At 33.9% G+C, this 144179-nt stretch overlaps 4 protein-coding genes across 8 annotated transcripts; 3 read left to right on the top strand and 1 right to left on the bottom strand.

The window, feature by feature from the left end:
* Positions 1–7472: 7472 nt before the first annotated feature.
* Positions 7473–20738, top strand: LOC136781555 (uncharacterized). Of its 3 annotated transcripts, none has more exons than XM_066740452.1 (11): positions 7473–9133; positions 9219–9342; positions 11078–11258; positions 12190–12276; positions 13241–13354; positions 13424–13762; positions 13826–13906; positions 15136–17235; positions 17303–17368; positions 17455–17630; positions 18411–20738. In XM_066740452.1, the coding sequence occupies exons 2-11, from the start codon at positions 9256–9258 to the stop codon at positions 18447–18449; spliced, it is 3270 nt and encodes a 1089-aa protein (XP_066596549.1). In that variant the 5' UTR covers positions 7473–9133; positions 9219–9255; the 3' UTR covers positions 18450–20738. The 3 variants fall into 3 exon arrangements, with proteins under 3 accessions (XP_066596549.1, XP_066596550.1, XP_066596548.1); XM_066740453.1 differs by lacking the exon at positions 18411–20738 and adding an exon at positions 17941–18385 and having other exon boundaries at positions 13499–13762; XM_066740451.1 differs by lacking the exon at positions 18411–20738 and adding an exon at positions 17941–18385.
* A 20643-nt stretch (positions 20739–41381) lies between these two features.
* On the bottom strand, positions 41382–103249 carry LOC136781549 (band 4.1-like protein 5). Of its 3 annotated transcripts, none has more exons than XM_066740447.1 (7): positions 102758–103247; positions 102516–102663; positions 101870–102046; positions 101060–101755; positions 100338–100777; positions 67424–67834; positions 41382–41632 (listed from the first exon to the last, which is right to left on the bottom strand). In XM_066740447.1, exons 1-7 carry the CDS (start codon positions 102917–102919, stop codon positions 41501–41503), a joined length of 2166 nt encoding a protein of 721 aa, XP_066596544.1. In that variant the 5' UTR covers positions 102920–103247; the 3' UTR covers positions 41382–41500. The 3 variants fall into 3 exon arrangements, with proteins under 3 accessions (XP_066596544.1, XP_066596546.1, XP_066596545.1); XM_066740449.1 differs by having other exon boundaries at positions 100689–100777; XM_066740448.1 differs by lacking the exon at positions 41382–41632 and adding an exon at positions 65348–65955 and having other exon boundaries at positions 102758–103249.
* LOC136781641 (uncharacterized) lies at positions 53363–54986 on the top strand. Its single transcript, XM_066740537.1, has 6 exons — positions 53363–53636; positions 53721–53996; positions 54132–54206; positions 54284–54528; positions 54605–54773; positions 54841–54986. Exons 1-6 carry the CDS (start codon positions 53411–53413, stop codon positions 54984–54986), a joined length of 1137 nt encoding a protein of 378 aa, XP_066596634.1. The 5' UTR covers positions 53363–53410.
* A 30914-nt stretch (positions 103250–134163) lies between the features above and the next one.
* Positions 134164–139370, top strand: LOC136781578 (uncharacterized). The gene is made up of 14 exons (XM_066740469.1): positions 134164–134299; positions 134513–134587; positions 134850–134963; positions 135093–135218; positions 135364–135486; positions 135934–136044; positions 136190–136264; positions 136404–136499; positions 136601–136709; positions 136796–136905; positions 136986–137975; positions 138081–138914; positions 138984–139142; positions 139303–139370. Exons 1-14 carry the CDS (start codon positions 134164–134166, stop codon positions 139368–139370), a joined length of 3126 nt encoding a protein of 1041 aa, XP_066596566.1.
* The last annotated feature ends 4809 nt before the right edge of the window (positions 139371–144179 follow it).

Here is a 144179-nt window from a genome sequence, read left to right as displayed (position 1 = left end):
AATCGATAAACCTTAGTTGTATATTATATTTACGGATGAATTTAGTGAATGAAATATACTTCTCCTTATGTACAGGTAACAAGTGTACTGAACCTTCATACAAGTTAGCGATTGTACCGAAAATAAAATGTGCGTCATAACCTGATAAATTATGAAAAATTACAGGTATTACATGCGAATCGTTAAAGTTTAAATTACAATTATTATGAGCAGGTCCCCTATATTTACCAGTTAAATGATCATGATCGCGAACACGTATTTGATCTGGAAGAAACGGCTTTTTACATATATGACAGTTGGGCTCAGTATAATGCCTTGAATTTTCACTAATACTTAGCGTTCTCATAGGCACTACAGTCTTTAGTTTTTCGCTCGCTATGCTAGCAATTTTATCGAGTTCTCGCACAAACCATTCTATACACTCGAGTCCACGATATGATTTGTAAGTTGAGAGCGATGAATCACGAACGCTTTTAAAATAATAACCTATACTAAAAGGTATGTGTTTTTGATAAATACCAATTTCGTCATCCGTTTGCTCAACTTTTTCAAGCAAGCATTCAATGTCAGCGTATATGACAAATGGCACCCTCTCACTGTTCTTCATGTTATTGAAGGAAACCCAACGGTCCTTGTCAGGTAGCACAATTCTGATGTTTTTATTGAGTTGCGCACAATCACGTTCATGCGATTTTAGTTTCTCATCATTGTGGAAATAGTGTAAGCAACTATAGGAGGGAAAAAGTAATATTAGAATATAGAAGCAGTAATTATATATATATATATATATATATAGTAAAACATACCGATCACAAATAAGATGAGAGCGTTTTCCTCTAGTAAGCTGTCCATTTAGCAGTCTGGAAAGGTTCCTGATACATATAAAATGTGCTGCTCCTTGATGCTCGAGAAGAAGAAGATTAGCGTGTCTGGTCCTCTTGCATTTTGTTAATTGTAGAGGTGCTATGATTGTATTCTCATTCGTCTCAGTCTCTTCCACCATAGTAAAAATATTAATAGAGACATCATTATCTTCCTCAAATTTCGGAATCTGTTTTAATGTAGTCGGAAACGTTATACTTCTAACATCGAAAACATTTGTAAAATGAGGATATGAAGATTTTCGTTGTGGATGAGTATTCGGTTTTGCCGGATAGAGTGCAGCTGTTACAGCCCATGCAAAACATGTATTATCATCACTGTGTATGTTTATCACAGCCTGTTTATTCTTAATAGATTCTGGAAGCTCGATGGCACAACCTATATGCAGCGGGTTATAATAATTTATATTTATAATTAAATTCAGAATTTTTTCCAACGCCCATCCGCTATCACGCTCTTGAAACTCACTCAATTCTTTTAGAATTTTCTCTATTATATTTGTATTGTACCATTCACTAAAACTATCAGTTTTGTATAAAACTGCATTGCGGGTTGAGATATGTTTAATATCACTTATCTCTTTACAAATAAATTGTCCGTTAAAGATGCAATTTATCTTAACTGCGTTCACGTTATTAAACACTTTTTCTGTGTAGGTCTGTACTAAGTCTTTTGCACCTGTTAGAAAATCACGTGGTTCTATATAATTATAATTTACAACCATTCCGCTACATATTCGAGATTTAAATGAAGACTCGAGATCTTTCCAAATAAGCTTTCTCACTCCAATTGATTTCTTATTTTTTGCCGCATGCAGAAGTAGACGCTGGATAGTTGTTATTTCAGTCAGATTTTTGTGTACTGTATCGGGAGCTGCAGATCTATTAGCATCTCTTAAACTTCGAATATAATCACGACACTTGCGTACCCACTCATGATAATTATGCTGATTTCCTAAATCAGGATTCTTGAGAGCATGATTCAAACAATAACTCTTATCCTTAGCTGCTCTAAGTAGAAGACACTGTATTTGTGCAATTTCTGCAAAATTTTTCTGCAGCGTGCCTATAGGTGCGTTGCGATTAGAGATTCTGAGTTTATGAATATATTCACGACACTCGCGTACCCACTCGCGATATTCTTCTTGCGTTTTCAAAACTCTATTTCGTAGAGACATCTTTTGTTCTTTTCTTCGAGAGGACTAATCAGGAACTGAGGAAAAGTGGGTGGGAAACTGAGCTCTCTTTAGATAAAGGATCTCTGAAACACTTCAGGGGGTAAGAGAACATTGAGGACAGGTAACGACATGTTAGAAAATAGATGCAAGCGTTTTTCAGTTATACATATATTCCAGATTTTTGCTCATACATATATTTCATATAATAGACATTTTTTAAGGCACATACACCTTCATGATTCAAACATGCTGGAAGATGTGAATTATGCAAGCTATCTTCTAAATCAAAATCCCCCCACATAAAATTATCTACATTAGTTATTTCTAAATTACAAATATCTCTTAACCAATTTGTATTTTCAATTCCTTTCACAAAAATCTCATCCTCATCATCATAAATATACTTCCTTATAATATCTTTATATTTATAGTAGGGTGAGTAGCCATCCGCCCAATTTAAACCGTGATAATTTAGAAAGAACCAGCTAAAAAGAAACATTATATTAAACAAAAATAATATATATTTTTTCTTTTTCATATACTTACTCTGTCCGCTTTCGCTCCTCTTCACTTAGCCACGAATATGAATAGGGCGGTGAAAATAAAATATGGAACACTTTTTGTTCTTGTATAACAGCAAATTCTTTGATTATAAATGACTTATCCGTCAAACGGAATCCTTGAAAATCAACGAACGATGGTGCCATTATACCTACGTTTTTTATACTAAAATAATTCTATTTAAATATGAATGTTTCATAAAAATTTCTCCCTCTCTTCCAGCTAATTGTTCTTCACCCCTCCTACTATCCTCACCATAGGTCAAAACTATCTCCCACTATACGTAGCATAGGTCATAAATATTTTCTTGAGGACCAATGACGTTTCCGTTCTTCCAAGAGTGGCAGGTCAGTCATTTCCCCACCGTAGGACAAAAGTTTTGTCAACCCTTAAAGCATCTTAGAATTACCGCCCACTACATGTAGCATAGGGCAGAAAATATTCTCTCTTAGAGCCAATGACGTTTCCGTTTTTCTAAGAGTAATATAGGCATCTTCCTACCGTAGATTAAAAAAATTGTTGACACCTCCCTAACAGTGCTTAAAAGCTCGAAGAAATCGTAGGACAGGCATCAGTATTGCTTGAACGTTTGATTCGTACGACAAATAACATTCCATTTTAAAAATGTCTTCACTGTTTCATATTACACATATAATCGATTTTGACGGGTTTATGATAAACAGAAAGTTTGTGCATAAAGAAGTGGCAATCAAAAACTTAACTACGGGAAATACGAATTACGGTGCATTTCGTGTTCATGAGCCGTATAAAAGTTTATCGACTAAGGACCAAAAAAGCGTAAATTTCGTCTTCAAAAATATTCACGGGATAAAATATTGCAACACAGGATATGAACATTATAATCAAGAAGATATTTACAAATTTGTGAATAGCATAAAATTGGATTGTGAATACCCCCTAGTAGCTTATAAAGGGGGACATGTAGAACGGGATGTTCTGAATTACTTGGATATCCCAAATACAAATTTGGAAAGGTTTGGTTGTCCTAAATTTGATAATTTGATAGCCACTATAAAACCTTGCAACACCCCGTGTAAACTACACGTAAAAATGTTCACCAATCATACGAGAAAGCCTATACATTGTGTATATCAAGAGGTAAACGTTTTCGCACGATGGGTACATCAACAAATAGATGTAAGTATCAAATGTTAAACTTACAATTTGTAAAATATTAACAGGATTTCTCTGTTTCAGATGATTGAATAAAATATATATATATATTATAACGTGAATTTTAGGATCCCCGTTATAAGCGGGCGATCCTGGCCTGGAAGGCCTTATTATTTGCACGTTGCCCCATTCCTGCTACCAATCTAAAACATACCTTGGCCTAATAATACGGAAAATGATTACTTATCACCGGATATGACATTTATCTAATATTATATTGTTCTGTATCGAGTCAGCGCCTTAGTAGCGCCTTTATTAACTTGTTTATTAGTCTGTAAGTTCGTTTTGTGTGAATGTGCAGAGCGTATTACGTTTAGAGTATAGGAGTGTGTTTGAGAACGGACGAGGAGTAGGGAGAGATGGAGAAGTTGGAGTCTGATAAGAGAAAAAGAGCCCCTCCAGATCCGTCGGTAAAAGAGAATATCAGGAGGATATGGAAGAAAGTATGGCTGCAGAGAGTTAAAGGAAGAAGGTAGGACTCGGGCCTCTCACCTGGATATCACACTATATATTATCCGCGAGAGACAATATCCTCGCTTAGCGGTACAATATAGGCTACGCGACTGAGTCGGTAGCTCCGCTAATCACGATGCTTCGACTAGAGCACGTGATATTAATCGGCCAATACCGCCGGAATTACAGAAAACTAGATGATAATCCAGGGTGAGGGGAGATGTCCGAGGAATTGGAAGTTGAGGAGTGCCTGTGTGGACTCGCTCTCTTCCGTCTGGTCCTCTGAAGGCAGCGGTCGTAGCAGTTTTGGAGTCTGGAGGAAAATCCGATGGATCTGGAGGAGGAGATGGAGCAACGGAGCACCTAAAAGTAGCAGCCGGGATCAGGATGGCGAGGACGAGGTGCCAAACAAAGGACCTGCGGCGAGGCTGACCAACCCGGTGCTGACCGATAGGAGTAAAGGTTAGAGTTCCGTGTTTTCATCTTCTCGGTTCGGCGAATTAGTGAGGTAGATAGGCCTAGGAGGGGGGAGGTATCACGGCGGACTCGGGGCTTTCCCGTCGGTTTTCCCGGCTCTTCCCCGGTGGGCATCACGGTGAGGGAATTTCTCTCCTGTGGCCATCCCGGGTGGGTCGGTGGGCTGGCGGTGGGTCCTGAGCTTCGCCGGGGTATCACTCCCCAGGCGTCTCGTCACCGAAGAGCATATGTAGGGTGGTATTACAGGTCCGAATGGCTGTTTCCCCTGTTTAATTGTATTTTGATTTGTGCTTGTGGACCGTCGGTTGGTCGTAGAATCATCCGCGAGCCCGAGACGCCGGTCCCTGTAAAAGCGAAGTGGTTCCTCCTTAGGTTCCCCGCTCTCGAGTCCGGTGCTAGGCGTCCGATCGGATGAGGGACGGGATCGGAACTTGCGGTGCTTATCCGGAAGTATTCGGGGTGTCCGATGCCCTGAAAAGGGCCCCATCCGAGCGTCACTCCGGCGGGGCCTCTCTGGAGGACGTAGACAGAGAGTAAGTGCCCATGGCGTGCCTCCCCATTGGACCGAGGTCCCTGGCCCGTGTGTAGCCTCCTTCGGGACTTGGCATATAATTAGGGATTCACCATTTTCCCCGTCATCGGGCCGTATTCGCCAACCGAGAAGATGCCTGATTAATAACAGTCAGGAAAACTCTGTTTCTCCCCGCTCCTCGGGTCGTAGTATGTCGTGCAGTATGTTGGTATGAGTGTGATATTTCTGTATGGTATGAGTCTGTCGCGTATATAAAGTTTGAGAGTAACCAATAGGGGAAAAACTACCGAGCGAATACTATTTTGTATGAATCTCTTAATATGGAATATTAAAAGTCTCGGTTATCTTGCCCCTAAAAGTCTGGTCTATTTAATTTACCGCAACACCTAGGTTAACACCTGAAAGTCATAAAACTTGTCAATCCGGGAGTATTCTCCTAACCTTGCCCCTCTCCTTTACCTTAGGGGGCTGACTAGCCGTGCAACTTAAAACATCAATTGATGTCGAAGGCTTGGTCACAAGAACCGACCTGGCGCCCAACAAAGTAATATAGTACGTTTCGGAATTAATTCCCCGTTACCGGGTTGAATAAGGCCTGAAAAATCAGATTGATGTTCTTTATATGGCAATATTGACTGCCGAAAGGTCGGGAAAATATTGTCCGCTATAATATATATATATATATATATATATATATATATATATATCTATGTCAATTGAACAGTTTGGAGACTTTGCCTATATATTTAATTTTAATATATATATAGGCATAGTTTTACATTCTGAGCGTAAATATATTAACAGGATAATGTAAAATGTCTTGGTTTAATAGATATTTACAAAAAATGTAAATTTATATTAATTAAATGATATGGGGTCTTAAATTATATATCCTTATATTTCTTATAAAGTACCATAAGAACTTCATTTTAATACATATTTAGGCATGGTTTCAAATTGCGCACAAAGATATATTGGTTAAATTTAACAGAATAATGTATGTTTAAAAAATATTTCCTAAAAAAATTAAGTTATAACAATCGCATGGTTTGGGTACTAATTACAAAATTCATCCATACAATTCATCTACAATATCTTCAGTATTTTTAGAAATTGAAAGATTATTTTTTTGTAAAATTTTAAACTTCAGCCAAATATTAATGCAGCGGTTCATTCGGCTATAAAATATTATAGGTTTTTCAGTTATCCGTATAATCTTAATTATTTAAATTATATACCACTTACACAGATTAATCATATTGATGTTGTACATGTCCTCGCTTATATATGAAGTGAATTGTAAAGTAACATCATATGGTGAACGGATGAAGTTATTACATAACTATATTAAGATGGATATCAACAAGAAATTAAATATTCATTTTGCATAGTAAGCATAACTAATAATTTTATCCTAAAATAGGTTTTTTAGTTATCCGTTTAATCTTTATTACTTAAATTATATACCACGTACAAAGAATGATGTTATTGATGTTGCACATGTCTCCGGTTATATGTGAAGTGAATTGTAAAGTAACATCATATGTAGAGCAGATGAGATTATTAGATAACAGTTAAGATAGATACCAACAAAAAATTCTATATTCATTTTGCATTGTAAGTATCACCAATAATTTTATCCTAAAATAGGTTTTTTATTTATCCGTATAATCTTAATTACTTAAATTATATACCACGTACAAAGAATGATGTTATTGATGTTGCACATGTCTCCGGTTATATGTGAAGTGAATTGTAAAGTAACATCATATGTAGAGCAGATGAGATTATTAGAGAACTATTAAGATGAATACCAACAAAAAATTCAATATTCATTTTATATTGTAAGTACCACCAATATTTTTATCAAAAGTATAGACTTATTAGTTATGTGTATAATATTAATTGTTTAAACTATATATATACTACATAGCCAGGTTGAATTTATTGATGTTGCACATAGCCTCGCTTATATATGAAGTGAATTGTAAAATATCATCATACGTGGAACTGATGAGATTATTAGTCAACTATTATGATTCATACAAAAGAAATTAAATATTCATTTTGCATAGTAAGCATAACTAATAATTTTATCCTAAAATAGGTTTTTTAGTTATCCGTTTAATCTTTATTACTTAAATTATATACCACGTACAAAGAATGATGTTATTGATGTTGCACATGTCTCCGGTTATATGTAAAGTGAATTGTAAAGTAACATCATATGTAGAGCAGATGAGATTATTAGATAACAGTTAAGATAGATACCAACAAAAAATTCTATATTCATTTTGCATTGTAAGTATCACCAATAATTTTATCCTAAAATAGGTTTTTTATTTATCCGTATAATCTTAATTACTTAAATTATATACCACGTACAAAGAATGATGTTATTGATGTTGCACATGTCTCCGGTTATATGTGAAGTGAATTGTAAAGTAACATCATATGTAGAGCAGATGAGATTATTAGAGGACTATTAAGATGAATACCAACAAAAAATTCAATATTCATTTTATATTGTAAGTACCACCAATACTTTTATCAAAAGTATAGACTTATTAGTTATGTGTATAATATTAATTGTTTAAACTATATATATACTACATAGCCAGGTTGATTTTATTGATGTTGCACATGGCCTCGCTTATAGGTGAATTGAATTGTAAAGTATCATCATATGTAGAACTGAGATCGTTAGTGGATAACTAAGATAGATCATACAAATAAAAATTAAATACTCATTTTACATTTTAAGAAATTAACTGTGAAAGTTTATTTTCTTAAGAATTTTCATATATCAACACAAAACAAAGCAAATAGATAAACAGTTTATTACAGTATTTATTAATCATCTTAAATATATATAAATGACGAGTGAATATATATGTTAACTAAAAAAGTGTGCAGATGCAATTGCTACTGCTGCACCACTGAATAAAACGTTTGTCGGGAAAAATTTAACTTTTAAAATTATCTCATTCTTTCGTCAATTTCATTAAATGTTCTAATGAAATTACAGTGGCTAATAAAAACTTATTTTTCATTCATTTTTCTGCAATGAAGTTTTTATTTTGTGTATTCGAGGAAATTTTTATTTCATCCTGTGAACAAATTACAAATTGCTTAACAAAGTAATAACATTTTAATATAATTTATAGTCTGTCATCTAATAAGCTAAAAATACTTATATGATTTTTATTTTATTAGAAATGAGATTCTGTGCTACATGCATAAAACTGGATGATGTTCGAATTAAAAGTAATGTATAACAATAAAAAATTACTACGATAGCTTTTAATATCTAACGTCAAAGTAGTATAAACGTTTTATCGTTAGATGTATATAGTCCTGATCCGTCATCTCAAAAGTCGGGATTAAGTAGGTATACCAACTTAAATTTTTAATAGCAATAATAGTATCGTCTAGTATATTTTTCTGAAAGTTGTATCACTGCTAATCCGTTGAGTTATAACCAGAACTTGATTGCGGAATGCAAGCACAAGCACCCTCAATAATTATTCAAAACCTGTTTCCGTTAAATGTTGAATTCCACCAACCTAGCAATGTGCAGCAATGAATCTACTTGCCGCCAGAATGTATGCATCGTCTGATCGACTTTTCATATTTAAGGTTAATAAAATATAAGTCAAGGTGATGATAGAATAAAAAATGAAGCAAATAAATCTTGCTGATGAATAGTTTGTTTTGATTTGATAGAAGCAGTGTTTCTGGTAGTATAGGTTTTATCCCATTTTGATGATTTAGAGAGTTGATAATAGGTATAGCTTTTGAAAGAATTATAACGGATAGAACATCATATAATTATACATATATGTATAATTTCAACGGTAATTTCAGATTAATATTTTATTCTATTCTCTTTGTAGTAAATTATATATTATTATGAAATTAAATGTAATTATTTTTTTGCAGATTCTTCTAAATAATACTTTCATTTACACTTATCAAAATGAAACTGAGAGGTAATATGGAGTCCTGGAAAAAATTAAAGTTATTTTCATTGATCGTTATCATCTATATTATGGCTTTAATACAAGTAAGTTGTTTGAATTTTATATTAAATATCTGATGGCTTAAACTGATGTAAAGCTAATATACATCATTAAATAATTAACTTAAAAATAAATTTGCTATTACTTCAAACAGACTAATTATATCAATCAAATGTCTGCTTTTTTAAATATTCAATATTCTCCTTTCTTAAGTGTATTTTATGATTTATACCTATACTATATCATACATTTGTGTGCCTATTATACCTTCTAATACCCCTCATTCTTATTTTTCAAACGTGATATTAAGAGAGAAAGAAAGGGAGAAAGGAAAATTTAATAAGTTTTTTATAAATAAAACTAGACGTCTCAGAGTATCTCGTTAATTTGACAAAATATTTGCAGTTGTTAAATACGTTTTTAATTTATACTGTAGTACTGTGATAATATCAAATAAACCAGATCCCACTAAGCACTTAATGACAAATATTTACCAAAAATGGGTGAATAAAACAGCTTTGAATTTAATCAAATTAGTATCTGGAATTTTCTCGTTTCCAACAATTACAAAAATTATTTAAACCTATCTATAGTTTTGTTAATAATAATGATTAAAAATAATATAAGGTTGCATTCAATTTATAAAAAGCACACACTGTCTCATATCATCTTTAATAGTCAGGTGGCACTGTTAAGACTCATCTCTTAAAATTAGTATAATTACTTCATATGTAAATACAAAAGAAATCTAATAACGACGTTTGTCAGTACAGTGTTAATTGGAAAACAAGATATGAAACTTATTAGTAGATACATCAACGATAATATACATCAGATTCTATATGCTGCGTTGAATGTTTCAGCAGACACCCTAAATCCACTATTCATAAATCTGTATAGGTATTCTCAAAGCTTCAGCTCAAAGTTCATTGAAAATCTTTATTTAAATTGTGGTTTAGGGTGTGAGTCCAACCAAATCCTATAAGGTAAAATTGTACCATGTGTAGGATTGAGACTTGTCGAAAATACCTATGTTGATTGGTTAATTAACAACAAATTAGCTACCCACATGGTAATATTTTGCCTTACAGGTTTGAATGGACTCACCTTTACCACTTTTTATATCAATCATTCACTATGTTTAGCACACTGAACATTTAAATAACTGATTATAGATTCTAGGTGAGTTCACGCAGTACACTATTCGCGCCAAACACGTTAACAGTCCTAGTACGCACAGTAAATTATCTGAGTATGTAGGTAGTAAGATTGATAGAGCAATTAATTCGAATCGCGCGGTACATAAATGTACCCTCTATCAACTGATTGCTTGAAGCAAAAGTTTGACCATTCATATGATAAAATCGTAACCGCTTATTTAAATGTTGGTTAGTCCCCGTATTTTGCAAGTATAACAAAAATTTTCATAATGGTAAGAACCAAAAACAATAGCATATCTGTATACATATATATATACTGACATGTCGTTATTGCACTATACCGATACCGATAATATTCGTTAAAGTTACAGAACATATGGCCAATGATGATAGATTGCGAGATTTCCGTACCTTTACTCTGACCACCATTACCCTGTGCTGCAATAGGAATAGTAGTCAGAGTGGGGGTAGCCAATTCTCGCCATCTATTATCACTACATTTGACTACGCTGAACACATTCCATTTTTGAAAAACTGAATATCTGATCCTCCCATATTCCCAATATCCTTTACTTTCCGCCATTGCAACACTAATACGAATTAACTTGGATTATTGCAGTACTCCATTGTTTCAACAAAGACGTCGACAATTCTAATTATACCATTTTATTCTTCACAAAGAATTAGACTTTGGTGTACTAACGGTGAAGAAATGTTTGCTTTAATTTCTACAAACTCTGGTTATGATATCAAGAAAAATATTAGTAGAAATAAATTGAAAAATATAGTGTTTAGGCATAGTAAGTATTTCTAATATATTATTAAAATTGCTTTAATAACTTTTTTTCGTCCAACAGTAATATATCAATTCGAAACGGTATACATTAAACCTTTCAGCTACCATTTTTTAATTTACAAAATGAAAATAAGAGGTTTGAAGGTAGAATGAATTTATTTTTTCAAGATTCAATCGTTCGATAATGAGATTAATAATGGTGCTTTACCAAAAAATTAATGTATTTTAAATCTTTTATCACATGATAAAATTTATAAATGCTTTATGTTTTCATGCAATAAATTGGAAAAGTTGAATCAGCCATTTGTCTAGGGGGTGACCGAAAGAATTAATAAACAAATCATGTCATTTATAATCTAAATATTTCAATAACTCTTTCAATAAAATAATTATCAGTGCATTGAATATAATAAATCTAATCACGTAATTCTGCCATGACTTAATTAAATTCTCATCTTATTGATTATTGCACATATTACTTATTATTAACTTCCTACAAGCACACAATATTGCTTAACATTTTACATTCCATTTTAAAATATCTATAGGACTTACAATATTTTAAGAAAGAACATAGAACATTAAATAATATTATTGGCTATAAAATTCCTGCTCTTTAAATATATGTAATTTTTTGTAAGTTATTTTAAATTCAATGATAGCTACTGTTATTACAGCCTAGATCACTAAGTACGATTAAGTTAAGATACAGCTAAAAAAAGTAGTATAGCTCCTGTTATGTAATCTTTTAGCTTGGTTTTCATTTAAATATCTTCAGAATATTCAACCTAACGAACAGATTAATCTAATAGATATTGATTAGATCTGGTTAAAATTTTAAACATGGCACTGTAGAATATAATATATCTAATGCATTTAAACTTTATAAAAATAAAATACCTGTTATCATTTAACAAAAACATTAAAAATTTCAGATGATTATCAAATTCTTAAGGATATTCAAAGGAATCTTCATTTAAATATTCCAAATGTGATGTTGACTCGATTGGAAAAAATTAATGGTAAGACTAGCCATTCAGGTAAAATGTTAATACTGCTTTTTGTAATTATTTGTTAAGCTTCATTACACTTACTTGTGGTTAAGTTTATCCATGGTTAAATATTTACTTGCTTACATTACAAATTAAGTTATAGCTGAAAGTAACTGAATATCTTCACTTGACTAAGTTTTGTAAGACTGAATAGTGGTCATAAATAAATAATTCTTATAAAGTGAGTAGTTTCAAAGGAATTAAAAAGGGTGGTTAATTAATCTGTATTATATAAACTTATGTATCTACTTCTATAGTTTTAATAGTTTAGTATTATCTAAGTATTGTTCAACAAGAGAAAGCTATTTTTTACAAACTTAAATTGTTGGATGCATAAATTGCTTTTGATCAACAGTTATATAGGGTAATCCAGACAAAACAACTCTAACCATTTAAGTAAAGTTCTTTTTTACTTCATAACTATAAGAGATATCAATCTTTTGTGTGAGATCTTTTTATGGTGTCTTTCAATTGGCATTCATATAGGTTTAAAACCCAAAATTAATTTCTGTATTCAAAATAATACGCAAGGACGTTAAATTTAGATTCTGACTGTTTCATTTAACAAACTCTATATAAGTTAGATGATTGGTAGACTGCAACATTTAGTGTGTAGGATTTAGTTTACCTACGTAAAACTAGTGTCTTTTATATGGTACTAAAATTCACATCAAAAAGAATTATACTTAACCCACTAATGCTGAAGGAATATAATTCTAGTAATTATTTTAAAATTTCATTTTCCCTATTAAAATAGTAGAACTTTTAGTTAAAAGTTATATATTCTAGTGATTGTGAGTAGTATGGTTTATAGCTAAATTGTAATGAACTGGCTCTTGTAACTGTCGACTGAAACTCTAGAATAACTTCAACCTTCTATTGATTATTATATATATACATATTAATATATTAAAGACTGATATATTATTTTCAGGTATTGAACAGTTCAATAATGTATTTACTATTAGAGATGAAAGTATGGATGAAAGTATTGCAAATATTAATTACCGTTCTTTTAACTATCCTGATATTATGGATTCTTCGAAAGGTAACAACAAATTTACAAAAAAGTAACACGTATATTTATTTGGAAATTTAAAACAGATTAATGTTTTAGATGAGAAATTATTAAATACTTCTAAGATTGATAATTTCCTTAATGAATGTGAGCTAACCGAAATACCTCTATTAGATAACGTCACATTATTCGAGAAAGAAGCTGTAAAGAAAACCGCGGCTTCTACTCCATTTAAACCTGCAGAATTAACAGAAAACTGTCTTTCGCAATTAATTATAACGGATAGTTTGTTAAAAGATATTACATTTATTGAAATACCTCCAACAAATAACACTACATTATTAGAAAAAGGAGATAGCGGAAATAGTTCACCGTTTACTTCATCTAAGCCAATTATAATCGAAGATAAAATTCTTTCCTCTCAAGAACAAATTGAAGGTAAATTTCATGATTTAAGTAAATAAATTTTCAATTAATATTCATATATAAATTTCGTTACAGTAATGATACAATTGAAAGGTATATCTAATACAGCTATTAGCACTCCATGGCTTATTCCTCAGAGAAGTCCAGATGAATTGGGTGAGTACATAGGAAATACATTTTATCATAAATTTAACAATGAACTCATGGTTAGCTTCTAACTGCGCACTACTTTATGTTATTATTGCGCAGAGTATCAATTTTTCACGAGTAGAGAAACTTACGTAGGTATTGCATACAATATTTTTATCATAGTAGCCTGCAAAGTTAGAATGCGAAGCACATTTTGTTTCATATAATATGTACAAAATATATTTTGCGTATCGAAAATACTATGTGAACAGCAAATTTGAGCAGTTCTGTACTGAAAATTGGGTGTGTACAATACAAATAAAAAAGAATTCAAACCACTGTAGCTCAGAATAAAATGAGTATAACAATATTGTGAAAAATTCAGAATGAAGCATAAAACGTTTGTTTTAAAAATACATAAACCATATTATAAGTCGTACTTTTATTTAAAAGCCGCTAAAAAAAATAGAATCGTATAACTTTGCAAATAAAGGCCCTCGCTAAAAAAAATATGCACGACTGAAATTAATAGAAGTTATACATAAACAAAACTAAATCCATCTTTTAGTATATTATATGTTTTTCTTACAATGGCTCCCAACGATATTTACACGATCATGTTTCATAGAGTTATCGATAATTATACAGAAAAATAGGAGTTTTTGTCACATATGCAATATCTCATGCAAAGGAAATATTTATACTGACTTCTTTATGGAAACGTCAAAAGAATAAAAGCAATACTTTCAAGTGTATTTAGCTTGTATGCAATTGAATTTTAAAATAATTCCACATCTTAAGTAATACAAGACGTAATGCAGAGTGTAACGCATGGTTATAGTAAATATTGTAAACACAGTTTCATTGGACCGTTTTAAGTAAAATAGTCAAATAAAACTTTCATTTATCTTGCACCAGTTTTAAATCATTTTCATTTTTAATTTAGTTTATAACATTGTTCAGAATTAAAAGCGAAAGAAAGAGAAAGCACTTGCTCTTGTTACCTTTGTAATTCTCTTTCTCATTCTTGCTGCTAATGCAATGTTATAACCTAAGTAAAAATCAAATAATAGAAAAATGGTACGAGATATTAAAAATAATTTTGTATTTTTTACACAAAGCAGTTTAAAGAATTTGTGGTCAAGATATTTCTTATGAGCTAGGTTTGACCATGTTTTTTTCTTAAATCTAAATGTTGTTTCTTATTATTTCTAGTATAATTACAAAGAATACTACTGATTACGTTTAATTTTTAGGTGGAGATGAAAATAATAATGATTACGAAGTTTCTAATAAGGATGGCCAGTTAAACGGGAATTCAGATATTAGCGAGCCTCAAAATGTAAAGGGAACAACGGTCGTTACTGCAATTGATAATTTGGAGGAAGTTGTAGATAATTTTGAGGAAAAATATTTGGATCATGAAAATGAGAATGATCCAGATTATGTTCCATCTGATCAAAGCATCCATTCAGACGAAAATATACAGACATCGAGGAAAGAAGCAAACGAAGAAAGCGCAGGATCACATGGCTTAAATGTGTCTTTAATGGATAGAGCAGTCGGTACTGCAATTCGTAACTCAGAAAAAGTTGTTGTTCAACATAGTAGCGACGGAACCAAAAAAAATTGTTGTTTTTATTGTAACAAATTTTATTCAAAACTTTCGAGACACTTGGAAACTGTCCACCGCGAGGAGGTAGATGTGAAACGATTTGCAGTACTTCCGAAAAACAATGTGGAGCGTAAGAAAATTATTGCTGAAATCAGAAAAAGGGGAAATTTTCTTCATAATACTACGTCATCTTTAGAAACCTGTAATTTCGTTGTTAGTCGTCGCCCAAATATTGAAATGCCGAGAACAGCGGATTATTATATACCTTGCCCAAGCTGTAAAGTATACCTAAGTAAAAAAACAGCTCATGTACATGTCAGATTATGTACTAACCGAGGTGCGCGAAAAAGTCACTCAATAAAAGTTTTAGGGCGAAGACTTGTTCCAAATGTTCACGAAAAAGCATGTTTTACATTAAAAAGTAAGGTTTTACCACCGTTACGACAAGACATTGTGACATCCGTTGTTCGGAATGATGAACTGATTGTTATATACGGTAATCATCTATGCAATAAATATAAACATTCGGCTCATCATTTTAAAATGATACGTGCACAGTTAAGATTAATAGCACGTCTATTATTAACGATGAAAGACTTAAGAGATGATATTGCAAATTTTGAAGATATTTTCAACCCCAAATTTTACGACACTTTTATAAAAGCTGTTAATATTATTGGAAGATATGACCAGACTAAAGAACTATATCTTTCTCCGAAAACGGCTGCAACTATTGGCACGTTGATATCCGATATTGGTCAGCATTGGATATCAGAGTGTATTAAATATAATAATGTTCAAAAACAAACGAATGCAGAAAATTTTTTGAAAATAAAAAAAGCTAATTACACGGCGGAAGTTAGTAAAACAGTACTTGAGTCTCAAACACAAATTCGAAGGCATAAAAAAACAGTACTTCCAAGTGTAAACGATATCAAGAAATTAACAAAATTCTTGTTAACACGAAGAAATGAAGCCCATAAAAAATTGCAAGAAAAATTCGTACTAACAGCATGGCATGCTTTAGCGGAAACAACTCTAATTACCATTCAACTTTTTAACAGACGCCGACCAGGTGAAATGGAGAGAATTTTATTGGACGATTTTAATAACTATCAGCGAATTAGTAAGAATGAAAATCCAGAGGAGTATGCCTCTTTAAGTAAAAGAGGACGAGAGGTTGCAAAGCGGTATGTACGTTTTCAAATTAGAGGAAAATTAGGCCGGACAGTTTCCGTTCTGCTAGACAACGGCATGCTTGAGAGTATTAAGATGATGTTAAAATACAGAAAAAAAGCAAGAGTTCACGAAAACAATAAATATGTATTTGGATTACCTGGTCCAGATAATCTCGTGGAAAAGCATCTAAATGCCTGTCAGTTATTGAGACGTTTTTCAAATGAATGTGGCGCTGATATGCCTGAGACATTACGCGGGACAAAACTTCGAAAACATGTAGCAACGAACTGCATAGCTTTAAACTTAAGTTCCAATGAGGTTACCGATCTTGCCGATTTCATGGGTCACCACGAAAAGATTCACTTAAAACATTATCGGCAGCCCTTGCTTTCTAAGGATATTTTGGGAATATCAAAAATTTTAGAGCATGCGCAAGGATACAACGATAGTGATTGTAGCGATGATGAAAATAATAATTTGGAGAATGAAAATGTTAATGGCGAAAACTATAATAAAAGTGACAAAAATATACAGGAAAATGAATTGTCAGGGTCGAGTGATGGTAAATTAATATTATTTAATTACTAATTTTTCATGTATTTATATATATTCAATTTTTGTATTTACAGAATCTGAATATGAGAGTCCTAATAAAAACGATACGTCTAATAAAAGAGAAAGGAAATTCAATATAGGTAAGTTAATCTATTTTTACTTAATTGATGTTTAAAGTTATAATGCTTAAAAAAATTTATACTATTAATGTATTCCTTTCATCTAGGTCATGCAAATAATGCGAAAAAACGTCAAAGAATAATGTGGACGGAAGAAGCAAAGTCAACTGTTCTTAATGCTTTTTATGAAAATATGAAGAAAAACAATAAAACTCTGCATACGAAGGAAATACAAGCATTAATAAATTCAACACCTTGTTTAGAAAATAGAACAGTTGCTCAAGTACGTACTTGGTTACATCTCCAAAAATCCAAATTTTTTTGATTTTTTATAATTTGTTTTAAGTCTAACTGCTATAAAACCGAAAAATATAAAGGTTCTCATATTTTAACTATCGCTTTCACGTGTCTGAAAAACTATTTATCGATTAAATTTTTTTTTACTGATTTTGCAACAGTTTAATAATATATATAGTAATAGCAACATTAGGATTTTAGATATTTGAGAGCGAAAGTTGAAAATGGGAAAGCGTATCTTTATCAACATATTTCTTAATGTATACACGGCCTGAAAATATTCATAATTCCTTTAGGGGTATTGTATGTGGAATGGAAGGTACGATCGTCGAATTATTACGTGTATCTTTGTTTAATACTCTTTTGATTTAGTCAAAGTATTAGCACTAGCGAAAAAAATATAGAAGGAACCAATAAACTATGATTTTATATACGTTTGTGTGAGCAAAAGTTTTATTTTAAGGGATATCGTACAGAGATTAATTATTTTGTTTATTTTAATTGTAAACAATTTTGGCACAAATGTTTAACATTATGAATGTTTATTATAAATTTATGTATTATTAAAAAAGCGTTAATATTATATGTCAATACTCAAAAATTACTATATTAAAGCAATGTTGCAATATTTTTTGAAAAATGTATTTTTCTATTTAGTATACTAATTAAAACTGTTTTTTTCAATTATCTTATGGTTGACAAACGAAACAAAAAATCTGAAGAATTTGCAGGATTACTTTCTGATTTATTATTCTTTTTTTCATAGGGGGAAAATGTGGAAGATGTAAAAGACTGTCTTCATTGAAGTAAATTGTCGAAAAAAAATTGACAAACGTAGGGTTAGGTTATATTTTTTACCACATAGTATCTGCATAACTGGAAAAAAACTACTCAGAGAATTTGTTGTAGTTATTCACGTCGTACTGGTGTTGGATTAGATTAATTACTAAACGAAATGATATAGAGCACATAAACCTAATTCAAGAAATCTGAAACCAGAGCGAAAGCAAATTATCTTGAAACAGCTTATGCTTCCGTTTTCAGTTGCTTTAATAATAGTGTATGCAGTTTTGCTACCTAGTTTCGTCTGCCATTATGTTCAACATACTCTTGTGCACAAGGAAGCAGTGAAGAAAATATTTCCATAATTTAGTTTCAATGGTTAAAAGGGTAAATTTGGACAAAAATTATACGCAATTGCTTATTGTTTAAAGAATATCAGTGACATAAATGCATCGTCAAAAAATTACTACGTGATTTCTAATCTAAATTTTCACTGAAATGTAAATATTAATCACATGTTCCAATATTATATCCTCGGTATTTTAAAAAATTTTCAGTACCACTTAATAATAATTTTTTGGTATTTTTGAAATCAAAAAGTAAGTAAATCTTTATAAAAATAATTTTATATTTAATATAACCAAAACGCTTTTAAACTAATAAAGTTGTATAAATTTTTGAGTACAATCAGGCATAGGCTTTAGGGAAACGGTTTATACAGGGCGTTTTTTAACTAGCGCAAAAATCGACATAGTGAAACAAACATAATTGGCGTCTATTTATGTCTCACTGTGTCGATTTTTATCCGATAATTGGAAAACGCCCAAAAATATATAGTCTCTACATAACCAGTCTCCACATATTAATTTTTATAAGATTCAAATTTTATTAAATATAACAATGAAGCATGAGCATCGGTGTGACTACATTGTTACGTGTTATATCTACAGTTTATTTGACTCGTTTCCAGCTTATTCCACCCAACGTTCAATTTCTCTCTTTCTCTCTTTCTTCTTATATCATTTAAAATATGTTTTATAGATACTCTGACACCATTACCAGTGAAGAATGTCTTCGATGCCGTAAAGTTACTGCTAGCAAATAACATTAATTTTATCCACCTCCGTCTACGAGTTTGCTTCTAAACATTTAAGATGATAGTTTCGAAGATGCGTATCCAATGTGTTTTCAAACTATAGTAGCATAAGTGTTCGAGGCTTTGCTCTTTTGAAATACATGAGGTACATACTATTTAGTTCGGAGACTCATATAGTTATGAATTGTTTAGTTTGGGGACTCGTATAGTTATGAATTGCTTAGTTTGGGGACTCGTATAGTCATGAATTGTTTAGTTTGGAGACTTCTGTATTCATAAACTGTTCACTTTTGGGACAAGTGCGATATTATACAATGCGACACGCGTTATATGTATCTAACAGAATCGATAACAAAGAAATGGACTATTATTTCAGAAATATAAGATTTGAAATAAGTGTTTACACCAAAAGCTATTTAAATAAATAAGGTATGTCAGAAGAATTTATTCACTTGACCATGGATAAATTACCTTTAAGAGGACAGCATTTTTCCATTGGAACTGATTATTTATTTTGCAACAAATCTATCCATGTATGCAATGTAAAGCATATACATATAAAACAGGCGAATTTTTAAGTGGCTAAACCCGTCATCTACAGGCTAACAATAGTCATGATTTTCAAATCGCATATTCTTTTTCTTAACTTCAAGAGAGCTTTTTATGCATACGGTGTTAATATATTATTTACATTATACGCTTATTAGCTATATAGAAAGCGCCACCTGTAAATTACTGTCAGTATGATTGCCGAGTAACAAATTTCCTGGAATTATAGTTGAAAATTGTACAATGCAACGTTCATCTTAGGCATAAGCTTCTTCAAAGCTGAAAAGCTATTTTCAACCTTGACCTGCACAATAATCCTTAATGTATTCGACGAAACAGTTAACCAGTTTATTCATATACAGCTATTGTATCCTCGATTTTATAAAAATATCTTCAGATCTCGTTCCGAATATCCTTTGATATTATCCAACTGAAAGAACGAGTAAATCATTATCATAGAAACTTAAATTTAATGGATTCTAGATAATTTTAAATTTAGTAAGCTTCATCATTTTTTTAGTACAATAATCCCTGTTATGGATGCAACGTTTTATATTAATTGAAGTCTTGAAACTAATAAATTCCTTCCAAAGAATTTTCTTAAGATGTTAAATTTTATTAAATACAATACTAAAGCTTTGATTTGGGTGTTACCAGCTTAGCTATTATTGGTGTTTATAACATATTTTGTTTTCTTCGAACTTATTCTATCAACAATTTATTCTGCCTGTTCTCTCTCTCTCTCTCTTCTCTTCATTCAAATTCCATTCCATAATCTCTGTAATATTTTTATGATTCACACAAAGTGGTAATTTTATGAGAAATCCATTAATAATGTAGAATTTTTATTATGTGTATCATCCACACAGAAGTACCTGTTAATCAACAGTCATGTGTTTGATCATCTCCATATACTTCTTACATTTATGTTAAGGCGACATGAAATCCATCCTATACGTACTATTGAAATATTTCTGGCTTAAAATGGTTAGTTTAGGTACAGTGATGAAGTCTGATATACTTTTCTATGGTAATGTCCTAGTTTTGCACAATATCAAACTGAATCGTCGGTCTTTGAGTTATATAGCGTACGTCGATACTTCTCTCGATATTGTTGATATTGCATGATTTTAATCTTCCCATTCATCCTATCATATCCGCAATCTAATCATTATCCTATTTTCTGACCATTGAAATTAGTTTTGTATCCATTTAAATTAACTGCTCATATCGTATTACTTTTATATTGTACTTATATTCTGGTTTCACCATTATTAATATGTCATTCTTTGTAGGCAATTGAAACTATCTCTAACTGTAGTTTACTATATTCCTATATTTTTTCTGATTAAATATTACTTATATCTCGAATGTCCTGAATTTATTCAATTTTCGATTTTTATACGATTAAAATTACACTTCTCATAGCAAATTTCAATGCTACAATCTCTTAAATAACTTTAATACACATTAGAGGTTTATTGAGCTATTTGAAGTCTTCCAACTGATCATTTAATATAAACTATTCAATACTTCCAGGACTGTCCTCAAATTAATAAATTAATATATCTTAACACTTTAGGGACTGTCCTGAAAGTGTTAAATTAATATATTTGTATACTTCCGAGACCGTCCTCAAACTATCCAATTAATGTAGATTTTTTTAGGGACGGTCTCCGAAAACGATAAAAGTCTTTAAACTGTGTAATTCTTACCTCAAAATGTCTCCAAAATATTCAAATGACATAGATATATATATATATATTGATATAAGTTTAATTATTAGTTTAATTGTAAAACATTTAATTTTATATATTTGTATAAATTGATGTATATTTCCTTCATTTTTTATATATTTGTATATCAGATCAATTATAAGTTTTTATCATTTATATAAATTTTATGTATATTTGTTTAATTATAAGTTTAATTGTAAAAACATTTCATTTTATATATATAAATAAATTCCGTCTGTCATGTAACTCTTCTACCAATTCTTTCTTCTCCTCACTCCCATGACTATTCCACTACGTATTATGTTTACACTAGCTCATCAATCACTGGCGGTAATATAAGTTTCTTTAGAGCATAATTCCAATCATTTTCTCTTTTCTTCTCATTGGCAGTCGTGATTTCCTCTTTTTGATGCTCATTAGAGATATAATTTGCAACAATTTTCAATCTACCATACATATCTTTCCGTAATGCCTCAACTTTTCGCTCCAATTTATTTTCAATATAATTGACTTTATCATTCAATTGATTAATTCTTTCACTAATATCATTAATTTTTTCATCAATTTCATCAATTTCATCAGTTTTTTTCAGCAGAGTTGTAACTTTTTCCTCAAGGCGGTTACCTTTTAGGTAATAGTGAGTTAGCTTTTCACTGTATTCAAACAATTCCCTCATTAAGCTATCACGTACAGTCATCGAATTACGTAACAGAGCAGCCATATTCACAGCACTTGTCTCATCAGTAACATCACATTCTAAGTTTGAAATTATTTTCTTCTTGGCATTAAATGCATTCCTTTTTTTATCAAACTTTAACGTATCATTGTCAATTTTGTGTGAATAATTTCTCACTTTACCGGTATTGAAACCAGATCCGAATTTATTTATCGACATAGTGAAGTAGCACGTTGAACTAAGAAAATCTTGAAACTGCAATCTCTTTTATAAGATACATAGGTTTAGTAACAGCTAGGACTTAATAAGTTGCCCTATCAAAATATTAATATTCCTGAAATTGATGTTAAATTGTTATTCTCCCCAATAGGGGAGACTATTAAAACTATACCCTTTCATTTAGAGGATATTTCGTTATTCGCTGCATAGGTTTTGTTAAAGCCATGCAAAGTTATAATTCCATGCTCGATGGAAAGTTAATTCCTTGCACGATATCAGCAACTTATCACAATAGCTATCTACAATTTAACTAACGAGAAAAGGGGGGATTGCGGTAGCCACCTAGCGGCAATTACTGGTACTATCAATTAAATTGAACTAGTTCACCCGTGTGTGTAATTACGTAATATTAAAATACCATTAGCGCGAAAGAAGATTAAGGAAGGCAGTCACCTAGCGGTGACTACTGGAACTAGCAATTAACTCAACCTAGTTTATCTGTGTAGCAGAGTCGGAAATAGTTAGGCTACGTAAGGTAACTAACCATCGACTTCGAAGGGTGAAAAAACCTTCCCTCAACTAGGGCCCCGTAGGATAACTAACCAACGGTACCATAGGGTGAAAAATACCACCTCCCTAACCAAACCCGGTCCCACTATAAGACCTTCCAACTGTGACATAGGGTGAAAAATACCCCCTACCTAACCAAACTCGGTCCCACTATAAGACCTTCCAACTGTGACATAGGGTGAAAAATACCCCCACCCTCCCTAACCAAACGCGATCCCACTATAAGACCCTTTCCTTCCTCATCCCCACCACTACCATACTAAGAGAGTCTTATCCCCACCCATCCCCCTTCCACACCACAAAACAGCTTCCCCCACTCCCTGTCATCGGAACCGCATAGCTCCTCTACTATCGTCTCGACACTGATTTCACGAAATCCCGCTACTCCGTCCTCTACGACATGTATGTAAAGTTTATCACCTCCTATTACGCTGGTGAGAAACTCGCGAGACCCATGCTCGACTATACGGACTTTTTGACGTACGGGCCGCTCTTCGTCATCGACTGCTCGCATCAGAACGAGTCCATAAAAACCGGCACGGTCGACGTCAAACTCGAGATCGAGTGTATGGAAATCATTCCGGATAATACTACAGCCTATTGTCTAATTATACACGATAAAATTGTACAATATAATCCTCTTACGGATATTGTTAGAAATGTAAGTTAAAAAAAAAAAAAAATTATTGTTAGAAATATAAGTTTATAAAAAATAAAATACTTTTTTTTTTAAAGTTCTTAATGTTTTATTCCTAAATTCTACATTACGATATTGGAAATTAGACGTGGGGAATAAATAAATAAATATAAGCAGTAATTTAGTTTTATTTCTTAAACAAACAATTTTTAAACAAACAATATTTAAGTTTTATTCTTAAATTCTACATTGTGGTATTTACCACCTTTATAGATCATTATTAAATTACTTGCTAACGCAGCATTTTGCAGCTGCTTCAATTCTTCCGGGTCATCTGCCAATTTTGCCATTCTTGCAGGCAAGAATAGCCATTCATCGGTTGTCAATTTTACAATTATTTTTATCCCATATTTAGTTTTAATTTTTTCCACTTCTAAAATTTCGTAATTTTCATCCTCCTTTAAAGTTTCCAATTTCACAAATTGTTTTGGTTTTACATTTCCAAGTGTGCGAAACAATGTCCCAAGTTGGCTCCGAACCTGTGGTCAGAAGGGAAGGTCTTATTCTAGAATAAAATATTCAAAGCCAAAGATAAGAGGTAAAAGGAGTTTTTATTTAAATAAATAAAATGTACAAAATTTTACAATATATTTACAAAAGAACCGCTAGACTAAAATGATCGACTTCCTAGGGAATTTGTTGTCGTCAAATTCTAGGGAATTTCGGTAACCGAAGATTCCTAAGAACCCCAGAGACTAGAATTCCCCAGAAAGGAGTTCGGACTTATAAACTCCCGGACTGGACAATTTTCCCTAGGGTATTCCCTAGTAAAATCCCCAGCCACGGGAGGGAGCGGAGTTGGAGAAGTGGTTTTAGGGAAGGGGAAGTCCCCTTACCCTTCAGCCTCCTTCTCCAAGAGCTATAGTGGCTCCGAGCCACCCCAACCCCTAGGGTGAATGCTACCCCTCCCAATACCCGTCTCTGTCGAGAGCCCTGGAGTTTAGGGTCGGAACACTGGGTCCGAGGTAGTCCTCGGAGGCAGTGTGGAGGGGAAGGAGAGGGTTAACTTCTCCCGGGAAGTCCCCGGAGAAATCTCCCTTAGAAGGGAGGATATTGCCGCAGAGGGGTAGTCCCCTCTTGGTAGGCGGTGGGTGATACTTACCAAAGTAGTCGACCCTTGGAGTTCGCCGTTGGAGGCGCTCGTTTGATGATGCCGTGAAGGCGTCCAAAAAATGCCGTTGAAGCGAGTTGCCAAGAAGGCGCAAAAACTGCTGCTGTTGAGCTGGTTTAGCTGTCGAGCAAGGCTGAGGTGCGATGGGTCCTTATCAAGGACCCATCTATATAATTACGCGACACTAATCTTGCCAGCGAGAGAGCTGCTGCGGGCGCTGGCCACCTAGTGGCCAAGCGCGCAAGTAGTGTCGCTTCGCGGCCGCGACGCGCCAGGGCCAGAAGACGCGCAAGCGCGCCGCGGAGAGAGGGACAGATAGAGCGGCTAGACGCTGTCGGTCTAGCCGTCTATTGTGAGCGCAATAGAGATGGGAGATATAACAGAGAAATGCGGAATCTACTTCGCAACATTTTCTGCTCCTCCCAATCTCGAACACCAAGAGTATTAACTTTTTCAAAATTCATTTTCAATTTATTGATATGTCTATAAAAAATGATTCGTCTTATTAAAGTTAAAAAATCATTTTAAAAAAAAATTTTTCCTTACCTTTATTATGTAAGAAAAACAAAAGAAGTTTTTTTTTAAAAACACTTATTCTCTTTCTTTTTCAATACGTATGACACTACTGTAACTGCTATGCAGAATACGTCTGACACTACTGTAACTGCTATGCAGAATACGTTTTACAGACTGAAGCTTTTTCTTCTTCTGCGGTTCACTTGACTTCTTTGCAAACGATATTATCGTATGTTAAGCGTATTTAATTTCAATGTTTTGGAAGGGGTAATTTTCTTCTCTTTCTTGCGATGCATTTCCATTGTGATTGACCTATAGGTTGTGACGTGGATTTTCAGTAGCCCCGTCCCAAAGCGATAATGGGCCTGATATGAGCTTAGCAACTCATATCCACCGACCAACTCACGTCTGCCTTCCACCTAAAAATCCCCTATTTTGAACAATAACTTAACATATAAATTATTTCAATATATAGATCACGTTATGATAGGTATAAGTCGAATGTTTAATAGTGTGTAAGGTGCGTGGAGTTTGTTTGTCGCGAAGATTCGGATGCGGGTCGGAGAAGCGACGAATTTTCGTGATTAAATTATTGTTAGTAGGAATACGTTGTACAGTGTGGATAAGGAGAGGCAGCCTGAGAATAGGGAGAGAGGAAGAAAAGAGATACCCACTCCAACCCGAAAGCTCTGGGAGGAGAAGGAGAGGAGAACGAGACGCGTGATAACGCCGATCCTAAAAACATAGGTCGGCTAGCAGAATCAACGCTGGCGAATCACGGCAAGCTGAAACTGGCGGCCGAAACTAGCGGCCGATGACTTTGTTTTTTTCGCCGACTGTACATTGAATTTTTCCCCTTTCCCCCTCCATTGCTCAATTGTCGTACTAACACATATGAGCCTAACCGTGAAGTTGCGGCTATACGGCGTGCGAACTAACGCACGGCGCGTAAAGAAGACACACCAGACTCGACGCGCTTAGAGCGAATGCGCATCCTTATATATAGATATAATTTGCGCCTCGCTCATACTGTACACGCCGCGCCCATATTCATTTACGAATATTCTAATACCAAGGAAAAACGATCTAAAAGCATTTCCAAAGATGCACAAGACATGTGAGGGCAGGCAGAAAATCAAAAAGTCTGCATTTTCGCGTTCTTCTCCCTTTAAGCCGGTGCTGCCTAAGGAAGGACATATAATAAATTTTTTGAAAAATAGAAAAACCTTCTCTTTTACTCCCCAATCAAATTTAAATTATTTCCAGAGCGACACAAGATCTGTGGGAGCAGACAGAAAATCCGAAAGTCAGAATTTTCGTGTTCTTCTCCCTTTAGGCCTGTGGCGTTAATGCAGCAGCGCTTTTCGAACATAGAAAATTCCATGTCCTTGACATTTTTAAGCTACTTCTTGAGAGCAAAAACCCCTGTTCCAGACTGCAGTTGAATGAATTTGGTAGTTCAGATGTCCACAAGACCCATGGAATTTTTTTAGAATTTTGCTATGTGGCGTTAATGCAGCAGCTCTTGCCGAACATAGAAAAATCAACGACCTGGGAATTTCTGAGCGTTTTCATGACTGAAAAGACACAGGTCCCACATTTTTGACAAATGGAATTGGCCGATCAGATGCCCCAGAGCTTCTCCAAATTTTTTTAGATTTTTATTATGTGGCGTTAATGCAGCAGCAAATGCCAAACATAGAAAAATCAACGACCTTGGAATTTCTAAGCGTTTCCATGACTGACAAGACCCAGGTACCACTTTTTTGACGATTGCAATTGGTAGATCAGATGCTCCAGAGCTTCCCCAAATTTTTTTAGAATTTTGCTATGTGGCGTTAATGCAGTAGCAAATGCCAAACATAGAAAAATCTACGACCTGGGAATTTCTGAGCGTTTTCATGACTGACAAGACCCAGGTCCCACTTTTTTAACGAATGGAATTGGTAGATCAGATGCTCCAGAGCTTCCCCAAATTTTTTTAGATTTTTATTATGTGGCGTTAATGCAGCAGCAAATGCCAAACATAGAAAAATCAACGACCTGGGAATTTCTGAGCGTTTTCATGACTGACAAGACCCAGGTCCCACTTTTTTAACGAATGGAATTGGTAGATCAGATGCTCCAGAGCTTCCCCAAATTTTTTTAGATTTTTATTATGTGGCGTTAATGCAGCAGCAAATGCCAAACATAGAAAAATCAACGACCTGGCAATATCTAAGCGTTTCCATGACTGACAAGACCCAGGTACCACTTTTTTGACGATTGCAGTTGGTAGATCAGATGCTCCAGAGCTTCCCCAAATTTTTTTAGAATTTTGCTATGTGGCGTTAATGCAGTAGCAAATGCCAAACATAGAAAAATCAACGACCTGGGAATTTCTAAGCGTTTCCATGACTGACAAGACCCAGGTACCACTTTTTTAACGAATGGAATTGGTAGATCAGATGCTCCAGAGCTTCCCCAAATTTTTTTAGATTTTTATTATGTGGCGTTAATGCAGCAGCAAATGCCAAACATAGAAAAATCAACGACCTGGGAATTTCTGAGCGTTTTCATGACTGACAAGACCCAGGTCCCACTTTTTTAACGAATGGAATTGGTAGATCAGATGCTCCAGAGCTTCCCCAAATTTTTTTAGATTTTTATTATGTGGCGTTAATGCAGCAGCAAATGCCAAACATAGAAAAATCAACGACCTGGCAATATCTAAGCGTTTCCATGACTGACAAGACCCAGGTACCACTTTTTTGACGATTGCAGTTGGTAGATCAGATGCTCCAGAGCTTCCCCAAATTTTTTTAGAATTTTGCTATGTGGCGTTAATGCAGTAGCAAATGCCAAACATAGAAAAATCAACGACCTGGGAATTTCTAAGCGTTTCCATGACTGACAAGACCCAGGTACCACTTTTTTGACGATTGCAATTGGTAGATAAGATACTCCAGAGCTTCCCCAAATTTTTTTAGATTTTTATTATGTGGCGTTAATGCAGCAGCAAATGCCAAACTTAGAAAAATCAACGACCTGGGAATTTCTAAGCGTTTTCATGACTGAAAAGACACAGGTCCCACTTTTTTGACGATTGCAATTGGTAGATCAGATGCTCCAGAGCTTCTCCAAATTTTTTTAGATTTTTATTATGTGGCGTTAATGCAGCAGCAAATGCCAAACATAGAAAAATCAACGACCTGGCAATATCTAAGCGTTTCCATGACTGACAAGACCCAGGTACCACTTTTTTGACGATTGCAGTTGGTAGATCAGATGCTCCAGAGCTTCCCCAAATTTTTTTAGAATTTTGCTATGTGGCGTTAATGCAGTAGCAAATGCCAAACATAGAAAAATCAACGACCTGGGAATTTCTGAGCGTTTTCATGACTGACAAGACCCAGGTCTCACTTTTTTAACGAATGGAATTGGTAGATCAGATGCTCCAGAGCTTCCCCAAATTTTTTTAGATTTTTATTATGTGGCGTTAATGCAGCAGCAAATGCCAAACATAGAAAAATCAACGACCTGGGAATTTCTAAGCGTTTCCATAACTGACAAGACCCAGGTACCACTTTTTTGACGATTGCAGTTGGTAGATCAGATGCTCCAGAGCTTCCCCAAATTTTTTTAGATTTTTATTATGTGGCGTTAATGCAGCAGCAAATGCCAAACTTAGAAAAATCAACGACCTGGGAATTTCTAAGCGTTTCCATGACTGACAAGACCCAGGTACCACTTTTTTGACGATTGCAATTGGTAGATCAGATGCTCCAGAGCTTCCCCAAATTTTTTTAGAATTTTGCTATGTGGCGTTAATGCAGTAGCAAATGCCAAACATAGAAAAATCTACGACCTGGGAATTTCTGAGCGTTTTCATGACTGACAAGACCCAGGTCCCACTTTTTTAACGAATGGAATTGGTAGATCAGATGCTCCAGAGCTTCCCCAAATTTTTTTAGATTTTTATTATGTGGCGTTAATGCAGCAGCAAATGCCAAACATAGAAAAATCAACGACCTGGGAATTTCTGAGCGTTTTCATGACTGACAAGACCCAGGTCCCACTTTTTTAACGAATGGAATTGGTAGATCAGATGCTCCAGAGCTTCCCCAAATTTTTTTAGATTTTTATTATGTGGCGTTAATGCAGCAGCAAATGCCAAACATAGAAAAATCAACGACCTGGCAATATCTAAGCGTTTCCATGACTGACAAGACCCAGGTACCACTTTTTTGACGATTGCAGTTGGTAGATCAGATGCTCCAGAGCTTCCCCAAATTTTTTTAGAATTTTGCTATGTGGCGTTAATGCAGTAGCAAATGCCAAACATAGAAAAATCAACGACCTGGGAATTTCTAAGCGTTTCCATGACTGACAAGACCCAGGTACCACTTTTTTAACGAATGGAATTGGTAGATCAGATGCTCCAGAGCTTCCCCAAATTTTTTTAGATTTTTATTATGTGGCGTTAATGCAGCAGCAAATGCCAAACATAGAAAAATCAACGACCTGGGAATTTCTGAGCGTTTTCATGACTGACAAGACCCAGGTCCCACTTTTTTAACGAATGGAATTGGTAGATCAGATGCTCCAGAGCTTCCCCAAATTTTTTTAGATTTTTATTATGTGGCGTTAATGCAGCAGCAAATGCCAAACATAGAAAAATCAACGACCTGGCAATATCTAAGCGTTTCCATGACTGACAAGACCCAGGTACCACTTTTTTGACGATTGCAGTTGGTAGATCAGATGCTCCAGAGCTTCCCCAAATTTTTTTAGAATTTTGCTATGTGGCGTTAATGCAGTAGCAAATGCCAAACATAGAAAAATCAACGACCTGGGAATTTCTAAGCGTTTCCATGACTGACAAGACCCAGGTACCACTTTTTTGACGATTGCAATTGGTAGATAAGATACTCCAGAGCTTCCCCAAATTTTTTTAGATTTTTATTATGTGGCGTTAATGCAGCAGCAAATGCCAAACTTAGAAAAATCAACGACCTGGGAATTTCTAAGCGTTTTCATGACTGAAAAGACACAGGTCCCACTTTTTTGACGATTGCAATTGGTAGATCAGATGCTCCAGAGCTTCTCCAAATTTTTTTAGATTTTTATTATGTGGCGTTAATGCAGCAGCAAATGCCAAACATAGAAAAATCAACGACCTGGCAATATCTAAGCGTTTCCATGACTGACAAGACCCAGGTACCACTTTTTTGACGATTGCAGTTGGTAGATCAGATGCTCCAGAGCTTCCCCAAATTTTTTTAGAATTTTGCTATGTGGCGTTAATGCAGTAGCAAATGCCAAACATAGAAAAATCAACGACCTGGGAATTTCTGAGCGTTTTCATGACTGACAAGACCCAGGTCTCACTTTTTTAACGAATGGAATTGGTAGATCAGATGCTCCAGAGCTTCCCCAAATTTTTTTAGATTTTTATTATGTGGCGTTAATGCAGCAGCAAATGCCAAACATAGAAAAATCAACGACCTGGGAATTTCTAAGCGTTTCCATAACTGACAAGACCCAGGTACCACTTTTTTGACGATTGCAGTTGGTAGATCAGATGCTCCAGAGCTTCCCCAAATTTTTTTAGATTTTTATTATGTGGCGTTAATGCAGCAGCAAATGCCAAACTTAGAAAAATCAACGACCTGGGAATTTCTAAGCGTTTCCATGACTGACAAGACCCAGGTACCACTTTTTTGACGATTGCAATTGGTAGATCAGATGCTCCAGAGCTTCCCCAAATTTTTTTAGAATTTTGCTATGTGGCGTTAATGCAGTAGCAAATGCCAAACATAGAAAAATCTACGACCTGGGAATTTCTGAGCGTTTTCATGACTGACAAGACCCAGGTCCCACTTTTTTAACGAATGGAATTGGTAGATCAGATGCTCCAGAGCTTCCCCAAATTTTTTTAGATTTTTATTATGTGGCGTTAATGCAGCAGCAAATGCCAAACATAGAAAAATCAACGACCTGGGAATTTCTGAGCGTTTTCATGACTGACAAGACCCAGGTCCCACTTTTTTAACGAATGGAATTGGTAGATCAGATGCTCCAGAGCTTCCCCAAATTTTTTTAGATTTTTATTATGTGGCGTTAATGCAGCAGCAAATGCCAAACATAGAAAAATCAACGACCTGGCAATATCTAAGCGTTTCCATGACTGACAAGACCCAGGTACCACTTTTTTGACGATTGCAGTTGGTAGATCAGATGCTCCAGAGCTTCCCCAAATTTTTTTAGAATTTTGCTATGTGGCGTTAATGCAGTAGCAAATGCCAAACATAGAAAAATCAACGACCTGGGAATTTCTAAGCGTTTCCATGACTGACAAGACCCAGGTACCACTTTTTTAACGAATGGAATTGGTAGATCAGATGCTCCAGAGCTTCCCCAAATTTTTTTAGATTTTTATTATGTGGCGTTAATGCAGCAGCAAATGCCAAACATAGAAAAATCAACGACCTGGGAATTTCTGAGCGTTTTCATGACTGACAAGACCCAGGTCCCACTTTTTTAACGAATGGAATTGGTAGATCAGATGCTCCAGAGCTTCCCCAAATTTTTTTAGATTTTTATTATGTGGCGTTAATGCAGCAGCAAATGCCAAACATAGAAAAATCAACGACCTGGCAATATCTAAGCGTTTCCATGACTGACAAGACCCAGGTACCACTTTTTTGACGATTGCAGTTGGTAGATCAGATGCTCCAGAGCTTCCCCAAATTTTTTTAGAATTTTGCTATGTGGCGTTAATGCAGTAGCAAATGCCAAACATAGAAAAATCAACGACCTGGGAATTTCTAAGCGTTTCCATGACTGACAAGACCCAGGTACCACTTTTTTGACGATTGCAATTGGTAGATAAGATACTCCAGAGCTTCCCCAAATTTTTTTAGATTTTTATTATGTGGCGTTAATGCAGCAGCAAATGCCAAACTTAGAAAAATCAACGACCTGGGAATTTCTAAGCGTTTTCATGACTGAAAAGACACAGGTCCCACTTTTTTGACGATTGCAATTGGTAGATCAGATGCTCCAGAGCTTCTCCAAATTTTTTTAGATTTTTATTATGTGGCGTTAATGCAGCAGCAAATGCCAAACATAGAAAAATCAACGACCTGGCAATATCTAAGCGTTTCCATGACTGACAAGACCCAGGTACCACTTTTTTGACGATTGCAGTTGGTAGATCAGATGCTCCAGAGCTTCCCCAAATTTTTTTAGAATTTTGCTATGTGGCGTTAATGCAGTAGCAAATGCCAAACATAGAAAAATCAACGACCTGGGAATTTCTGAGCGTTTTCATGACTGACAAGACCCAGGTCTCACTTTTTTAACGAATGGAATTGGTAGATCAGATGCTCCAGAGCTTCCCCAAATTTTTTTAGATTTTTATTATGTGGCGTTAATGCAGCAGCAAATGCCAAACATAGAAAAATCAACGACCTGGGAATTTCTAAGCGTTTCCATAACTGACAAGACCCAGGTACCACTTTTTTGACGATTGCAGTTGGTAGATCAGATGCTCCAGAGCTTCCCCAAATTTTTTTAGATTTTTATTATGTGGCGTTAATGCAGCAGCAAATGCCAAACTTAGAAAAATCAACGACCTGGGAATTTCTAAGCGTTTCCATGACTGACAAGACCCAGGTACCACTTTTTTGACGATTGCAGTTGGTAGATCAGATGCTCCAGAGCTTCCCCAAATTTTTTTAGAATTTTGCTATGTGGCGTTAATGCAGTAGCAAATGCCAAACATAGAAAAATCAACGACCTGGGAATTTCTGAGCGTTTTCATGACTGACAAGACCCAGATCCCACTTTTTTGACGAATGGAATTCGTACATCAGATGCTCCAGAGCTTCCCCAAATTTTTTTAGATTTTTATTATGTGGCGTTAATGCAGCAGCAAATGCTAAACATAGAAAAATCAACGACCTTGGAATTTCTAAGCGCTTCCATGACTGACAAGACCCAGGTACCACTTTTCTGACGATTGCAATTGGTAGATCAGATGCTCCAGAGCTTCTCCAAATTTGTTTAGATTTTTATTATGTGGCGTTAATGCAGCAGCTCTTGCCGAACATAGAAAAATCAACGACTTTGGAATTTTTAAGCTATTTCTTGAGAGAAAATATCCCTGTTCCAGGCTGCAGTTGAATGAAATTGGTAGTTCACATGTCCTGGAGCTTATATAAATTTAACATTTAATTCATCCATCAATATTTCACTTTTCTTTTGTTAGTTTCTGATTAAAAAACTGTGACTAAGTTCGGTATTCATAGTCGTTACTTATATTTAAGACTGACTTAAGCATATGTTATATTTTTCTATTACTATTAGATGAAAAAGGACAATCGAGACTTTAATCAGATTTATATATGTTTAACGACTATGATTATCGGCCTAAATTCTGTTTATTAATTATTTAGTGTTATATATAATTAAGAAACATAAATGAACACGTATTTATTTAAATATTGCTTTATTTATATAATAAATGTGTGTAATATTTTTTTCTATATTTTCCTGTGACGTCTGGTCCGCATGCTGCTTATGTTCACACTTGTTTTCACATGTCTGAAAAAATTTGAAAAAATCTTTATATATATTCTCCCTCTTTCTCTCTTCCTTTGTCTCTTTCTCTATATCTCTTCCTGATTTTTCATTTCTTCTGTCCTTCTTTCCTCCTTCTTTTGTCTCTTCAGCTAAAATTCTAATAAATAAAATTAATTTAATTTGCCCATTATTAAATTAGATATATTTAACTGAAATAATGCGTATTTAAATTTTAAATTACCTTGATATTGCATCAGCTTTTTCTTTAAGCGCCTTTCCTGACATTTCTTGCGCGATAACTTTAGAGACTGCTTGCCTCTTTTTCTATTTTCTGTGAAGAGAATCGAAAATATTAATTTCATAATAATTAAAAAAAAATGGATTGTATTTATATTATTTACTTGTTTGATTCGGCATTTTTTAATCCGTTTAATAGAACTATTAACTGACAGCTTCTGTCCTTTAGGATAATGAGCTTGAACTAATTTTATAATAGAGATACCTTTCTAGAAAAAAATGAAAAAACAGGCGAGAATATTGTTGCAAATCAGTCAAAGAAATATACGATTTGCTTGTGTTTAAGTGTATTTTCTGCAGTTTTCGTTGATATATATACTTTGCATAACATATAATATACATTATTAATGAAAAGTACAGAAAGCGTTTGCAACATGAACAAACCCATAGTAATCTATCGATTGACGTTTTTTTGTCCAAGATCAGACTAATCGAGATACGCTGTTGGCTAAAACAATTCGATAATCATTTCTTTTTCGATATGTAAATCACTAATAATCTTAGTAAGCTGTGGTGGAGATGCTCACTTCATTCAGCGATGTCGAAGGAAATGGATGCCATAGATGACAACCAACAAATAGCTGTTGAAAGTAAGCTATATGTTTAACATTTTTCAAATGAAATTTAAAATTTTGCGTACTTTCTTTTTGTTACAGCTGATGATTTTGCAATGGATGATTTGACGGACAAAGACGACCTATATACAGAGTTTATTCAGTTCCTAAAATCAACGAAAGGAAAGGTAGCATATAATTAATATATTTTTAAATAACCTGCATGCAAAACAATTTTTCAAAATTTAAAAAGATTTTCTAATTTTTAGAAAAATGAAACTGTATTTGAAAAAAAGAAAAAAGATTGCAGCGAAGAAGATCAAGAAGCGGGGGAGGAGAAAAAACAGAAATCTGGCGAAGAAAGTGAAATCGGAAAAGATCATAAAAAAAGAGAATCAATTGAGGAGAAACAAACTGAAGGAAGAAAGGGAGAAACAGGCGAAGGTTCAAGAGGCGGTGGAGGCAATTTGTCACTACGAGGCAGAGGATACGGCGGACATGCATATAAACAATATGTAGGAGAAAATAGAAGAGGGAGAGGAGGGAATCCTTATGGGGGAAGGGGTAGGGGTCATAGCAGAGATGAAACGGGAGATTGCTCATGCGAGGTCCCGAGGCAATCCCTACCGGTAGGCAGCGCTGGTGTTGGCAAACGCGTGTCTCAGGTCCATCTAACCCCTAACGCCATCTATCGGAAGAGACCACGAAGCACGAGCGTTAAGCTTAGAATAGGGTAAAACATATATGCATTGTTGCCAGAAAGCGGAATAAAGAGAGAGCGGAGATATTTTCTCGGACCTCTCTGTCTTTCTCGCTGTTAGCTTCTAGCAGAAGAGTCGAGGCAAAATCTTTCCGTTTCGCTTTGCCGAAAATCTACCAATAATCGATGTCATTTATATTTGCAGGCCAATGCCTTTATACATGATTTTTTCAGCATATTTATTTATCAGCATTGACTTATTTAAATCAATAATAAATTAAGGAAATGCGTATTTGATATATAATAATTATTTTAACTATAATTTCATCGTTATATTTCGCTTATTTCCGTAAAATCTGCATTTCTTTAGTTTATTATTGATTATTGTAAGTCAATGGCAATTAAAAAAAATTTAATCTTAAAAAAAAAAAAAAGTACCGATCAGGAATCGAACCCGGACCCACGAATCGCCACGCGATTACCTTACCGCCTAGACCACGAGGCTTCTTCAGAGCACCGTAAACAGATAGTCTTTTTAAGGGCTTGAAATCTTCTTTTAAACCATATAAATAAACGAGCAACCGACAGCTTTATTCATTATTATTCTGTCATAATGGTACACAAATTAAGGAATAATTATATTTTGAATAGTTTTCAAAAGCTTTTCCAATAGCCAAGAACGGAGATAAATAATCAACGCTCGCAGTTTCCGTTCTTGGTTATTGGAAAAGCTTTTGAAAATCTACATTATATAATTATTCTTTAATTTGTGTACCATTATCATAGAATAATAATGAATAAAGATGTCGGTTCTTCGTTTATTTATATGTTTCAATAGAAGATTTCAAGCCCTTAAAAAGACTATCTGTTTACGGTGCTCTGAAGAAGCCTCGTTGTCTAGGCGGTAAGGTAATCGCGTGGCGATTCGTGGGTCCGGGTTCGATTCCTGATCGGTACTTTTTTTTTTTTTTAAGATTAAATTTTTTTTAATTGCCATTGACTTACAATAATCAATAATAAACTAAAGAAATGCAGATTTTACGGAAATAAGCGAAATATAACGATGAAATTATAGTTAAAATAATTATTATATATCAAATACGCATTTCCTTAATTTATTATTGATTTAAATAAGTCAATGCTGATAAATAAATATGCTGAAAAACAAGTATAAAGACATTGGGCTGCAAATGTAAATACTATTGAATATTTGTACATTTTCGGCAAAGCGAAGCGGAAAGATTTTGCCTCGATTCGTCTGCTAGACGCTAACAGTGAGAAAAACAGAGAGGTCCGAGAAAGTATCTCCGCTCTCTCTCGAATTCGAGGATAGCCGAGAGCGAGCGAAGCCAGTCGACGCATGTAAGCACGCTTCTACTTGTGTTCGTGACCATCGAGCAGCGGTAGAAGCGAGAATAACTCACGGGAACGAAGACTGCTTCTGTGGTAGTAAGTGGAGAGGGAAATTCTGTAGACCGGACGGTCTACTTTCTGGCAACACTGCCTTGAATTACTCCGCGCTCTTGTTATTGTCCTCGATTCGAGTACTTCCTAGATAGTCAGTCGTTGTAAATAAACGGTCTTTTAGCCCATAACCCAAGTTATTGGGGAATATTTTTTTCTGCGTGTTTACGCAGCTCGTTCGAATCGAGATTAATATAATAGGAGAATACACAATATTTAATATAAAAACGACATATACAAATCATTTATATTTCGTTACCAACCAAAACAATTCTCACCTAGCAACAACCTATTTAGAATATGCGTTCTTTTAATATTCTAGAATGTCGAATCCTTTCGCATTCTCGGGCCCCACGTTGGGCGCCAAATTTATAGCGGATAATATTTTCCGACCTTTCGGCGGTTAATATTATCATATAAAAATGTATAAATGTGATTTCCCAGGCTTTTTTATCCCCGTTACGGGGAGTTAAATTGTAACATATTAATTGTATTTGTTGGGCGCCAGGCCAGTTATTTTGACCAAACCCTAGAAATCAATCTGCACAAGTATATGCTCGACTAGTCAGCCCCCGAGGGTAAAGGAGAGGGGTAGGATCACAGGAGAATACTCTAGGATCGACTACTCCAAATTTTAATAAGGTTCTCTTAGGTGTTGCTGTAAATGAAAAATAAATCATACGTCCTCGGGGATAAAATAACCGAAGCTTTAATCTGCCAAAGTAAAGAATCGTACATATTAATTTATAAGCTCGGTATGTTCTCCTTTTCTTATTTCCATTCAGAATAACGCGACACACTCATACCATACAAATTACCACATCACATAAACATACTATATACGACCCGAGGAGCGGAGAGAATAGGAGTTCCTGGACGATCTCAGCCAGTTATCTCCTCAACTGACGAGTACGCCCCGATGTCAGAAAATGGTGAATCCGTACATATTTTGCCAAGTCCCGAAGGAGGCTACGCACGAACCATCAGACCTCGGTCCAATGGGATGGCATGCCATGGATACACACTTTCTGGCTACTTCCTCCAGAAAGGCCCCGCCGGAGTAACGCTTGAATGGGGCCCATTCCAGGGGAACAGGCACCCCGAATACTTCCGGTAAAACATCGCAAACCCCGATCCCGTCCCACATCCAATCGGACGACTAGCACCGGACTCGAGCGGGGAACCTAAGTAGGAGCCACGTCGCTTTTTAGGTTCGATCTCACGCCCTGAAAACTGTCGCGTCGTGTTCCACTCACTACGTATCACAAGCCAGGCGCGGTAGTTTTCAGGCCGTGAGATCGCACCTTTACAGGGACCGGCGTCCCGGGCTCGCGGATAAATCTACGACCAACCAACGGACCACGCATCATCAGAAATGCAATAAAATTATATAAAAGGGGAATCAGCCATCCGGACCAAAATTCACCCTAACTATGCCTTTCAGTGATAAGATGCCTGGGGAGTGATACCCCGGCAAGGTTCAGAGTCCACCACCAATTCATCAGTCTCACCCGGCAAGGTCACGGGAGAGAATTTCCCTTACTGCGATGCCTGCCGGGGAAAGACCAGGAGAATCGGCGGGAAAACTCCAAATCTGACGTGATACCTCCCCCCTCCTGGGACGATCTATATTACCACTTCGCCAGCTGAGAAAGATAATTAAGAGGAACTCTGACCTTCTTCTCCCATCGGTCAACACCGGATTTAGTCAGACTCGCCGCAGGTCCATTCGTAGGCACCTCGTCCTTGTTTTCTTGTCTCCAGCTGCTACTCTTGGGTATTCCTCTGTTCTATCTCTCTCCTCCAGGTTCCACACGTACAAATAGCCATCCTGTCTGCTACATCCGCTGCCTTCGGAAGTTCAGTCGGAAGAGAGCGAGTCCTCTAGGGCACTCCTCAACTTCCTTTCCTCGGGTCTTTCCCCTCATCCAGTTCTATCATCTATTATCAATTAATTTGGCAGTATTGGCTGATTAATATCACGTGTCGTAGTCGAGACAACGTGATTGGTGGAGCTACCGACTCTGTTGTGTTAGCTATACTTTTCCACCAGAACGAGGCTTGGCTTTCTCGCACATACTATATGTGATATGGTCCACAGATGAGTCGCCCGGTATATTTTCTTCTTCTTACTCCTTTTCCTTATATTTGCAGCCAGACGTCTTCTTTTAACAGCCTAATTTCTTCCTTACATATGAATCCGGAACTGCCTTATCCATGCCATACTCCAAAACGAGCAAATCTCCTATCCCATCCACTCCTCGACCGTAAACATTTACTCTTTCCTTCAATAAACAATCACGCACAGACATTCACACTAAACAAACTTACAGACTATATAACAAATTGGTTAGGGCGCAACAAAGGCATAAACTCAATACAATCTTATTAATGGGAATTCAAAAAGTAATATGATAAATCAAAGGCCAGTATAGGTATGGGGAAAGGGAAAAAGACAGCTCTTCACCCTATTATTGATTTAGTAAGGCCTTCTAGACCAGAATCATTCGATTATAACGGGGATCCTAAAATTCACGTTATAATATATAACTAGAATATTACTAATGAGAAAGGTATATGGGTCCAAGGGTTAGTGATCGACGGAGGTTAAAAGACCTCTTAATTACAGAGGTATCATCCTTTATTACACTAGTTCGTATTTTTCAAATATCAGTATAGACCCACATCGAGTCGTTACAGTAGGAAGGTTTCGAACAAGAAGGAACAAGTCGGAGAGATCGGTAGCTACCCGGAAAGTGATGTTACCCAGTCGACAACAATGGGTGCTTCGGGATTGGCTAAGGCGTGTTTACAATTTGGCAACGCCGGTGCGATTGTAGCGCTAAAGTGGCGCCACAGGTAATTTTCATGGCTGCCACCTAGCGGGAAAGATTGAAACTAACTGTTTTGACCAGCAATTTCAGTACCGAAAAAACAAGTTCTCTGGGCAACTGTCTAGCATCGTGAACCCTAGAGAAATAGTGGACCCGTAGGATAACTGACCTTCCGGGCAATAGAGTGATGGGAGATGGGTGAGACAGAGAGGGGAGAGACAAAGAAAGAGGGAGATAGAGAGAGGGAGAAAAAAAATCCCCCGTCCCGCTACCCATTCACCACGGTTATAGTAAGACACTCCACCCCCCCCCCCTTACCACTCGATCACAGAAAAAACTCCTCCCTCCCCTCCCGCTTCCCCCATCATCATCCGGTCACAGGAACTGCATAGCATATCTACTCGCAACTTACAGCTTGGCACCATGCGACGCTCTCGAATATGTGCTATATCTTTGTTAATATTTTGAATATTGGTTTAAAATTTATACACCATATTATCATGATGGTATACTATCGAAAAATGACAAAACATTTTTTCGACCCACAAACAACTAGACTACTACCTTAAACATTTTGCTATGTAATTCAGTAAATATTAGAAACTAACACAAATTTAAAAGAATTTTCTTCGAAAAATTGGATTTTTTATTAAAGGTTTCCAAGTAGGCATTGGTTTGTGAAATACCATGTAAAGGTATTTTGTTGCACAACAATAAAAATGAATAATTTATTGATAACCATATGTACGTCTCATTTTAGAAATAGGCTCAAACAATAATAAATTTATGATAAAAATAAAATTAGAACTACCTATCATTTCATTTTAAAATTATTAAAGAAAGTTTCGATTTAATGATTGAATCGTACCTATATCTTATCAATTTGAAAAGGCTCAAATTTTTGACAAATCGTTTCTCTTAAATTAGATCATCAGTATATAATCTTCATGAAAGCATTTGAAAGCTCATACAAAATATTATGTGTATAAAAATTTTCACAAATCCTTATCATTAGTTACGCGAAAAGAATGATTAAACCATTATTAAAAAAATACTTTTCTCAATATCCGAAATTATCCTTTATTTTATTGAAATGATAAATAGTGTCTTAATATTATCTTAAATACTCTTAACTTATGTGAAATATAAATCATTTAATCAACGTTTATTACTTGCAATAAGATATTTACTTAATGCTAAATAATTCCTTGATTTTTATTAGTTTATACACATTTTCGATAAATATTACTTAATATTTCTCTCTGTGGAAGATTCGGTGAAACCACCTGAAAATGTGTCTGTAAATCATAGTTCAGGAGTGATATTCCTTGACATGGTGCGGTAATTTGGCAATACCTTTTGCAAAATTAAATTGAAAAATTTAAGCACTAAGGTTTAATTTACAATAATCTAAGATACAACTTTAATTCAATCTAATTAAATATCTTCAACTTTAACAACAAAATCCAATTAAAAATAAAATGTTTTAAAGTTGCGTTGTAATTACGGTTTTCCTTGAAATAACCGTATGTTTTGTCGATGTAGGCTCTATAGTAGATGCTTGTGATGGATCCGTTACTAACCACGGACTTATATCAGAGGCTGCTGAACTCTCCTCCTGAAAATTAATATAAATTTAAGGATTCGTATGTTCAATATATGAAGTATCGTTGAACTCTTAGGTTCAAATATAGCTAAATTAATTCCATCGCTCCAAGATGGCGAAGCCATTTATTCTTTGCTATCATTGTCCTATATATGTATGTTATTAGTTATAATTAATCTATTATATCTACGTAATTAGAGCTAAAGCCAAATAAATGATCCCACCTATATTGGAGCGAATTATTCCTCTGGTACATTATACTTTTAACTCATAGTTTTCAGGGAGTTCTATATACCGTTACTACGTGAGCAGTGAAACCAGTCTGGGTATAATCGAATCCCCAACTCTAACTCTCCATAGCTCATATAAATGTATGAGGTTCGACATGAAAGTGGGGTGACCATATAAACCCAAACTGGCTTCACTGTACATGAATGGCTAATATTTAAGTATACTGTTGACTTCTGTTGGCTAGCTGTATGTGAGATGCGCAATTTGACAATACCGTATGGACAGTGTGTAGATACAACACACACACACATACATAAGAATAAATATTCGAAAGCTTTCACGTAATTAATAGTAAACATACCAAGATTTATTATACACGAATGTTTACACATGAAAAGGGTTATTTGATCGCCAAATGATAGCTTAAATGTTAATTTTATTATTTCTAATTATTTTCCTTTTGTTACTAATATTTATATAAATTATATATAACTTGTAACGAAGTTCTCCGTTACGTATGCAAGATACCGAATAAAGAACGTAAAAGCTACAGAACAGTGGATATTATTAATCCCTACGTCACCGACTCGTGAGATAGGCTCACGAGTGGATTATAGTTAACGTCAAGGATAGACCCCGTTGACTGACGGAGGCCCGAATGAAAAGACCGGCGCTCCAGGAAGCGATGTCCAGGTTGTCCTGAGAAGTAAGGCAGGGCCATTCCAAACAACCCAGGCAACCTGAGATAAGAAGAAGCGGCCTCGGGGAGTCCTATAAAGAATGGCTATTTCTGTAAGTCTCCACGAGGAGGGGAAATATAGAACATCGAATCTGACTTGAACGCTGGTTACGCGCTTCAAGCAGGCTGCGCGAATGTCGTGCGTAGACTGCCATAGCAGGCAGTCGGGACGCGACCGTGGGACTGTTCTGATGTGTCCGTGCGTGCTGGTGAGCGCGTGACGCGACACTCAGACAGCCATGGATCCGTTCGCGTACGTGAGGCGTGTGCTATAGGCCAGCCTGCACGTACGTCATGACTGGATACCGGCCAATGCATAGTGGGTTGTGCAGGGGCGTAGTTAGCCCGTTGGAATGTGTCCCGGTGCCCTCCGTAATCCCATAGGCTTGCGCTAAGGCTGGACGGGCCGAGAACATTGCCTCCGTGGTGGTTCACCCTTGGCAAACTCTATGCTTGGCAATGATACCGCATGTTCCCGCATTCCTTACCACCACCTGTGTGTGGGTGGTGAGGGATAAATGTATGCCCCTCAGCATTTAGGTTTGGGAGGCTCGGTCTTCCGCAAAGAACCCTCCCTTTTCTCCACGACCTAGCATACTGAGCGACCCTGGCTACCGCTACCGTTCAAATGCATGGCCGCAGGGCCGTATGAGATGCAAAAAAGAATGGAGTCAAAGGACTCCAATGATAACGTAGGGTTGTTGGCCACCCAGCTGACCAACTGGTGCCCTGTTAACGACGAATAAGGACGGGTGAAGGTAATGAAAAACCCGTAGAATGGCCCCTCACACTGACGGGAATAAGGTTACAAACTAAATAAATGTTAACGTAAATAAAAGATCACTTGCTAAAAGATATTTTCAAACACGCATGCATAAAATTAAGGTAGTAGTCTAGTGAATCGACCGGTTTTCCAGGGTATTTTCCGGGAATTTTTTTGACTAACTAAATGAAATGCAAAAAATCTGAGAATTTTACATGTTCTTAATACTCAATTGAATTATACGAAAATATGCTTTTTACGATATTTTATCTATACAAATTATATGGAGTCAAAGTAGATGAAGAAAAACATGTGCTGCTGGCCCGTGAAGTATCTCCAGTTTAGGTTATCGGAAACAAAAACATGCAACCGATTATTGTTCAGTAGGATTGTCATTCTAGCCGGAACTAGAACAAATTAATTTGGTTGAAATTAACAAAATTGCGGACTTCGAAAAAAAAAGGTACAATTTTTTTAGTGTCAATTGAACTGTAACTTAAAAAATAATGAATGAAAAAAAAATGATTCTAGTTCCGGCCAGAATTACAGATGTGTAGAATAACCTGTAAAAATTTCAGCCCGATCGATTCAATAGAAAATCTGTTATGCCTCTGGCTGACCGAGAAAACGTGGTTTCGAGAAAAACGAGTTTAAATTTTGGCTAACAGAACTTTCATCCTCACACTAATCGTCGATCCCCGATGCGTACATACAACAAATCTTTGGTCTCTTCATAATTGTCAAACACGGGTATATCTAGTTATATCCTTTCGTATATCAAAAGGTATACGAAACTCCAAGGAAATATAAAGGTAATGAGTCATAATAGTGAGGAATAACCGTCAGCAGCTGTCGCGCAACTTACAGCGTTCAATTATGCGGCGCTCTCGAATATATGTTATATCTTTGTTAATATTTTGAATATCAGCTTAAAATTTATACACCATATTTTCATGTTGGCAGACTATCGAATTATGAAAAAAAAAAATTGTTTTCGACCCAAACAACTAGACTACTACCTTAACATGCACCGTTGCCAGATTGGAAATTTTATAATAATAGGTTAGAAACATTACAATACTTTTCGAAAAAATTATTTCTCAGAGCTCGTACAAGTACGCAAAAGTCGTTTTTCAAAACTAGAAATGTTGATAAAAAACAATTCGCTTTGATAAAAAAAAAACATTACTAGTATTTTAATGTTAAAAATATTGTAACATTTAAATTACCGTAGCCACAAGCGTTAATTACCTATAACAGCCCATGTTAAGTGCCAGTAAATAAGTTTGACAATGTCTTTTTTTTAAGTATCCTTAGCATTTACAAATTTCAGTGGCTAAATTTCGTAATATTGTTTACATTTATGCCAAATATTATTATAAGCCATATGTTAATTCTTTGACTGGTAAAACTCCCTTAAACCAGTTATATACATTGAAGCCAGTCTGGATCTAAATTGTCCTCTTTACATTAACGTGCAACACAGCCCATACAGTTATATGAGTTAGAAGATTAGAGTGGGGTAGGAGGTCCATTTAGACCCAGATTACTTTCACTGGTAATACATAGTACTGTACCCCATGCCAGTGAAGCCAGTCCGGGTCTAAAAAATCTCCCCCACTATGTCTCCACAGACTCACCAACCATAGAGCTACTGAAGCATCCGTGAGAGCATCCCACTACTACCTTTCTAAACATTCACGCATACCATTACTGAGGTGCGTGCATGTTTCGGTCTCCTTCGTTTAGATTCGGTATATTTCGAGTACGAGAGACAGCGATATAGTTTTTTCGGACCTCTCTTTCTCGCGGTCGATCTTCGCTCGTTTAACCAATAAGCCAAGCTGAGCTAATCGAAACAAAAATCTTTACAGCCAGCTCTGATAAAAGCTTGCTAAACTAAATGTATCATGATGAACTATTTATAAGCACCGTTTGTGACTTATTACTTTTTATAATAAAATAAGAAATGGATCATTATACATAACATTAATAAATTTTATTATGACTCATATGTTATGTATTATTATTAAAAAGATTTCATTTTTTGAATTTATGATTGAATGTAGTAGGTTATTGACAATAAAAAAAAATCATAATTAAACAGAATGGAAAAAGTTTGCATGAATATGCGGGAAACCAACCCGAGCCCGCGGAGATACTAGGCAAGCGCCTTACCATCTGCGCTACGAGACTTATTCGGTTACTAAAAGGCAAAGTCGCCTGTTAAGGATGTTCTACCACAAAGGTACTATTCACGCCGGCGAATGGCTTAACGCGTATAGTGAAGTTGTGGATGCAACTTAAGCTTTTTGTAATAACGGCAACATGGGAAGATGAATACATGTTTTTCGATCTTTATATTGTACTACCCGAGTCAAAAAATAAGCTCCAGTTTTAGCCTTTTAGATCTAGCAATGTAGGATATGAAGGCTTAAATTGGGTATAAATTATCATTAATTCCTATATACAATTTTAACTCCGTTTTGGTCCTCAACTTGTTACTTATGTCCAAAAAAGAAAGGTGTAGGCTTAAAACGGAGTTTATATGCACTCCCGATCAGAAATTTCTTTAGGTTTCGGATAAGGTCCGCGTCCGACATGCCGTAACTCTGATACGGCCCGTATAAGTACCCGATCAGAAATTTCTTTACGTTTCGGATAAGGTCCGCCTCCGGCATGCCGTAATTCTGATACGGCCCGGATAAGGAAACATCATCCGGCAAGGAAGATAATTGTAACGCCTATGCTGGTAATAACCTGATCAGGCACACGAATTTGAGCCTGATTAGCCCTACATCCTCGGCCCGGATCAGGTGACCAAATTTGGTACTGATTAATACTACCATATTTGTGCCCTAAATTAAAATATAAATTTATTAAGCTATACCTAATATATTACGGATAACAAATGTAACTCCTCTCCTAATAAGATTCTTATAAGGTAATACTGATATGAGTTGGATGTTAAAATTCAGATCCGGCCCCGATCCGGTAAATCGGATCAGAAAATTAAAAATAAAGTATCTTTATTTAATCATTACCACTATTATGTATCAACTTATTACTTATTTATTTCTTATTCAAATGACTAATTATCTACATATTAATTATTAAACACAAATATAATATTAGAAAATGCTTTTCCCGACCGGGACTCGAACCTGGGTTGTCGAACCTTATGCTCATTTGCAGCTTGCGATTTAGTCCACTCGGCTATTCTGAAACTTACGATAGTTATTTTTTGTTCTTGTATTTAACTTCAATATAGTTTACTTCATTTATTTTTCCATAAAAATCATTGTTATAAATTAAAATTAATTTATTTAATTGAGTTTAATTCAAATTTGTAGTCAATAAATGCATAAATATGTATATAACGAAAACGATAAAGTAGAAAAGTGAGAAAAATTAACAATAGCGTTAATATTATTCATATGAAGCACATATTATCATTTCAATATCATTGTGTTATTGATAAACATGGTTCCAATCAGTGTTGCCAGCCTGGGTCTAAACGGTCTCCCCTCTTTGACGTCCAAACTTATATATTTGTATGAGCCAGGAGCTTAGAGTGGGGCGTCCGTTTAGACCCAGACTAGCAACACAGGTTTCAATAACTATTCCAGTTGTTGATTTTTGAAACCTGCAACTGTATTTTCTATATTTTCTTGCGAACTTCGGGAAGCATATCGATCTAAACATCGCATAATAACCCCAGCTCTTATATATTGACTTGATCTGAAATCAGTCTCTCTCGACGCTGGTTTGTGCTTAGAACATCTCGAAGTTAGATTAGCTTCGTCGATCATTTGGTTGAATTATATATATTCAACTGATAAAGTATTAAACTCAAATAAGTCACGACTAAACAAACCAATTTTTATTTAAAAAAGTTTGATTCGCGAATTTTAAAGATAGCAAAATGGATAGTAAAAAACGGAAACGTGAAGCTACGCGACTGAGAGTTCAACGTTTTCGTGAGCGTAAAAAAAGACTAAAAGCAGACAATTTAAATGCACCATCAACTAGTAGTGTATGTGAAAATGACAGAATATCTGATGATTTTACAGAAGCGATGAAAGTGAATTTTTGTGATAAGAATCTTTCCGAAATTCATCAACAGCTCTCTGCAGAATTAAGTGATTTTGATGATAATGTATTAAGCACAGATGAAATTTATGATGAAAACATAGGTGTCTTTGATACAGATAACAGCTTAGACGAGAGCTCAAACGACGACAGTGAAGATGATTCTGACAAGGAGTTTAACGAAATTGAAAATATTAGACAGTGGGCTGTTAAATCTAAGATTTCTCACGCCAGTATCGATGAACTCTTAACTATTTTGCGCAAACGACTATTACCAAAATTGCCTAAAACTACCAAAACATTCTTAAAAACCACATCAGCCGAATACACCATTGAAAAATTTGACAATTCTTCTGAATTTGTTTACTTTGGTGTAGCAAATAATCTAAAAAATTGTGTAAATAAATACCACAAGGAAGAGGAGCTACAATTATTAGTGAATGTTGATGGAGCTCCGGTATTTAAATCAGCGTCTAAGTGTTTTTGGCCGATTTTACGTTTGATACATCATCAACAAATTAAATACAACCCTTTTCCAGCAGCAATATTTTTTGGCAATAAAAAACCTGACAACATTGATAAATTTTTAAACAAATTCATTGAAGAAATGAATGATTTATATGACTCTGGCCTTTTAATTAATGACAAACAATATAAGATTACTATCAAAGCATTTATTTGCGACCGACCTGCTCGTTCCCTACTCAAACTAGTAAAAAATCATGGAGGATATTATGCCTGTGAAAGGTGCACTGTAAAGGGCACTACAGTGAAAGGACGAAGAATTTATTCAAATATTAATTGTGCGCGTAGAACGCATCAAACCTTTCTTAAGCAGGAAAACCGTGAGCACCATATAGGCATATCTCCACTTATAAGACTAAAAAACATTGACATGATACAAATGTTTCTGCTTGACTTCATGCATCTTGCATGTCTAGGTGTAACAAAAAAATTATTGACTGATTTCTGGCTAGATAACAAATCTTCTACAAAATTAACCTGTACAAAGAAATCTCTATTCTCAGAAAAATTGCTTTATTTACGAACACAAATTCCGATGGAATTTCAAAGAAGTACTAGAGATTTACAAGACGTTCAAAAATGGAAAGCGACGGAGTTCAGGTTATTTTTATTATATGTTGGCCCTGTTATTCTAAAGTATATTTTAACAGATGAGCTCTACAAACATTTTTTACTATTTAGTATTGCTTGTCGCATATTATCATCAAAATTAGCAGTTCAGTATAATGAGCACGCAAGATTCTTTTTAGAATGTTTCGTTTTATTAGCTGCTAAATTGTACGGACCTACAAGTATTGTATTAAATATGCATTCTTTAATACATTTAGCGGATGATTCGCAATACTTACAAGGATCATTAAGTGATTTTACAGCATTTCCCTTCGAAAACGCTTTGGGGCAAATGAAAAAATTAATTAGAAGTGGTAATAACCCTTTACAGCAAATATGCCGACGATTACATGAACAATTTTCAATCAACTCTAAATATTCCAAAAGACAAAAAGATATTAAAATAATTAGCTTAAAAAATGATTCAAATGACGAAACCATGATCAAAAAGTTGCAATATAAACAATTTAATTTAACTTCAAAAAATCCCAACAATACTGTAATTTTGCAAGACAACTCTATTGTAGAGATAACCAAAATATTTGTTACTTCCGAAAGTGAAATAAAAATTTCTGGAATAATTTTGGATAAAAAGAAAACAATGCTTTCTTTTCCCTGCAATTCTGATATCTTAAACATGTGGAAAATAGAAAAACAAAAAACATATCGTCATGTTACGTGCTTAATATCATCAGTGGTTCAAAAAATGGTAAAATTAGTTATACCAGGAAAAAAACGGGAAGCAATATATGTAATGCCTCTTCTACATTAAAAAATAGAAATAATTAACATTATTAAAAGACTTAATTGAATTAGGTTGTTTCAAATACTCCTAGTGCGTCATATGTGTGTGTGTGCCTGTCAATAAAATAATAATACATATCACGTACGGGTCTCGCAAGCTCGCGACGAGTTTCTACTGTGGCGCCCTCTCGTGGCAGAAAAAGTGAAATAGCCGGCGTACATTTACTAAAGGCAACTAAAGGCTACAGCCGCTACAGGCCCTGCAAGCATTAAATTTTGCACATTTTACAGATAACAAGATATCTTACATGATAATAAACCCTTTGACTTTGAAGAAATAAAATTTAAAAATTAGTTGTGCTGATTAAAAAGTAAGTAATTTCGGTTCTTTTTTAATATCCACTAACGGATAATGTAACCATGTTTCTAGAGTTTAAAATGTTTCAATTTAATATGTATAATAATATTAATTGAAATAAACACGATGGAAGTTATTATAAAAACTGGTTTTCAAAAAGTATCCTACAATATAAATTTCCAACCACAAACAATTTCAAAGGGTAAACTTTTAAATAAGGCAAAACATGTAATTGACGTTAAGGAGTATTTTCAACAAAATAGCACATTTTATCATATTGAAGGAAGAGTTATAAGACAAACATCTGTAAATTTAACTCCATATGTGACAAAATTAATAGTAAGTAATTAGCAACTATTTGAATGTAAGTATATTTGATGTTGGATATTATAATTATATTAACATGATATTTTTAGACAGATGCTTCACGTCATATTACTGCTGTTTCATGTAATTGTGGTTATAACAAGAGTGGTCGCTGTAAGCATATTGCAGCACTTATTGACTATATTAATAATGAACAAAGTTTATTAAAAACTACTTCAGAGCAACAATGGGGTGCACCACCAGTCAGCAGAATGGCTAAAGAAATGTATGCAAAAGGAAAATACATTTTTGAAATGTATCCACCTGATGACAAACCTAATATTAATTCTATTGAAACATCATTGGGTGATTTAAAAGAATCTTCAGCTTACAAAAGAATATTAATGCAAATGGCAGTAACAGCAAATGACAACCATGAACAAGATTTACTGAATGCAATAAAAGAAACAAAAGAAAATTTAGAAAAAGATAAAAGGAAGGATTGTGAAGCCATTATTGAAAACTTTTATTTATTTAAAGAAGATTTTAAAATATATAGCAGTTCTGGTGTTGACAAAGACTATGAAGAATATTATTGCCAAAATATTGTCATGACAAGGGCTGATATTCTTAATTTAGCTTGTGATACAATGAAACAAAGTAAGAGTAATAAATGGTTTGAAGCTAGAAAAATTAGAGTTTCTAGTAGCACAAATATTCATTCCATTAAGTGTAGAAAAAAAAAAGCAATAGCATCATTAGTGAATGATATGATGTATCCAAGAAAAATAGACTGTGCTTCAACGAAGTATGGAATTACAAATGAGCCTGTAGTTAGATGTGAGTATGAAAAAACATATAATGTTGAAGTGAAACAAATAGGACTTTTAGTTGATAATAACCAACCGTGGCTGTGTACAAGTGTAGATGGTGTTGTTCTTGAAGATCAATGTATAACTAAGCTTGTAGAAATTAAATGTCCAAGCAGCTTTGCTAACTGTGCTGTAATTGATACTGTAAAATCTATAAGTAACGTAAACTATCTAGTCTTTCGAAATAATAGGTTTCAACTTAAAAAAACTCACGTTTACTATACTCAAATTCAATGTCAAATGTACATTACTGGGTTAAGTGCTTGTGATTTATATATATATTCTCCGTTTCCAAATGGTAGTTTTTAAACTACGGTTTATCGTAATGAAACATTTTTAGAAGAAGTTATTGTTTTAGCTGAACAATTTTACTTTAAGCATTTATTACCAGCTATATTTTATAAAGAAAAACGATTGTTTACAGTTGAAGATATAAATAATAATGTGAAAGCGAATAAAATTCAGAATAACTAACATGTTACTATTATATACTTGTTATAAACTTTTTAAACTATATTATTGTTATCAGACTGCATTTATCACAAATGTAATAATAAATGATTACACAATAATTATTTTCAATCAATTTATTTATTCCATCATTCGGCACTTACATATAGTTACTGTTCATCCTCAGCTTCCTCCTTCAGTATTGGAGGTTGTAAATTTACAAGCACGCAGCATATATGAATAATATCATCTATATATTTGAATAATGTTACAGGTATTTTATCTAAAATCTTATAAATACGAAGCCTTTGCATTATTCTTTCTACATGAATACGAACTTTAGCTATCTTGTATGTTTCTTCAGCTTCTTCTTTTGTGAATTCAGAATTTTTTCTTAGAAATGGTGGCATCTGTACCGTAATACTTTTTTTGCTTTCATTTATACTTGTTCTAATTTCTGGAAATCCTTTATCTGCTAATACTATATCCCCTTCTTCTAGTAAGTCAATTAGACCAGATTCTGTAGTTATTTGTGCGTCACTTTTTCTTCCACCTGCAGCTTTTGACTTAAAGGATATAAATCCACAAGGAGTAATGCCTATTAAAATTTTGATAGTATATCCCTTTTTATAGTGTGAATAAAAAAATACTCTATTATCAACACTATTTGGAGTTTCTGTTTTAAATTCAGTGCAATCAATTATTACACGAACATTGCTATGGTGTGGTTTGAAACATTCAGGCATCGTCTTTTGAATTGTATGTTTTGCTGGCCAAAATATATTTTCTTTAGTCGCACATACCAGATTTTGTAACGTAGAGCTAAATACTTTTGAAGCTGTTGTCCTATGTACATCAAACAAAACAGCTATCGATGAAAAACTCAATCCTGTTTTCAATTTTACCAAAGTTATAAGAAGTCTATCATATTTTGGGATATTCCAGTTTGTAGAGTTATTCAAATGTTTTAACAAATAGTTAAACACATTCCTTGTTACACCAGCCAAACCAAGAATTTGCTCATCACTTTTAATAGACTTATAACCTTCAAATTTCCGTCTCATATCCTGGTTTAAAATATAATGTGATGATTCCTCAAAATTAATATTTGGTCAAACTATTTTATCCACATATGTCTTATCTGTACCAACTTTCTTATGTTTTAACTTAATTTTCTGCTTCACATGGCAGTTCAGTAGATTTATATTTCCGTCGTATAAATCTGTCTGTACAGCTGAGTCATTATTTTTGAAGATATTACATACAATTATATTATATAAATTGTCGAGTTTATAATTATAATCAGAAATTATATTAACTTGACATGCTTGATCTCTAGTTACATTATGTTCTTCATCAAGTATCATTTGTGATAATTGATGATTATTGTCAGCACACATGGTAGTATTATTATCAAAGCCTCTACTTTGAGGACTTATTTTTTTTTAATTTCTTGCGATAAAACGTCTGTGCCTATCTGATGTTATTTTAGCATCAAAGTTTTTGATCCTGTACACAGATGGAAAAAGTCTTGGTGCATAGCTTGGATTCAATCGATCATTTGACTTAATATTATTCACAAAATGTTGGCTACATATATAGTCCCATGCTTTTGGTTGCCAAAGAGTTCCATCACTGTTTATTCTTTTTATTGAGCGAATCCATGCTTCTCTTTGATGAATCTTGGAGTCTCCTTTAGGAAACTTAAAAAACCTATATGTGCTATTGTGTGGTGAATTTTTACAATTCTTAACACAGCACAAATTTCTAGGCATAATTTGTGATAATTTACACGTTATCAATACAAAATTACCAGCAAATTATTTTGAAAGCTATAAACCAACGCTTTCACACAGTGTACGCTGATGTACGCCGTTTAACTTGCAACTTCTCCGCTGCAAGCGCTGTGTTCCATATCGTTTATCCCCTCCACCAACAAGCTCACACTCAATACCGTCCAACCAATAGGATGAGTCCAACCGGCGATCATTTGTATATATTTACTTTTGAAGCTGCAGTTAGCAACGTATCATCATAAGGAACTATTTGGTGTTGTTTTATATAATTATGTGACTAAAAAAATGTGGCAGAAAGTGCAATAATGCCGTCTTATGCATTAATATTATTCTTAGATGATATTAATGAGAAACTGATCGATATTGTACCCACTCAATGGATTTTTCGAAACGACCAGAATCAATGGTGTTGCCCATTTCCGGAAAATAGTGCTAAATACAGTACAGATATTTTGCATAAAAGAATTAAAAATCTGAAAAATCCATTAAAATCATGGAAAACTTATCCAGTAGATGTTCGAGGTTATGCCGGTAAGTGCTTTGACCATATAAACAAAAGTTTGATAAAATTTCTCATAACTTATTGTAGTGTATTAATTAATCATTTAAAAATAGATTCATATAAAGCGGGATTGAAAAAATTAGAAAAGTTAAAATGTGAATCGTTCGCTTTTACAACAGACACTGATGAAGGTAACCGTGGGGAAAAAGAAAAAGATTTTGAAGGCAAAACCGTCACCAAAATGACTGTTAATAAACAGCTATCAAAATGTTCTGCGAATTTAAACAAGCCATTGAACAGATATAAAACTGATATAAATGATGATGAAACGGATGTTTCAACTTCCAGTAGTAGCTCAGCTACTATAGATAAAACTGATATGTACACAGGTAATAATATAAATAAAAAGAACACTATGTCTACTTAAAACATACAAAACCAAGCATAAATTTATAATATATTTTGAATATTGTTTTCTAAAAGTAATTTTTATACTCTAACAACAAAGAATAAAATTTGTTTAGGAAGTAATAGGCATAGCAGCCCAGATGTTTCAAGTTCTACAGAATGCATACAACCAAAAGTGGATAAAACAAATGGTAATGACTAAGTTAAAGCTACTTTTGCTATTATTATGTGCTTTTGTATTATATAGTCTTATTTTCATTACATATAGATATGGAATCATTGTTTGCGTACATGAAGAAATCTTTTGACAAGCTTTCGCAGCAGATTGGAATGATTCAAGGTGATGTAATTTCCATTAAACAAGAATTGCATCGTTGGAAAGAGTGCAACAAATTTCCCAATTTACAACAGAAGCTAAAAAAATATGATTTAGAGTTGCCATTTACAACATTAGCTGATTTCAAACAGTTCGATGAAACTTTAAAAGAAAAAAAAGACTTGCGTAATGAAGTGGTAAGTTTATTCAATAGTATTCGCTGAAATATTTATAATTATTTAACTGTTAGTGTAATATTCTTTTTATAATTAGGCTGATATTATATGGCCCTTGATAGTTCCAACAGAAAAGCTATCAAAATCTGTAGGAAATATTATTTCCAAATTTTTAACACGTAATGTTGTAATGAACTATACTGTAGTGAAAAAAATTAAAGATAAATTAGTTTTTAAAGATACCTGCTTCTGTTCCTGCATATATGGTAAAGTCATTCAAATAATAAAATTTTTACAAGTATTCAATAATGTACTAAAAGGATTTTATTGCAGATATACTTTTAGCAGAAATAAAGGAGAAATCAGTCATTCCAATACAGGAAAAATATTTTTATGATGCACTTGGAAGAGTTTTTAATTATGCTAAGGATTGGGAAGGCTATCGACAAAGAGGGCGTTCAGAAGCTACAAGCAATTAGTATTACGTAAAAAAAAACTTCTGTTCCTATTAGAATTAAGTAAAAAGGAAAAGTTAAAAAAAAATGCAGTATTGTTTGTAGTAAAAGTTACTTAATATATATGATTTACATTTTTTTATTTAAACAAAGAAATATAATGCAGTTAAATATAAATATTTTTCTTTTTACATAAGTTTAAATAAAATTTTTTCTTTTAGTGAATACTTTTTCGAATGAAAATTGTTTAAAACCGATTTCATAAGTTTATAACTATGTTAATTAATATTATATTATCTCTATAACTACTTGACTATGTAAATTATTTGAATATTCCGAATATAGACAATATCAGTACAATACAAAAACTTAACATTAATTTTCCAAACGTGGTTATTTTTCTAATCTATCTGACTATATACAAGAAATTTATATGTTAAGTAGGGTTTCACTTTTGTGCAGCAACGATTACATATCTCGTCGATCTTTGTTTTAAAAGCTATTAGTTAATGGTAAATTAGGTGTCTAGTTTAAAATGTAACAACCAAAATTTTGAAAAACTACCAACTAGAAATTACGATTTTTATGATTTTTGCTGGCTATGTAGTATACTGTACACTTAATTTGAGCTCAACTAACAAATATAAGCAATATACTTTCTGGAAACTGTCGTAACAACACATTCACTTCACAATCACCAAAAAGTAATATAGAAATTTTATAATTTTCTAGGGGAGTAACGTATTTAGTCTGATCAGCTTTATTTAGTCATATTGTTATATAGATAAAATGATGTAAAACATGTTCGGATCGGTTAAGTGTTGTAGTGAGTACTTGTATTAAGATTTATACAATTCATAACGGGCAAACATATACCTGAATTATTTGCGTTTTCGTTAGGTTTTCTTTATTACGATTAAAGTAGGTAATCATATTAGTTGAACCGCATATAGCTTAAATAAATCTATTATTATGATTTTAATCAGGCAAACGTTCATGTGCCTGATACGTTTTATACAGGTATGCCGTATTATAATGTCAATCGGGCAAATGTTCAAGGGCTGGATGCGGTTTAGATACGTTTTTCGTATTACGATTTAAATCAGGAAAACGTACCCGGACCTGATACGTTATTATCAGAGTTCTCGTGTTATAATTTCAATCAGGCAAACGTTTATGGACCGCATCCGGTGTAGATACGTTTTACGTATTACGATTTAAATCAGGAAAACGTACCTGGACCTGATACCATATTGTCGGGGTTCCCGTATTATAATTTCAGTCAGGCAAATGTTCAAGGGCCGAATCCGGTTTAGATAGGTTTTTCGTATTACGATTTAAATCAGGAAAACGTACATGAACCTAATACGTTATTGTCAGGATATTTGTATTACAATTTCAATTAGGCAAACGTTTATGGACCGCATCCGGTTTACATACGTTTTTCGTATTACAGTTTAAATCAGGGAAACGTACCTGGACCTGATATGTTATCGTTACGATTCCCGTATTACAATTTTAATCATGGAAACCTTAGCAGGGCCGGCTATGTTTTAGTCAGGTTTTCTGTTTTACGATTTGCCTGATCCGGACCATATGGAAAATACGGAATGCCGGATCCAGTTTCTAGTCGAGTAAGCCCCGTCCGACACGGAAGAAAAATGTAACGCTTATGCTGACGATAGACTGATCAGGCAAACAGGTTTGGGCCTGATCAGGGACGATATCCGGCCGGATCCGGCAAAATGGATTAGAAAATTAAACAAAAAATACTTTTCTCAAATTACCACTATTACATATCAATTTATACTTATTTATTTCTTGTTCTAATTAGTTTCTACCTGTTCATTAATTAATAATCACAAATAATATTTTTAGAAAAATCTTTTCCCGACCGGGACTCGAACCTGGATTGTTGAACCTCATGTACATCTGCAGCCTGCGACTTAGTCCATTCAGCTATTCTAGAATATACAAGAGTCATCTTTTGATCTTGTATTTAACATCAATATTGTTTCCCTCAATTATTTTTCTTTAAGAATTATTATGTTACAAATTAAAATTAATTGAGATTAATTTTAATTTATAATCAAGCTTTCTCGAAGAAATTTATAACAATATGCCGTATTATCATCTGGAACTGATCAGGCTAATCATAATACAGAAGTCCTAACATTCATTTATCATAAATGGAAAATATTAAATAATATAAAATTTTGCAGAATATGTTATATTTCGTTTCAAGAGATCCAAAGACTATAAAGCGATTCCAATAACACAAATTCTTACTGTTTGCGTATATAGCAATGAAAATTGATAATATAGCTTCGCCAATTAATAAAAATGAGTCAGAATAATAATTACAATTGTTTATTTATTATTTTTCTTCTAATATATATATAAACATAAACGGGTATAAAACAGAGTTAACCGTTAAAAATTTGTTTTCTATTAATTTCGTTACACTGTAATTTATTAGATCAAGAAATAATTTTAATATGTCTTGTATCTAAATCATATCGCAACAAATCCGTAAAAAGAATATTGGTAGGACTTTGAGATTCTAACAAGTGCTGACGAATTTTCTACACTAAATTAAACCTCTTGCTACTACTTTTAGGTTTTACAGGACTAAATCAAAGACTAGGAGTACTCAGAGGTTCAAAAGAGTTCATAGGGAGGATTTGAAGATCCTATTTAGAGTTAAAAGTTTCATTTAAATATTATTTTCATCCTCCTAGGACTACTCTGAGATCTTGTAGGTCTAAATTGGTGTTCAATTTTGTCGGTAAATTGAAATATCAAAGAAATAGAGGTTCTAAAGGTTTAAAATGGAGCTTATTTTTAGACTCGGGTACTTATCCTATTATTTTTCGCATCCACAATTAAAACATATAATTTAAAATGTAGATATACAAATTTAAGTACAATAATAATTTGAAAATATATATTCTCCCTCATTACTAGTAAATATATGTACCGCAGTTGCGCGCGCATATGCGCGGCTGCCATATTTACTAACTTTCACGTTTATCGTGTAACAATAAAACTTTGATTTAAATTTTCTCGGCAACGGTACGTGTCTTATTTTTCATTTTTTTTTTATGTGCTGTTAACAAGTATAATCCGTAGAGCATTTATTTTTTAACAAAATCTAAAGAACCGTTTATCTAATATTAGTAAAAATGTTGTCTTTTTAGCAGAATCTCCTACATGTTCCATAGTAAAAGTGATAACATTGATATTGAATTTCTCTAGCTAGAAACGTGTCATCAATCTCAGATTTGACTATCGTGTCAATATTGTTATATTTAACCCATTTCAATTAAAATTTAAACAATCTTATGAAAATTGTTTTGGGGTAGAACATCCTTAAAGCGATGGAAGCTTTCTCTATTAGGTTCAATTTACAGAAGAAAATATCAATTATAATCATATACACATTTATTTATAGTATGCCTCTTCATTATGAAAAAAAAAAAAAATTTTTTTACATATTTGTAAACATCAATGACTTTAACAACTCTAGCTTCAAAAAGTGACTCCAACATTACAGAGAATATTTTTGAAAGCTGTAGAATTAAAAATAAGCAATCCAAATCTTGTATTTGGGATTTAATTTATTATTTGTATTACAATTTATTTATTTACAATTAGCTCATATGCAGAGTGTAACAGCAAGGATGTCTTTAATTTTAACCACATATTCTTGGGACTAAACTAAGTAGAAAAGTCCTATACTATAAGGTCCGGAAAAGCATCATTGCTGAGATAAATCAATCTTAAACCGATGAATCAGGACTTTGATTCAACGGAAAAATTGCTTTACTCTCACTTTCGTTGATATTTCCCCTTTCAAAAAACAAAAGAAGTTTTTACTTCTCCGTCGTTCCGTATTTTCGTACACGCTTACACACTCACGCAACTACGCCGATTAAAATATTACCTCCTAATGTCTTGCATTCCTGATCCTGGTGCTAATGAAATCTATTTTCTACCTATTTTTAAAAGGATCCTCGATACCACCCATTTAATTGAAAATTCTGGATAACAATACGGCGTTATTTGTAGATTAATTTTCAAGTCGTTTTATCTTTTCGATGACGCGAAATATGAACTGTTCTAAGGTAGTCAAAAAATATTATATTCAGAAAGCTATTATAAGAAATCGTATTTTTTCTGTTTTTGAAAATCTTACTGTTTTGTCAGATAGAGCAATTTGCTATGTGCATCATTGGAAGAGCAAAATTACTTGAAAATTGGTTTTCAAGTAAAGCCTGTGACGCTACTGTCTATCCCGAAGGATAGCGTAGAAGGGGAGGGAGGAATGATTCCTCGCCGATCGCGTTCGCGTCCCAATAGGCGACTTCCTACAAGACCCGGGCGCCTTCGATGTAATGTTAATAATACCCGAATATTTATTTATACAGAGGGGGTTCTAACCCTCGTACGCGAATTTAGGGGATGGGGTGCTAACACCTATAATTCCTTAATTCCGGTTAAATTATCTTTATTATCAATTTCGTACTCAATTTTATACAATGTTCTCCTCACAAGGTGTAGTTACGCTAACGTGAAGTCCCAAATGTGGGCGCGGCCTAAGTCGTGCGAACGCGGCTGAAGCCCCGATGACGTAGTAGCTATCCTCGCGCTCAAGCCACTAGTTAGCGTTCGCGGCGGTCCCCACCGAGTCACGCGGTACTCCGCGCGCCACCGGCGGATTCCTCAGCTAACTACTACGCGACGCTACGCGGATAAGTCCCTATTCCCGCGCGTGCGCGTCACTCGACGGTTACTCGCACTTACTCTGTTCCCGCGTACTCAAGCACAACAACAATCCGGATTGTTTAGGTTCGATACCTAAGGTCGCGAGGCTTCACCGAAATTGAACTAATTCCGCGGCCTTGAAGCGACTCAAGGGAACGATCCTGTCAACGGTCAAACTCACAATGAATTGATGTAATCGCGAACACTCTTACTAATTCGCGCTTTTACACAATATGATGTTCGTTACATGTCCAACGGAATGACTACTCTGCTAGGTTGCCCGCTTACCCGTGACAGGTGAGCAGGGCCAGTGGTTCCCTATACAATCGATCGGTGCTACGAGCCCTAAAGCCCTAGCACACCCCGGGACGTCACTGGACTTTCTCACAAAACGAATAATCACTCTAACTTCAGCTTACAATTGGTTGGCTCTCATCGATCTCTCTCTCTCTCTCTCTCTCTCTCTCTCTGTATTCTCCTAGCCCTGGGTGCAGGCTCGACGGGCTGGCGGTCTCCGCTGTCCGGTATGGGTTCGCGGCAGGGTGGCAGTAGTCGCACTTCACTTCTGCTTTTTTTTACTGTTCGTATGCGGCGGCTGCTGCTCTGTCGCAAATCACCATCGGCGGCAGGGAAATTCGGCTCGTGGCACTGTGTCCCTATTGACATCCAAACTACGTGTGTCGGGGCAGTTCACGGGAGCAGGTAAAGCCCTGCGCCTCTCCCGCCGCTGCCTTGCTATACCCATTGCGCGGCACTAGGAAGCCAACAAGTTATCGATCCTAGATCAATACTTATCGGTTGATAACTCCCTAGTTCACACGCGACCCGCCTATCTAGCGCTTGAGATTAGCAAAGCGCTAGATGGCAGCTATTGTAACGCTATGGGAACGCAACGTTTAAGCCATAGTCTTGTTTCGAAATTTCGGCCTAATAAGTGGAAAGCCTGAAGGATCCCTTTAAGAATAAATGAGCCTTTTTTTCATTTTATGAAAGGACAAGCTACAAAATTAAGAATAATTTATTGTTAATGCTGTAGATTTTTATTCATAGTCTTTGCATGCTCTTATGTACGAGGAGATTTCAGATAAGTTAGTAAATACTTATCCTATTTTCTTTTAAAGCTTATTACATTTTACTTGGTGAATTATAAAATATTTCATTTTGGTGACCATATCAACTTTTAGTCACTATAAACTAGAATTTGGTCTAGCAATTGGCTAGTTTTACTGGCAAATCCATTTAGTCAGACACTATGCAAAAGTACTAGGCAAGAAGGCAATAGCTATGGACAATGTACGGCATAAACAAAAAATTATCTTTAATTTTGTGGCTTGTCCCTTCATAAAATGAAAAAAAACTTATTTATTATTAAAGGAATCCCTCAAGCTCTCCACTTAGATTGAAATTTCTAGACAAGATTATGGCCTCACTTGAAAATTTATTTTCGAGTCATTTTGATCTTGCAATGATGCAGACAACTGCTCTATCTGATAAAATAGTGAGATTTTCAAAAATAGAAAAAAATACAGTTTCTTATAATAGCTTTTATAATATAATACTTATATCTTGACTATCTTAGAACAGTTCATATGTCGCGTCGCCGAATGGATAAAATGACTTGAAAATTAATCTACAAATAACGCCGTATCGTTACCCAGAGTTTTCAACTAAATTTGTGCTATCGAAGATCCTTCTAAAAATAGGCAGAAAATGAATTTCATCAGCACCAGGATTAGGAGTGTAAAACATTAGGAGCTAATATTAATAATCGGCGTAGTTGCGTGCGTGTGTGTATATGCGTGTACGGCAATACGGATCGGCAGAGAAGTACAAACTTCTTTTGTTTTTTTAAGGGGAACTGTCAACGAAAATGAAAGTAATGTAATTTTTCCGTTGAATCAAAGCCCTGATTTATCGGTTTAAAATTGATTTATCTCAGCAATGATGCTTTTCCGGACCTTATATTATAGGACTTTTCTCCTTAATTTGGTCCCAAGAATATGTGGTTAAAATTAAAAACATCATTGCTATTACACCCTGTATAGAAAAACGATCAATCGTTTTTAACATGTAAACGTGCATAGTTGACAGTGGTGAGAAGATTTAGCCAAACAAAATATTTATATGACATATATACTGTATTAAAAGATAATCAGAATATGAAACTTATATAAGGAGTAAGTAGAATAGAGCTATATTGTCTCATCTCTGACAGCCATGAGCGTTTACTTATAAATAACGATTGATCGTTTTTCTATATATAAGCTAGTTGAAAATAAATATATTGCAATAGAGATAATAAATTAAATCCCAAACACAAGTCTTGGGTGGCTTATTTTTAATTCTACAGCTTTCAGAAATATTCTCGGTAATGTTGCAGTCACTTTTTGAAGCTAGAGCTATAAAGTCATTAAGATTTACAAATATGTAAAAAAAATTTTTTTTTCATAATGAAGAGACATACTATAAATAAATATGTGTATATGATTATAATTGATATTTTCTTCTGTAAATTGAACCTAATAGAGAAAGCTTCGATCGCTTTAACAGGCGACTTTGCCTTTGAGTAACCGAATAAATGTCGTAGCGCAGATGGTAAAGCGCTTGCCTAGTATCTCCGCGGGGTCGGGTTCGATTCCCGCATATTCATGCAAAATTTTGAATTTTGTTTAATTATGATTTTTTTTATTGTCATTAACCTACTACATTCAATCATAAATTAAAAAAATGAAATCTTTTTAACAATCAAGAAACACAGTAGTGTTTCAACGGCAAGTACATATAAAAGTAGTAGATAATGACATGTCTATACCGCCGACGCTACCGTGTAACTTATACAGCAAGTTTGGCCGTCCCAATTTCCAAACCAATTTATCTCCGTGAATGATCTATTGTCATGATTTAACTAAAGCTTTTCCTAAACTGGTTTTGAACAAGCTTTTATTTGAGACCATAAACATGAAAATCGGTTAATGCAATCCAGAGATCTCATACTATGTTAGCTATATATATATCGAATTTAAGATTTTTCTCCATAATCTTCTTCGTCTTCTTTTCCAGCCAGAATGTATGTCTCGGGCTGAAGTTGGTCGCTAAGAAAAATGACGACATTTTCACAACGCTTCCAACATAATATACTCAACGACTAAACTATATATGGTTGTGAACTGTCAATTAAAATCGATATAATCAATAATTAATTCGAGGACTATATTGAACTGTAAATTGTAATGTGAGGTTATTTTTATTTAATGCAGTGAGATTATTCATTGTGTTGCGATATTGCATCTGTTAAATTTCTAAAATCACAAATAAATTCAATTAACAGTGACAGAAGAAATCGCGAATTAGATAAGTATAATATTATATTTTACAATACAGGATGTAGTATACTTTGTGGTATTTCTTTTTCAGATTAAATTAAGACAGAACATTTTCATTTTCATTGTTCGGGATAGAGCTGACTGGATTAAATAAGATTAATATTTACAACTCTGTACCAATGAGAAGTATACTTTCAACATTAATGCACAACGGTCATTATCAGGAGGATATTAATTGAAAGAAATTGTTAAGGTATTTCATAATCATATGCTCGACTTCCAGGTGTGGAAATCATTAATAAAATTTATGTTTAACTTTTTCTTTATTTTAAACTGATATGGATTTCAATTGTTCGATAGGTTATATTATATATAAGAACAAATATTTTACATTAAATTCTAGTAATGCTTGTTTGGAAAATATGAAGTATTCCGATGAACCTTCATTTACGTTGAGTACAAGTTGATTAGTGTTTGGATTTAAGCTAATTATACGATAATAGATGTTTACAAAAGATGCAAAGACACCAAATATTACAGATCTTTATTCTCAAGGAAGTTAGGTCACCCAGCAGTAAGGAAAATGGAGATGGGGCAACACCAAATTCTGGTAAGTAACTCAGATGCTTCGTGTTCCTTCAAATATTTATTTTCTTTGAAGATTGAGATTGTTAAATGATGTATTTGATTTTAGGTTTATTAGTAGTATCGTCATTTAGTATTTTAAAGTCACTGTACAAGTCTATTATAGCAAACAGTAATACTTGTGCTTTGACTTAAATACTTTTGGTACAATTCAATTAAAAATCCAATAAGGATGGCTCGCACACATACTGAGACAAATATAAAAGCATTGAAAGATTGGCAAAGTAAGTATAAGCCAATTTACAGAAAAACGTCGTCCATTGCTCAGCCACAATTTAAGTATGAGATTTATTGGATGAAATTATGTAAAATTCAGTTAATAGCTACTGATTGTTTTCCTCCATTACCTATGCAAGTATTCAAGACGAGAGGCAGTATACTGGTCATTGGTATGGATGAAAAAATGCACTTTATTCTCAATGGAAAAAAACTCAGTCTAAAAATTAGTTGTTTCGACTCCATTTTGCAGCACCAGAAATCCGACCAGTTTCAAGTGTGTAGAAATTTACGAAACGAAAATTTGAAGACTTTGGTACAGGAAATGTTATAAGGACGACTCGCCAATGTATCTCCCATGTCACCTTTGTCAAGAGTTAGCAGCATAAACGTAACAATCATTGGTGCTAATAATTTAAGAAACGGCGTATGCAAAACGACAGGCCAACTTCGATTATATGCTTCATTGTAGCTTATTTGAAGCTTTACGAATTGCTTGTCCAGTCTTGCCCCTGTATCATCTCAAGCAGCTGATGGAGTTACTGAAGTTTGGCAAAGTTAGATGTTGGTAAAATGTCCAATGTTGATAACCAAAAAATGTAAATTAATTAAAACATACATTTTAGTTAATAATTTTTATATGTTGAAACTATGTTTATTGATTATGAAAAATTTAATCAAACTTTTATTATGGTGAAACTGAAAACATTAAAAAACTAGCCTGAGCATTAATTATGAAGTTCATTTATGCAAAATGCATTACAAATATCAATAAATTCAATGTGTTGACTGTGATATTTTTTCAATATTAATATATATATTTTTATTAGTTAAGCGCTGCTGTTTCAAAAAATGAGAAGGGTGGATATTTTCTTTAAATTCTATAGAAATGAAAAGAATAATTTAATTTTTTAAATATTATACTCTTACAAAATATTATGAAATCCAACAAAAAACAGACTTTGCCTGTAAAAAAGGCGGCAAGTACATAAACCATCTGGCATAAATAATATAGTAAAATTATTCAATTAAAAAAAATGATGAAATCCAAATATTAGGCAAGTATATTTTTTCACCTTAGCAAAAGTTAAATTTTCGAAAAAAAAAAGAAACAAAAAAGTTACTTGTCGGGTCCGTAATGTCGATTCATAGTGAGAAATAGAATCGTATGTGATTCGGCTAACTTCGCTCTGTATTTTAACATGAAATTTACTATACTACGCTATAGTTGAATCTCACACATGATTCAATTTCCCACTGTCCATGGACATTACGGGCCCGGCAAGTAACTTTTTTGTTCATTTTTGTTCGAAAATTTAACTTTTGCTAAGGTGAAAAAATATACTTGCCTAATATTTGGATTTCATCGCTTTTTTTAATTGGATATTTTTACTATATTATTTATGCTAGATGGTTTATGTACTTGCCGCCAGTTTTTACAGGCGAAGTCTGTTTTTTGTGGGATAATACATAACACATGAGTCATAACAAAATTTATTAATGTTATGTATAATGATCCATTTCTTATTTTATTATAAAAAGTAATAAGTAACAAACGGTGCTTATAAATAGTTCATCATGATACATTTAGTTTGGTCAGCTTTTATCAGAGCTGACCGAAAAGATTTTTGTTTCGACTAGCTCAGCTTGGCTTGTTGGTTAAACGAGCGAAGATCGAACGCGAGAAACAGAAGTCCGAGAAAACTATATCGCTCTCTCTTGTACTCGAAATATACCGAATCTAAATGAAGGAGACCGAAACATGCACGCACCTCAGTAATGGTATGCGTGAACGTTTAGAGAGGTAGTAGTTGGGTGCTCTCACGGATGCTTCAGTAGTTCTATGTGTTGGTGAGTCTGTAGAGACATAGTGGGGGAGAATTTTAGACCCAGACTGGCTTCATTGAGGCACAGTGTCCTTTCCCTAGACTAGGCTTGCCTTAGCATTATACCCACTCTTCACTAGTAACCGCGCTTTCCCCATCCACTTACTTTCAGCCTGATCTCGCTCTAGGTCATTTTAACTGGTACATCCTGTAAATCTAAAGGAAGATACTAGCTTTGAGCCGTCAGGTATCCAAACCTCACACGGTAAGTTAGTTATCATTACTTTTTGGGAGTCTTATAATAATAATGTGACACCTAATGTTAAATAATTTCAAGGGCAACAATACTCAATATAATAACGAGAACTACATCTTGCTATTACGGCGCTTTTCTCCAAAAACCTTCTCACAGTTGCTTTAAAACTATCAATCTCTCCAATTATTTCGTAGTTAGAATTTTTAATAACGATTTTAAATCCATGTTATACATATTTAAAATTCTGTGGATGATTGATGGATCTTGCGTGAAAGAATATAGCAAAAATTGTGACTTGATGCACATTGAGTTAGTAGCAAAAAAGCACCAGGAAGCCTTTAAAGAAACTCGGGCAGTCCGTAGATCAGCAGCACAAGAACAATATATCTTTGAGTACGAGGGAAATATACTACAAGTAACTGGAATAAAAGAGGGAGAGGGAGAGGGAGAGGGAGAATAGCTTTAAGTATGATATTTCTAGTCCTATAATACAAAATCAGTAATTAAAACTTTAAAAATATTTTTCTCGAAACAGTTGTTCTCAAAAGTGCAACAGCTCTAACTCTTGAAAAAATAGATAGGACGATTTTAAATTGTTGTATCATGTTCAGCACATATTTATAAATAAGCATAAACTAGACTGTTTTGGATATATAAATATGTGAATTTACCATGTCAAAAACGAACGATTTTTTTTACTAAAAATGAAACCTTTTTTTCGAAACATTGTTATTTCACTATTTTTCAATAATTTTCAAACACCCTAATTGAGTGTACATAGAATGTTGTTTAATTTAGGCAATTTTTCTTTCTCAGTTTTAAGAATTCTGTCGTCACTTACACCTGCAGTACTGGACTTCTCTTTTTTACAGGCCTCCAAAGAGATGATTATATCGGTAGTAAAAAACCATTCTATTTTAAGTTGAAAACATTATATTTGATCAGACAATGATTCTAAATATATCAGAAAATTTTGAAAATATTTAGTCGTATAGTTTTTTTAAATTACAGAAAGTGTAATGCATTTTAAATAGTAGAGACTAGTTTAGCCATTTAACAGAAAAAAGGGCTTTTTTGAATTACGTCTTTTTTCCTTTTACATTTGGTTTGTTATAACTAATTTTTATATGTTACAGCTCATTCAGCATGAAAACTTTTCTCGAAACGATTAAAATGATGTACCTTTTTTAACCTTTAGACTGCCGGGCGCCACTTAACTGGTAATAAGCCTTCATCATAATTTGTTACCATTCGTATATTGTTAATAAACAAAATGGTGGCAGAGCATATTTAAAAATTTTCATAGAAAAAGCACCGGCAGTCAAATGGTTAAGTAAAGATTATACTAAATACAACATGCATATCTGTGCGAACACAAAACATAAAAGTTTTTTTATTCAATAGCATATATGCATCAGACCTACTAACCTTATGTAGCAGCTTGCTTGCAGTTGTTTGAAGTTCTTCTGTTTTATTTATACTTTCTTCCAATTTTTCAGTATTATCATCATTCTTTATTTCAGATGTAGACTGTAATTCCGTAAAAGGATTGAGTAATCCCAAAAATGGATTAAGGTCGATGAAAGGATTCGTTTGTTTATCTTCTTTTGTTTTTATTTCCGTATCAACAATGTCATTTGCAATCTCGTTACCATTGTCAGTTATAAATGGATTGAATGGATTCGGGGATTGATTAGAAACTTTTGGATAAATTGGAGTTGTTTGTTGTTCTATTTGTCCCCAACTATCTAGCGAAAAATGTGTTACAGTCACAGTATCTTCAATTGAAGGATTAACAGTCGTCCCTCCACTTACAGAAAGAGTTAATTTGTCTCCTCCCTTTAAATGAAAATACAAAAAATGTAATTAGTAAGTGAAAAAGCACATAATGATATATTAAATAAGCTATCTCCGAAAAACAGACATAGTTCGCAGAAAAATACGGCAAATACATATAATTGTTAGTAAAAACAGTAACCTAGCAAAAAATAGCTTAGTCAAATTAAGTCTTCTACCAAACTTACAATAAATATCATAGCTATTCATCTACAAATAAATCCACAAAACACGCACTAATTAGAAAAACTAATTAAAAAGAAGTGAAATCAAAAACCACAGGCAAAAACCTTTAATAACTAAATAATCAATTTTACATTAATAAACAAATTGCTGGAATCAAAAAAGAAATGCGTAATGCAAATTTTAATCGAATAAAATTTTCAAAAGTTTGAAATAACTAATAGCATTATGAAAAAATAAAGCTTCAAATTACCAATGAAAAACAGATCTTGAAAAGAAAATTGCCCTAAAAACGTTAAAAAAGTAGAATTGAAAGGTGACAATCTCCTTGAAACTTTAGCTGTTTTATACAACGTTAAGAAGCGCCAGCCCTGCGAATTCTCTTTTGTTTCACAAATTCTTTTTTGTACGCGCAGTTTTTGAATATTTGTCTGTTCGAAAATACGAATGTGTAATTACTGTTGAAAACCATTTTTTTATAGGTAATTTGAAGTTCTATTTTTTAATAATGATTACAAATATTTCAAAATTGTAAAAATCTTTTTAAAGAAAAATCTATGCCATTTTCTCCTCTTTGATTTCAGCTTTTTATTTATCTACGCAGTACTATTAATGTTAGAAATAACGGTGCTGATTTGTAGTTTTTGATACTACCAATTTCTTCGGTTAGTTTTGTTATTTTCTGCATATTTAAAAAACTTTGTGTATATGAATGGCTTCGAAAATTATTGTTTTGTGGAATATTTGACCTTTTCGTAGACAATGCAAATCATCATAAACTGTCTCGACAAGCATAAAAGGGGAAGGACAAAAGTCCTGGCAGATTTTTACGAAACTCTTTACGTGTGGGTTTAAAGGGTCACTAAACACGGACTTTCAGGTCTAAATTCATAATTTTAACATGACCTATCCAATAATAAAGCAAAAATTTTTGCTAAATATAATAAATTTATGGTTTTTCTTTGAATTTGGATTGTATAAGCTTTTGGGATGTTTGATGAATACGAACTTCTATTTCAAATTGATAATTAAAAATTACCGATCCAATATTTTGGTTAAGATAATGAGAAAAAGTAAATCTTCTAGATATTCAGGTTTGTAAATCAATAAAAAATTGTTTTTTTTTAAATTAAAAAATTGTCTTATTTTATACTATACAATATGAATCATTGCCATTACTGACTAAGCTAAATAATTTCCGTTTAATGGAAAACCAAGTATTAAGGTTTTGATATAAAGAGACACGGTAGTGTCTTGACGGCTAGTACATATAAAAGTAAGTAAAGACAGGTCTATACCGCCGTCGAGGCACCACTCTCATATAGAGCAAGTTTGGCCGTCCCAAATTTTAAACCGATTTTTCTCCGCGAATAATCCATTGGCATGATTTAAGTAAAGCTTTTCTTAAAATGGTTTTGAACAAGCTTACATTTGAGCCTATGAATATGTAACGAGACGCTTGCTCCACCGCTACTCCTTGTACGATACCGCATAGTGGGAGACGTCTTTTTGCGTAAGTGCCGATACCGCGGCCTGCACTATAGAGCGTGCGGAATCAAGAGACATGGTAGTGTCTCGAAGGCAAGTATATATAAAAGTACCGCCGACGCTAACGTGTAACTTATACAGCAAGTTTAGCCGTCCCAATTTTCAAACCGATTTATTTCCGTGAATGATTCATTATCATGATTTAACTAAAATTTTTCTAAACTGGTTTTGAACAAGCTTTCATTTGAGACCATAAACATCAAAATTGATTCACGCAATCCAGAGATCTCATAATCTGGTAGCTATATATATAACGAAAAATTTAATTTCTTTCCGTCATCTTCTTCTTCTTCTTCTTCTCCAGCCAGAATGTATATCTCGGGATGAAGTTAACCGCTAAAGAAAATGATATCATTTTTCCTCAGTGTTACCAACCGGTTATACTCAACGACAAAACCAGTGTTGTGAACTATCAAATAAAATCGATGTAATCAATATAATTAATCCGGCGACAACTGTTAACCGTCAATTGTAATGTGAGGATATTTATATTTAATACAGTGAGGTTAATCATTGCTATGTTAGTGAATGTGTTAAATTTTCAAAATGACAAATGAATTCGAATAATAATGACATAAGGTGTCGACAAATATTAGATACGTATAACATTATATTTTACAATACTAGATGTTAATATACTTTGTGGTACTTTGTGAAATTTCTTTTTCAGATAAATTGAGATAGAACATTTCTATTTTCATTGCTGAGGATGGTAGAGCTGACTGGATGAAGTAAGATTAATATTTACATATTTTCAACCCTGTGCCAAGGAGAAGTATACTTTCAACATTTATGTACATCGGTGTTTATCAGGAGCATATTAATTAAAAGAAATTATTAAGATATTTGATAAACTTATGCTAAAATTTCAGATATGGAAGTCATTAACAAAATTCATGTTTAACTTTTTCTTTTCTTTAAACTCATGTGGACTTCAACTGCCCGATAGGTTATATCACATATAAGAATAGTTTTCCATGAGACAATAACAGTTTCTGTTTATTATATATACAAACAATTTTCCAAGAGACAATAAAACTTTCTTATTACTACGATTAAAGAAAAGTAGATGAATATTTTCTAATTGTTATGAAATATTTAATTATAATATAAAAAAGTATTAAAACTAATATTTATCTATGCTTCCCTAATCAAAATACAAAGAAATTATTATTATCACCACTAAAATTATTCAAATTTAATTTTTTATAAGAATAACATTGAATGTTATAATATAATATGTAATATATTTTTTGGTACTTAGTGAGATTTTATTTCAGATTGAATTACAATAATGTGTTTATTGTGTTATTGTGCAGACTTGAGCTGTAATATTTAATAGAGGAAGTCAAAAATGATACCAGTTTACCCTACAAAGAACCATAATGGAAAGTTAATGTTGAGTGTTAAACCTAAGGAAAAGGTGGAGAAATTAAAAAATTTGGAAGCCCATTTTTAATAGTGAAAAGCAGGCAGGTAATTTTGGGCATAAACTCTTTGAATTATATAAGTCAATTAAATAATAAATATAATGATAACATCATCTATATATAGAAATGAAACCATGAAAAGAAGTCATCATTTTAATATTTTCCATGCAATAGAATACACAGTGAATAATTTTGCGAAACTGAAAGCAGTATATCCACAAAAGAGAGGCTTCTATTGCATTAATTTCTGTATTTTCTAGTTTATATTAATGAAAAGAAAATACAAATGGCACTATATAGTTTCCTTGAAAAAGAACCCTGATTCATAGTTGATATTGATAGTAACAGTTAAGAAAAAGGTAAAAAAAGGGATCAATTTCTAAGCAAATTCTTGAGACTGAAGTGCTTGCAGGTGAATTTGGGTATACAATTTTGGAATTAGAAATCAATTAGTTAATGATTATTATAATAAAATCATACAGATATGTAAAGATGATAATAAATTCATGATTTCAATCATTTACATGTGATGGGGCATACAATGAATACATTTAGGAAACTGAAAGATATACATCTAAGAGAGAGAAGAGAGGCTTCCATTTCATTAATTGGTGTATTTCCCAGGTTATATTAATGAATTTAAATATAAATGGCACTAGTATGCTGGAGAAAGTGCCATAATTCAAAGTTGATGCTGAAAGTAACAGCTAATAAAATGATGGATAAATATGAGTTAATTTATAAGAAAATCCTTGAGGCTGAAGTGCTTGCAACTGATTTTGGGTATACAATTTTGGAATTAGAAATAACATAGTTGATGAAAATTATAACAAACTCATGTATATTTGTAAATATGAAAAAAATTCATGATTGCAATATTTTACATGTGATGATGCATACTGTGAATCAAATTAGGAAACTGAAAGCTGTATATTTAATAAAGAGAGGCATCCATTGTATGAATTGGTGTATTTCCTAATTTATATTAATAAAAGGAAAATATAAATGGCATTAGTGTGCTGGAGAAAATGCCAGAATTCAAAGTTGATGTTGAGGCTAACAGCTAAGAAAATGATGCATAAATATGAGTTAATTTATAAGAAAATCCTTGAGAATGAAGTGCTTGCAGGTGATTTTGGGCATACAACTTTGGAATTAGAAATCACATAGTTGATGAAAATTATAATAAAATCATGTAGATGTGTAAATATGAAAGGAATTCATGATTTCAATATTTCACAAGTAATAGAGCATACGGTGTGTAACATCAAGAAATTGAAAGCAGTATACCTAAAAAACATAGGCTTCCATTGCATTAACTGGTATATATTTTACAGTTTATATTAATGAAAAGAATATATAAATGTCACTAGTTTAGCAGGGAAAGAGCCATAATGCAAAGGTGATAGTGATAGTAACACCTAAGAAAAAGATGGATTTAAAGGTAAATTTAGAAACAAATTTTTGAAAGCTAAAGGTCTTAAGGTGATTTTGGATATAAGATGTTGAAAATATAATTCAAACAGTCATTGAATCCTATGTTAAATGCCTCTAAAAGTGTAATTATGATAAGAACTCATCATTGTAATATTTTGAATTTTATTTAATATATTAATAAATAAATATCTCGAATTGGAGCTTTACATTATGGAACGATGAGAACATTGGAAAATGTTTTGTTAGATTGAATTAGTTAAAAATATTTTTAATTTTATTTCCTATATTCTTACAAAACGTTATAAGATTCCACAAGAAACAAGCTTCGCCCGTAAAAAAAAGACGGCAAGTACATAAGTCGTATCTAGCATGATTAATATTGTTGTGGTTCAATCGCTGATTCACGACAAACTTGAAATTCTTTTGTATAATAAAATTTATTGAGATTTGTTTACAATGTTTCTTCTTTATACAAGTTGATAACCAGAGCTATCAGCTAGTTAATAGTGTACTTAAGAGGCAAAGGATTGCCTAGAGAAGTCTAAGAGGTAGGAGGACTGAAGGTCCTAAAAGATTCAACTGGTTCCTCTTAGCTATACACTCGAACTGATTTTTGGGGCTGTACGTTTGGGGCTCTTACCCTCAAAGTGCAGCGTCAAACATTACCTTATATGGTAACATTTGCGGGTCCCAATGGTCAAATGCGTCATTGTTCTAGAACATTCGACTGCCGTCGAAGTGCATTTGCCACGTGTCGGGACTTAGCCTTGGCGACAGTGTGAACGAGCTGCGTCTGGCGCTTCGTATTACACTCAGGAATTTGTCGCTATTAGGAGTATTTCTCCTTTACAATGAGGCTATTGGTATTTTAGTAAAACTATGATAGATTTAGATTTATTAATTGTTTTCAAATGATAATAATATTAATTATATAATGCTTATTGTAGCAATGAGTTATGTATGTTTATTCTATGTACATAACAATATATAGTAATATAAAATATTTTAATTAAAAAAAGTAGTGAAATCCAAATGTTGGGCAAGTATACATTTCTACTATGGCGAGAATTGAAATTTGGAAAAAAGTAAATAGTAATACAAAAATTATTTGCCGGGCCCGTTGTATGCAATCGTATTAAATAGTCACATTTTTAACTTAAGAGAAGCAACGCTTATATTGCAAGATAGCGACTTACACATGATTATTACGGGCCCAGCAAGTAATTTTTTTATTACTGTTTACTTTTTTCCAAATTTCAATTTTCGCCATGGTAAAAATTTATACTTGCCTAACATTTGGTTTCACTATTTTTTTTAATTAAAATATTTTATATTACTATATATTAATCATGCTAGATACGACTTATGTACTTGCCGTCTGTTTTTTACAGGCGAAGCTTGTTTTTTGTGGGATATAGCTGACTCGGAGTATAACTCTCCACCTTACCTAGTTGGCCGTTAGGAGCCCCACCGACGGCTCGCGGACGGGTATACAGGGTTAGGCAGTTAACGGGAATCCGTATACCGACATTACAGGGCGAAAACTATTTCGCATGCAGCGTCGTCATTTGTTGACGGATTGTAAAGTTATTACAGGTTTTTGGAAATGCCAGAAGCTTATCTACTAAGTTACGTTAGGAAAATTATCAAAAAATGAAAAAAAATTTTTGTTTAAATAAATATATTAACATTATTGAGAAACAACAATTAAATCGCAAAATCCCCCAACGTACTTTACTAGATAATGTTCATACGTTTCCAAAAAGTCCACATAAATGCAAATCCGTCAAGAAATGACGATGCTGCATGCGAAATAAATAATGGAAGAATTTCGTGTTCGGGAAGTCGCCAACACGAAATTCTTCCATTATTTATTTCGCATGCAGCATCGTCATTTCTTGACGGATTTGCATTTATGTGGACTTTTTGGAAACGTATGAACATTATCTAGTAAAGTACGTTGGGGGATTTTGCGATTTAATTGTTGTTTCTCAATAATGTTAATATATTTATTTAAACAAAAATATTTTTCATTTTTTGATAGTTTTCCTAATGTAATTTAGTAGATAAGCTTCTGGCATTTCCAAAAACCTGTAATAACTTTACAATCCGTCAACAAATAACGACACTGCATGCGAAATAGTTTTTGCTCTGTAATGTCGGTATACGGATTCCCGTTAAGTCGCCCCAAAGCATTAATACAAAAAGACGTATATCTCTTTAACTACACAGATGTTTATTTTTCACATATGACCTTTCTGAAGGTAAATAACAAGAGGCTTCGACAAGGTCCTATACAAAATTTAAATATCTTTTATAGTTAAATAGATATGTGTCTTTCTGCATCCATATTCTGAGGCTGCTTAAGTGCCTCACCCTGTATAAGGCCGAGCCTGATCCGAACAGAGGAGCAGTGATGCCGATCTGCGGACGGACGGACTCACCATCATCCGTCTGTGGACTCACTAACACGTTTAGGGATGGCTGCATCCATGAGTCAACCCCATCTCCCTAGTTACGCACACCACTGCATTGAAGTGTACGTGTCTCTCGGCTTGCATCGCTCAACTTTGGTGAGCGTCGGTAGTCTGGGATGCAAAAGAGAGCGGAGTAGTTTTCTCGGATCTCTCTGTCTCATCCCCAAACTGATCCGAACTTAACTTCGTTCAGCCGACGAGTTAAAATCTTTTTCGGCCGGAAGCTTCCTCTTTTATTTGATAGGTTCCAATTCGATTACTTCAAAGAACTTTTAAATGATAATTAAGAAATACTCAAAATGCTTATTTGCTCAAGTACCATTAAATAATAAATATAAATAGTATTTTAACATATAGAATATAGTAATGTACAACTTTAATTTCCACACCCCCTTTTATACAATACAAATTTCATTTTCTATTCCATTAATAATAATGATTGTATTACTATTTGTTATTCAAAAGTATTCTTCCAATATATAAAACTTATAAAATTAAAAAAAAAACAAAATTTGAAAAGGATTCGAACCCGCGACGATCAGAGTAGCGAGCGGATAGCTAATCAACTGCGCGACACATGCTTCCAAGAGCTTACAGATATGCAGGCAATATGAATGAAGGCTTTCTTGAAATAATAATGATTTATATTCTTTTTTTTCTTGAATACAGTTTAACCCTTTGCACTCCACTATCCCCTCTGAAGGGACATAATATTCTTGGTATGATAACAGCGGAGTCCAAAGGGTTAATAGCTCAAATGATTGAAACTCTGATTTTGGAGATTCGATTAGTTTTAATTGTTTAATTTCTGTTCTGCCTGATTTGTCGTTTCGAATTATAACTGTAGATATAATTTCAGCTGTTAAACTATAATCAAGAAAAAAATAATATAAATAATTATCATTTTAAGGGAACCTTCATTCAAATTGCCTGCTTATCCGTAAGCTCTTGGAAGCATATGTAGCACAGGTGATTAAGTACACCCGTAGAGAAAAAAAGTTTAATAAAGATGTGGCAATCCAATGGCAAAGGAATGGAAAAAGACTTGCAAAAGACTGGATTCCCATACTGCATCAAGTATGGCAATGGGTGATGTAAAAGACTACATTTTCGTTGGCTATTAGGCCTTTGCCAGTTATTTTCCATTCTTAAAACAAATGACGGGGATCGATAGAATTTTTGTTACATGCAAAAAATCGATCACAATTTATTTATTTATTTTCGTATATTATCTATTATAATATTATCGATTAATGTTTATCAATTAATTTTATTGCAGAAAAAAAAATTCCAGCGGTGGGACTCAAACCTGAACCACCTATAATCTTACATATAACTGTCCGACGTTTAGCCATTCAGCAAAACTTCAACTTTTATGAAAGACTATTTTTACGTATATAGTGTAACGTTGCGTTCCCGCAGCGTTACAATAGCTGCCATCTAGCGCTTTGCTAATCTCAAGCGCTAGATAGGCGGTCGGTGCAAACTAGGAAGTTATCACCCGATAAGTTATTGATCTAGGATCGATAATTTGTCGGCTCCCTAATGTCGGACGATGGGTGCAGCGGGGCAGCGGCGGGACAGGCGCAGGGCCTTACCTGCTTCCGCAAGCTGCCCCGACAAATGTAATTTGTATGTCAAAAGTGACACTAGTGCCAAATTTGTTTTCCCGTCGTCGATAGTATCCGCGACCGGAGCTACAGCCGTCGCTTCCAGAAATAAAGTGCAGTGAATTTGCAAGGACTGCAGCCTGGCCGCAAATCCATATCGGACAGCGGAGCATCCGAGGCCAAAGGGCCAGAACCAAGGGCAAGAGCAGAGAGAGAGAGAGAGAGAGAGAGAGAGAAGAAAAACATAGCTGTTGCGGTGTACATAAGGGTGAATATTCGTTTTGAGAAAAAGTCCTGTGAAGTCCCGTAGTGTGCTAGGGCTTTAGGGCTCGTAGCACCGATCGGTTTTATAGGGAACCGCTGACCCTACTCACCTGTCAAGAGTAAGCGGGCAACCTACTGGAGTAATCATTCCGTCGGACCTTAGGGCAAATCATATTTTATGTATTAGACGCGAATCGAAAAGAACATTACGCGATTACATAAATTAGTGGCTGGTTCGACGGTTAACGAGATCGTTCCCTTGATTCGGTTCAAAGCGGCGGACTTAGTAAAATTTCCGTGAGGACTCGCGGCCTTAGGTACCGAACCAAAACAATCCGGGTCGTTGTTGTGGTTGAGTTCCCGGGAACTTAGTGAGTGCGAATAACCGTCGAGTAACGCGCACGTTCGGGGATAGGGACTCATCCGCGTAGCGTCGCTTAGTAGTTAGCTCAGGTATCCACCGGTGGCGCGCGGAGTACCGCGCGACTCAGTGGATTTCGTCGCGGACGCCGACTAGTGGCTCGAACGCGAGGCTAACTACTACGTCATCGGGATTTCAACCGCATTCGCACAGCTTAGGCCGCGTCCACATTAGGGACTTCGCGTTAGCGTAATTAAGTCGTGATATATAGAGCATTGTATTATACTTGATACACTGTTCAAAACTGAATCATGTACAGGTATAGTTTCTGCTTCCCTATACTATCTTGTAGCAAAAATGCTTCTCGCAAAATTGATTCATGTCCATCTCAACTCCTCTATACTATCTTGCAGCAAAAATTTAAAGACAACAGCAGACGAAACGCGACATCGACAAATATGAAGATGACGTTTCGGACTTAGTAAAAGTATTATCCAAAAAGCATATTATTTATGTTGGAAACGTAGGGATGTTGAAAAATGGAATGGAAAATAATGTAAATATGGTGCATATATATAATATTATTTATCAAGTATAAAAAGGAAAAGATCGGATGTAATTTTCAGCCTATAAAGAGGAAAAAGGATCAGATAAGTATCGGCAGCAGTAAATCAAAAGAAAGATTAAAGAATATTTTGCTTTGTTAAATTAATCTTTCTTCTGACTTGCTGCTCCCGATACTTATCTGATGCTTTTTCCTCTTTATAGGCTGAAAATTGCATCCGATCTCTTCCCTTTTATACTTGATAAATAATATTATATATATGCACCATATTTGTATTATTTTCCATTCCATTTTTCGACATCCCTACGTTTCCAACATAAATAATATGCTTTTTGGATAATGCTTTTACTAAGTCCGAAACGTCATCTTCATATTTGTCGATCTCGCGTTTCGTCTACTGTTGTCTGTAAATTTTTGCTATAAGATAGTATACAGGAGTTGAGATGGACATGAATCAATTTTGCGAGAAGCATTTTTGCTACAAGATAGTATAGGGAAGCAGAAACTATACCTGTACATGAATCAGTTTTGAACAGTGTACGAGTTATAATAAAGAGAATTGAATCGGATTTGAAGACGTATCGTTATTAGCACTTCATCCCCTAAATTCGCGTACAAGGTTTAGAACACCCTCTGCACAAATAAATATTCGTGTTAAAATTAATATTACATCGAAGACGCCCGGGTCTTGTAGGAAGTCGCCTTTTGGGACGCGAATGAGATCGGTGAGGGATCAATCCTCCCTCCCCTTCTACCCTATCCTCTGAGATAGACAGAAGCGTCACAATACATATTATGTGTACAAGAAGCTGCATTAATTTTACTGACAATGAGATGGATGATTTCCAAAAAGGAATTAGTACTTATATTTATGAGAAAAAAGATCAGTCATTAAAAAGATTAAAGCGGACGGATGAGAAAGTAGAATTAATAAATTTGTATGGCCTTACTGATGGAAAAAATGTACTGTAAAATTAAGATTTAAAAAAATACCTCATAAATATAAAAGTACAACTCAATATTTCTCTCCTCTCAGAATGAGTTTAACCGTTTAAATATAAAAATTGTACTAATTAAACAAATATATTTAGAAGATATAAAAAAAAAGTTAATTGAAAATGCGATTATTTTACGCTACACAGAGAAAATATCTATTTCTACGCTTCTCTGTTTCCGAAACTTCAAAAAACCTTAAGGAAGTCCCGATCTCTAACAAAAGGTATACCATTCTATTAAGAATTTAATGCCCTACAAAGTGGTTTGGTTTAAAAAAATGTAACAAATTTCCTGAAATCTAGCCCGCACATAAAAAGCAAATTTTCAAAATATTTCTGATTTCTCGTTTAAAAAAAACTTTAAGGGAGTAGCGATTCCTAACGAAACATACACAAGTCTCTTCAGAATTTAATGTCCTAAAAGGCAGTATAATGGAAAAAGTTCAGAAAAACTTCCTGCAACCTTTTGATTCATGTTAGTTAGCGTTGGAGTTTGTTATTGATTGTTCTTGAAAAGTATTATAAAAATTATTTTTTATAAACAAAATGAATCCAGAGTATTGTTTTATAAATAATCTAAACCTCTGGTTAACTATAATTACGAAAAAAGCTAATGTTCAGCGAAATAACGCTTCCCCAGTGGTTCTCATTCGGCACTCGTAACTGTGGGCTGAAAGTGTGGGCTAATAGGCCAAACAATGAAGGAAAAAAAAGTCCTGTTTTAGGACATTAACACTATTAGAAAACGAGCCGCGTCATTTTATTTGGTCATGCCCATAGACGATTGGGTTTATGTTTTTGACTCACAAATCTTATTTTCCTTTTTTTATTAACAATTTTCATAAAAAAATGGATTTTTTCCGGTTTTCGTGTTTATTTCAAAAATTACTGATGCTATCGAAATGACCCCAACAGACGATTTGTAGAGAATAAAAAGATGAATAATTTGAGAAAGTTTTGAAGTAAATCGGATGATTCGTTACGGAGAAAATTAGAAAAAACTAAAAAATTGGTACCTTTTAAAAAAAATAGTTCCGCCATTTTTTAAGATTAAGAGGTGAAACTTTGAAAGAATGAAGATATTTGTGTCTACTTTATGTGTGCCAAGCCCAGACACGCTCGGATTAATAGTTTATGCGAAATCGTAATTTAAATATTAAAGGCCCTATTTTCCGAGAAGGCTGGATGCGTTCTGGATCAGCCGATTTTAAGTTTCGTTGAAAATTTTGAAAGTAGAAATCAGTGAGAATAGAAAGTATATATTGGTTTTCGGATAGTCTACTGGGAAATATGCAAAAAACGCAATTAAACGTGAGCTAAAACGGCCGAGCGATCGAAAGTCACGTAGTGGTGGAGATAGCGCGCCAGCGGAGGAGAAGGACATGTATCACGAGACACGGTAGTGTCTCGACGGCAAGTACAGTCGGGAGCAGCATAAGCTGAGCATTTCGGTACACCCACTATTTTCCGGAATTGCCCCTACTACTGCCGCTCGATCTGATTTCCCCTCTGTTACCCACGTCTAGATTTGAGGGCGTATTTGAATGGAGAATTAATTTAGTATTTTAACCCAAAAAAATTATTAAAGTGTCTATTACAAAAAGGTTATTTTTTTGCATTGGTCTTAATTATAATTGTATTTGAGTATTGTTTTTTGCTCTAATTCCTTATTTATTCATACATCAATCTTTAAGTAATTTCACATCGTATAACCAGATATGTTAACTGGTGGGAATTTGGTATTCTCACCACGCCACCACTGGCTAGAACGCACATAGTGCCAGCGGTACAACGGTGAGCCAACCCCACTACTCTCGCCGCTCTCTGGTCACGCACACAGCTACATCGATACGTGCGTGTCTCGGCTGTCGCCGTTGAAGTTCGGTTAGCTCCGGTGAGGTATGAGTACGAGAGGGAAGAATATACTTTTCTCGGACCACTCTTTCGCTCTCTATTTCTCCCAAGTTTAGCCAACGAGCCGCGCCAAACTCCTTTTCCACGGTATCGGCCGACTCGATGCAAAAAGGGAAAACAAATTTACTTTTTGACAATTATAATTCATAAAAATTTTTAAATGTTATTACAATTTAACAATTATTCTGAAAACAGTAAAAAATTATTATGAAATAAAATAAAAGCAACAAATAAATAATATTGTCAGTGACTAATTGAAAGAAAAAACCCTTGTTATATTACACAAAGTGATCACTGAAGTGTGACATTTAAATTCATCAAATAAAAAAAGATTATACGAAAATACATTAAAGATTGATTAATATGAAAAAATGGTTAAAAATTAGGTAAAAACTCGACCATTCTCTTGCAATATCACTGCATCGATAGCAATTCGGATTTGTAAATATTACCAAATTCATTAATATGTACTGTGAAATTTAAAAATCTGACCTAATTTCTATGATGAGAGCCTAATAACTGAAAATGTGAGGCTGCTCGGAAATTTCTTCGGTTATTTTCTAGTAGGGAACACCTAACCGGACTGAAATATCTTAAAATATATGCAAAAATAATAATAGGAAATAAAATTAGGACTTAATATATCACAATGTGAAATAATGTCAAGAAATAGCTCAAACTCACTACTTTTAAACTTTTTTTATGCAAAATTTGAGTGTAGAAAGTACTTCCGCCTTGAAAGTTTTGCAAATTAATATATAATTGTTGATAACTAAATAATTGTTGCTCCAGAATGTACTTAAAATAAAAGTTTATTGAAATTGAGTTTTACTCTATGAGATTAAAAAATCTGACTTTATCTCTGCATTGAGAGGCAAATAACTCAATTTCTCATGTTTCTCGGATGTTTCTTCGGCTATAATCTGGTATAATATGTCCGAATGAACAAATAGATGCTATTAATTATCAACAAATTATGTGGGAATCAAAATTTGGGATTCAAAGCTATGCTACAAAATAATGACCAGAAATGGCTAAAATTGTCCAATTACAAATTAATTTTCTACAAAATTGGAGTATCGTAGGCGCTTCCGGTTTGAATTTTTTGCAATTTTAGTTATGTCCAAAGAATCATCCGAGAAATACGAGAAATTGAGTTATTTGCCTCTGAATATTTGCATAAAGTCAGATTTTTCAAATATCATAAGGTAAAACTCAATTTCAATAAACTCACCATTTTAGAACTTTCAGTATTTCGGGTAACTTCAGCTTTAGAAGAAGAGCGACTACTGTTAACCAATATATTTTTGTATGTAATCCGTGTGAAGCGATGTAGCGCTTACCCAAAATCTCAAAGCAAATCAAAATCCTTTTCTCTATTTAGTTTTTAATTTTTATAAAATGCTTATATGTAGTTATTAATTAATTAGATTTGGTAATAAATACAAAAAATGCGTTATTATCATATCAAATAATAAGTTGAGTTACAATAAACTCAATGTTATTATATTAATCTGCTAACAAATACATTTTTTGTATTTATTATTGAGTCTAATAAATTAATGGTTATTAAAAAATAATTCCTTGTAATGAAAAAAAAGGAAGAAATTTTAAGCTTCGCCAAAACTTGAACCCGCGCCTGCCGCGTGACAAACGGCAGTCTTACCATCTGCGCTACAGCGCTTAGTGTACCAAAAGCAAAACAGCCTTTTAAAAGCTGGCTACAATTCTTTCATTAACTCGTCATAAACGATTGAGACATAGCTGCAATAATAAATACACTTATTTCCACAGCATTATTACAATAAATTTATTATGTTTTTAATTTGAAGCCTACATTTTTTATGAAAACACGATAGTTTAACGGTAACCATGCAATCCTCTAAATACAAAACTATTCATATGCTACATTATCTTAAATTAATTAAGTAATATTACAACATATGTTACGTGTAGTCGAATAATTTTTTATAATTGAGCATATGAATAGTTTCGTATTTAGAGTATTGCATGGTTACCATTAAACTATCGTGGCTTCATGTAAAATATATGCTTCAAATTAAAAACATAATAAATTTATTGTAATAATGCTGTGGAAATAAGTGTATTTATTATTGCAGCTATGTCTCAATCGTTTATGACGAGTTAATGAAAGAAATGTAGCCAGCCTTTAAAAGGCTGTTTTGCTTTTGGTACCCTAAGTAAGCGCTGTAGCGCAGATGGTAAGACTGCCGTTTGTCACGCGGCAGGCTCGGGTTCAAGTCTTGGCGAAGCTTAAAATTTCTTCCTTTTTTTTCTTTACAAGGAATTTTTTTTTATAACCATTAATTTATTAGACTCAATAATAAATACAAAAAATGTATTTGTTAGCAGATTAATATAATAACATTGAGTTCATTGTACCTCAACTTATTATTTGATATGATAAGAACGCATTTTTTGTATTTATTACCAAATCTAATTAATTAATAACTACATATAAGCATTTTATAAAAATTAAAAACTAAATAGAGAAAAGGATTTGATTTGCTTTGAGATTTTGGGTAAGCGCTACATCACTTCACACGGATTACATGCAAAAATGTATTGGTTAACAGTAGTCGCTCTTCTTCTAAAGCTGAAGTTGCCCGAAATACTGAAATTTCTAAAATGGTGAGTTTATTGAAATTGAGTTTTACCTTATGATATTTGAAAAATCTGACTTTATGCAAATATTCAGGGGCAATTAACTCAATTTCTCGTATTTCTCGGATGATTCTTTGGACATAACTGAAATTGCAAAAAATTCAAACCGGAAGCGCCTACGATACTCCAATTTTGTAGAAAATTAATTTGTAATTAGACAATTTTAGCCATTTCTGGTCATTATTTTGTAGCATAGCTTTGAATCCCAAATTTTGATTCCCACATAATTTGTTGATAATTAATTGCATCTATTTGTTCATTCGGACATATTATACTAGATTATAGCCGAAGAAACATCCGAGAAACATGAGAAATTGAGTTATTTGCCTCTCAATGCAGAGATAAAGTCAGATTTTTTAATCTCATAGAGTAAAACTCAATTTCAATAAACTTTTATTTTAAGTACATTTTGGAGCAACAATTATTTAGTTATCAACAATTATATATGAATTTGCAAAACTTTCAAGGCGGAAGTACTTTCTACACTCAAATTTTGCATAAAAAAAGTTTAAAAGTAGTGAGTTTGAGCTATTTCTTGACATTATTTCACATTGTGATATATTAAGTCCTAATTTTATTTCCTATTATTATTTTTGCATATATTTTAAGATATTTCAGTCCGCTTAGGTGTTCCATACTGGAAAATAACCGAAGAAATTTCCGAGAAGCCTCACATTTTCTGTTATTAGGCTCTCATCATAGAAAATAGGTCAGATTTTTGCATTTCATAGTACATATTAATGAATTTGGTAATATTTACAAATCCGAATTGCTATCGATGCAGTGATATTGCAAGAGAATAGTCGAGTTTTTACCTAATTTTTAACCATTTTTTCATATTAATCAATCTTTAATGTATTTTCGTATATTTTTTTTTATTTGATGAATTTTAAATGTCACACTTCAGTGATCACTCTGTGTAATATAACAAGGGTTTTTTCTTTCAATTACTGTCACCGACAATATTATTTATTTGTTATTTTTATTTTATTTCATAATAATTTTTTACCGTTTTCAGAATAATTGTTAAATTGTAATAACATTTGACAATTTTTATGAATTATAATTGTCAAAAAGTAAATTTGTTTTCCCTTTTTGCATCGAGTCGGCCGATACCGTGGAAAAGGAGTTTGGCACGGCTAGTTGACTAAACTTAGGAGAAATAGAGAGCGAAAGAGAGATCCGAGAAAAGTATATTCTTCCCTCTCGTACTCATACCTCACCGGAACTAACCGAACTTCAACGGCGATTGCCGAGACACGCACGTATCGATGTAGCTGTGTGCGTGCTAGCTAGTGGCGGCGTGGTGGGGATACCGAATTCCCACAAGTTAACATCTCTGAGTAGAAGAGTCCGTCCCGTATCCAGGAGCTCTACGGATACACTCCTATCCCGACCACGCAGGAGTTCTCCGCGTACTCATATCCCCGCTCAGGAGTTCTCTCCGAGTAGTCCTGGTGCAGGAGTTCTCCGCCAGTGCTGTTAGATCGTGCCGGATTTCTATCCCCACCACGCGACCGTAGTCTCACTAATAAACGTTCAGCCGGTAGCATCGGTGAGACATCCCTACTCATGCGCAACTCCCTAGTCACGCACACCATTGCAGCGGTACGTGCGTGTCTCGGCTGCCTTCGCTGGGTCTCAGTCGGATTCGGCACAACTGCAGAGCGAGAGAGAGCAGTATAGTTTTCTCGGCCCTCTCACTCTCTCCCAATCTTGACTGTCTCTTAGTCAAGGAAGCGTGGCAAAATCCTTTTCAGCCAGCACGGCAAGTGTAGTCCAGTCAAATCAATAAAAATAATTACCAAAAAAATCGTAAATTTTGTTTCGTTTTTTTTAAGTGATAAATCATAAAGAGCGAAAATTTGCAAAATTCAAACTCCTAAGGGGTTTGCTAATTTGGGGGGGGGGGGGGGGGGGGTGGGGTGAAAAAGGGTAACCAAATATAATTCGACTCCTGTACTTCGTAGAATAACAATTTTTTTCATTTAACTTAGAGAAATATTCTCTACAACTATTATTGGACAATATTTTTTGTAGCGAAATTGGTTAAAAAGTTATTCAGGAAAAAGGAATACAAATTTTGCAATTTTAACTTATTTAAATTAATATTTTGAATCCGGCTATTTTAATCGAAAATAAGTTTAAATATTTTTTGTAGGGTATTTAATTAGCTAGAATCCAAGTTAGTTAAAATATGATTTTTGTCAAATGGAACCTTAGGTAGGGTGCATCGCGCAAAGATTATTATTTTAATGACTTATTTTGCTCAGCGAATGAAGTACACATCTTTACTTGCTATTCGTTATGTTCAAACTCTGAGCTCCTCGTGTTTTTAATATATTTACGAAAAATGCTTTAAATAATAAATTCTTTTCCACCCTACCCTGGAGGTAGAACAGGAGGCGCATTTTTCTTTAACGTGGTACCCCCAGAAGGTATATTCTACAGGAATGCTTTTTAAGCCAACTTTAACACAATTATAACGAAATTTGTTAAAGGGAATACTGCCAAGACGCGCATTTGGAAACATTGGTGGCTTGGCCTAGTTTTGCCAAAATCTTCGGATAGTATTTTATTTTAGTAGTATAATGTGCTAATAATTGCATTTCTTATTTATTATTGAGTCCAATATGTTAATGGTTATTAAAAAATAATTCCTTGCAATGAAGAAAAAAATAAAAAAATTTTAAACTTCGCCAAGACTTGAACACGAGTCCGCCGCGTGACAAACGGAAGCCTTACCATCTGCGCTATAGCGCTCACTTGGTGTATCAGAGGCAAAACAACTATTTAAAGACTTACTACAATTCTTTCATTAACCCGTCATAAACGATCAAGAATTAGCAGCAATAATAAATACTTTTATTTACACATCATTATTGCACTAAATTTATTATGTTTTTCATTTGAAGCATACATTTTGCATGAAGATACGATAGTTTAAGAGTATTCATGCAATACTCTAAATACAAAAATATTAACACGCTCAATTACCATTAATTATTCGACTACACGTAACATATATTATAAGATTACTCAATTGATTTATGATAATTGAGCATATGAATATTTTTGTATTTAGAGTATTGCATGAACACCCTTAAACTGTCGTTTCTTCAAAATGTATGCTTCAAATGAAAAACATAATAAATGTACTGCAATAATAATGTGTAAATAAATGTATTTATAATTGCAGCTAATTCTTGATCGTTTATGACGGATTAATGAAAGAATTGTAGTAACTCTTTAAATAGCTGTTTTGCCTCTGGTACATCAAGTGAGCGCTATAGCGCAGATGGTAAGGTTGCCGTTTGTCACGCGGCGGACTCGTGTTCGAGTCTTGGCGAAGTTTAAAATTTTTTTTTTTTTCTTTGCAAGGATTTTTTTTTTAATAACCATTAACATATTGGACTCTATAATAAATAAATAATGTAATTATTAGCACATTATACTACTAAAATAAAATACTATCCGACGATTTTGGTAAAACTAGGCCTGGCCACCAATGTTTCCAAATGCGCGTCTTGGCAGTGTTCCCTTTAACAAATTTCGTTATAATTGTGTTAAAGTTGGCTTAAAAAGCATTCCTGTAGAATATACCTTCTGGGGATACCACGTTAAAAAAACAATGCGCCTCCAACTCTACCTCCAGGGTAGGGGGAAAAGAATTTATTATTTAAAGCATTTTTCGTAAATATATTAAAAACACGAGGAGCTCAGTGTTTGAACATAACGAATAGCAAGTAAAGATGTGTACTTCATTCGCTGAGCAAAATAAGTCATTAAAATAATAAACTTCGCGCGATGCACCCTACCTAAGGTTCCATTTGACAAAAATCATATTTTAACTAACTTGGATTCTAGCTAATTAAATACCCTACAAAAAATATTTAAACTTATTTTCGATTAAAATAGCCGGATTCAAAATATTAATTTAAATAAGTTAAAATTGCAAAATTTGTATTCCTTTTTCCTGAATAACTTTTTAACCAATTTCGCTACAAAAAATATTGTCCAATAATAGTTGTAGAGAATATTTCTCTAAGTTAAATGAAAAAAATTGTTATTCTACGAAGTACAGGAGTCGAAATATATTTGGTTACCCTTTTCCACCCCACCCCCCCCCCCCAAATTAGCAAACCCCTTAGGAGTTTGAATTTTGCAAATTTTCGCTCTTTATGATTTATCACTTAAAAAAAACGAAACAAAATTTACGATTTTTTTGGTAATTATTTTTATTGATTTGACTGGACTACACTTGCCGTGCTGGCTGAAAAGGATTTTGCCACGCTTCCTTGGCTAAGAGACAGTCAAGATTGGGAGAGAGTGAGAGGGCCGAGAAAACTATACTGCTCTCTCTCGCTCTGCAGTTGTGCCGAATCCGACTGAGACCTAGCGAAGGTAGCCGAGACACGCACGTACCGCTGCAATGGTGTGCGTGACTAGGGAGTTGCGCATGAGTAGGGATGTCTCACCGATGCTACAGGCTGACCGTTTGTTAGTGAGACTACGGTCGCGTGGTGGGGAGAGAAATCCGGCACGATCTAACAGCACTGTTCTCCGCACCGTCCGAACACCGCCCCACCGTACTAACACCGTGTCCAGGAGTTCTCCGAACTGCCGGTATTTTGTTTCAGGTTATGGCATAAGTCGCCATCTTGCCGTCTACCGAGGGCCCTTCCGTATGGCCGTAGACCGCTGCGTCACCTACCGCCGTACTCCGTGGCCTCCGTGTGGCCACCGACCGCCGCGCCGCCTACCGTAGCCCTTGAGGCTACCGACCGACACGCCACCCGCGGTCGAATATATAAGACCCGGACCATAGTATGTAAGTACACACCTGCAGCGGCAGACTACACACACACACAATTAGGTTAAGTAATTGTATAAGCTATGTAATATAACGTGTAGATAGTTATTAGTATATAATAAAATGTATATATAACCGAACATTGAGCTTGTCAATATTATTTTAATCCTTCTCAGTCAAAAGAACCGGACGGTTTTACGGCGACTAACCTCGCTAACAAAATACGTTACAAACTAATTTGGGTGTTTTTGAATTCGTTTGACTCGTTAGGACTGGCACATTGTCCAACAAACGCCCGATTGTTCAATTTGCTTCGCATTTGAATTTTATTATACTAATTGTTTATTGACTTGAACTGTCGATAAAGTAGGCGTGAGGGATCCCGTTAACGGGATCTCTCACGCGTGCTTTACCGACAGTACAAGTTAATAAACAATTCGTTTAATAAAATTCAAATGCGAAGCAAATTGCGAAAACGGGCTTCTTTATGACAAGGTGCTAATTCTAACGAATCAATCGAGCTTAAAAAAACTCAAATCGGATGAAGAATAACGTTGTACCACCGTCCCGCGTTCTTGAAGTGGAAATAACCAAAAGTAACCTCTCTTCAAGAACGCGGCACAATGGTACAGCGTTATTTTTCAACTAATTTGAGTGTTTTTAAGTTCCTTTGACTCGTTAGGACTGGCACATTGTCCTACAAACGCCCGATTGTTCAATTTGCTTCGCATTTGAATTTTATTAAACTAATTGTTTATTGACTTTAACTATCGATAAAGTAGGCGTGAGGGATCCCGTTAAGTTTAAATGTTTTCTGTCATTAATTTTAGATTTCAATGTTATTTTAAATAAGAGTTATATTTAAGTAATTGAAATAAAAATGAATCTTGTTTGTAATAGACATTTCAATAATTTAATCGGGTTAAAATACCAAATTAATAAAAAAATGAATTTTCCACTCAAACACGCGCTCAAATCTAAGCGTAGGTAACAGAGCGGAAACCAGATCGAGTGGCAGTAGTAGGGGTACCCAAATGCTCAGCTTATGCTGCTCCCGACTGTACATATTAAGTAGTTAATGACATGTCTATACCGCCGAGCACTACCGTGTAACTTATACAGCAATTTTGATCGTCCTAAATTTCAAATCCATTTATCTTTGTGAATGATCAATAGTCATGATTTAAGTTAAGCTTTTCTTAGAATGATTTTGAAAAAGCTTTCATTTGAGCCCATGAACATCAAAATCGGTTCACGTAATCTGGAGATCTCATACTATGCCGAAATTCAAATTCTTCTCCGTCTTCTTCTTTTCCACCTAAAATATATGTCCCGGGTCTGAAGTTGGCCGCTAAGAGGAAAGTGACGTCATCTTTTCTCAACGCTGCCAACCAGTTTAACTCAATGACAAAACTATAGTTGTGAACTGGCAAATAAATCGATATAATCGATACAATTAATCCGGCGACAATTGTTAACTGTATACTGTAATGTGAGATTATGTGTATTTAATGCAGTGAGGTTATTCATTGTGTTGTGATAATGAATTTGTTAACTTTTCAAAATCTCAAATAAATTCAATCAATAATGACAGAAGGAGTCGACAATTATCAGATAAGTAAAATATTATATTTTACAATACAGGAGGTTATATACTTTGTGGAATCTCTTTTTCAAATTCAATTAAAATAAATCATTTCTATTATCATTTCTGAGGACAAAGCTGACTGGATTAACTGAGATTAATGTTTACAACATTGCCAATGTGAGAAGTTTACTTTCAACATATTAATGTGAATCGGTCATTATCAGAAGTATATTAAGGAGGGAGCCTCGCGTGTAACACCACGAAAAGTTAGTACATTTTTGGATTTTTTTCAGGGGTAAAGGAATATATAATCGAATCGCTATTTTTGTTGTTGATTGTATGTATTCTTAAAGTATTATCATATTTTTTTTTACTTTAGTTGAGCTGCAAAAAAAGTAATTTAACTTTAATCTTAAAGCGTCCGCAAGTACATTCTCAAATGGCGTGACGTGTAGCTTCCCTAAATAGCAAAAAATTCATGTTTTTCTTTTCTTACTACAATCCTAATAAAATTCCCCTCTGGATGAACCTCGTTTCATTAAAAAAAAAAATGATAATTGAAACATAAGTATCATCTGTAAAAAATAAAGTCTAATTTTGAAAACTTTTCCGTTCATTTTTAAAACAGATTACCAAATATTAATTCGTAAAAAATTTTTAATTTGAGGTTCATCTATAGTAGAATTTTATTATCTTAAAAAAAAAACTAAAATTTTTTAAATCGGCTGAGAACTTTTCGAGTTATGCGTTCCGCCAATTCGGAAAAAGTGGTTTTGAGAAAAACGCGTTTAAAGTTTCCAGTAGGAAAGCAACTTTCAGCTGACGGATGATAACAGGATCGATAACTGTTGACTATAACAAATATTTTTACCAAACTTATATGAAATATAGTCTCAGACAAAGTATGGAAGCAAGGATTGACCGTACACAGAAATAATGAAATCTATTGTTTCTAGCGGGACAGTACGCTCCGCAAGCAATATTATTCCATGACGCACAACTACAAAAATCTCTATAACTATGTACTTACTACGAATTTTAATGTAATATTTTAAAGGTAATATCTTTAGGCTATGTACTATCTACATATGAAAAAAATCGATTTTAAAAACTTATTACACGAGGCTCCCCGCTTAATTCACAGAAACTGACGAGGTAATTGAACATCATATGCTATACTTTGAGGCATTCAAATTATTAATAACATGCATGTTTTATTTCTGCTTATCTTCAAACTCTTACCAATATCAAATCTTGAAAAAACTGTATCCCCCTTTCGGACAGTTTTTCAGATGACAATAAAACATTTCTATTACTACGAAAGGAGAAAATTAGATTAATATTTGCCAACCATTCTTGAATATTCAATTATAATATAAAGGTATATCAAAAACAAATGTTCATCTACATATCCCTAATTAGAGTAAAAAGAAATTATTATTGTTTTCTGAAAAGTTTTCCAAACATGGGATATGACCTTTTAGAAAACTAGTGTCAATATTCTGTTAATAAATAATAACACACCACTTGTGATTTTATAAAATAAATAGAACAGTCTGTATTTTTATGTAAAAATAAATGTTTTGCAAAAGAACTGTAGTCCGTTAATAAGCCAAGCGAACACCTAGTTTAATTTACAACAATTAATAACGATAATAGTGTCAGCAATCACATTAGCTGAGGAAATCAAAATGCAGAGGTATTAATATGTTTAAATATAAGAAATTTAGATTATAGAAATAGGTTTTATCTGTTATTAAAGTGAAATTTGATGGTTTAGAAATTGACATAATTTTGCAAAGATTATATTTCACACACACCATATTAAAAACATTTAACTATCACTTTAGCTAAAAGGCAATAAACATGCTTTTTGACTATACGTGTTGCATGGGTTAACTGTAGAAACATTTTTGAGTTGTAAATACAAATTCTTGACGAATAATGTGTAATAAGTTTAACGATTGTTAGAGAACATATTGAATACAATATTTAATATCTAAAAAAAACTTCTAGATATTAGGCCATAAGTCTCTAGGGAAAAAACATACTGTATTTCTGTTGTTTCTTATCCAGTTTATGCAGCTTTTAAATTCTTTAATCAATTGTAGCAAAATAAAATGAACAATGAAATGCTCTAATTTTTGCACAAAAATGGGAATAGTACAATTTTTACGTGTATAAGACCAGACTCTAAAATATAGAAAATGAGCTAAAGTTTCGTTAATAATATGTACATTCAGTGCCTTACAAGGCCATCTACATTTCAAAATGTATGAAGTGCTTATCATTTAGTTTATGCAAAGATTAAGAAATCTCCAAAATATAGGAGAGAGTTTAAAAGATTCTTTTTGTTCCCTATCGTACGATGACAAATCTGAAAATGTTATTAATATTGAAAATTTAAAACTAATTCACCATCATCTAATAGCTTTTAGGGATTTCTATCAGTTATGTTCCTGTGTAGTAAACCTAAAACTGTCATGAAATGCCATGACTTTTCTAGGAAAACTGCCGAAACTTAATTGTCCTTTTTAAAATCAGACCCTTCATAAAGATCACAAATTGACTAAATTTTTATCACTAATATGCAATTTCAGGTCCTTGCAGCTCCTTCTCCCTTTAAGATTTATTAAATAATGATAAGTAGTGTATTGAAAGACCATTAATAGATAATATAAGTTTCTCACTAGAAATAATAATATCAATCTTTTTTGTTACACTTGCTCATAAATAATTAGGAACCCTGTTTATTGATAATACGTTTACCTAATCAAGCATTGTACAATATATTAAAACATTTATAACAGTAATACTGAAAGTTTTCAAAATGAAGCTTTTTGAATTTGATTTTGTTTTATTTACATAAAATAATAGTAAACATCTTTCTAAATGCATATTAAGAGCTGAAGTTATAAAATTAATGTTTTGATTATACAACTAGTTCTCTTTGAAATTATATACGGAGTTTGAAAAGCTCCTTTATATTCGAAAGCAAAAGAAATGCCTGGTAAAAGGCCATATTATTAAATTAATGCTATGATTAGATAAGTCATGCTATTTGAAATTATCGGAAATTTGGAAACCTCCCTTATATTGCGGAGCAATTAGAATAATAATATTTTCTTTTAACTAATATATTATTACAAAACGTTATGAAATCCCACAAAAAACAGATTTCGCTTGTAAAAAAAAGACGGCAAGTACATAAATCGTCCAGCGTAAATAATATAGTGAAATATTTACAATTAAAAAAATTAGTGAAATCCAAATGCTAGGCAAGTATATATTTTTATCGTGGCAATAGTTGAAATTTTGAGAAAAATAGTAACACAAAAAAGTTACTTACTGGGCCTGTTTTAGGCAATGGCATAAAATGGCTACATTTTGAAATTATGAGAAGCAGAGTTTGTATTGTAAGATTGCGACTTACGTATGAACATTACGGGCCCGGCAAGTAACTTTTTTGTGTTACTATTTTTTTCAAAATTTCAACTATTGCCACGATAAAAATATATACTTGTCTAGCATTTGGATTTCACTAATTTTTTTAATTATAAATATTATTTCACTATATTATTTACGCTGGACGATTTATGTACTTACCGTCTTTTTTTTACAGATGAAGTCTGTTTTTTGTGCGATTGACATAAAATCTAAAATAAAATATTCAAAATCTCATGATAAAATTGATAATGACAAAGTCTGGAAAGTTTGCAACATTTTGAATTTATTTACAAAAAATATTCAGCAATTTGGTTTTTTCTCAGCTGCTCCGTCTGTGGACGAAATGATAATTAGACTTTTCGGGCGCACATGTCTAAAACAATATTTACCCTGCAAACCTGACAGATATGGCATGAAGGTTAGGGGATTGTGTGGAGCGAACGGGTATATTTTAAATTTAAATATTTATTGTGGTAAAAACGATCAAAGTTTTGGAATAAATTTATCTTCGTGTCCAATTGGCTCCAGAGTAGTCTTACAAATGACCAATCTACTTCTAATGGGCCTTTCAAAAAGAAAATTATTTATCATATTTACTTTGATAATTATTTTACCAGTCCAGATTTAGTAATTCATTTGAGCAAATGTGGTTTTCGATCGACAGGAAAAGTTCGTAAAGACAGAGTAAAAAAAAGCATACATTTGAAAAACAAGCTCTACAAGGATCATTCAAAGTAAGTCATGACAAGAATAGTAATATAAATTTTATCAGTGTGATTGACTCAAAAGAAGTTTCTATTCTATCTACAGCTGATGATGTGACTTCTCTCTAAACAATGAAAAGATATTCACGAAACATTTGCGATGGAACAGAAATAAGATTTCCTTCTTCTTTTACGTTAACAATAAATACATGGGACGGGTTGACTTACATGATTTTCGATGTAAGAAAGCTTCACCAAGCATAAGTTTAAAAATATGGCCATTCAAAATTTTTATACGAATTATTGAAGCGTCAGTCACAAATGCTGTAACAATCTGGAACATTTGCAACAAATAAAAAATCAAAATACTCACAAGACAACAAAATATCTTTGTAAGGAATTAAATAAAAAGTATTTATCGAATTCAAAGTCCGTTGATATGAAATCTCACAAGTACCAATTAAGACCAAGATCAGCATCTAATTACGAAGGGTGTTGTCAAAGGACCAGTAGATTTAGCATCGATTGCGGCAAATACTATTGCTTACACTGTTTTCCACAACTGTATTCTGGAAAAGCACATAAAGTAAACGATGGAATAATTGAAAATAAAAAAAGTAGAAAATACGAAATGCATTCGTTTAAAAAATGATAAAATCATGTAAAACTAAAAAAATAAAAAAAGATATTTAAATCATTAAAATGTTAAAAAAAAATAAACGAAAAAGACTATTTATATTCGTCGACTTCCACGTTGGTGATAGTTAGGCAACATGAACTTTATTTACGGCAAACAGACGATAAAAGTATTCCATCTTAATACAAAATTTCCAAGAATAAAAGATTTTCAGAATTAGTTAAAAATTAGATGAGAATTTTTAGGAAGCGTTTTGAGCTATTTTTGATTTTGCAAAAATTTTGCTATTTGCAAAAAAAAAATCTGCAAAAACTATTTAAAATAATTTGGGTCAGTTCTTTGAAAGATTTTAAGAACTTTTTCCTTCTTGACACTTTGCTGATAAGCTTGTAGTTTTCGAGTAAAAAATTCATGAGAATAGTGGCAAAAATTTTACGATTTGGAGGCTATTTTTAAGATAGTAAAGCTTAAAATGAATTTTTCAAGTATGTATTCTATAACTTCAGACATTTATTCCACCGGCTAAAAAGGTCCCAAGTCTATTGCTGAAGGAAAAGTCCTTCGAAAACTCTATTTAAAAAAAACAGTGAAAAAATCCTGCTTGTTTTGTGTTTAAACGACATTTTCACATAATTAGCCACAGTTTATAGCAATTTCGATTTTACCATCAGAAAGGACAGGTTTCAAGCTTTAAAATCATTAATTGACTAATTTTTTCTAATGCCTATAACATTAGTCATAAGTTCTGAAGACCGGGGTACCGAGAATGTCGTTTTCGGCTGACACGGGTTTAGGGGGTGTATCATGTAATAAGTTTTTAAAATCGATTTTTTTTTTCATAAATAAATAGTATATAGCCTTAAGATATTACCTTTAGAATATTATAATAAAATTCGTGCTGAGTATATAGTTATAGAAATATTTGTAGTTGTGCGTCATACAATAAAATTGCTTGCGGAGTGTACTGTTCCGCAAGAAACAATTGGTTTCATTATTTCTGTGTACGATCAAACCTTGTTTTCATACATTGTCTGAGACTATATTTCATACAAGTTTGGAAGAAATACTTTTTAGGCCCGGTCTTACAGATCTCAATTAAATTAATTATGCTATATTATATTTAACATAAAATATATCATACGAAATACTCTACATATATTCCGCGTGACATTTATTATAGCATAATTAATTTAATTGAGACCTGTAAGACCGGGCCTTATAGTCAACAGTTATCGATCCTGTTATCATCCGCCAACTGAGAGTCTCTTTCCTACTGGAAACTTTATAAACGCGTTTTTCTCGAAACCATTTTTTCCGAATTGGCGGAACGCATAACTCGAAAAGTTCTCAGCCGATTAAAAAATTTTTTGTTTTGTTTTAAAGATAATAAAATTCTCCTATAGATGAACCTCAAATTAAAAATATTTTACGAATTAATATTTGGTAATCTGCTTTAAAAATGGACGAAAAAATTGTCAAAATTAGACTTTATTTTTTACAGATGATACTTATGTTTCAATGATCATTCTTTTCAATGAAACGAGGTCATCCAAAGGGGAAATTTATTAAGATTGTAGTAAGAAAAGAAAAACATGAATTTTTGGCTTTTTAGGTAAGCTACACGTCACGCCATTTGAGAATGTTCATGCGGACTCTGTAGCGTTAAAGTTAAATAACTTTTATTGTAACTCAACTAAAGCAACAAAAAATATGATAATCCTTTTGAGAATACATACAATCAACAACAAAAATAGTGATTCGTTTATATATTCCATTACATCTAAAAAAAAATTGCAAAATCTGCTATTTTTTCGTGGTCTTACACGAGGCTCCCCCTTGACTACCGGACCAAAAACGGCTAATTTCACGCCAGTATCAGCCGTGCAAACGCACTAGAGTTTTACTTCACTTTTGACCCAAGGGAATATGACTTTTTTCCTCCCAAGGAGCAAAAGTGAAGCAAAACTCTATTGCGCATGCACAGTTGAGACTGGCGTGAGAAAATCGTTCTCAACCCGTAGGCCAATCAGTAGGGAATTATAATATCGATTTTATGAAAAAAAAGTACAAGGTAGCGAGTAGCACAGTTACCTAGAGAAAGTTACCCAGATTAATGGATATATGTTTTTCACTTGAGTTTTTGATTAGGAGTTTTGTTATAAACAATTTAATGCAAAAAAATCGATTATTTTTTGCTTATAACTCGTAATTTTATGGAGGGATCTTAACGATCCCAGCAAAGATAATGTAGAGACGGAAAATATCTACAAAATGAAACTATGCATGTCTTCATGCGATAGTTAAGGGGATGCATTGAGCGACTCAAACACTCATTCAAGTTTATCTTCCAAATTATTAGGAATATGAACTTTTTTGTGGAGATTAAATTTACTCTTTTGACTGTACTGAAGCGCGCTATAAACTAGGTTTCTCAAAATTATAAAAAATAATTTTCATAAAAATTATGAATACTTGTAATTTTGTTGGTCATAATAATATTGAAAATTAGGCCTTGTAGCGCGCTAAAGAAAAGTTCTATGACTAATTTGAGACCAAGAAGAAACAAATATACCTAAAAATGTGGAAGATTTTTTGGAAAAACTAAATTATATATAGCTATTGAAAGACAAGTTTTACAATGTTTTACCGACGGAGAAGTTTCACAGTGCGTTAGACAAGGACAGGCCTATTAGCTCTCCTCGCTGTAGAAGGGGTACCCACTCTCTCCCCACCATTCCCCGCTAAACAAACCAACTCTCCTACACACAGCAAGGTGGCTGGCTAACGCTGCCTGTCGGCGTGAATCCGTAGCGGAATGGAAGAACAAATAATTATTTGTAGATTTCAGGGTTAGGTTTTCGCATATCCGGCGTTGTACCGCTCTTCCATATCATTTCGGGAGGCTACAGTAAAATTTTCAAAATATTTTGTCATCTACAAGTCTCAAAAAACTTAAATTAGTTGACGAAAGCGTGACTCGTATCAGCCGACGCTGATGCGCTACACTTCTCCGTCGGTAAAACAGTGTAAAACTTGTCTTTCAATAGCTATATATAATTTAGTTTTTCCAAAAAATCTTCCACATTTTTAGGTATATTTGTTTCTTCTTGGTCTCAAATTAGTCATAGAACTTTTCTTTAGCGCGCTACAAGGCCTAATTTTCAATATTATTATGACCAACAAAATTACAAGTATTTATAATTTTTATGAAAACTTTTTTTTATAATTTTGAGAAACCGAGTTTGTAGCGTGCTTCAGTATAGTCAAAAGAGTAAATTTAATCTCCACAAAAAAGTTCATATTCCTAATAGTTTGGAAGATAAATTTGAATGAGTGTTTGAGTCGCTCAATGCATCCCCTTAAAAGCGAAGAAAAGTTGGACAAATTGGAAAATACATAATTCCGCCATTTTTTAAATTACAGAATTGGCCTTATAGAATTAAATAGAGAATTAAATATTCTTTACATGTGAAAAAAGCAGGCTCTATCGGACGTTCAATTTCTTTACAATTGCGAGTGAAAGTTTTCATAGTGCGTTTTTCCGGCTGATCCCTATAGTTTACCATATATGCTACATCAATTTTAACATGTTAAGTGCTACGCCGGTTTCTAGGGACCGGCGCTAGACTTTCCATTCAGACCACGCCGGTCTCTGCGGACCGGCTACAGATTTTTCGTTCTCCTATCGCGGCTCGTGTATCGGTCCTTATGTATTTGTGAGACTGAACATTTAAATCATGCGATATCGGTTTTTATTTGGTCAATGCTTCAAGGAATAGAATAGAATACTTATAAACATTAATATAATTTATTAAAACAAGATGTGCAACTGAGCATTTCTTGCGCGTTCGAGCGTCATTATATAGACCTCGTTTTTCAATTTTTTCCTTCTACCAAGGAGAAGGGACTGTGAGGATAAAAACAAAGTATATACATAGTATTTATTACGATCAGAAAATGACAGGCTCTCGAGTACAGTTTAGCTGCAAGTGGAGAGATAAACATACGAAGACAAGCTCCGGTCATCAACTCGGGTTACATTGCCTATCATCTGTTTATACTCTGGCCCGCCTGACGGCTTACTGTGGCTTAAGCGGGAAGGCGCAAAAATTCGGCGTTGCGCTTAACGTGTTAAGTGAAAAACTTTGGTAGCTGACAACACATGCTACAAAAATACATTTCAGTTTTTTGATAAAATGATTGCAGGTATGATAAAAATACCCCTAAAGTTGATATCAAAAGACTAAGCGCGTCAAAATGATCGAGTGGTGGGGGATTGAGCGCCGGTGGAGAAGAAACGGTATACATATATGTATATTATAGTAATTGACACACGCTGGGCACGCTTTGTCAATATTCAAATTGCAATTTCTCAAGACCAACTTAACCTTATTTGAAATTTTTTTTTCAAAGTGAGGTAGCAAAACCCAAGGAATCTAATTATGCCATAAATTTTTATAAATAATTATCAGGAAAGGTACAAGAGAAATTTTTTGCTTAAAACTAACTTTTTGAAAAAGATAGAATTTATTTATTAATAATATTCATATTTTAATTAATTTTGTTGATGGTACATAATCACTCCCATCATTAATAGGGTGATGAGATAAGGGACACAGCTTACTCGGTTTAAGACATGATTACAGAAATAATTTCTAAAACCTTAAATTTTTTAATATTTATAAAAATTAATAGCAAAATCAGATTCCTATGAGGTTTGCTACCCTACATTAAAAAAACGTCCAAAATAGTTGAGTAGATATTGAGTAATTGCAATTTGAAGATTGACAAAGCGCTCCCAGCACACGTCGTTTACTAAATATACCGTTTCTCCTACGTTGGAGCACGATACCCCACGACTCGACCGTTTTGACGCGTTTAGTCTTTTGGTAATAACTTTAGGGGTATTTTCATCATACCTGCAATCATTTTATCAAAAAACTGAAATGTATTTTTTGTAGCATGTGTTGTCAGCTACCAGTTTTTCTCTTAAAATTGATGTAGCATATATGGTAAACTATAAGGATCAGTAGGAAAAACGGACTCTGAAAACTTTCACTCGCAATTGTATAGAAACTGAACGTCCGATAGAATCTGCTTTTTTCACACATAAAGAATATTTAGTTCTCTATTTAATTCTATAAGGCCAATTCTGAATTTAAAAAATGGCAGAATTATGTATTTTCCAATTTGTCCAACTTTTCTTCGCTTTTAACTTTCGCATGAAGACATTCATAGTCTCATTTTGTAGATATTTTCCGTTTCTACATTATCTTTGCTGGAGTCGTTAAGATCGCTCCACAAAATTACGAGTTATAAGCAAAAAATAATCGATTTTTATGCATTAAATTGTTTATAACAAAGGTCCTAACCAAAAACTCGAATGAAAAACATATACTCATTAATCTAGACAACTTCCTCTAGATAACTGTGCTACACCCTACCTTCTACTATTTTTACCATGCAAAAATGCTCTATTGACTGCCTACCGGTAAACAACGCTGAAAAGTGCCTATTTTCGTGCACGTGTGATAAAAAAACACATTACATGTTACTCATATTGTACAAAACATATTAGAGAGTAAGAGTATTATAACATCCCTGTTTTAGTAACTATATTGTAAACATTCATGTAATAAAAATTACAAATATATTGAAATATTCTTATTCGCACACAGAAAAATTTCAAATTATCCTGATTTATATGAAAGTATGAGAAAAATGGCTCCGTACTTATATGATAACATGTGACGCATTTTAAATACTTTATTTCAAAACTGTATTTCTGGATGTATGAAGTTTCGCTACTGACCGTGTCAGTTTGAGCAATACAAAATTTTGCACTTACCACTGAGACAATTGTTGCTGCATCAGAATGCGAATTATTTTTTGTAATTATTGTAGGTGTTTCTACTGGTGGTAAAGATACTATATTTGAAACTTTGTCTTGCTCGAGTGATTTAGCTTTAAGAATGTTACACTTTAATGATTCTGGAGGTATTGGAGTGCGAGGTGATAGCAGCAGCGCACTAACAACCTGATTATTTGGTACCAATTGAACTTGAGTATTAGCTATATTATCTGCAGTTAAGCTATTCTTAATTGGTTCAGACTCCTTAGTAGTATTAGCTATTGTAGATTCATTTTTTGCTTGAGAAGGTTTTGAATCTTTGGCTATAGATTTAAGAAGAGAATCTACCAATGGTGAAGAAGTGGCTTGAATGCTTGAAGAATTTGATGATTTTGTACTTGAATGACTTGACTGACGTTGCACAGGTTCGCCTGCAGCTAAAATAATAAGTATTATAATGAGAAATTGTATAATTTTGAAGTAAAAATAATAGATTTGTTTTTGTTGATCATACTTTTACAGTTAATTATGTGTATTAGTTCTACAATCTAGTGCAACTTAAACTGCCATCACTACATAAATCCATCTGTTACTTAACGCTTATTATATAATTTTATTTTTCTTTGGCTTGCACTTGATTATAAAACTATATATGAACAATACCATATTGATTGTCAAGTGTAAACAAAAACAAACTTATATTTAAGGTTTCTGCGTACATGGTAATAATGGATCTGCATGCTCCGTTTGCTGTCGCTGATGATCTCGTAACACATGACTTTGTCTTCTGGCATACCTTTGACTGGGCCTTCGCTCAAATTGTACTGTTCTACGAGCTCGATTTAATTGAGTCGTTTGAAACTCAGTTTTTCCACTATAACGAAAACGAGAACCCATTCTGAAAAAGTTTTGCCTACCACTAGTTCCTTTAATAGGTGCACGTAGTCTAAAGAAAGCATGATGTTCCACTGCACATTTCCATAAATGCTTACAAGCTTTTTCATTAACTAGCCTAAATACAAAAGTATGTTCCTGCTCTCCTCTTCCTTCATCGTCCTCTTCAACAACCACCAATGTTAATTTCTTTTTCTTAAAATCTAAACGACCAATTTTTGGCCAAAAAAATAAACCTATTTTCTGATTTCCTTCAAAAACAAGTATTCCTGTTGGGGTCAAACCTAGAGAATATTCACAAGCATCTTTTCCAAGAACAGTATGCATATCTACTCCGTACATATCCAACCATTTAGCTTTACTAAGATAAGCAGATTCCGCTTGAGCTGGGCTTAAGCCAACACATTTTGTATATTCATCTAAAATCTCAAGTTCCATTTGTTCAGTTTGACCAGGTACAAAACGAAATTCAGAAACTGTTGCAGCAGTATGTACTAAAGGATCATAATCTCCAAGTTCAGCTATAAAAATGATCATTAAATACTCTTTATTATGCATCTGTATGACTATATTTTAAATAGATACGATTGCCATCAAGAAAGTATCCAAATTCTTTGATATAGAAAATTTCTTACATTGTAATGCTAGAGCTGCTAATTGCACAGCAATTTGATAAGGGCAATGTAGTCTTCCTTCCAACACGTCTTGCTTTAATTGTAAAAAAAATTGATATCTTGTTAGCTCTTCTCGCAGTGTGTTTGGTTCAGACGAATAAAATTTTACTTTTAATCTTAGAGTATATGGGGGTCCAACTATATAACAAATTTATTGAAAATATGAAAAAATAAAACTGTAAAAATTATAGCAAATGTATACCAGCACAATGGCAATGTAGTCAGAATATGTAACTGTATATACTGGGTGAGTCACTTTACACACTGTAAAGCTCATTAATACAAAAGACACGTATCTCATTAACTATAAAAGATAATCATTTTTTGCATATAACCTTTTTGAAAGCAAATAACAAAAGGCTTCAAAAAGGTCATATATAAAATTTGAATATCTCTTACAATTAAAAAGGTACTTATCTTTCTGCATCCATGTTCTGGGGCGGCTTAAATTCCTCACCTTGTTTATATGAAAAATAAATGTGAATGAAAAGAAATTAACAATTGGCACCACTGAAACTATGCCTGTCCATTACTACACATTCTTACTTCACTGCTTTGTTTTGGCAAACACAACCTAAAAAATTATTAAAGGTTTTTTTCTAGTTACTTTTTACTTGTTTTTTAATAGGTTTAGTTGGGTCCAACCAATGCTGTACATTATTGCTATCTGTATATTGCAGTCCAAAATAATCTTTTTCTATTAAATCTAAGCTATAAAATACTTGCTCATATAAATCACAGGCCAAAGCTTTTTTCTACAAATGAAATATAGAAAAATAATTAGTAACATTTAAAAACTAATATCTATAATCATATATTATTATATTATATTTTACTTAATATACATACAGATAACTCAATTGGTAAGTCTGTTCCATCTAGCAAAACCACTCTGCACTGAACAACATTTTTGTTGCTTACTAATCTCTGATTCTTTATCTGTGATGTGTTTTGCCCGCTAACACTTCGAGCTCTACGTCGAGATAAGAACCTTAGCATTTTATTTAACATATGCTCTTTAAAACATACTATTAATCAGAATGCAGAATTCAATACACATTTTGAATGTTATTAGTGACACAGTTGTATATTTTAAATATGGTTGCAAAAAAAACACGTTCTCTCTGTAATCCATTCACTGCATTATTCATTCATTCTTTAAAATGAAAGATGTGATGGATAATAGAAATTAGTTAAACATTAAATTATTCTCAATAAATTTGAAGAATGTCTATTCCATTTTCTCTATAAAAACTTCTGTAGCTTAATTAAGAAAATTAAATACAAGCAAAACATCTGAAAAACACAAATGAAATCGTTTACGATATATTGCTAGAATTTGGATTCATTGACCAATGCAGTGATGCAACTGAGACCAAATGAAAAACAGAAACACCCAGGGTGTCTGTGCTGTGCTGGGATTCTGTAACTTCCCAGCGATGATTGTCGGTATCGCTAACTACCGATAGTTGTCGCTTGCAGTAAAGATACGATTTCACTTGTCGCTCGCCGCTAGCAAGGTTGCCAAGTGTAGTACCAGAGATGAAACGGGAGATTGCTCATGCGAGGTCCCGAGCAGCGTTGCCAAGTCCGCCATGTTGGAAGTAGTGATGGGCGATGTTACGCCGATTATGGAAAAATCGATGTATTTTTTTGCAAAATTGATTATTTAAAATCGATCTTTCCAAATCCGATTAATCGACTTTACATCGATTTTTAGATACCTTCTCTTCGATGTTTTGTGAAGCGGAGCGTAATTGCTCCTAGCAGCAAAATGTATAATACACGTTACATAAATTATAGATAAGTGATTTTTAAATTCGTTAACTATACATTGACTTGGCCATTATATTTTTTTGAAAATCGACTATGTAGCAGTACAGAGCCTGGCTACGCATATATTAATTTGTAATAATGATTACATCAACAACTTGTAAGTATTTTTGTATTTAATTATTTCCACAGAATAGAAATGGAAAACAAATGTATTTCAGATATTATTACTATATAGTATTTATACATATACTATATTATATGAAAATAATATATTTGTTTTGTTCACGCGATGATAATGGTAAATAAAATTAATGAATAATTCTTTATTTATTATATTTTTTTATCAGTTTATCCTAAGTGTTTTATAATAATAATTCAATATATAATTGAGAAAAATATAAAATTTTAAACATAGATTTAAATCGATTATTTTTAAGAATAATCGATCTTTTTTATCGATTTATTCAAAAGTCGATTTATTAAACATCGATACTTTTTTCTAACATCGCCCATCCCTAGTTGGAAGATACTACGCTGTATAGTTTGTTGGCGAGAATTGAATATACAACGCAAAATGTATAGTAAGTGTGATTCACAGAGAAGAAACGAATTATAGTGTTTTAGGTATAATAAGTTCTCAGTACTTCTCAGTGCTTTCGGACGTGTGTTGTGTGTTGGCCATTAATCTTGCGTCGCGGCGTTGTGTAGTTAGAATCATAGGGGCGAGGGAATTTCTAGGGAGTTTGTACGTAGCTGTCAAATGGCGTGATTAACCCTCAATTTTATATCATCAACAAAAATAATATTTTCGGAAAACGATTGTGGAAAAGAAGGAAGGATTTTAATAAATAACAGAGAAGACAAAATATATCAGATGAGTATAAATTAATAAAAAAAATGAAAATTATTGTGAATTTTTAAGAAAATATACTTTGTGGTTATTTTTTTTTTGTTACAGTTGAAATCCGGTTATGATGACTTTCAATTAAGGAAAAAAGTAATTACAGACCAATAAATGAAAAAGTATTAATACATTAAGCATTTCTGTACGGCCCAGTTATTTCAATAATTGTGACTTAATGTTATAATAGTGAATGTGTAAGCGATTAGTGCATATACAACAAACTCTTATTGTAAATTTAATAATCTTGTATGACAATGTTTTAATTGCTATTATTTTAAATTAAAGCTAGTTTAATTAACATATTTTTATTTCATCCCTTTCTCAAAATTCTAAACACACATGGTAATTACCTATTCTTGTAGTAGTCATATATTCGTTAAATTACATACAAAATTACAACTGTTTTATATTTGTAAAGCATAGCTGTTTGTTGCAATGATTTTTATTATTCAATGTGAGACAAAATGGCATTTTGTTTAGGCAAATGTCTTATTTATCCGCCACATCCTTCCATATCTTATGTAACATTTATTTGCATTGTTAGTTCTTTCTTTTAGTTTTCAAAATATACGATTAATTTTTTGCTATTTATATATACATTCAGATATAGCTATTCTATTGATTAATTAATCTTATAAATGTCAAGATGATTGGTAAACCATTGTTCTATTAAAGTTGAAGAATGGACACTTGAATTATTTTATTTATAATGTTTGGCATCTCTTCCATAGGATATCTTCTCTTTAAATTTGAGAGGATGTTGTTCTCCAATACATTTAAGGATACTGCTGAATTTATCTTGTTTTTAGCTTCAAATAATTCACATTTGGATATCCCTCCTCAATATATAATACATATTTTGTTAGTCCTATTTGTTTGTGAAATTTATCTGTTCTAAAACCTTAATTAATCCAGATACTAGATATATAATATATCATTTTCAAAGAATTGATATCTTTCTATCAATCTTAACAATATCATAATAGATGTAATGAAATGTGTATTCTATATTCAAAATAGATATCCATGCGTGTAGTTGGAAAACTATTTAAAGCTGAAAACAAGATGAACTCAGCAGTATACATATACCTTTTAAAGAACTTTATCTTCACAAATATTATCAGAACATATCTCGCAGAAAAGTTGCCAAATTTTAATAGCATCATTCAAATGTCCATTTTACAAATTAAACAAGATAATGGTTTAACAATCATTTCAACAATTACAAAAATAATTGCAGATCAGCAGTATTATTAGATCTGTGTGTATGTATAAATGATTAGAAAATTAATGTTATATGATATAGACTGGAAGAAAATAGTGCAACGGAGCCAAATAAATGTCGCATAAGATATGGAAGGATGTGGCGGATAAATAAGACATTTACCTAAACAAAATGCGATTTGTCTCACATTGAATAATAAAAATCATTGCAACAAACAGCTATGCTTTACAAATATAAAACAATTGTAATTTTGTATGTAATTTAACGAATATATGACTACTACAAGAATAGGTAATTACCATGTGTGTTTAGAATTTTGAAAAAGGGATGAAATAAAAATATGTTAATTAAACTAGCTTTAATTTAAAATAATAGCAATTAAAACATTGTCATACAAGATTATTAAATTTACAATAAGAGTTTGTTGTATATGCATTAATCGCTTACACATTCACTATTATAACATTAAGTCACAATTATTGAAATGACTGGGCCATACAGAGAAGTGCTTCATGTTTTAATACTTTTTCATTTATTAGTCTATAATTACTTTTTTCCTTAATTGAAAGTCATCATAACCGGATTTCAACTGTAACAAAAATAAAATAACCACAAAGTATATTTTCTTAAAAATTCACAATAATTTTCATTTTTTTTTATTAGTTTATACTCATCTGATATATTTTGTCTTCTCTGTTAATTATTAAAATCCTTCCTTCTTTTCCACAATCGTTTTCCGAAAATATTATTTTTGTTGATGATATAAAATTGAGGGTTAATCGCGCCATTTGACAGCTACGGACAAACTCCCTAGAAATCCCCTCGCCCCTCTGATTCTAACTTCCCCTCGCCAAGACTCAAGATTAATGGCCAAAACGTAGTATCCCGCAAGGACAGAAACTGTAGCGTAGGATCCCGCAGTGAACAGAAACTATAGCGTAGGATCCCGCAGGGAACAGAAACTGTAGCGTAGTATCCTAAGGATACTACGCTATAGGAAAATTATACTACGGTAGTATAATTATACTACACTTGGCAACGCTGGTCCCGAGGCAATCCCTACCGGTAGGCGGCGCTGGTGTTGGCAAACGCGTGTCGCAGCCCTCAGGTCCATCCATCTAACCCCTAACGCCATCTATCGGAAGAGACCACGAAGCACGAGCGTTAAGCTTAGAATAGGGTAAAACATATATGCATTGTTGTCAGAAAGCGGAATAAAGAGAGAGCGTAGATATTTTCTCGGACCTCTCTGCCTTTCTCGCTGTTAGCTTCTAGCAGAAGAGTCGAGGCAAAATCTTTCCGTTTCGCTTTGCCGAAAATCTACCAATATTCGATGTCATTTATATTTGCAGGCCAATGCCTTTATACATGATTTTTTCAGCATATTTATTTATCAGCATTGACTTATTTAAATCAATAATAAATTAAGGAAATGCGTATTTGATATATAATAATTATTTTAACTATAATTTCATCGTTATATTTCGCTTATTTCCGTAAAATCTGCATTTCTTTAGTTTATTATTGATTATTGTAAGTCAATGGCAATTTAAAAAAATTTAATCTTAAAAAAAAAAGAAAAGTACCGATCAGGAATCGAACCCGGACCCACGAATCGCCACGCGATTACCTTACCGCCTAGACCACGAGGCTTCTTCAGTGCACCGTAAACAGATAGTCTTTTTAAGGGCTTGAAATCTTCTATTGAACCATATAAATAAACGAAGAACCGACATCTTTATTCATTATTATTCTATCATAATGGTACACAAATTAAAGAATAATTATATAATGTAGATTTTCAAAAGCTTTTCCAATAACCAAGAACGGAAACTGCGAGCGTTGATTATTTATCTTCGTTCTTGGCTATTGGAAAAGCTTTTGAAAACTATTCAAAATATAATTATTCCTTAATTTGTGTACCATTATGACAGAATAATAATGAATAAAGATGTCGGTTCTTCGTTTATTTATATGGTTTAAAAGAAGATTTCAAGCCCTTAAAAAGACTATCTGTTTACGGTGCACTGAAGAAGCCTCGTGGTCTAGGCAGTAAGGTAATAGCGTGGCGATTTGTGGGTACGGGTTCGATTCCTGAACGGTACTTTTCTTTTTTTTTTTAAGATTAAATTTTTCTTAATGGCCATTGACTTACAATAATCAATAATAAACTAAAGAAATTCAGATTTTACGGAAATAAGCGAAATATAACGATGAAATTATAGTTAAAATAATTATTATATATCAAATACGCATTTCCTTAATTTATTATTGATTTAAATAAGTCAATGCTGATAAATAAATATGCTGAAAAAATCATGTATAAAGGCATTGGCCTGCAAATATAAATGACATCGAATATTGGTAGATTTTCGGCAAAGCGAAACGGAAAGATTTTGCCTCGACTCTTCTGCTAGAAGCTAACAGCGAGAAAGACAGAGAGGTCCGAGAAAATATCTCCGCTCTCTCTTTATTCCGCTTTCTGGCAACAATGCATATATGTTTTACCCTATTCTAAGCTTAACGCTCGTGCTTCGTGGTCTCTTCCGATAGATGGCGTTACGGGTTAGATGGACCTGAGACACGCGTTTGCCAACACCAGCGCCGCCTACCGGTAGGGATTGCCTCGGGACCTCGCATGAGCAATCTCCCGTTTCATCTCTGGTATAGGATGTGTATGATAGGCTATCCTTGTTTAAATGCCTTAAAGAGAAAGAGAGAGCCTTATACCACGTTCAACGTGGTTTCTCCAGGCCTTCGTTTCTTATTTTCCTATCTCGGACGTCGCCATTGCTCTTCTCTCTCTAACTCATAGATTTCTATCTGCGTCTTTGTCTAAAATAATTCTACGCCACTGGGTGATTTTTTGGTGAGTCTATACCACTGGACCTATCTGTGAGTCTTGTGAGAGTGTGAAAAGTGCAGAAATGTCAGTTTGGCAGCGCGGATTTTTAATCAAACGAGTGTTAGTATAAATTGTTAAAGAGTTTTAATTTGTTGGAAAATGTTAACCAGTTATAGTGAAGTTATAAAATTTTTAATGACTTTTCTGGATTATCGAAAAAACAGGTATAATAAATTTTTTATACTTTTAAAAACTTACATTACGTATTAAGGAAATATATTAAGTTAATTCTTGTCAAAATTAACTTAATATATAAATGTATGAAACAAATAGATTCATGAATTTAAATAAGAAATACATAATAAAAAATATTATTATAATTTTTTAAATAAAATGCAGATCCTAGTGTATTTATTATCATGTATAGTTAATTGGTAAAATTACTGCTAATTATAATGTCTCTTTTTCCTAGGTGTAAAGGTTCTATGGAAGGTCCTACCAGGAGTAAAGTGCATACGTCATACTGATTTCAACCAGAGGAATTAAGCAACGCTAAGGAATGGAACACAGATTCAGATCACGCAGCATCCTCTCCACATCTATAATAAGCCAACCTGTTTTCTTAGATAAGTAATATTACTGATAACCATATATAAAATGTATTCAAACATGATCCTTTGTGGTTTCCCTTATGTTTCGCAGGTCAAATGTTCTAATAAGGCTGATGAGCTGCATCCAATTGGTGAATAAAAATGAGGCCAGGCTATGTGTCAATTCTGCTGCTTCAAATTTGGGATCTCCATGCAGAAGCCAAATGGAAATATTAAAAAAAGATTTGTTATTCAGATATTATTTAAAAATGATCTAAATGCATCAATATGGCTATTACTGGTAGTCATTTTTCAAACTTGTTTATATTTAAACTTATTTTCTTTGCTGATTTAGGGCCTGTAAATATTAATAGATTTGGCTGTCAGTATTTGGTCTCAATAACTGTCCTGCATTATAATAAATGGAGACTAATAAAGCTGATGAACTGCATCCAAGTGGTGAATAAAAATGAGGCCAGGCTATGTGTAAATGCTGCTGCTTCGAATCTGAAATCTCCATGCAGAAGCCAAATGGAAATATTAAAAAAAGATTTGTTATTCAGGTATTATTTCACAATGATCTAAATGCATCAATATGGCTAATTTCATTTCCAAATTTAAGTAAACTTATCCTCTTTATCTTACACTTTTCAATTTGAAATAAGTGATTGATATTCCCTGAATGGATAGTCTCTTTTAATTAATATTATTTGTAAAAACAATTTATTAATATACACTAATAAACTACGATTATTTATAATAAATAAAATTGAAATAATCTTTATACAATGCATTTTATTTTATTAAAATTACATATAGTTAATACCTTATAAAATAGTAATAATTTCATTTATCAATTAATAATATTTCAATAAACTAATACATTTTACCATAATCTACAAAGATTTACTTCCCGAACACAATAAATACATTCATTTACTATGATTATAATTATTTTGAGCATGGATGCAAATATATATGCAAAGTAGAATTACCCATAGGAAAGTAAAAATATAGATTTATCTGTGGGATTCATGACAAATGACGACGTTTAAACATAAGAAGGACAAAAAGTAATAAGAAGCTAATTAAAATCGTCAGAAAAAGGTATATTGCTCTTGAACCTATTGCAATAAATCTTGTATAATTCACAGTATAATATATAAACGTAATCTAAATAAAGAAAAGAAAAATATTTTGAAAAATTAATTCATTATCCTGTACCCCACTTTTTATATATAAGATTTTCTTTCATCTCCATTTATAATCTAGGACAGTTATTCAAAGCAAATACTGATAACCAAATCTATTAATATTTACTGGACCTAAAACAGCAAAGAAAATAAGTTTAGATATAAACAAGTTTGAAAAATGACTACCAGTAATAGCCATATTGATGCATTTAGATCATTGTTAAATAATACCTGAATAACAAATCTTTTCTTAATCTTTCCAATTTCGTTTCTGCATGGAGATTCCAAATTTGAAGCTCCAGAATTGACACATAGCCTGGCCTCATTTTTATTCACCAATTGGATGCAGCTCATCAGCCTTATTAGAACATTTGACCTGCGAAACATAAGGGAAACCACAAAGGATCATGTTTGAATACATTTTATATATGGTTATCAGTAATATTACTTATCTAAGAAAACAGGTTGGCTTATTATAGATGTGGAGAGCATGCTGCGTGATCTGAATCTGTGTTCCATTCCTTAGCGTTGCTTAATTCCTCTGGTTGAAATCAGTATGACGTATGCACTTTACTCCTGGTAGGACCTTCCATAGAACCTTTACACCTAGGAAAAAGAGACATTATAATTAGCAGTAATTTTACCAATTAACTATACATGATAATAAATACACTAGGATCTGCATTTTATTTAAAAAATTATAATAATATTTTTTATTATGTATTTCTTATTTAAATTCATGAATCTATTTGTTTCATACATTTATATATTAAGTTAATTTTGACAAGAATTAACTTAATATATTTCCTTAATACGTAATGTAAGTTTTTAAAAGTATAAAAAATTTATTATACCTGTTTTTTTCGATAATCCAGAAAAGTCATTAAATATTTTATAACTTCACTATAACTGGTTAACATTTTCCAACAAATTAAAACTCTTTAACTATTTATACTAACACTCGTTTGATTAAAAATCCGCGCTGCCAAACTGACATTTCTGCATTTTTCACACTCTCACAAGACTCACAGATAGGTCCAGTGGTATAGAGTCACCAAAAAATCACCCAGTGGCGTAGAATTATTTTAGACAAAGACGCAGATAGAAATCTATGAGTTAGAGAGAGAAGAGCAATGGCGACGTCCGAGATAGGAAAATAAGAAACGAAGGCCTGGAGAAACCACGTTGAACGCGGTATAAGGCTCTCTCTTTCTCTTTAAGGCATTTAAACAAGGATAGCCTACAAGGTTGCCAAGTGTAGTACTTTCGGTACACTGTTCAAAACTGAATCATGTACAGGTATAGTTTCTGCTTCCCTATACTATCTTGTAGCAAAAATGCTTCTCGCAAAATTGATTCATGTCCATCTCAACTCCTCTATACTATCTTATAGCAAAAATTTAAAGACAACAGCAGACGAAACGCGACATCGACAAATATGAAGATGACGTTTTGGACTTAGTAAAAGCATTATCCAAAAAGCATATTATTTATGTTGGAAACGTAGGGATGTCGAAAAATGGGATGGAAAATAATGCAAATATGGTGCATATATATAATATTATTTATCAAGTATAAAAGGGAAGAGATCGGATGTAATTTTCAGCCTATAAAGAGAAAAAAGCATCAGATAAGTATCGGGAGCAGTAAATCAAAAGAAAGATTAAAGAATATTTTGCTTTGTTAAATTAATCTTTCTTCTGACTTGCTGCTCCCGATACTTATCTGATGCTTTTTCCTCTTTATAGGCTGAAAATTGCATCCGATCTCTTCCCTTTTATACTTGATAAATAATATTATATATATGCACCATATTTGTATTATTTTCCATTCCATTTTTCGACATCCCTACGTTTCCAACATAAATAATATGCTTTTTGGATAATGCTTTTACTAAGTCCAAAACGTCAGCTTCATATTTGTCGATGTCGCGTTTCGTCTGCTGTTGTCTTTAAATTTTTGCTATAAGATAGTATAGAGGAGTTGAGAATTCAGCGTTGCCAAGTGTAGTATAATTATACTACCGTAGTATAATTTTCCTATAGCGTAGTATCCTTAGGATACTACGCTACAGTTTCTGTTCCCTGCGGGATCCTACGCTATAGTTTCTGTTCACTGCGGGATCCTACGCTACAGTTTCTGTCCTTGCGGGATACTACGTTTTGGCCATTAATCTTGAGTCTTGGCGAGGGGAAGTTAGAATCAGAGGGGCGAGGGGATTTCTAGGGAGTTTGTCCGTAGCTGTCAAATGGCGCGATTAACCCTCAATTTTATATCATCAACAAAAATAATATTTTCAGAAAACGATTGTGGAAAAGAAGGAAGGATTTTAATAAATAACAGAGAAGACAAAATATATCAAATGAGTATAAATTAATAAAAAAAATGAAAATTATTGTGAATTTTTAAGAAAATATACTTTGTGGTTATTTTTTTTTTGTTACAGTTGAAATCCGGTTATGATGACTTTCAATTAAGGAAAAAAGTAATTATAGACTAATAAATGAAAAAGTATTAAAACATGAAGCACTTCTCTGTATGGCCCAGTCATTTCAATAATTGTGACTTAATGTTATAATAGTGAATGTGTAAGCGATTAGTGCATATACAACAAACTCTTATTGTAAATTTAATAATCTTGTATGACAATGTTTTAATTGCTATTATTTTAAATTAAAGCTAGTTTAATTAACATATTTTTATTTCATCCCTTTCTCAAAATTCTAAACACATGGTAATTACCTATTCTTATAGTAGTCATATATTCGTTAAATTACATACAAAATTACAATTGTTTTATATTTGTAAAGCATAGCTGTTTGTTGCAATGATTTTTATTATTCAATGTGAGACAAATCGCATTTTGTTTAGGTAAATGTCTTATTTATCCGCCACATCCTTCCATATCTTATGCGACATTTATTTGGCTCCGTTGCACTATTTTCTTCCAGTCTATATCATATAACATTAATTTTCTAATCATTTATACATACACACAGATCTAATAATACTGCTGATCTGCAATTATTTTTGTAATTGTTGAAATGATTGTTAAACCATTATCTTGTTTAATTTGTAAAATGGACATTTGAATGATGCTATTAAAATTTGGCAACTTTTCTGCGAGATATGTTCTGATAATATTTGTGAAGATAAAGTTCTTTAAAAGGTATATGTATACTGCTGAGTTCATCTTGTTTTCAGCTTTAAATAGTTTTCCAACTACACGCATGGATATCTATTTTGAATATAGAATACATATTTCATTACATCTATTATGATATTGTTAAGATTGATAGAAAGATATCAATTCTTTGAAAATGATATATTATATATCTAGTAACTGGATTAATTAAGGTTTTAGAACAGATAAATTTCACAAACAAATAGGACTAACAAAAGATGTATTATATATTGAGGAAGGATATCCAAATGTGAATTATTTGAAGCTAAAAGCAAGATAAATTCAGCAGTATCCTTAAATGTATTGGAGAACAACATCCTCTCAAATTTAAAGAGAAGATATCCTATGGAAGAGATGCCAAACATTATAAGTAAAATAATTCAAGTGTCCATTCTTCAACTTTAATAGAACAATGGTTTACCAATCATCTTGACATTTATAAGATTAATTAGTCAATAGAATAGCTATATTTGAGTGTATATAAAAATAGCAAAAAATTAATCGTATATTTTGAAAACTAAAAGAAAGAACTAACAAGGCAAATAAATGTTACATAAGATATGGAAGGATGTGGCGGATAAATAAGACATTTACCTAAACAAAATGCGATTTGTCTTACATTGAATAATAAAAATCATTGCAACAAGCAGCTATGCTTTACAAATATAAAACAGTTGTAATTTTGTATGTAATTTAACGAATATATGACTACTACAAGAATAGGTAATTACCATGTGTGTTTAGAATTTTGAGAAAGGGATGGAATAAAAATATGTTAATTAAACTAGCTTTAATTTAAAATAATAGTAATTAAAACATTGTCATACAAGATTATTAAATTTACAATAAGAGTTTGTTGTATATGCACTAATCGCTTACACATTCACTATTATAACATTAAGTCACAATTATTGAAATGACTGGGCCGTACAGAAATGCTTAATGTATTAATACTTTTTCATTTATTGGTCTGTAATTACTTTTTTCCTTAATTGAAAGTCATCATAACCGGATTTCAACTGTAACAAAAAAAAATAACCACAAAGTATATTTTCTTAAAAATTCACAATAATTTTCATTTTTTTTATTAATTTATACTCATCTGATATATTTTGTCTTCTCTGTTATTTATTAAAATCCTTCCTTCTTTTCCACAATCGTTTTCCGAAATTATTATTTTTGTTGATGATACAAAATTGAGGGTTAATCGCGCCATTTAAGAGCTACGTACAAACTCCCTAGAAATCCCCTCGCCACTCTGATTCTAACTACACAACGCCACGACGCAAGATTAATGGCCAAAACACGTCCGAAAGCACTGAGAGCTTATTATACCTAAAATACTATACTTCGTTTCTTCTCTGTGAATCACCAGAGATGAGACGGGAGATCGCTCATGGCGTGTCAGAAAATAATCCTGAAACGGTGGCGCCACCACTTCAGCGAAAGCATTGCCAGATTAAGAAGCCCGTATGGCCATCTATCGGGACTGATTCGAAGCAACGACAAGCAAAGTCCAGAGAGGGTAAAACAGATTTAAACCAGATAATAATCTGCGAAAAAGATTTTATGTAAAAATATAAAGATTTCATGTATGTAAGGCAACGAAAAACAATTTACAAATAAAGTTAGTGAATACAAAAGCATAGAAGAATATTCGACACTCATATATTACTATGTAGCCTTTCCTAACTCAAATATTATTTATAGATAATGTTCGAGATTGGGAGGAGCAGAAAATGTTGCGAAGTAGATTCCGCATTTCTCTGTTATATCTCCCATCTCTATTGCGCTCACAATAGACGGCTAGACCGACAGCGTCTAGCCGCTCTATCTGTCTCTCTCTCCGCGGCGCGCTTGCGCGTCTTCTGGCCCTGGCGCGTCGCGGCCGCGAAGCGACACTACTTGCGCGCTTGGCCACTAGGTGGCCAGCGCCCGCGGCAGCTCTCTCGCTGGCAAGATTAGTGTCGCGTAATTATATAGATGGGTCCTTGATAAGGACCCATCGCACCCCAAACTCGCTCGACAGCCTGCGTAGCAGCAGCAACAGCAGCAGTTTCCGCAGCCTTCATCGGCACTTTTTGACGCCTCATCGGCAGCGCCTCCACGGCCAACTAAGAGCGCCTCCACTGGCGAACTCATTGGGAGCACACTTTGGTAAGTATCACCCACCACCCACTGCCTACCAAGAGGGGACTTCCCCTCTGCGGCATTTCCTCCCTCCTAAAGGGAGATTTCTCCGGGGACTTCCCGGGAGGAATTAAACCCTCTCCTTCCCCTCCACACTGCCTTCGAGGACTACCTCGGACCCAGTGTTCCGTCCCTCACATCCAGGGCTCTCGATAGAGTCGGGTAACGGGAGGGGTAGATTCACCCTAGGGGTTGGGGTGGCTCGGAGCCACCATAGCTCTGGGAGAAGGGGGCTGAGGGGTAAGGGGACTTCCCCTTCCCTAAATCCACCTCTCCCACTTCGCTTCCTCCCTTGGCTGGGGATTTTACTAGGGAATACCCTAGGAAAAATTGTCCAGTCAGGGAGTTTCTAAGTCCGCGTTCCCTCCTGGGGAATTTTGAGTCTTAGGGTTCTAAGGAATCTTCTGCGAAAAGAAATTCCCTAGAATTTAACGGCAGCAAATACCCTAGGCCTTCGCCATTGTAAATATCGCGGTTTTTCTTGTACATAAAAATACTTTGTAAACGTTTGTATATTTTTTATTTATTTGAATAAAAAACACTTTTACCTATTACCTCTGCCTTGAATATTTTATTCTAGAATAAGACCTTCCTTTCTGACCACAGGTTCGGAGCCAACTTGGGGCACAGTTTCGCACAAATTGTTGGTCCTTCGAGCCGGATATCCGGCAAAAAACGTTCGAAGTGCATCAGTGTTTTTAAGTTGGAGATTCTGACTGGGTTAAGATTGTGGTTTGTTCTGGAATAGAGATTCAAGATGACTACGCCTAGCTCAGGGGAATTACTAGAAGCGATCAATTACGTGCCCATGATTCGGGATGAATTCGTTCGGTTGGTCGTTAACATTAAGAAACGTGGAGTACGCAACTTCACCCTCCCTTTCTTGGAGGATAGGCTTGCGGCCGTCGAGAAGTGGCTTCAGGTGTTGCATAAAACTCACGTTAAGATCACTACTCATACTAAACCGGCTGAATTAGCTAAAATGGATTACGTAACCGAAAGCTGGTATGAAGCGGCCCTTGATGCCCATAGTGACGCGGAAGAATACATCCTAGGACATTTAGATGAACTTCGCTCCAATCAGGTGATGCCAGCATCAGGTCCCACGGCGCCTTCAGGCGAAATAAACCACATTAGGCTTCCAATTATCGATTTGCCGAAGTTTTCCGGGGATTATTTAGAATGGAACAACTTTTATGAAACATTCAGTTCCATTGTTCATGAAAAGGCATATGTCTCCGGGCGAGACAAGTTCCACTATCTAAAATCTTGCTTGCAAGGTGAAGCGGCTACGGTCATTAAATCTTTAGCGATCACCTCCGAGAACTATGAGATAGCATGGGACACTCTAGTAGCTAGGTATACTGACAGACGAATGATCACGGATACGTTCTTAGACCAGATCTCGCAAGTACCCACGCTTCGGGGTGACAATTTTAAAGTTCTCAAGGAAGTTAGGGACTCTGTCACGGTTGCTCTCAACGCCCTCAAAACTATGGGTTACGGCGTCGATCATTGGGATCCCATCATTGTTCATTCACTGAAGAACAAACTGGATGACACCCTCCGCTTGGCCTGGGAGATGTATCTGGGAAGCAGCAAGGATTATCCCACCTTTCTTCAATTTTCGGAGTTTCTAACGCGTCACATTAACTCTTTGCAATCATTAGGCAACAAACCTAAGACTTCCAAAAAGGAATCGGGGAAATCCTTGAAGTCACACGCTGCGAGTGTGAATAGTACCGGTTGTGCTCACTGTGGTAGTAACCATCTCTTGTATCAGTGCAAGGACTACCTTGCATTGACCCCTCAGGCTCGATCAAAGTTTGCATTTTCACAGAACCTCTGCATCAACTGCCTGAGGCCAGGGCATAGTTGCTCCAATTGTTCTTCTTCGTCACGATGCAGGAAATGTAGTAAAATGCATCATACGTTGTTGCATTTTGACAAATCTGGCACCGGGGGGAGCAAGTCACGGGGGACTACCCCTGCGACAAACTCCGCTTCCGAGCCTGAACCCTCTAGCTCGCATTCTACAACGCATCTTAGCGTTACCGATACACGATCAGTCCTATTGGCCACGTTCTCTGCCAGGATTGATGCTCATGACGGTTCTCGTGTTATAGTCCGCGGTTTAGTTGACCCGGGCTCAGAAACTTCCTTTATCTCAGAAAAGTTAGCTCAGCAGTTACGAGTACCGCGACAACGTATCAACGCTACCATCCATGGAGTGAATTCGGTTCAAACCGTTCGAGCGGAGGCACAGATTACCCTTCATTCTCTCAAACGACACGGTGCTTCATTGGATGTAACCGCAATAATCTTATCAAAGATTACTCCATATCTACCTCCGTCTTATTCTCCGTCATCTATTCCAGCACTAAACGGAATTGAGCTCGCAGATACTTTCGCTTCTACCAAGGTTCCAATTGATGTGCTCCTTGGTGCAGATTATCTTGCTGAGGTGGTAGAAGGTCCGTACATTCGTTGTCCTGATCATTCAGTACTTGCTCAGCAGACGATTTTCGGGTGGATCGTAGCCGGAGTCTTATCCAAGGCTGGTCGCTCTCATAGTTACACGGTTCATCATTGCTTTGACTTCGAAAACACTCTTCGCGACTTCTGGGAACTGGAAGAAGTTCCTGAGGTCAAACCCATGTCCACAGAGGACTCCCTCTGTGAACAACATTTTGTGGATACGGTATCACGCACACCTTCGGGTCGTTTTGTCGTTGCCTTACCTTTTCGATCCGACATCGAAAGGCATAGTCTAGGTTCTTCTTCTCGGGTAGCAGAGAAAACCTTATCAAGAATACTTCGGCGATTGGATACTTCTCCAGAACAGGCTGAAAGTTATTCTCAATTCTTACAGGAGTATCTTATGTTGAGACATATGTCTCCTGTTCCTAGGAACTCTGATTTTCGCGTCTTCCTGCCTCATCATGCAGTATTCAAGACCGAGAATCAGAAGACCAAGATTCGCGTTGTATTCAACGCATCATCTAAAACTTCTACTGGCGTCTCGCTTAACGATACGTTATTCATTGGACCCAAGCTCCAACAGGACATCACGCGGATCCTAATGAATTGGCGTTCCTTTCGATATGTAGGCGTCACTGACATTGTTAAAATGTTCAGACAGATTCTTGTGCGTTTTGAGGACCGCAAGTATCAGAACATTTTATGGAAGTCTGATTCCGGTGAGCTTCAGGCCTTCGAACTCAACACGGTGACCTACGGTACTGGACCGGCACCTTTCCTATCCTCGCGAGTTTTGCGCGAATTAGCTTACACGGACGGAGCTAACTTCCCTCTCGCGCAGGATGTGTTCTTAAATTCTACTTATGTAGACGATATACTTCTTGGGGCCCATGACATACAGCAACTTAGTTCGGTCAGGGAACAACTCATCGCTCTACTGGCAAAAGGGGGCTTCTCCTTAAGCAAATGGGCATTCAATCAACCGGGGTCTTCCCCGCTTGAACCTACCGAGCTGCATTCTTTCTTTGAGGATCCTGCTGGATCAAGTAAAGTCTTGGGCATATATTGGGATCACGGGGATGATAGCCTCCGCTTCCGTGTTTCTCCTTCACACATTGGTGTACTAACCAAACGCATCCTCTTATCAGAGAATGCTAAGATCTTCGATCCATTGGGATGGATTTCTCCAATAGTCATCACTCTAAAGCAGTTAATGCAATCCACCTGGTTGCTTAAACTCTCTTGGGATGAAGAAATTCCTGAGCCTATTCAGTCAAAATGGCTCAAGTGCTATGAGCATCTCCGAGACTTACAGACTTTACGGATTCCACGGTGGACCGGACAATCACTTACTACTGGAAAACGCGAATTAATTGGATTTTGTGACGCCTCAGAACTTGCGTACGGCGCAGTCGTTTATGAACGCCTCACTGATGAGGACGGTAAACTCTCGGTACATTTAGTAATGTCCAAAACAAAGGTCGCTCCGATCAAGACCACTTCAATCCCTCGTCTGGAGTTGGTCGCAGCTGCCCTTCTAGTCAAGTTATTGGTTCACGTCAAGGGAAGCTTGGTCGGGAGTTGTGATGCGATTCGTTGCTATTCGGATTCGCAAGTCGCTTTAGCCTGGATAGCAAAGCAACCTGTGCATTGGAAAACGTTTGTGGCTAATCGCGTTTCATATATCCAAACGCATTTATCGGAAGCCAGCTGGCATCATGTACCCACTAAGTTGAATCCAGCAGACTTGTGCTCAAGAGGAACCAGTGCTCAACAGTTATCAGAGGACTCACTTTGGTGGCATGGGCCTGCTTTTCTCCGTGAGCACACCGCAAATCCCGTTCAGGTCTTTGAAACCGCGGAAGAAAGTCGGAAGGTAGCGTTAACCGCTCAATTCGACACAACTGAGTGTTGGTTTTTTGATAAGTTTTCGTCTTGGTCTAAACTGGTCCGAGTTATGGCCTATGTTCTTCGATTTGTCCAGCGGACCAGAAAAAACGGCCAATGGGAGGACTCCCTCCTGTCTGCAACGGAAATTCGCAGTTCGATTGAAGCCTTGGTAAAGGTTGTTCAACGAACGCACTTCGCGAGCGAAATCTCAGCCTTGAATCATGGGTTACGTATACCGTCGCGGTCAAAGCTTCTTTCCTTACATCCGGTCATTGATTCACAAGGAATCCTAAGAATAGGGGGGCGGCTTCGGAACGCCGAAATTTCTGAACAAATGAAACACCCCATTATTCTTCCGGATTGCCACTTAACGGCCATTCTTATTAGGCAAACTCACCTAGAGACACTTCACGGGGGACTCCAATTAACCTTGTCCACGTTGCGACAAAGGTTTTGGGTCGTGAATGCGCGAAATCTAGTAAAATCATGTGTTCATAAATGCATCACGTGTGTTCGCGAACGCGCTAAACTCGGTAGCCAACTTATGGGTTCACTTCCTGCCGCTCGGGTTTCTCGCAGTTTCACTTTCGAACACACCGGAGTAGACTATGCCGGGCCCTTTTCGGTGAAATTACATCACGGTCGTAATGCAAAAGCCATAAAATGCTACGTGGCCGTGTTCGTATGTCTATCTACCCGTGCTGTTCACCTAGAACTCGTCTCCAGACTGGACACCGAGGCCTTCCTCGCCGCGCTAACTCGATTTATCTCTCGTCGTGGAAAACCCGTCGTCATGTATTCGGACAACGGCCTTAATTTTCAAGGAGCGGACGCTGAACTAAAACGCGCCTACCGATGCTCTTTAGAAGCTGCACGCGCTCAGAACACCGATTCCATCAGTAAAATCGAGTGGAAATTCATTCCGGTCGCTACTCCCCACTGGGGCGGTCTTTGGGAAAGTGCCGTGAAAAGCATGAAGCACCACCTGAAGCGCTCCCTCGGAGTTTTCGTGCCTAATTTCGAGGAAATGGCCACACTATTGACCAAGATTGAGGCCTGTTTAAATTCACGACCTATATCGCGGTTACATGATGATCCAGAGTCGTTGGACGTACTCACTCCGGGGCATTTTTTGTCAGGACGGGCGTTAAATTCCCCACCTGAATTATCCACCTTGGATTTACGAGAATCATCATTAAACCGCTGGCAAACCGTAAATCGAATCACCGAGACCTTTTGGAAGAAGTGGTCTTCCGAATACTTACACACTCTGCAACATAGGCCGAAATGGCAGAACTCTAACTCGGAATTCGGTGAAGGAGATTTGGTGCTTGTCAAAGTACCTAACAATCCTCCCCGTATGTGGACCTTGGGGCGGATTCGCAAACTAGTCCCTGGGGTGGATGGGGTAGCTCGCGTAGCTATACTTAAAACCGCGAGAAAAGAGATTCAACGGAGTCTCTCGCAACTCTGTAAACTCCCCTCTTAGCCCTCACTTTGGGTCGTATCAGGGTCTAGCTTCACCCTACTTTCCGGCATCCTGGGACTCTTCAGGTTGTCATCTCTCCTTCTCAAGCTTCCTGGGACTCTTCAGGTTGCTTAACTTTCTTTTCCTGGTTTCCTGGGACTCTTCAGGTTACCACCTCCTCTCTCGAGCGTCCTGGGAATCTTCAGGTCGTCCTGTTTCCTGTTCCAAACCTTCAGGAACACTTTATGATCTCCGCCATGTCTTTTCTTCCAAAACTCCCACGATACTTACTGAGTCTTCGTACTCATCATTTGCCTTTTTTGGTGCAGCGAGATTGATCATGGCGGACTATCCGTGGGCCCACCTCTTGGGCGTAGGGTACGAGGACGAGGGGGACGATGTCCTCGAATTGCATGCCCCCCGGGAGGAAGCGGAATTTCGACGGCTGTTCGGCCACGTTCTCCCGGCGGGGCAAAAAGAGAAGCCACCACCACCAACGCCACGGAAACCACCATCGAACCCGCGACGTCGGAGGCCCGTGGTTGCCGCCCAGAAGCGCATTGCCTCGACGAACTGGGCTGGGAAAGTCTTAGACGATCCCAGCGCCAGGGAAATCGAGCGCAATGCGCAAAAAATTATTGTAAGAGCCTTCGGGCAGACGATAGAGGTGCCGCTCTATACGGCCCTCAAAATTCGGCGGTGGAAGGCCTGGGCCCCGCAGGGCAAAATCAGCCTGCGGTGGTCGCCGGCCTTAGAGCTTCACTCGGCCAAGCTCCATATGAAGCCATGTAAATAGTCGTCTCGTCCCTATCTGTTTTATATCTTTTATTTTATTTTTTGTAAATAAATTTGGTTTAAACTGATTACACTCTTTCTTACTTGTCTTGACGCTATCGCGTCAACGGGGGGAGTTTGTTCGAGATTGGGAGGAGCAGAAAATGTTGCGAAGTAGATTCCGCATTTCTCTGTTATATCTCCCATCTCTATTGCGCTCACAATAGACGGCTAGACCGACAGCGTCTAGCCGCTCTATCTGTCTCTCTCTCCGCGGCGCGCTTGCGCGTCTTCTGGCCCTGGCGCGTCGCGGCCGCGAAGCGACACTACTTGCGCGCTTGGCCACTAGGTGGCCAGCGCCCGCGGCAGCTCTCTCGCTGGCAAGATTAGTGTCGCGTAATTATATAGATGGGTCCTTGATAAGGACCCATCGCACCCCAAACTCGCTCGACAGCCTGCGTAGCAGCAGCAACAGCAGCAGTTTCCGCAGCCTTCATCGGCACTTTTTGACGCCTCATCGGCAGCGCCTCCACGGCCAACTAAGAGCGCCTCCACTGGCGAACTCATTGGGAGCATACTTTGGTAAGTATCACCCACCACCCACTGCCTACCAAGAGGGGACTTCCCCTCTGCGGCATTTCCTCCCTCCTAAAGGGAGATTTCTCCGGGGACTTCCCGGGAGGAATTAAACCCTCTCTTTCCCCTCCACACTGCCTCCGAGGACTACCTCGGACCCAGTGTTCCGACCCTCACATCCAGGGCTCTCGATAGAGTCGGGTAACGGGAGGGGTAGATTCACCCTAGGGGTTGGGGTGGCTCGGAGCCACCATAGCTCTGTGAGAAGGGGGCTGAGGGGTAAGTGGACTTCCCCTTCCCTAAATCTACCTCTCCCACTTCGCTTCCTCCCTTGGATGGGGATTTTACTAGGGAATACCCTAGGAAAAATTGTCCAGTCAGGGAGTTTCTAAGTCCGCGTTCCCTCCTGGGGAATTTTGAGTCTTGGGGTTCTAAGGAATCTTCTGCGAAAAGAAATTCCCTAGAATTTAACGGCAGCAAATTCCCTAGGCCTTCGCCATTGTAAATATCGCGGTTTTTCTTGTACATAAAAATACTTTGTAAACGTTTGTATATTTTTTATTTATTTGAATAAAAAACACTTTTACCTATTACCTCTGCCTTGAATATTTTATTCTAGAATAAGACCTTCCTTTCTGACCACAGGTTCGGAGCCAACTTGGGGCACTGTTTCGCACAGATAATTATATTATACTCTTTTCTTCGCATGTATACGTTATTATAGAGAGAAAAAAAATATATAAAAATTAAATAGTAAAAATATAATCCATGAAACCATATTTGTTAATCTAATACCTTAAATACAAAGGCTATTATACATTTTAATCGGGGAATTGTGAAAGGGAGAGAGAGAGCGCGCGCGGAGAGATAATTACGGTGTTCCAGACAATCTGTTTTAGTTTTACCATTGATGCATCTCCTAAAAAGAGCGTGGAAGAAAAAAAGGTTTTAAACAAAATTTCTTAAGCTCTTAGAGCTGCATGCGAGGGTACTATCGGTATAACCTTGATTTGCGTTGTTAAAATCACGCGAAGATCACGCTTAATTTTTTAAATGGTACCTAGCTCCTATTTCTTCTTGCATTAGCTCGGAGCTTATTTCGAGAGCTTTCCAAAATCCTCTTTTCATTTTTTTTTTTTATTATATCTAGACGTTTACCAGAAAATTCTGTTTGAAAGCATACGTTGATGAGCGACTATTCGTTTGTAAGCACAGCGTTTTGCTACAACCAAACCCGAAAATATATTCAAGTGGAAGTATCTCCGAAATGAATGGATAAAATAAAAACATGAAAAGGTAATCTTGGAAAGCTCTTGAAATAAATTACGAGTCAATGCAAGAAAAAAATGGAGGGATTATTTTAAAAAATCGATTTAGACCATCGCGTGGCATTAATAAATCAATTCAAGGTTACAGTGATAATGCGTACAAATGCAGCTTAAGGACCCTACAAGTTTTGTCGGAAACGTTTGTCTCTCCCGTGCTCTATTTGCGAAATATTAGAGTGGGACGTTTGGTCTAAAACACCCGGTATTACTTTGTCGGACTTCTCTTCCACTCATCGTACGTATTGAATGCACACATATTGATTCGTGTATTTATGCATAAAAGAGCTAATACGCTGCAGGATAATTGAAGTCCTGCCTACAGACCGACCAATTAAATTAAAATTATGGTGTGATATAACACGACTATGATAATCAGGCAAACAATGATTGCTAAGAATTCATAAAATATTTTGCAAGTTTAAATACATTTTTAGTGAAAGGGTTTTGCAGATTCAATATTGTCCTGTTACATGTTTTTTATATCATTGTTTTCTCGTTGCGTGAGCTTAATTATAGTCTATGTATATTTTTTTACAAATTAAATTTTTTATGTATATAGACTTCTCGAGTAAGCTGCAGCTTAACCAAAATCATTTTTGTTTGACGGTTGGAGAGATAGGGACGAGAGCATGACTTTGTATATGTGAATTAATATTCATATCTCAAATGGGTATGTATACATCAGTTTAGAAAGCTATGGAGTTTCGAGAAAACTATTATTCACGCTCCCATTTTTTTCATATATCCTATTGATGTGTTCTTCTTTACACAAAATCAATCAAAACCTTTCGCGATACAATACTAATGATATTTAGGTTTTGTCTGATGGATTATAAATTAAAAATTTAAATAACTAGCTATAAATTCGTTCAAAATGAGTATTTTCAATTATTGGTGCATTAATATATATATATATATAATAGTTGAATTCGTGTAATCAATAAAAAAAAATCATTACTCCACTTTGTTTAAATGGATACGTATCAATTGGGCGTAAGAAAAATTGAAAGTAATAGCTGCATAGTTTCTCTAGAAAATATTTACATTATATGCAAGGAAATTAATATTTGGCGAAATAAATGTTGAATAAATACACAAACTAGAGCCATTCATGTACTTATACTATACACACTCACATAATTTGAAAAGTCTCAGTTTCATAAATATGTATACATATACGCCTATCAGAACTTTTTCATTACTACTGAATGAATATCACCCTTTATGTGTTTTTTTATGTGACGTAGATTTTTAGTAATTAAATTTTTGTTATATACATACAGGATTGTTATGCACCGCGGAAAGATTAATAAAGATATTTCGTGCAATACTAATTTTATTTAGAAAAATGGTTGGATATATTAAGAAATACTTTGAGAAGGCCATAAAATAATTACTGAAGCAATATTTTACACGAAGCAATTTAAATGTGCTGAATATTACCTTGAGTTTCTAAATGGAACACGCTCCTTTTTCATTTCATATTCTTGTAGTTTATCTAACGAACTTTTTAATATACTTTTATTTCTTTTTGATATTATTCAATTGTTTAGGAAATTTTTCGATTTAATTTTATAAGTGGATGAGCGATTACGCGTGTGTATGCGTTGCGGTTACGCAGCTTTTTCAGCCAAATTCATTCTTATGTGCAATTTGAAATCAACATACTTATTGCTTGACTGGATGAAGTAGTAAATGAATATAGTATTAAGTAAAACTGTTTAGGTAAACTACAAAAAAGAATTGTAATAAAAAAAAGGAGGCTTGATTTAAAAAAAATCAAGGAGGCCTCATAACTTCTAAGTACCTCCACCTACAATATTTTTAATATGTTCTTGTTGATACCTCTGAGCATTTTTCTAAAAATTATTGGTGTTACTTCAATATGCTTGTTACCTTTTCGATGTGCTACCATTTACATAGTGTGTCTCTGGATAAATGAAACTAACACTCTTGTTAAAATTAAGAAATAATCAATATAAAATTTATTAATAATATTTTGCACCCAGCACGTACAAAAGTGAAAATTATGCTTCAAAACAAAAAATAAAACTAAATGTGTTAAAATAAGTTCAAACTGGGTTATTTGAATTAATCAATATTGTGCGCATACATATATATATATATTTTTGTATTTTATAACTATGACATTAATTTATTTTTAACACTCCTTGTCTCGCTCATCTTTCTCTACCCATCAATATGCAGCATTCTCTACGTTTACACAGGTGAAAATAAGATTATTATTATTACAACAATATTATTAAAATCATATCTTAAATAGAAACAAAAAGTTCTATAAGCGAATTTGAGAATTATCGTGCAAGCTTACGCTTCATATTTTCTCTGAACTCAGGATACACAAGTACAGTTTTGTGCCAAGTATTTAATTCGAAAATAAACTAGGCTAGTTGCGTGTGACGCCCAGGATATTCTTCAACATAAAAAGAATTACTCGATTCCTTTAACGGATACATAGTTTCAGTAAAATGGAAACGTAGGCTTGCAAATTTTATTAGATGGATTTTATATTTATATTCTCGTAATTTATTTATTTAATAAAACATATTTACACTTTTCAGAGCAGAATTAGTTTCTCACATATCTGAAAGCGATAATTAAGATGGAACATACTGTATATCTGCTTCTCCTCTCATTCTTTATTTTACTTCTGTATTTCATTCCTCTTTTTTTGTATTTAAACTCATTATTATTATTCTTTTCACGTATACTTTTACGGTCGTCTTTCTCCTTTCGGCCAGTCCTTCTTTTTCTTTAATAGCTCAAAAATCAGCTTTTGCAGAGTGCGTAGCAGTGTTTTCCTAATATTGTGGTATGTTTTTTCTTCTACTCTTCTTCCTACTTTTACCCCTCCTGCCGACTGTGTTCATTCTTTTTCGGTTATTTCTCCTGCTTTTACCCCTCATACTGCTTCACTGCCATTCTTGCCCCTACCTCTTTTCCTATAACTGCGAATAAATAATGCATAAACAAAATATCAGGTTTATAAATATTAAGAGAGAGAGAGAGAGAGAGAGAGAGAGAGAGAGAATTAGGGAAGGGGGCAGTGGGTGTGCGAAAATAGGCTCAGAGAAAGAAAGCAAAGCTTAGCGCAGACTGAAATACCTAACGTCTTATGTTACTTTTACATGACTATTGTTAACATTCCGTGATACATAGACAGTAACGTCGTAAGGCGATAAGTGATTTTATGTGCGGTAAGCCGAATAATAAAAGCTGAAGGAGTAGGAGTGGGAAGGTTAACAAATGTTTGTCCATTTTTGTCGTCAATTGTTAGCTACACCTATTGGTGCATTTCCAGGAGACGCCACGAGGAGGCCAATTGACGTGTGATGGATTACTCACATAACAAAATAGAGAATTTATTTTTTATGCAAATAATACATCATCTGTCTCCCATTCCGCCACAAGGCGGTGAATTCTTTCATTTGTCGCGCCATAAAATACTGAATGTTTCAATCATTCCGCCATAAGGCAGTGAACTTTTCGTTCATTCCGCCACAAGGCAGTGAATTTTTTGTTCATTCCGCCACAAGGCAGTGAACTGTTCATTCATTCCGCCACAAGGCAGTGAATTTTTCGTTCATTCCGCCACAAGGCAGTGAACTGTTCATTCATTCCGCCACAAGGCAGTGAATTTTTCGTTCATTCCGCCACAAGGCAGTGAACTGTTCATTCATTCCGCCACAAGGCAGTGAATTTTTCGTTCATTCCGCCACAAGGCAGTGAACTGTTCATTCATTCCGCCACAAGGCAGTGAATTTTTTGTTCATTCCGCCACAAGGCAGTGAACTGTTCATTCATTCCGCCACAAGGCAGTGAATTCTTCGTTCATTCCGCCACAAGGCAGTGAACTATTCATTCATTCCGCCACAAGGCAGTGAATTTTTCGTTCATTCCGCCACAAGGCAGTGAACTGCAGTTCATTCATTCCGCTATAATGCAGTAAATTTGTATTTTTCACTTACACATGGTTAATTTTTTTTAATTTACGGCTACTACTCAATGCATTTTTGCTTTTATGGTTATTTAATCGACATTGAGCAAATAATTTAACTGAAATTAAAAATTGCAAAGCGTTCAATCTATGCTCATAGCATTCATGATCGGAATCCAACCAACCTGGAAACGACTTATTTGTTTCCTTTAATGATATTGACATTAGGTCATCCAAAATTCGAGTAGAAGCCCAATATAATTGCCATGATTGATAAAATGACAATAATTGGACTTCAACGATTTTTGTAAATATTTCCGTTGGTCTTGCAAGTTTAATTACTTTTGGTGCATCTAAATCATTATTTTCGTATTCGCGAAATTCTACGTATAACTCATTGTCAGTTGCATTTGCGAATGGAGTTTTTATCATACAGTTTCGGCAATTCTCACAATTGTTTTTTTGTAACATTTTGTGAGCAATATATCCGGCAAAGTATGTAATTGCATTTCTTTCATACATTCCTGCGTAATGATTAGACTGCTGTGTTCTAGGATCATTAACTTCTTCATCGCTAAAATCGTCTATAAAAGCTTCAACAATTTCACACGCAGCAATTAATTCTTGCTCTTCTTCATCGAGGTCAGTGTCTAACAAATTAGGCTCACTTAGTATTAATGGTGTGCCAGAAGTGCCGGAAGAAACACTCTCCACTAATAACGATTGTGCTTCTTCACAATTCACATTTCCTTTATCACTAGTATAGATATATCCTGTAGATAAAATGTGTCGTAATGATAGGCGTACCATTCGCGCAGTAGGATTAGGATTATGTCCTCCGCGCTGTCTTAATTTGGAAAATAAATGCTCCACTGAATCCTGATTACAAAGAGCAGCTGCCAATTCAAATTGAGGGTATTTCTCGGCCAACGTACTATACGTATTAAGAATAGCTTGCACTGTTATAATTAATCCTGAAAAACAAGGTGGCCGTCTTATTATATCTGGATGAGTGCTCCACTTTGAAGACCATTCTAAAAACGATTTCAGTGTTTGCTGAATATTTTTATTCCTTGAAGACAATGGTCGTTTTGCTGGGTTCCTTGATAATAAACGATATGCATTGCAACCATCTATAAGGTCGTTCATTTTTTGTGCAAAATTTGCACTTGCCTCCCACGTATTACTTCGAAGTCCTTGTGGGTCTGAACCTGCAAGTTTTATTGCTGCAGCATATCTGTGGCTTAGCATTTGGAAAGCTCTTTTTACGTTCATTGCCTGAAAAGTATTTGGTTTAATGTGTGCTTCCGTTATATGGGATAATAAATTGGAAGTCACACTTCTACTATCGTACTGCCATGTATTTATGAAATCATCGTACGATACAATTATTTTCCCATCCTGATATATACATTTATATTTTCTCAAATGGCTTAATAGCCGTTTAATCAAATGAGGAAAATCAAATGACGCGAAATATTTAATGCCTTCCAGCTCAAACCAATTTTTTGCTTCGGAAATTTGAAGAACGCTATATGCTTTTTGATTTGTTGACCCTTGGTCGCAGGTGAGAATTTGCACATCAGCGCCTACAGACCTCAATTTATTTAAACATTTCTTTACCAAATACACTATATCTTCTCCTGCTAGTGTATTTTTTGGCAAGAAATATGCTATGGGTTGTCGCCAAGCATTTACTGCGTTTATGCTATCTAAACAGAAAACTAAAACGCATGTAGCACGCTCTTTGCTTCTTCCCAACGGACCAATGTCTACTAAACCTTCTATCAGATTTAATTTTTTAGAGAATTCTTCGAATGAGCGAATGCTCATTTCATCCCACTTAAGAGCGCAAACTCTTTCAACCGGTGGCAATGTTGAGAATTTTTTCTTTAATTCTTCAAAAATAAAATTACAGAAGCCAGTACGGAGATCATAGACAGAGGTCCATCTTCGTACTGTGCTTTCTGCGGGAAGAGTGCATCCTGCTTTTCTTAACCTTGAAAAGGCAGCAGGTGAATGATAATATAGCTGTTTCGAGATATTCTTTTTATCTTCACTGTACGGTGCTTTTTTCTTGTGAAACATAAGATTCACCATTGCTTGCGCGGCAGGTTTGGTACAACCGTATTTTTTCATTAACGATTGTAAATCTCTGTTTTTTATCTCCTGCCTTGATAATTTGTTAATATATTTTTTTTTATTTGTTTTCAATCGTAAGATTTGTGCACGTTGTAGTTTCATCTTGTATATGAGTTTCATATTTGCCTTTTTTAATTTATCATTTTCTCTTTTTATTGCAATATTTTCCTTTCGCAACATTTGATTCTCCAGGAGAGTGGAATGAACTGATGTTCTTTCCGTTTCTAATTGATCAGAATTATATTCCAATCGATGAAGCGGTTCGTCTGATTTTATGAGCATTTCCTCATATGTTAATATGTCACTTTTAGTATAATCATCAGCATTCACTGAATAAGATTTCAGCATTTTCTCCTTGTTTACGGTCACTTCATCATTTATTATATTAGCTATATTTTGTGACGTACTTGGCCCAAATAAACATGTATCTCTTATTTCGTTATAGACCATTTCTTTTTGCAATTTTTCAAAAACCAGATCTTCTTTTCTGGTTAAAGAAGAATTTGATGGAATTATTTTATTAGGGCTCTCTTTCTTTTCTGTTCCTTCACAGACTATGCTAAAAGTTTCATTTTCTTGTATATGTTCTTCCCTTATTAAATTTCCTTTCCCCTGTGGAACATGCAATTTTATTTTATACATACTTTCACTGTCTTCATTGACGTTTAAATCAACACTTTTGTATGTATCCATTTCATCAACGCGTCTTTCGTTGACGATTTTTCTTGAATACGTGTTTACTTCCCTTTCTTTTCTTATTTTAAAATCTTTGTCTACTTTGTTATGAGGGATGGGAACAGCAGTTCTTTTTAATTTATTTTTATGAACACTAGTGAAATCCTCATCATTAAAATGATTTCTGCATAGTCCTGCTTGTCGAATTGTAGAAGGCTTATAATTGGAAAGCAATTTATTTCCTACGTAAAAAAGGAAAGACGAAACATCAACACACATGCAACATTTGGTTTTATCAAATAATAGTGAGAGTCCAATATTACACGCTACCAGGTTAATTAAAGTATTTTTTTTTTAATTCAGATGTATCCATGTTTATTAATAATTTATTATTAATAAGTAAAAAGGCCTTTTTATTTATAAAATAATTATATAATTCTCTTCTAAACACCGCATATAGTACAATTATTGAAAATAACAAAAATATCCACAATACATATTACGGACGCTAATTTTGCAATTTAATGGACTTTTGACGTATTGTAAATTTTAATCAATTTTTAAGAGTAAAAGAGTCTTGATGGCTTAACACTGATATAGTTTTTTCTTCAGGAGTCTCGGTATAGAGTGTTAAAAATTAAGATTAATCTTGCGAAACTCGGATCGAGCCCGACACGATATCGAGGTGATATTGACAGCTTACAAGTGAAAACGATATGACACTATGTCCTTCGATACGAAGAATCTAGAGTAAAGTATCATTGAGATTCAATCCTTACATTACTCCAGACTATTTTTATATTACCTAATATATCAGCAACTTTAATGCAAATAAGCAGGATATTCCATCTCACCTATAGCAATTATCTTTAAAAGTAAAGACAATGCGGAAAATCGTTTGAGATGAAAATCATCTGACTTTGATAGGGGCGCAAAATGGCTTTATTTTTTGGAAAGCGTGCTGAGAAGATGTATGTCGCGTTAAATTTTTAAAATAGAACCTTTCATTTCATCTTGCATATTACGGTAAATTACTTTAAACGTTTACCGAAACCTTCTTTTCATTGGTTCTTTTTTCATTTAGTGGAGGATAACGAGATATTTCTTTTTAAAATTGCATACATTTGTGGGTTTGGTTGGAGTAGTGTACATACTGCACATATCGGCTACGCTTATAGATGGATAGTCACTCACCTACATATACATTTGAGGAAAAGTATTCAGTCCAAAACAAAAATAAATTTCAGAGGTCTCAGTTCGTTGGCGAAGAAGGCATCACCGCATTTTTTGGTTTACCTGGACTATCACCGAGTCGGAAGCAATAAATCAATGGAAATAAACAAAACAAACTCGAAGAACCCCTGTACACCTATTACATCAAACATTAATACAAAATTACCATTTTTAGATTTGAAATTAAACATCTTTCAAATTTTTATAAACACATTGCATTTAATTTTAAGATGAAAATGGTCCGAAACACGACGTCATTCGAACGATTATTCCTATATTAGTTATAACTCTTTCATTAGTCATTCTATTAAAATCTAATAAAAATTTAATTTTATATTTGATATCTTTCTTGTTTATTAAATCAAAATAAATTGGAAACATTCGGAAGGGCACAAACGTTTTTATAGCCAAAAGTTAATGTTTGTTCTTATTTACAGATGCAATGGAAAAATTAATATAAACATTTCAAGATTCTATTGTTCATTAAAAATTTTATTAACCTCATAAAATCCAAGAATTAATTTTTAGCGGTCTTATGCTATTACATATATTGAATAGGTACGTATTTTCTTTATTTATATATATACATATATATATATATATATATAAGACGTGAAATACCAGGACCATGTGTAAATACGTATATATTAGTATATATTAATCTACATCGTCATTAGCTGACATAATATATATATATTTTTATCATGTATGCTAAATATTATGAGATATATCAAGAATTTCATAGTTTATATGTAATGTTAAATACGAGAGCCATATTTCTAACTATAAAATATAATACCATTATAATATACATAACTTTAAAATTAATATACATTAATTCCTTATATGAGAAATATTAATGTTTACACGTTTATTACAAAATGTATGTGATACCAAATATTTTATGAACGCATTTCACAGTTATTTATAAATCGGTATATTTCAGTACCACAAATACTAAGCGTTTTAAACAACTCGTGTATCAAAGAAATTTAGATTATCAAAGAAAAAAAATGTTTACAAATACTAAGCGTCTCTAAAACTAAGCGCTTATTGAAAAAATCTACCGAATATGGACGAATATTTAGTACAATACCGGCGAAACCATGTTTGTGTGTGTTCAATATTATCTAGGAAATTTCCGTCTACTTATAATGATAATTGCTGTCTTGTTTTCAAATTTTTACATTTTCAGCCCTGCATTTCCGAATGTTTCACCGATTATAAGGCCCATTGTACGATAAAAAATCGGGTATCTTATGTACTAGAGAGCGCTTAAAAATTTAAAAGATTGCTAACCACAATTTACGATTATAAGATTTTTGCTTATTATGATGCACATGAAACAACAGACATCGTATTCTGTAACTTTAGCATTAATTTTTGGTGTCAGTGCTGACCGAAAACGATACATATATAAAGGTACGCATTTATCATTACATGTTCCGATATTTATCGATAACTTTGGCCTAATGATATCGAAATTTATCGATAAGATTTTCAGAATTTGCCTACTGATTTCTGATCATATCGCTGGCCTTAAATGCGAAAAAGCAGAAAATTAATGTTTGCCAACTTTTTAATGCAAAATTAACAGTGGTTTTCTTTTTAGATTGGTAACAATTATTAAGTATATCTAATCCACGATCTCTCCTTTGATTTCAAGATAACCGGCTCTTTTCGATCACAGTGCACGTGCTCGGGTCCTTCCAGATCCTTCTTTTAGACGGCCATTTTAGACGTTTATCAATTTGCGAAAAGTGTTCCAAAGTTTTGCGAATGATTTATTTTGCAGTGATTACAGTAAATCATCAAATTAAATAATGTATGCGCTAGTATTATTCTCCGATGGTGTTTATTATGTCTGTAAAAAAACTGATATAATAGTAAAAACAAATAATACATCTATTAAATACAAGAATGGAAATCGCTATTACGGAGAAGTAATCAGCTATGATGGTACGTAAAGAAATTAAAATAAAGAGCATCTTATTTTTTATTATGGTTCGTTTATATTATGTTTAATTAATGAAAAATTCAATTATATATAAAAGTCAAGTTATGAAAACTGCAATGTGTGTCAGCAAACTATAAAATTGAACCATAGTAAAATGGGCTGCATATGCTCTATTAATACTCAATTGCTAATTTGTGATTTAAAACTCTTTACAGATTCTTACAATAAGCTACAAAAGATTAAATTGCACTTGGAAAATCAAGGAGCGAAGAAACGTTACAATAATAAAAGTAAGTGAAAAAAATCAAATTAAATTCCTCTTTCATATTTTCTAAGACCTATGAAGTGTATTTACAAATTTAATGTAGCTATCCCAGAAAATCTGTAACTTATTTTAAAAATGATCCAAATTATATGCATGCAGAGACTCAATTGAAATTAAGAAATTTAACATTCAAAATAACATTTTGTGTAAAGTTTGAAAGTACAGGAAAGTGTTGATAAGAAATAATCAATATAGGGAATATTTATTATTTAATATATGTTTTCTAGATGCAATTCAAGTGACCAAAGACTTTGAAAATAAGGATAATAGTAAATCATTAAAAAGGAAAAGGCCAGTAACTCACAATAAGAAACTGACAATAAAATTCAAAAAGATTGCTGGTAATATATATTTGCATTCTTTTCAACACTAATAAATTTATTTCTTACTGTTTATTTTCATTATTTTGAACAGCAGCAATTAGAAAATTCACTTTTATCTTACTTGTTGTATAGCAAAATTGTTTTTAGCCTCTGACTCCACAGACCTATCGAAAGCTGAAAATTCAACTTCTACGAAGGATAGTAATTGTATTAATGGAGAAATCAGCAGCATAAATAAAACTAATAATGGTCACTGTGATATTCAGAAAGCAGGTATGAATCATTTTGAACTAGTACCTCCATCAAATACATGCCATTGCTGAAACGGTTAACTTACTCCTTGTATAATTGTTTTTGATTTAAATAACTTCCTCATAGTTATGTAATTCATTAAAAAAAGAAATTTTTATTTTTGCAGAGTGTATTACTTCTATTGTCACTAAAAATTGTAGTGAAGAACCACAGTTCATTGACAGGAGTGACAATCCAGAGGGATTTGAAAGGAATAGAAATTTGAAAATTAAGCCAAAGGGAGCTAAAGGTAAGAAATTTTCATTCAACGCTAATATTGATTACTTGTAATGAATTTAAAAATATACATTTGGCCTCTAAATTGAAAGAGACCATGATTTCTCCAGTGGTTAATAGACAGTGCTTGTAAGGAATGATGAGTGTCTCCAAATAATCATTTTTATATTTTTTAAATAAAAATTACTTAAAAGGAATTTTACAAATTATTACTGGAGCACATTAACTTTGCCAAATCATTTGAAGATGCCATACTCTCTGTAATCCTGACTAAGTGTTACACTGAAATTCTTTTTATTATATTACAATAGTTGTCAATTTAATACTTTATGATAGATTATAGTACAGTCAAACTTTATTCGCTTCTGGTTATATTCATTCTAAACATAAAACAATTAGAAAATTTTCTTTTGCACTCTTCGTTGTATAGTAAAATTGCTTTTAGTCTGTGACTCCACAGACCTATCGAAAGCTGAAAATTCAACTTCTACGAAGGATAGTAATTGTATTAATGGAGAAATCAGCAGCATAAATAAAACTAATAATGGTCACTGTGATATCCAGAAAGCAGGTATGAATCATTTTGAACTAGTACCTCCATCAAATACATGCCATTGCTGAAACGGTTAACTTACTCCTTGTATAATTGTTTTTGATTTAACTAACTTCCTCATACTTATGTAATTCATTAAAAAAAGAAATTTTTATTTTTGCAGAGTGTATTACTTCTATTGTCACTAAAAATTGTAGTGAAGAACCACAGTTCATTGACAGGAGTGACAATCCAGAGGGTTTGAAAGAAATAGAAATTTGACTATTGAGCCAGAGGGAGCTAAAGGTAAAAAATTTTCTTTCAACGTTGATATAGGTTACTTTAACTTTTATAAAGCCATATTTGTATTTATACTTAATTCAATTTAACTATTTCAGAGGATCCAAAAAGCGCGGAAAATATTGAAATTATAGATAAATATAATTTATTGTATAATTTAAATAAATCTGAGGATAATTTGAAAGATTTAACTTGTGGGTCGTTTCATTTTGAAAAAAGTTGTATTATATTATATTTATTTTTAAATTCGCTTTTTTATATTTTCCAGAAATTCTTATAATTTTTTATTTTTTAGATTTAGAGGAATTTAGTTTTAATTGTAATCTATGGAGTGATTTTGATAATTTAATTGTAGCTGAAAATAATGACTGCACATTACCAGATAGATTATCTGACAACGTTCGGTAATACTCAGCATTTCTAATAATTGCTCTCATTTTAATAAAAAGGATTCTATTTATTTAATATATTTAAAACTGTTAATTTATAGAAAGGATCTTACTATAATCGAAGATACAGTAATAAGGAGCTCCTATAGAAACAGTGAAGAAGACGCATCATTTCCTCCGCAATTTTCACTGTCAAAAATACGTGAAGATGGTATATTAATTTTAAGGAATTGCTGTAACCTAATTAAATTAAATACAAAATATATTAATTGAATATTCTCAATCCTATAGAAACTTTGGAGAATGAGGAAAACACGTCCGATGTAGATAGTGATTCATCTTATAAACCAAGTACTTCTAATTCAGAAAATGATGAAAATTATGATCCCTGTAATAACAATTCTACACAATTTTCGAATGCCAATGAGAGCCAGAAGAATTCAACATTGGATCTTTCAACGTCGATAAATACTTCAAAATGTTTAGTTCCTAATGATGAACAAATGACTGTGGAAATAGCTAAATGCAGAACAAAAAAAGATTTTTGCATATATTGCAACTCAGAACAGACAAAGTTGAGTCGTCATTTAATGAGAAAACATTCGGATGTTCAAGAAATTAAAACGTTAATGCTTATACCTAAAGGGCGTCTAGAACGCAAACAAATTATAAGAAATATTCGTAAGAAAGGTCAATTTTTGTTTAACACAAATTCCTCCGTCAATACTGGAGAGCTCAAAGTTATGAGACGACCGAACAGCAAATACAAAAAAAATGCAACTGATTTTGCTGTGTGCCCAAGTTGTAGGGGAACTTATTCTAAGTCAAGTCTTCGCCACCACTTTAAAAGATGTAATAAAAAACATTTAAAAAATAGCAAAAATTTATTGTCCAAGTCTAGAGAAGTCGCAGGTCGCATACATGAAGTAGCATGCCGTATTTTAAAAAGACGTGTTTTCCCCACAATTAGGGACGATGACATATCTAAATGCATTCGATTTGACGAACTGTGCATAGAGTTCGGTAACAAATTGTGCGACAAATATAAGGATCCACACTTTTACGACATGATCAGGCAAAAGCTCCGACAACTAGGTCGTTTTTTAATTGAAGTGAAAAAATTAGATAATAATATCGATGATTTCTTTTCTGTGCTAACTCCATCAAACTATAAAATTTCCGTTCAAGCAATTCAGACTTTAGCAGGTATAAATGACGATAGAACGGATTTTAAAACTCCTTCTTTAGCTACCTCTCTAGGTACACTATTGAAACAAGTGTGTAAGAGGGCCATAACAATTTATATTCAAAGAGAAGATTAACAAAAACTAGAAAAGGCAGAGTGTTTTTTAAAATTGTTGAATGAAGATTATTCATCATCAATAGCAAGAGTTGCGGTAGAGACTCAATTTAAAAGAAGAAGACAAACTAAAAAAATTTTACCATCCAATCTTGATATTCAAAAGTTATTAAATTATATCACTAAACAAACAAAAGACTCTTATGATGAGTTAATAAATAAATTTTCGTTCAAGGCATGGAAAACTTTATCTGAATGCTGTTTAATATTTATACAAATGTTTAATAAACGTCGAGCAGGCGAAATCGAACGTTCTTTGGTAAATGATTTTGATAACTGTGAGCAACTAAGTGAGCAAACAATAGGTGAATCGTATAAGAAACTGAGTAAAGAGCAGAAAATTGAAGGATCTAAATATGTACAGTTTACAATTCGTGGAAAACTTGGCTCATCAGTACCAGTATTATTACATAAAAAAACAACATATAAATACTTAAAGTTAGTTTTAAGATACCGACAAGAAGCAAAAGTTAATCACAAAAATCCTTACCTCTTTGGTATTCCTGGCGTGCTGAAAGGGGATTATCGTTATTTAAGAGCTTATCCTCTTTTAGTAAAATATTCTGAGAGTTGTGGAATTTCGAATCCCGAGACGCTTCGTGGGACAAATTTAAGAAAGCACTTCGCTACAATGTGTTCTACATTGCAATTACGTGATGATGAAATATGCGATGTAGCTAATTTCATGGGTCATGCGGAAAAAATCCATAAAGAATATTACCGACAACCGGTTTTAAGCAGGCAAATATTGAACATTTCTAAACTGCTTGAAATTGTACAAGGGAAGAATGGAAGTAATGATGAAAGTGAAGATAGCAATAGTGAGTCAGATGATAACATTACTATAGATAAAACTGATGGTTAGTATTAATTTGTTAATATATATTTAAAAATTACATAACATATTTTTAATACCTTTTTATTTTTAGTTCATTCACATTCTCTTAATTCAAACATCGAACAAATTGATGAATCTATAGATTTTCGTGACAATTCTCTTGAGAGATCCAAAGAAACTAATGATAATTTCAACGTGAGCCCAAGTATACGCAAGAAAAAGCAGCCGGAGCAAAAGAAGAAGAGATCTAGTATGTTGAAAGACTGTTGTTTAATCATTTTATTGATAAGAAAGAAAATAATAAGTGCGATGAGTGTGAAAATCTTGAGAACTTCTAAATATTTTCAAAACTAAGTGTTTTAAACTACAAGTATTAAAAATACTTTCTAATAAGTTTAAATATGTATTAGATGGCGGCTTCAGTTTTACATTAAATGGAGTGATGAAAGTCATGTTAAGGTCATCTATTAGTTTTTAAAATGGAATACATATTTCTTATTACATGGTCTTATAACTATTATCTTTAGAGATTGTTAAATAACTATATCCATTTATCACTTCTTCTAGCCTTTTTCTAGATATTTCGATTAGAAGTTATAGAAAGGTGAGCGATGATGAGTAAGTTTCTGTAGCAGTCATGCACTTTATTTCAGACAAACCAATATCTAAATGCGATTTCAAATTGAAATATTAGTGAACAATAGGATGAATAATTAAATTAGAGAAAACATTTGAAAGTCTATTTAGATATGCCACATGAATGTGCAAAAAAATAGGGGATTTCCTTAAAAACTCAGAATTACATTCACATGACTTTTCACACTCTACTTAAAACTAAACTTGAGAAGACACTGTCTAATTGATATATAAAAATACTATAAAATTACGACTTGAACAATTTTAACTAAAACGTTTAATTTTGAAAGTATTTAGGTAGTCCAGGACTTTTTACATACCCTATATATTTCAGTCCTAACATCTAGAATGTTGGAAAAGTTTGAAGAAGATCGAGAACATCAATAGTAAATCGTTTCTGAGAATAATGATCTCAAAAAATGGCGAGGTTAATACATTAAGTAATCTATTCATTTGACCTTAAAAGTATTAATAATGGTCGCCGATGTTTTTTTTTATGAGCCCGTTTAGAAAATAATAACAACATTGACGTCACATATATTCATTCTTGCAAGGGCAAATAGATCTCTTATCATATATGAGAAATTTGTAAATCTTTCTATTCACTTTTGTGAAAAAAAATACGCTCAGAAACGTTTTATTTGAGAAATACTCGACTATCTTCAAAAATTATTAACATCTAGTAAAAATTGCATTCCAACCTCTTTTCCCTTGCATCCCTATAGCATCCCCATATGGTAAATGTACTCGAAGAAAATGGAGTGCGCAAGAGAAAAAAATCGCAGGAAATGTATTTGCCAATCATATAAAAGAAAAAAGGTTACCTTCTTTCATAGAAATAAAAAAATTGAAATGCGATTATCCAGATATGTTTAACAGGAATTATGCAACAATAAAAACTTGGGTCCACAATCAAATTAGAAAGAATAATTAATGTTAAAACAAAATTAGAATTAAGATACATTAAGTACTATTTTTATTATAATATTCAAAGTGTTATAATTGTTTTATTAACATTATAATTCAATAAATCTTCTATTATTTTTTCCAAAGCATTTGAAGCTACTGTGTTTTTATTTAACTACCTATAATAACGTACGCATCGACTACCAAAAATGAAAAAATTTTACATTGAATGGAAAATACTGGGAGACTAACAACAATATTTCAAATTCTGAATTAAATATGATTCTCACATTTAACTCAATTACTAAATACATGCTAATGTACTATGGTATATTTAGGTCCAGAAAGCATAGCTCCTATTACAATTAATATTAGTTTACATCAGTCGAAATTTAGATTCAACTCATGCAGATTTTCAATTTTTAAAGGATTGGTTGAAAACTATATGCTTTAAAATTCATTGCAGTTGGAGAGTGCCTTTATAACTACAACCATACGTCCAACACATATTTTTGACGATTATCTGTATCTAGCACAGTGTCAGTAGGATGTGAGGGCACATTAATGTTGTCTACATATATATCTAAAACTATGTCAATGCATTTACATCTGGTGTGACCAATACATATAGACTATTAATTTTTCGATATTGATGGTCGGTTCTCATATTTTACTGTATATGTAAGCGCATGCTGATATAGAATGGTATATTTGTGGTCCACAGAGTCTGTGTCGTATTTCAAACAACTTTTTACTTACATTAGTCGTAATTTTTGTCTAAATCATGCAGTCTTTTAATCTGTAGTAAATTGAGAGAAAATGGTTTGTTTGATAGTTTACTATTTAGAAAATACCTTTATTCTCTTAAACAATACGTACATACACATAGCTTTGTATAATCTACCTGTGTCCAGCAATGTATGAGCAAAAGGTGTAGGAGCAGACTAATATTTTTAAAACATATTTCAAAAAAAAAGTTAATGCAATTAATTACTCTTGAACGACATATATAAGCAATTGATATTTCAAAAACTAAGGGAAGTATCAACTTTCAATGTGGACCGCCTATATACCATTACATCTCAGAAATCGGTCCTGATATTTCACTTTGTATCCAAGTGTATGCTGTTATACAGTGGTATATTTATGGTCCGTACAGTCTACGTCTTATTTCAAATAACATATTACATACATCATCCTTAATTTTGATCTAAATCATGCAAATTTTTAATCTCTAACGGCTAGAGAAAAAACTGTATATTTTATAATTTATCACCTTTAGAGTATGTCTCCATTCTCTCGAACCATACGTCAAAATGAATCTTTTTAAGGTTTACCTGTACTTATCACGATATCGGTAGGATATATTCGCTGATTAATTTTTTTGAAATATATCTTCTAAAATATCTTAATCCAAATTTATTTCTCTTGTGAGCAACATCTATGGGCAGTTGGTCTTTTGTCACTAAGGGTATTATCAACTCTAAACATGGACCGCCTATGTACCATTACATCTCAGAAATCGGTCCTGATATTTCACTGTGTATCCAAGTGTATGCTGTTATACAGTGGTATATTTATGGTCCGTAGAGTCTACGTCTTATTTCAAATAACATTTTACATACATCATCCTTAATTTTGATCTAAATCATGCAAATTTTAATCTCTAACAGATAGAGAAAAAACTGTATATATTATAATTTATCACCTTTAGAGAATGTCTCTATTCTCTCGAACCAAACGTCAAAATCAATCTTTTTAAGGTTTACCTGTACTTATCACGATATCGGAAGGATATATATAATCGCTGATTAATATTGTTGAAATATATCTTCTAAAATATCTTAGTCCAAATTTATTTTTCTTGTGAACAACATCTATGAGCAGTTAGTCTTTCGACACTAAGGGAATTATCAACTCTAAACATGGATCTCTTATTTACCATTACATCTCAGAAATCGGTTCTCATATTTTACTGTATATGTAAGTGCATGCTGATATAGAATGGTATATTTGTGGTCCACAGAGAATGTGTCGTATTTCGAACAACCTTTTACTTACATCAGTCGTAATTTTGGTCTAAATCATGCAGTCTTTTAATCTGTAGTAAATTGAGAGAAAATCGTTTGTTTGATAGTTCACTATTTAGAAAATACCTTTATTCTCTTAAACAATACGTACACACACATAGCTTTGTATAATTTACCTGTGTCCAGCAATGTATGAGCACAGGTGTAGGGGCAGACTAATATTTTTTAAACATATTTCAAAAAAAAAGTTAATGCAATTAATTACTCTTGAACGACATATATAAGCAATTGATATTTCAAAAACTAAGGGAAGTATCAACTTTCAATGTGGACCGCCTATATACCATTACATCTCAGAAATCGGTCCTGATATTTCACTTTGTATCCAAGTGTATGCTGTTATACAGTGGTATATTTATGGTCCGTACAGTCTACGTCTTATTTCAAATAACATATTACATACATAATCCTTAATTTTGATCTAAATCATGCAAATTTTTAATCTCTAACGGCTAGAGAAAAAACTGTATATTTTATAATTTATCACCTTTAGAGTATGCCTCCATTCTCTCGAACCATACGTCAAAATGAATCTTTTTAAGGTTTACCTGTATTTATCACGATATCGGTAGGATATAATCCGTGATTAATATTGTTTAAATATATCTTCTAAAATATCTTAATGCATATTTACTTCTCTTGTGAACAACATCTATGGGCTCTTGTTCTTTCGACACTAAGGGAGTTATCAACTTTAAACATGCACCTCTTATTTACCATTACATCTCAGAAATAGGTTCTGATATTTTACTATATAATGAAATACATGTATGTATGTATACAGTGTTGTATATCGGGTCTTAAACTATTAAGTTCCAGGAATATCTTATTTTATGTTTCATCTTTTTTAATGAATGTTTTAGAAATATAGATTTTATTTTATGGAGGATGTATTACAAAATTGTACATAAAATACTTTTTCGGCGTTGAGTATAATATTTACTATTTCCTTTCAACTTTTATATAGCTTGACGCTTTTTCTGCACGTCTGTAAATTAATAAGTTGCTCCTGGTTTTTCGTCTTCATAATTATATCTTAGATTTATCGTGGAACCTTAATACCCGTTTTAATTCTGTTGTTGAGTATATTTTTATTATTTTCTTCATGAATGGCAGAAGATTAATACTATTATTGGCAATACCGAATCTCTTAATGGTTATCAGATGGGGTCCCCGTATTTATCTGTATGAATCTTGAGGTAATGGTACCTGGTCTTCTCAATTCCTGTTAAATATCTGTTGATTTTAGACCCTTTATTAAACCTCACGTATCTTTGTACAAATTAGGACCTGTCCTATTATTTCACGTTGTATAACAAGTCATTATTGGTCCGGTCTCGATATGTAACAAATGTCCTCATATGTGCAGTGTAGTCTCCGAAACGGACCTCATATGTCACGCATTGTAAATATATATTTATATATATATAAATAATTAAATATAACCAATTGTGCAAATTATGTTGAGGTTAAAGTGGCCCAACCTATTGAAAAAGAGAAGGTAGCGTCCCGATGGTTAAATATGAACTTAACATCGAGACACTATCATTTCTATTGATATTTAGTTTTAAGCAAATAACTTTTAAAAAATAAATTCATTCACTGCTTTAAAACAAAATATTGTCTTTAAAGATATTGAAGTATATACCATCAGG

This window comes from Prorops nasuta, unplaced genomic scaffold (assembly GCF_024137725.1).
Source record: "Prorops nasuta isolate Cenicafe-Biocafe unplaced genomic scaffold, Cenicafe_Pnas_1.2 PNAS00023, whole genome shotgun sequence".
Taxonomy (NCBI): Eukaryota; Metazoa; Arthropoda; class Insecta; order Hymenoptera; family Bethylidae; genus Prorops; species Prorops nasuta.
Note: the sequence above shows the minus strand (reverse complement) of the source record. Positions and strands in the feature narration are given on the sequence as shown.

Bases quoted from the DNA above. Each gene is read 5' to 3' on its own strand.
- LOC136781555 (XM_066740451.1), top strand. From the start codon at position 9,256: ATGAAACTGAGAGGTAATATGGAGTCCTGGAAAAAATTAAAGTTATTT. The intron at 9,343-11,077 runs GTAAGTTGTTTG...GGATTATTGCAG, and splicing joins ATATTATGGCTTTAATACAA to TACTCCATTGTTTCAACAAA. The intron at 17,236-17,302 runs GTAAATTAATAT...TTGTATTTACAG, and splicing joins ATTGTCAGGGTCGAGTGATG to AATCTGAATATGAGAGTCCT.
- LOC136781641 (XM_066740537.1), top strand. From the start codon at position 53,411: ATGCCGTCTTATGCATTAATATTATTCTTAGATGATATTAATGAGAAA. The intron at 53,637-53,720 runs GTAAGTGCTTTG...ATTTAAAAATAG, and splicing joins AGATGTTCGAGGTTATGCCG to ATTCATATAAAGCGGGATTG. The intron at 53,997-54,131 runs GTAATAATATAA...AAATTTGTTTAG, and splicing joins TAAAACTGATATGTACACAG to GAAGTAATAGGCATAGCAGC.
- LOC136781549 (XM_066740447.1), bottom strand. From the start codon at position 102,919: ATGTTAAATAAAATGCTAAGGTTCTTATCTCGACGTAGAGCTCGAAGT. The intron at 101,756-101,869 runs GTAAGAAATTTT...TCATTTTTATAG, and splicing joins AGCAGCTCTAGCATTACAAT to CTGAACTTGGAGATTATGAT. The intron at 41,633-67,423 runs GTTAGTAGGTCT...ATTAATTTTCAG, and splicing joins CAAGCAAGCTGCTACATAAG to GAGGAGAGTTCAGCAGCCTC.
- LOC136781578 (XM_066740469.1), top strand. From the start codon at position 134,164: ATGTATGCGCTAGTATTATTCTCCGATGGTGTTTATTATGTCTGTAAA. The intron at 134,964-135,092 runs GTAATATATATT...AATTGTTTTTAG, and splicing joins AAAATTCAAAAAGATTGCTG to CCTCTGACTCCACAGACCTA. The intron at 136,906-136,985 runs GTATATTAATTT...TCAATCCTATAG, and splicing joins GTCAAAAATACGTGAAGATG to AAACTTTGGAGAATGAGGAA.